General features: G+C 39.1%; 1 protein-coding gene and 1 pseudogene across 1 annotated transcript; both read right to left on the bottom strand.

Moving 5' to 3' along the window:
• Window positions 1–76,590: 76,590 nt before the first annotated feature.
• Window positions 76,591–77,427, bottom strand: LOC136122644 (tubulin polyglutamylase complex subunit 2 pseudogene; annotated as a pseudogene).
• A 12,584-nt stretch (window positions 77,428–90,011) lies between these two features.
• KCNMB2 (potassium calcium-activated channel subfamily M regulatory beta subunit 2) lies at window positions 90,012–120,910 on the bottom strand. Its single transcript, XM_065876503.1, has 4 exons — window positions 120,789–120,910; window positions 105,557–105,727; window positions 102,974–103,169; window positions 90,012–91,090 (listed from the first exon to the last, which is right to left on the bottom strand). Exons 1-4 carry the CDS (start codon window positions 120,842–120,844, stop codon window positions 90,806–90,808), a joined length of 708 nt encoding a protein of 235 aa, XP_065732575.1. The 5' UTR covers window positions 120,845–120,910; the 3' UTR covers window positions 90,012–90,805.
• Between the last annotated feature and the right edge of the window lie 23,269 nt (window positions 120,911–144,179).

The raw sequence follows: 144,179 nt of genomic DNA, 5'->3' as shown, positions 1-144,179 counted from the left end.
AACATATATATATATGGAATTTAAGAAGAAAAAAAATGTCATGAAGAACCCAGGGGTAAGACAGGAATAATGACACAGACCTACTGGAGAACGGACTTGAGGATATGGGGAGGGGGAAGGGTGAGCTGTGACAGGGCGAGAGAGAGGCATGGACATATATACACTAACAAACGTAAGGTAGATAGCTAGTGGGAAGCAGCCGCATGGCACAGGGATATCGGCTCGGTGCTTTGTGACCGCCTGGACGGGTGGGATAGGGAGGGTGGGAGGGAGGGAGAGGCAAAAGGGAAGAGATATGGGAACATATGTATATGTATAACTGATTCACTTTGTTATAAAGCAGAAACTAACACACCATCGTAAAGCAATTATACCCCAATAAAGATGTTAAAATATATATATATTAAAAAAAAAAAAAACCACTGAGCCCCATGGGCCTCAGAGTTCCTTATTCAGTGTGCCTGAGGTATAACTCAAGAATTTGCATTTCTAATAAGTTCTCAGTGATGCTAAAGCTGCTGGTCCAGGGACCACACTTTGAGAACCACTGACATGTAGGAACAAAAACAGTATTTGAGAGTAAATAGGATCCCCGGACCAAATACCAACGTGTGTGTGGGTTTCCCCACACCAACAAGAAATTCTCAGATGCCAGCAGAGTGTCTGAGAATTCAACTCAATTCGGATACTCTTTACGCAAAGATAGAATCACATTCCCCAGATAAAGGGCTCAGTCCCACAAGACCGCCCTCCACTTAAGATGCCAGTCACAAATCTATGCTGTTACCTGTACTTCTGACTGACTGACTATCAATCAGAGGTTCCCATGACCTTGGGTTTGATTAATTTGCTAGAATGACTCACAGAACTCAGTAAACTTGTTTACTAACTAGATTGCCTGTTTTATTATAAAAGAATATTGAAGGATAGGAATCAACAGCCAGATGAAGAGATAGATAGGGAAAGATCTCAAACAATGGAGTGTCTGTCCTCATGGAGCTTGGGGCCCAGCAGAGTGGCATGCAGAAGCATTCTGTTTCCCTGATGTGGAAGCTCTCCGAAAAAAGGACCAAAAACTGTCCTTTTCAGTTTTTATGGTGACTTCATTACATAGTCATGATTGAGTAAATCATTGGCCAATGGTGATTGGTTCGACCACCAGCCCCTCTCCCCTCCCTGGAAATCAAGGGGTAGGACTGAGTCCCAACCCTCTAATCACTGCTGGTTCTTCCAGCAACCAACCCCACTCCTTAGATGCTTCAAAAAGTCAGTACATTCACATAACAAAAGATACATTTATCACTCTCAACACTTAGGAACTTCCAAGGTTTTGGGGAGCTGTGAGCCAGGAACTGTGGATGAAGACCAAATATATATGAGAAATACCTTTTGGTCATCTGAATGACCAAATATATATATTTCTTACAACATTACAGAGCGTATATAAGAAGTGGAATCAAGGACTTCCCTGGTGATGCAGTGGTTAAGAATCTGCCTGCCAAGGCAGGGGACACAGGTTCGATCCCTGGTCCAGGAAGATCCCACATGCCGTGGATCAACTAAGCCCATGCACCACAGCTACTGAGCCCACGCACCATAACTACTGAAGCCCGTGTGCCACAACTACTGAAGTCCGCATGCATTAAGGCCCATGTGCCCCAACTACTGAGCCCACATGCCACAACTACTGAAGCCCCGCATGCTTTCGGGACCGCGTGCTGCAACTACTGAAACCCGTGCACCTAGAGCCTGTGCTCTGCAACAAGAGAAGCCACCACAATGAGAAGTTCGTGCACTTCAGTGAAGAGTAACCCCCACTTGCCACAACTAGAGAAAGCCCATGTGCAGCAACCAAGACCAAATGCAGCCAAAAAAAGAAAAAAAGTGGAATCAACAATACTTGGTGATTGATCCAACAATACCACTACTGGGCATATATCCAGAGAAAACCATAATTCAAAAAAACACATGCACTCCAGTGTTCATAGCACCACCATTTACAACAGCCAGGACATGGAAGCAACCTAAATGTCCATCAACAGAGGAATGGATAAAGAAGATGTGGTACATATATACAATGGAGTATTACTCAGCCATAAAAAGGAATGAAATTGGGTCATTTGTAGAGACGTGGATGGACCTAGAGAGTGTCATACAGAGTGAAGTAAGTCAGAAGGAGAAGCAAATATTGTATAATAACGCATATATGTGGAATCTAGAAAAATGGTATAGATGATCTTATTTGCAAAGCAGAAATAGAGACACAGATGTAGAGAACAAATGAATGGATACCAAGAGGGAAATGGGTGGGGTGGGAGGAATTGGGAGACTGGGATTGACACATATACATTATTGATACTATGTATAAAATAGACAACTGATGGGAACATACTGTATAGCACAGGGAACTCTATATAATGTACTGTGGTAACCTAAATGCAAAGGAAATCCAAAAGGGAGGGGATATCTGTATGTGTATGCCTGATTCATTTTGTTGTGCAGTGGAGGCTAACACAACATTTTAAGACAACCATACTCCAATAAAAATTAATTAAAAAAATTGAAACTATTAAAAAATAAAATCAACAGTTCTCAATGTATACTATTAAGAATAAATGTTTTGGTTGTTATCAGAAAAAAAAAGCAACATTCTGACTATTCTAATTAGGACTGTAGGAAGAAAATGCTTTCAACTCTTTCTCAACATTGCTTCAACACTTACTAAAAAATTAAATGTAACACATTCAAAAAATATGAAAAACAATACTTGGTGACTGGATGAAGATGTTGAAGAGGAGTCATGATTCTTCTCAACTTTCTACCTTGGGCAACTGGGAGATTGTGGAGTCAGTCATCAAGGTAGGAGGAATACTAAGGAAGAACATATTTGATGGGGGCATAGGAGTAGTGAATATGAAGGGATCCATTTGAGCACATATCAAACTTCACATTCACATTGGACATCCCAATGAACTGTACAGCAGGCAATTCATATACAGTTCTGGACATGAAAAGAAAGATATGGATTAAAAATACAGATGTAAGAAGCATCAGCATATAGACGATAATTAAAGCCATGAAAATGAATATGATTTGCCAGGGTCAGTGAGTACTGTGAGAAGAGGATAAAATCTTGAGGAACATAAAATTTAAGAAGAAAACGAACTGGGACTGCTAAGCCAACAGAGACAAAGACATTGAAGATATGCCATTGCTACGTGGTTTGTAATATCAAAAGATTGAAATAATGAAATGCCCATCAATATGGGACTGGTTAAATAAATCATGACACTCTCTACAATAGAATTCTTTGCAGCTATAAAAAAATGGAATAAGTCAGTACTTTAGCTACTCAGAAAATATGTCTTAAACATACATATAGTATTGTTTCATAAAAAAAGCAAATTGTAGAATAGTGTGTGCAACGTGCTATCATTTAGCTGAAAAGGGGAGAAATACATGTATATAAATATATATTTGCTGGTATAGCCATAGAATATCTCTGGAAAGATGCACAAGAAATTTATAACATTAGGGGGAACATAGTGGGGAACCTAGTAATTAGGAGACTCAAGATCTAAGGCAGAATTTTGACCCAAAGTTCCAAATGTCCTATAAGCCACCAGTCACAGGCCTTTTGTTAACTGATGGAAGCATCAGAGTCTGATGCTATTAAATATTTATACTACAAAAATAATTGTCCTTATTCTGATCTCATGATTACCTAACAACATTCTGAAACTTTTCCCACAGAAAGAGAATTCATTCTGTATGCTATGAAAATTGACTTGACAATCATATATTTTTATGACAAATTAATCATTGGCATTCTATTGTGGCTTTAAACACACATCTCTTGTAAGCTTTGTGAACCTAAGGCAATATCCATGGGTTTAATTAGCTCTGGGAGATCACACAGAGATTCTGAGTCTACAGAGCTAAGAACTAAATCCTAGACTGGGGTAAATTAACCAAGGTATATTCTACCTTGTTAGGTTTCTTGACAGCCAGTCAGCTGGTCTCTCCTGGCCACACTCCAACAGCACTATGATGTAAAATTCAAGCTTCTAGAGGAAACAAAATGTGTTTATAACACTCCTCATCTTATCTTTTTGGTACACATTTCATTGACTGATACCAAAGTCACCAATCCACCCATGAATTCCATGACTGTAGCCTTCAACCTCTCCCAGCAGCATCCACACCTCTTCTCAAAGTTCACCAGTATCACCCATCAAAATATTTCTTCCTACCGTAAACAAAAAACTATATCAGGTAAGTAGATGTACACTTGCCAGAATCCACCACCAAACCATAAGCTTTCTGAGGGAAAGATGTTTTATTCATCTTTGTATTCCTAAAACACAATATAATGCCTTGTACATCATAGACATTCAACACATTTACATTGAATTGGATTGAATTCCCTGCTAATATATTACTTGCCTAGATAAGGTAAATTACTTAACCACTTAAAGCAAGGGTCCTTATAAAATTCTCTTTCAGGTGTGACCTGTAAAATATAAGGGAGATATTTTTGCCCAGGGACCATTTGACACACTTTAAACGTAATCACAGGTGAAGCCACTTACTCAACCTACTTTTGAAATCTGCTCAGATAATGTACTGTTATCTAGCAAGGTCAGAAAGTGGGTTTTCTATTCTAGTTAATAGAGAATCTCAAATATGTGAAATATAGAATGATTTTCCAAATTAGAATTTGATTTTTAAATACGTTGACACTAAAATGATGCCAAGCAACATGTAAATTTTCTCTGAAACTGTCAAAAGGTGTTTGCAAATGCTACACAGGGAAACCATGTATGGGGCGAGCAGACTCAAGCAGCTAAGTGAGCCAGGCTCAGCCCCTCCACTACTGCAATCCACACAAATAGCAAACTGCTCTAAATTTTCTGCCTACTATGGTGGTCTCATACATGATTTCATTTTTCTTAACAACTTTTTTTGAGTATAATTGCTTTACAATGGTGTGTTAGTTTCTGTTTTATATCAAAGTGAATCAGCTATACATATACATATATCCCCATATCTCCTCCCTCTTGGGTCTCCCTCTCACCCTCCCTATCCCACCCCTCTAGGTGAACACAAAGCACCGAGCTGATCTCCCTGTGCTATGCGGCTGCTTCCCACTAGCCATCTATTTTACGTTTGGTAGTGTATATATGTCCATGCCACTCTCTCACTTCGTCCCAGCTTACCCTTCCCCCTCCCTGTGTCCTCAAGTCCATTCTCTACATCTGAGTCTTTATTCCTGTCCTGCCCATAGGTCCTTCAGAACCATTTTTTTTTCTTTTTAGATTCCATATATATGTGCTAGCATACGGTATCGTTCTCTTTCTGACTTACTTCACTCTTTATGACAGTCTCTAGGTCCATCCACCTCACTACAAATAACTCAATTTCGTTTCTTTTTATGGCTGAGTAATATTCCATTGCATATATATGCCACATCTTCTATATCCATTCATATGTCGATGGACACTTAGGTTGCTTCCATTTCCTGGCTACTGTAAATAGAGCTGCAATGAACATTGTGGTACATGACTCTTTTTGAATTATGGTTTTCTCAGCGTATATGCCCAGGAGTGGGATTGCTGGGTTGTATGGTAGTTCTATTTGTAGTTTTTTAAGGAACCCCCATACTGCACTCCATAGTGGCTGTATCAATTTACATTCCCACCAACAGTGCAAGAGGGTCCCCTTTTCTCCACACCTTCTCCGAATTTATTGCTTGTAAATTTTTTGATGATAGCCATTCTGAGTGGTGTGAGGTGATACCGCATTGTAGTTTTGATTTGCATTTCTCTAATGATTAGTGATGTTGACCATCCTTTCATGTGTTTGTTGGCAATCTGTATATCTTCTTTGGAGAAATGTTTATTTAGGTCTTCTGCCCATTTTTGGATTGGGTAGTTTGTTTTTTTGATATTGAGCTACATGAACTGCTTGTGTATTTTGGAGATTAATCCTTTGTCGGTTGCTTCATCTGCAAATATATTCTCCGATTCTGAGAGTTGTCTTTTCATCTTGTTTATGTGTTACTTTGCTGTGCAAAAGCTTTTAAGTTCCATTAGGTCCCATTTGTTTATTTTTGTTTTTATTTCCATTTCTCTAGGAGGAGGGTCAAAAAGGATCTTGTTGTCATTTATATCATAGAGTGTTCTGCCTATGTTTTCTTCTAAGAGTTTGATAGTGTCTGACCTTACATTTAGGTCTTTAATCCATTTTGAGTTTATTTTTGTGTTTGGTGTTATGGAGTGTTCTAATTTCATTCTTTTACATGTAGCTGTCCAGTTTCCCCAGCACCACTTATTGAAGAGGCTGTCTTTTCTACATTGTATATTCTTCCCTCCTTTATCAAAGATAAGGTGACCATATGTGCATGTGTTTATCTCTGGGCTTTCTGCCCTGTTCCATTGATCTATATTTCTGTTTTTCTGCCAGTACCATACTGTCTTGATTACTGTAGCTTTGAAGTATAAGTGTGAAGTCCAGGAGGCTGATTCCTCCAGCTCCATTTTTCTTTCTCATGATTGTTTTGGCTATTCAAGGTCTTTTGTGTTTCCATACAAATTGTGCAATTTTTTGTTCTAGTTCTGTGAAAAATGCCCTTGGTAGATTAATAGAGATTACATTGAATCTGTAGATTGCTTTGGGTAGTATAGTCATTTTCACAATGTTGATTCTTCCAATCCAAGAACATGGTATATCTCTCAATCTGCTTGTATCATCTTTAATTTCTTTCATCAGTGTCTTATAGTTTTCTGCATACAGGTTTTTTGTCTCCTTAGGTAGGTTTTTTCCTAGATATTTTATTCTTTTTGTTGCAATGGTAAATGGGAGTGTTTCCTTAATTTCTCTTTCAGATTTTTCGTTTTTTGTGTATAGGAATGCAAGAGATTTTTCTGTGCATTAATTTTGTATCCTGCTACTTTACCACATTCACTGATTAGCTCTAGCAGCTTTCCGGTAGCATCTTTAGGGTTCTTTATGTATAGTATCATGTCATCTGCAAAGAGTGACAGTTTTACTTGTTCTTTTCCGATTTGGATTCCTTTTCTTTCTTTTGCTTCTCTGATTGCTGTGGGTAAAACTTCCAAAACTATGTTGAATAATAGTGGTGAGAGTGGGCAACCTTGTCTTGTTCCTGATCTTAGTGGAAATGGTTTCAGTATTGCACCATTGAGAACGATGTTGGCCGTGGCTTTGTCACATATGGACTTTAGTATGTTGAGGTAGTTCCCTCTGTGCCTACTTTCTGGAGAGCTTTTATCATAAATGGGTTTTGAATTTTTTCGAAAGCTTTCTCTGCATCTATTTAGATGATCATATGGTTTTTCTCCTTCAATTCATTCATATGGTTTATCACATTGATTGATTTGCATATATCGAAGAATCCTTGCATTCCTGGGATAAATCTCACTTGATCATGGTGTATGATCCTTTTAATGTGCTGTTGGATTCTGTTTGCTAGTATTTTGTTGAGGATTTTTGCATCTATGTTCATCAGTGATATTGGCCTGTAGTTTTCTTTCTTTGTGACATCTCTGTCTGGTTTTGGTATCAGGGTGATGGTGGCCTTGTAGAATGAGTTTGGGACTGTTCCTCCCTCTGCTACATTTTGGAAGAGTTAGAGAAGGATAGGTGTTACCTATTCTCTAAATGTTTTATAGAATTCACCTGTGAAGCCATCTGGTCCTGGGCTTTTGTTTGTCGGAAGATTTGTAATCACAGTCTCAATTTCAGTGCTTGTGATTGGTCTGCTTATATATTCTATTACTTCCTGGTTCAGTCTCAGAAGGTTGTGCTTTTCTAAGAATTTGTCCATTTCTTCCAAGTTGTCCATTTTATTGGCATATAATTGCTTGTAGTAATCTTTCATGATCCTTTCTATTTCTGCAGTGTCAATTGTTACTTCTCCTTTTACATTTCTAATTCTACTGATTTGAGTCTTCTCCCTTTCTTTCTTGATGAGTCTGGCTAGTGGTTTATCAATTTTGTTTATCTTCTCAGAGAACTAGCTTTTAGTTTTATTGATCTTTGTTATCATTTCCTTCATTTCTTTTTCATTTATTTCTGATCTGATGTTCATGATTTCTTTCCTTCTGCTAACTTTGGGTTTTTTTTTTGTTCTTCTTTCTCTAATTGCTTTAGGTGTAAGGTTAGGTTATTTAGTTGAGATATTTCTTGTTTCTTGAAGTAGGATTGTATTGTTATAAACTTCCCTCTTACAACTGCTTTTGCTGCATCCCATAGGTTTTAGTCTGCCATGTTTTCATTGTCCTTTGTCTCTAGGTATTTTTTTATTTCCTCTCTGATATCTTCAGTGAACTCTTGATTATTTAGTAGTATATTGTTTAGCCTCCATGTGTTCATATCTTTAACAGATTTTTTCCTGTAATTGATATCTAGTCTCATACCATTGTGGTTGGAAAAGATACTTGATACGATTTCAATTTTCTTAAATTTACCAAGGCTTGATTTATGACCCAAGATATGATCTATCCTGGAGAATGTTCCATGAGCAGTTGAAGAGAAAGTGTATTCTGTTGTTTTTGGATGGAATGTCCTATAAATATCAATTAAGTCCATCTTGTTTAATGTATCATTTAAAGCTTGTGTTTCCTTATTTATTTTCATTTTGGATGATCTGTCCATTGGTGAAAGTGGGGTGTTAAAAGTCCCCTACTATGATTGTGTTACTGTCAATTTCCCCTTTTATCACTGTTAGCATTTGTGTTATTTATTGAGGTGCTCCTATGTTGGGTGCATAAATATTTACAATGTTATATCTTCTTCTAGGATTGGTCCCTTGATCATTATGTAGTGTCCTACTTTGTCTCTTGTAATAGTCTACTATTTTAAAGTCTAGTTTGTCTGATAAGAGAATTGGTACTCCAGCTTTCTTTTGATTTCCATTTGCACGGAATATCTTTTTCCATTGCTTCACCTTCAGTCTGTATGTGTCCTTAGATCTGAAGTGGTTTTCTTATAGACAGCATATATATGGGACTTATTTTTGTATCCATTCATCCAGTCTATGTCTTTTGGTGGGAGCATTTAATCCATTTACATTTATGGTGGTTATCAATATTTGTGTTCCTATTACCGTTTCCTTAATTGTTTGGGTTTGTTATTGTAGGTCTTTTCCTTGTCTTGTGTTTCCTGCCTAGAGAAGTTGCTTTAGCATTTGTTGTCAAGCTGGTTTCGTGGTGCTGAATTCTATTACCTTTTGTTTGTCTGTAAAGTTTTTAATTTCTCTGTCGAATCTAAATGAGATCCTTGCTGGGTAGAGTAATCTTGGTTGTAGGTTTTTCCTTTTCATCACTTTAAATATGTCCTGCCACTCCCTTCTGGTTTGCAGAGTTCCTGCTGAAAGATCAGGTGTTACCTTATGGGGATTCCCTTGTATGTTATTTGTTGCTTTTCCCTTGTTGATTTTAATATTCTTTCTTTGTATTTAATTTTTGGTAGTTTGATAAATATGTGTCTTGGCGTGTTTCTCCTTGGATTTATCCAGTATTGGACTCTCTGTGCTTCCTGGACTTGACTGACTATTTCTTTTCCCATATTAGGGAAGTTTTCAACTACAATCTCTTCAAGTATTTTCTCAGTCCCTTTTTTTTCTCTTCTTCTTCTGGAACCCCTACAATTCAAATGTTGGTGTGTTTAATGTTGTCTCAGAGGTCTCTGAGACTGTCCTCAATATTTTTCATTCTTTATTTTGCTCTACAGTAGTTATTTCCACTATTGTATCTTCCAGGTCACTTATCCGTTCTTCTGCCACAGTTATTCTGCTATTGATTCTTTCTAGAGAATTTTTGATTTCATTTATTGTGTTTTTCATCATTGTTTGTTTGCTCTTTAGTTCTTCTAGGTCCTTGTTAAACGTTTCTTTTATTTTCTCCGTTCTATTTCCAAGATTTTGGATCATCTTTACTATCATTACTCTGAATTCTTTTTCAGGTAGACTACCTATTTTCTCTTCATATGTTTGGTTTGGTGGGTTTTTACCTTGCTCTTTCATCTGCTGTGTATTTTTCTCTCTTCTCATTTTGCTTAACTTACTGTATCTCTGGTCTGCTTTCTGCAGGCTGCAGGTTCGTAGTTTCCCTTCTTTTTGGTGGCTGCTCCCAGTGGGTAGGGTTGGTTCAGTGGGTTGTGTAGGCTTCGTGATGGAGGGGACTGGTGTCTCTGTTCTGGTGAATGAGGCTGGATTTTTCTTTCTGGTGGGCAGAACTGCCCCTGGTGGTGTGTTTTGGGGTGTCTGTGACCTTATTATGATTTTAGGCAGCCTCTCTGCTAATGGGTGGGTTTGTGTTCTTGTCTTGTTAGTTGTTTGGCATAGGATGTCCAGCAGTAACTTGCTGGTTGTTGAGCTGGGAGCTGGGTCTTAGCGTTGAGATGGAGATCTCTGAGAGAGCTTTCTCCATTTGATGTTATGTGGAGCTGGGAAGTCTCTGACGGACCAGTATCCTGATCTTGGCTCTCCCACCTCAGAGGCTCAGGCCTGACACACAGCTGGAGCAGGAAGACCCTGTCAACCACACGGCTCAGAAGAAAAGGGAGAAAAGAAAATAAAGAAAGGAAGAAAAAATAAAATAAAAAGTTATTAAAATAAAAAATTGTTAAAAATAAAAAAATAGGGATTCCCTGGTGGCGCAGTGGTTGAGGGTCTGCCTGCCGATGCAGGGGACACAGGTTTGTGCCCTGGTCTGAGAGGATCCCACGTGCCGTGGAGCGGCTGGGCCCGTGGGCCATGGCTGCCTAGCCTGTGCGTCCGGAGCCTGTGCTCTGCAATGGGAGAGGCCATGGTGGTGAGAGGCCTGTGTACCGCAAAATAAATAAATAAAAAAGTAATTAAAAAGAAAGAAAGAAGAGAGCAACCAAACCAGAAAACAAATCCCCCAATGATAACAAGTCCTAAAAACTATACTAAAAAAAAGAAAAAAAAAAAAAATGGACAGAACCCTAGGACAAATAGTAAAATCAAAGCTATACAGACAAAATCATACAAAGAAGCGTACACATACACAGTCCCAAAAAGAGAAAAAGGAGAAAAAATTATATGTGTAAAAAAAAATGGAAGAGAGCAACCAAATCAATAAACAAATCTACCAATGTTAATAATCTCTAAATACTAAACTAAGATAAACATAAAACCAGAAACAAATTAGATGCAGAAAGCTATCCCCAAGTGTACAGTTGCTCCCAAAGTCCACCGCCTCAATTTTGGAATGATTCATTGTCTATTCAGGTGTTCCACAGATGCAGGGTATATCAAGTTGATTGTGGGGATTTAATTCGCTGCTCCTGAGGCTGCTGGGAGAGACTTCCCTTTCTCTTCTTGGTTCACACAGCTCCTGGGGTTCAGCTTTGGATTTGGCCCTGCCTTTGCATGTAGGTCGCCTGAGGGTGTCTGTTCCCACTCAGAGAGGGTGGGTTAAAGTAGCAGCTGATTAGGGCGTTCTGGCTCACTCAGGCCTGGGGGAGGGAGGGGTATGGATGCGGGGCGAGCCTGCGGTGGCAGAGGCCAGTGTGATGTTGCAACAGACTGAGGCGCACCATGTGTTCTCCCGGGGAAGTTGTCCCTGGATCACGGGACCCTGGTGGTGGCTCCCAGGTGGGGAGGTGCGGACAGTGACCTGTGCTTGCACACAGGCTTCTTGGTGGCTGTAGCAGCAGCCTTAGCATCTCATGCCCATCTCTGGTGTCTATGCTGATAGCTGTGGCTCGTGTCTGTCTGTGGAGCTGGTTTAGGGGGTGCTCTGAATCCCCTCTCTTCACACACCCCAAAACAATGGTCTCTTGCCTCTTAGGCAGATCTAGGGTTTTCCTGGACTCCCTCCCAGCTAGCTGTGGTGCACTAGCCCCCTTCAGGCTGTGTTCACGGAGCCAACCTCAGTCCTCTCCCTGGGATCTGACCTCCGAAGCCCGAGCCTCAACTCCCAGCCCCCACCTGCCCTGGTGGGTGAGCAGACAAGCCTCTCAGGCTGGTGAGTGCAGGTCGGCTCTGATCCTCTGTGCGGTAATCTCTCTGCACCCCTGTGGCTGCGCTCTCCTCTATGGCTCCTAAGCTTCCCTGCTGCCAACCCTCCATCTCTGCCTGTGAAGGGCCTTCCTAGTATGTGGAAACCTTTGCTCCTTCACAGCTCCCTCCCACTGGTGCAGGTCCCATCCCTATTCTTTTGTCTCTCTTTTTTCTTTTGCCCGACCCAGGTACATGGGGAGTTTCTTGCCTTTTGGGAAGTCTGAGGTCTTCTGCCAGCATTCAATAGGTGTTCTTTAGGAGTTGTTCCACATGTAGATGTATTTTTGATGCATTTGTGGGGAGGAAGGTGATCTCTACGTCTTACACCTCCGCCATCTTAAAGCTTCCCCCTTTTCATTTACTGGCTCGAATACTTCTCTAAAGAGAAAGATCCTCTTGTTAACTGTTTGGTTAAAACAGAGAGTAATAAAGGCAAAATCAATAATTGATTCTTTCTCTTTATTTACAGGTTTTCAAAATAATGAGTTGGTTTTCTATCATCCCCCAAGGGGACCAATAAGGGCTTTTTTTCCTTAAGCATTACTGGGACTTATGGGATTTAAATGAATTTGATGTGTTTTAATCCACTAAACTATTTTCTTACTGATGCACAAATTTCCATTTTTGGCCAGTGCAAGTCCCTTCACATTGGCTCCTGAGTTCTCTCGACCTGACCTCAGTAAGTGTTTGATAGTTACCTTGCTATCTGGCATGACAAGATTTTCCAGGTTTATCCTCTATATTTCTTGCTCATTTATCAAAATTTAAGAAGAAAATACAGACTTTTCTGAACAATTTTCTTGACTCAGAATGCCAAGGTTTGATTTCAGTGGTTCTTAATGGTATTAACTTTTGCAGGACATATCTTCAGAGTTCCTGGTTCTGAGTTTGAGTTTGTGTTACACAGAAGCATAGCTACCTTGGGTCACTCCTACATTCATTGACCATGCCAGGGTCTTGTCTGAACCACTTTGTTAGACTTACATTTTGTTGTTTCTGTACTGAATAAGTATTTCCTTACCATGGGATTTTCCTATAAAGATACCATCATTCAAAAGGAAGGAATTCATTACACATATTCTGTCCTTTAAGTGACCTGAGCTGCAAGTGACATTACTTCTCTTTTTAAACTGTCAAGTTTCTCTGACTATATATTTTCCCTGTCACCACTATTAAAGAATTATGTACCTCAAAAAGATATGTTGAAAGACTAGCCCCAATACCTTAGAAGGTGATCTTATTTGGAAATAGAATCATTGCAGATGTAATTGGTTAAGTTTAATGAGGTCATACTAGAGTACCGTGGATTAACCCTTAATCCAATTTAACTAGCATCCCAGTGAGATAAGGGAAGATGATGTGAAGAGAGATATGTAGGAAGAATGCCATATGACTATAAAGGAAGAGATCAGAGTGATGCAGCTACAAGTCAAGGAATGACAACATTGATGGCCACCACCAGAAGTTAGGAAGAGGGAAGGGAGGATTCTACCCAGAGTCTCAGAGGGAGCATAGTCCTGTTGAGACCTTGACTTTGGACTTCTAGCCTCCAGAACTGTGAAAGAAAAAACGTCTGTTGTTTTTTAAGCCACCCAGTTTGTGGTACTTTGTTACAGCAGCCCTCGGAAACTAATAAAATCATCTTCATCAGTAATGTACTACCCTGATCAGTCTAATTATTGAGTCATTAATAGAAAGTGTTTTTTAAAAAGGTAGATTCATAATTTTTTAATATTAGAAAATAAATTATAAGCATTTCTTAGCTTGTATTTAGCACAGAGTATCACAGAATTTGCTTCAAACCCTCATTTAACTGGTGGGAAAATGAAGCCTCAGGAAGGAAAGTGGTTTGCCCAAGGTCACACAGGTATTATGCAGAAGAAACAGAACCAGTATTCAGATCTCTGGATACATAGTTCACTGACTTTTCCATTACATACATTTGAACAATTTCAATTATTTTCAAGTTCCTTTTAGCTCTAGTCTTTCTCTTTGCCTCTTTCTTTTTATCTTTGAAGTGAAATTTAATAACATGCAATGCAGTATGCTTAGTCAATGGAGTGTTGCCCAGAGCTCAGAGGACAGTCCATCCTTACGCTGCAAAATAAATCCTTTTATTATATTCACACTGATTTTATGAAGGTGGATTTTGGTTTTTCTTGAGCATCTTTGAAATCCCTTTATGTCTCTAGAGGTCAGTGTGGCTTAAAGAAACTTTGTTTTAAACTATATTCAGTTAACATTTAATTCGAGGCAACTTAATCAAAGATGACAATAAAGTGATGGCCCAGGGGAACAGAAATTAATTCAGAATTACGAATGCTATAAACACTAACATATATCGTCATATTGATTTTCGTACATGAAAATTTTCACTGAACCTATACACCTTAATATTCTTAGAAATAATTGAATTGATTCCTATACTTTTTAACATGTAAAATAGTATCATTTTTGCTTAAAAATATATGACTCAACCATTCTAAATTCCTTTTAGAATGAGATGTTTGTACTTATATTGAAGGCTGTTTGAATGAACATTTGTGACTAGTCATATTTCTCTAAGATGACACTTCGAAGCTGTTATATGCCTTTGTCTTCATGTGGCATTCAATGCAAAAGAGGCTTTGTGAGCTACTTGGGATGGAGAATTTCCATGGGGAGAACAGGGATATTATTGAAAAGTCTAGTAAATCTCTGACAACTGTGGATTTTATTATTCACAGAGCTTTCAAAATTCCTTTCCTATTCCTCTTCCTCACCTTTCTTTTCTTTGTTGGGATGGGGTAAATGTGAATTGCTGACAAAATTAATAGTTTTTGTACCATTAATAAGAAATCTTAGCTAAGTTTGTCCATTCAAGTGCCTTTCAGTGAGCAAATAGTCACATTGAGACAAGGAGAGGAGAGGAAGGGGAGCTTATGTTTACTGAGTGTCTCCTTGGGGCCAGGCAGCTGCTAAGTGAGCAAGTGCCCCACCTGCCACAACCTGAACCATTCAGCCATTATTTTTTCCCTTTGTGGGGTTTCATGGATAATTTTATTTGTAGAAAGTTTCCCATTGCTAAGATTTCAAATGCACTGGATAGCAGATTAGAGACAGTAAGTTATAAGTAGAGGAAGGAGTGCTGACTGGAATGAGGCAAACACTTTGGAGGCAATGAAAAGCAGGGGCTAAAAATTGACTATAGGGCAAAAGAAAGAAAAGCCAAAAGTGTGGCCCAGGAACTCCCTAGCATAGCAGCCTGGGCCATGTCGTGTACAGGGAAATGGCTTTGCTTACCTTAGGAGCTCCTAAGGGCACTATTTTCCTTCTCATCATTTGACACTGTTGAACTCTTATTATAGGGTGCTGGGCATTGTTCTAATAGCTGGGGATGCTAAAAAAATACTTAGCAGAGATTCTGCCCTAAAGTTTAGTTGCTGTGGAAAGGAAATATTTTAAAAGAGAAAAAAACCCCACCCAATTTACCACAGTCTATATGGTACCAGAAAGTAATAGAAAATTTCAGAGGAGGGAGGAATTATGGAGAGTTGGATTTGTCAGGAAAGAAGTCATAAGCAAGTACAACAGACATTGATGGCTATTTATCAAACCCATTTTCTCTTATTCCTGGGCTCAAAGACTTCCTTGCAATTTTAGATGTGGTTGTGTAAATGAGTTTTAGCCAATGGGAAATTAACAACCATTATGGGTGCCATTGTCAGTCCTAGTCCATAGAATCCTCTAAATATGATCCTCCACATGTGCTTTCTCTTTCTATAGCAGCAACATTGGAAGCCAAGTGTTAAAGATGGTAGAGCAATCAGATGCAACGAGCCTGGGTTCCTGAGTGTCTGAATCACTGCTTGGAGGGGAGACCCCTGACAATCAGGAACACCTAATTTGGACTTAATGAGAACAAGAAATAAACTTCTGTTGCATTAAACCATTGAGATTTTGGTGTCTTTATGTCACAGCTGTTTATGTTACCTAAATAATATAGAATGTGAGACTAAAACAGAATGTTAAAGGATGTGTAGGATATAGATAATTACAGAAGATGCTGAGGTTATCTCAGACTGGAAGGATGAAATGAGCAATGTCATGGGGACAGGAATGCAACACAATTGGCTGAAATGTAATGTTAAAGAAGGTGATCAGAGCGTTAGGTAGCACCTCTGCTTGTGCAGAAGTTAAGAGTTTGGACCTGACTTTATTGCTGAGGGGGGCAATTGGAAAGATAAAGGGAAATAGAGTTATGCCTTAGGATAATGAAGGCTTGTTTTTTTCAGTGGTGGTTGAAGCATGTTCTAGGACGATTCATTTGGTGGCAGTGTATGGAATGGTTTAGGTTGTTGGTCAGGTCAGGGTGCACTCAGAGAGATCTAGGAGACTGTGGATGAGCACCCAGACTGGGTGACTGATGGTGGAGGGGATCAAAGAAAAGGCTGAATGAATGAGGCATTATCAATGGTGAATGTGAATGACCAACTGTGGGAGCGCTGAGAAAGGAAAGAAGGACTTCCAGGTGTGTATGTTAGCTCACAACAGTGAGTAATGCTTGCAGTTATAAACTTGGCACAAAAAGAGTGTAATGTTTATTGTCTTTAAGATAGCAAGGTAGTATATAATATGTACTAGAAAGACTACTATCAAAATAATTAACGTAAAAAATGTCAGCATGGGCTTTACTGGTGGCGCAGTGGTTGAGAGTCCGCCTGCCGATGCAGGGGACGCGGGTTCGTGCCCCGGACTGGGAAGATCCCGCATGCCGCGGAACGGCTGGGCCGGTGAGCCATGGCCGCTGAGCCTGCGCGTCCGGAGCCTGTGCTCCGCAACGGGAGAGGCCACAACAGTTAGAGGCCCGCGTACCGCAAAAAAAAAAAAAAGTCAGCATATGGCATGCTCACAAATTCATTTTATCTTCCTGGGCACACAGAAAGACTACATTTCCCAGCTTTCCTTGCAGCAAGGTGAAAACATGTTGCTGAGTTCTAGCCAAACAAATATCGGTATAAATTGTATATACCACTTCTAAGTCTATCCATAAAACCCTGCCTTTGATTTCCCAGCCTCTCTTCTCCTTCTGTGGCAATCTTGGAGGCTACATAGGCCAAATGAAGAGCTGCAGTATGGGAGAATCCTAGATCCCTGAGTCATTATTTGGATGAGAGCTTGCCATTCAATCACACTGAACCATGACTTGAGAGAGAAATGAATCTTTGTTGTATTAACCACTGAGATTTTAGGGTGTATTTATTATAGCAGTATAGCTAATCTCTTTTTGAACTACATAGAACACTTATTCAATCATTCAGCAAAGCTTCACTGAGCATCTAATATGCTCAAGGGATGGGCTAGCCCTAAAATCAAACTTTCTTAATAGTATCTCCTGGTGGAATATTCTCATGACAGCACTAATCCAACAGATTTTTATTATCTAGAAATTTATTAAGTCATACATTATTTCAAAGTCATACACTTGTTTACTGTCATCCTCCCATTCTTTGGATTTCAATTATTAAATTTTGGTCCTGTGTCCGTTTTTTAAACAGGAGAGTTGACAGTACATTTTGACTGCCTTTTATTAAATTCCTTTTTGACAAAACTTCTAGTGACCAGGTGAGAGAGGCTTAAAATAAGGAAATCTTATCTCACAATATCTTGCCTGAAATAGTTTTGGGGGTATTGACAGATACAGTTTAGAGCTTCTTTTATTTTTTCGTTATCTGACAGCCAGTGACTTAATGATGCCAAGACACCTGCCCACATGTACTGGAGGTCTGTGCAGAGATTGAAAACCTTGATCACCTTGGGAATTTCAGTTCCACAACAAGAAGTTAAAAACCTGAAGTTTTTATTGAAATGGATTTATATGTCTTCTCTCTGTCAAATCCTCCTTCACATTCGAATGTGAGAGTCTGATGTGAACACTCATCAAAGAATAAATTAATTTCCAATGTACGTTTAAATCCTCATCATTATTTTCATTGAACAGTGTCAGAGTAATGACCAGGTACCATTCTTGGTATGGAAACTGTAGGCAGACCTGATCTCTGGAAAGCAAACTGTTGCTCTTAATTAGTGCTACCCTTCAGGTGGGTTGGAAGGTGATAGTTTATATACCATTTTAACATTTTCCCCCCAAATAAAAGCAGTTTCATTCTTTTTATGATTATAAATATACTATGTGAACATTTAACAATTGAAGCATGCAAAAAAGCATAAGGAAGAGCAGAAGAATACCCCAAAACTTACTAAGAGAGAACTGCTGTTAATATTTTGGAGTACATCCTTTAAGCCTCCTCTATTCACAAACAAAAAACACATACACACAAAGGCAGACAGTTCTGCATAAACAGAATCACAATACAGATATTTTTATAATCTAAATTTTCACTCACAAACCTGACATAGATGTCTGCTTGCCAATAAATCTAGAGCTGCAAAATCATTTTAAAGACTATATTCCTTTGGGAAAATATCATAATTTAACCAGTCTGCTGTTGATGGACATTCAGGTCTTTTCCAGCTTTTCACTATTATAAAGAATGCTGCCATGAGCATATATGTATATATATTTGAATTTGTGTGAGTAGTGTAAATTACTAGGGTGAAATTGCTGGGAGGAAGGTAAGCACATTTACTATTTCCAACTTTAACATTGCTGGAAGGACAGCCTATTTATCATCTTGGCTAATGCATTGGAAAGACAGGGAGAGGAAGACAACTAAATTCAAAGGGACTGAGAGAAGGAAATTCACTCTTCTAGTCTACCAAGAATAAGTCAAAACTACCTGAGAAAAATGAGAGAACACATGTTTCTTCTAAAGGCTGTTCTGTTGTTCTTTAAAATCTTTGTTATGGAGCCTGGTATTCCAATGTATGGCAATCTTCAGTGTATCATGACATTTATTAAAGTTGCATCCAAGAGGTAAATTTAGTGTGAGTGGCAAGAAGGGGAAAGATTTTATTGGAGCAGAATAATGTCACAGCTCTTTCGCAGTTCATCTGTCTCTTCTTTTCTTCCAAGTCAGTCTGTGGAATCCCTCATGACACTGGTTTTGTTGGTGTGCTGTGAAGCTGTCCATGAGTTCCTCATGGTTTCCTTCTGGCTGCTTCACAAGCATTTTATTCCCATGCCTCTGCTGAAGAAAAGGGCGCCTTTAGATGTATTTATTTCCTTGTCTCTTTCCTCTACCTCACATTGATAAGTGCTCTGAAAAGGCAAGGCAGGAGAAGTTGGAGTTTTAGGGTTGAGAACATAGGATGTGGAGTCTGTATTAATCAATGTTATGGTAACAACAACAACAAAACCACAAAATCTTTGGAATCGTAGGGGGCTTAACACAACTAAAGTTTTGTTTTTTGCATTCAGAAAGTTTGATGTACATCTCAGAACTCCTCACAGCAACTCTCTTCCAGGTAGTGTCATCTGAATCCAGGGTTTCTCTGTTTTGAGATCCTGCCATCTCCCCTCAACTCATGGCTTCCAGGGTTGCCTCTTAAATGCCTCAGTTCAGAAGTGACACACATCATTCTCATCTTCTCATAATCTTTTCTGCTCATGGCTCATTGGGCCCATGGCCCCAGGCTAACTGCACGGAGGCTGGGAAATGTAGGGTAACACTATTGTTTGGTGCAGCCAGACCTAGTATTACATAGTTCTGTTTCTTTTTTTAATTTATTTATTTTTGGCTGCTTTGGGTCTTCATTGCTGCACGCGGGCTTTCTCTATTTGCGATGAGTGGGGGCTACTCTTCGTTGCGGTGCGCAGGCTTCTCATTGCAGTGGCTTCTCTTGTTGCAGACCACAGGCTCTAGGCGTGCGAGCTTCAGTAGTTATGGCATGCAGGCTCAGAAGTTGTGGCTCACGGTCCCTAGAGCTCAGGCTCAGTAGTTGTGGAGCATGGGCTTAGCTGCTCCCTGGCATGTGGGATCTTCCCGGACCAGGGATCGAACCCGTGTCCCCTGCATTGGCAGGCAGATTCTTAACCACTGCACCACCAGGGAAGTCCCAGTTCTGTTTCTTACTAGTGTGTGAACATTTCTGTGCCTCAGTTTCCTCATTTGTACAATGGGGATCAGACTACCTCTTTTATACCATGTTAAATGAGATAATATGCATAAAGGCACATAGGAAGTTCTCAAGAAAAGAAATGATAGCTGCTAATATTAGTGTTAGCTGCCCTGGGAAATGAATATAATTACAACTAGTCAGGGCTTGAATTTGTACAAAGAATGCGTACTAGGATATAAGAGAGAGAACTCACTTCCAAGGAACGTTGACAAAGGAAAGCTTCAATGTGGAGAAAGTATTTGGGTTGGGCTCTGAAAAAATTTGCTCCATTTCCTTTAAATCCTTGGAGGAAAAAAGCAGTCTTGCAGAGACTGGGGCAATAGAGGGAAAAACAACTAATGCTGAGGATCTTTCAGTGAGTTATGACCTGAAATGGGAAACGAATTGTGAGCAAATGACAAGTAAGGTGGTGTTAGTTACGTCTCAGTAGTCTGTACTTTATAAACAAAAGACTTCAATCCTGGTTACATTATTTTTGGGGTCTGCTAAGAGGCTGGGTGAACCATGTTCCTCTGAGTTAGGACCACCTCAAGGTTTCACCTTCAAAATTCTGAGTTGGGGGATGAAACAGCCCTCTAAGGAGGAGCCTAGTTCTCCCACAGGAAGTTTGAAGCACAATGAGAGCTAGATTTATTTTCACCTTTTCGAACAAAAGTTTACAGGGCTCAGCTGTGGGGACAAAAGGTATATAAGGCATTTCTCTGCTTCTGGAACCAGCCCAGTCCCCAGTCCTCTGATGTTTGATTTTAGAGCTAAGCTTCTGACCTTTGCACTTCTCCCTTGGTTTGGAGAACTTGTAAAGTCTCTCCTCTGGTCTGCTTGGCTTGCCTGCCCCCTCAATTCTTGGCCCTGCTTATTTTCCCAGTTTTGGTGAGAAGAAATCTTAATTTGCCCCTGCCTCAGGGAACCCCTTTGGTGTGGCTGAGCCCTAGACTCCCTCCTAGCTTGATCCCAGGAGCCTCAGTCTTGGTGGTGGTATGGTGGTGTTGTCAAGAGTGAATGCCCTGAGGGAAGGCTGCCTGTGTCAGAATCCTGTGTCTGCCACTCAGTGGCCAAATGATCTCAGTCAAAACACTCAGCCTCTTGTCCCTCAGTGTTTTCATTTGGAAAATGTGGATAGTAATAATAGTACTGGCCTCATAGGGTTGTGAGGATTAAACAAGGGTTAAGTTGAGTAAAAGTTACATAGAACAGTGCCTTGCCTATAGTGAGTACTTAATTTTCATCTATTATTATTTAGGACAAGGGTGCCCTGGGGCACAGGAAGGAAGCAATTAATTTGGCCCAGGAGAGCCAGGAAAAGCTCCATAGAAATGATGACACTTGAACAGAGTTTGGATCAATGAGTTAATTCCCGGGGAGGGCTTGGAGGGAGGGCAATGTAAGAAGAGAGAAAGAATGATATAAAAGCTCAGGTATGAGACATAAAATAAGAAGTTCACATGCACAGAGCATTGGATGAATGGTGGGGGTGTGGGAGAGGGAGACAGTCCAGGCTGGAGAAGTGGGAAAAGGAGAAACTGAGAAGGACCTTAATGCCAATCCAGTAAGTTGGTACCTGACTCCTAGGCAGCAGGAAGCCAACAAGGATCTTTAGGCAAGGAAGTGATTATGGTCAGTTTTGTAAGATCACACTGACTGTGATGTGAAAGGTGGATTACAGTGGGCTGAAGTGTTGTCAGGGAGTCCCGTGGATGAGGCTCTTTCATTAATCCAAGGGGAGAAATCATATGAGAGCTTTATATCATGGGCCACTAATAATGACTACTCTCCCCTTCCCTTCTGTCTATTGGGATTTGGATGGGTATGAGGTTTTTTACTTGTTTTGTTTTTCTGTTATTTTAATGTTTTGCCCCCAAAACATAATAAGTCAGACCTTCTTAAACTAATAATTCACAGTGTAAATCCAATACACTGCTTTGTCTCCACTCACCCACTGCATCCGTCAACCTTTTCTGGCCAGTGTAGTCTGTTATGGGTTAAAATGTATTTGATACGGCATTGCAGCTTTAAGTATGCAAGAGCTTGGATGGCATCCGAATTTAGTTTTTCCTTTGTTTCACTTGTCACACCATTAGCAATACGCCTGGGTGAGTGACCTAGGGTAAAGGATTAAGTTTAAAAACCATCTTGGCATTTTTCTGCTTGCATTGGTTGGACTTAGACTGAGGTTTCATTAAATATTTAATTTTATTTGGTTTGCTGCAGAGTAAAGTCTAAAAGAACTCCAAACGGTCTTTTATTTTTACAGTTCACCTGCACTTCTTGTTATCCTCAAACGAAAGAATCCTGCCTTCAGACACAAAGTTATTTCAAGAAATTTTACTAGCATATGCCCTACCTCATGTGTTTTGAATTATGTTACCTGTAGAACTAATCCATCAGGAGCTTTGTAAAAGCACTGCATAGGTCTGGAGAGTGTGTCCAATTGGAATTCTAAGCTATATTTCCTATCTAAACCTTTCCTTCATTTATAAAACTTATGTATTTTCCCCCCTTGCTTTATACCTCTTGAAAAAGTAGCAAAGTTACCCATGGTTTTAGAAGTTTCTTTTCTCAGAGCAGCTAGTGTAAAAATCTACAAAGATAGAAGAAAACCTGGCAGATTTTTTCCCCCTAACATATTTCTGTTTAGCTGAGAAAAAGACTCAGCTCATGCCATTCAATTCAGCGTTCCTTTTCATTAATACTGAATAAAATGTTTTGAGAGTTGGCTGGTTCACCTTCTTTGAAACATTCCTCTTCTTTAAACAACTTTGGGAGATGTTCAATCCAACCTGAATAGTAATCAGGTTCTTCTTCCCTTTCTCTTTTTGCGTGGGTCTTCCGAGTAGAGAAGGTAACTGGTGCTGACTCCCAAAGTGGTTTTTCCAGAGGCAATAAATTAATCTGGTAAACCACTGTTAGAAGTATCCTCACCCTTCCTTTTCTCAGAGGATTGCTGGGTTTTTCACTGGGCTTTTTGTGGGACCTCCAGCTGACACTGAAGACTTCTCTATGCTGTGCCATCTTTTGTGAGTCTCTCTGGGTGTGCCAGAAAGATCTAAGGATTTAAAGATCATCAGTGCCTCCAAAGTCACTAGGGGTTCCACTTAATTTTTCTTTCCTTTACACCTACATTGCTATATTCCTTTAGAAAAGAACTCTCAGCTTACATGCAGCCAGGCTCTGGAGGGTTCTAGAAAAGTATGAGAGCAGTCTCAGTTACTTGAAAGTCCATCAAGTGGAGGAGGATTTAACATATTTGATATACAGCTCTGAGTGATAGTGCCAGGATAAGTAGGTTAAAAAAAATATCAAGGCAAACATTTTCCCCAGTGTATGTTCTGCAGGTCTATGGAATGCTGATGGGTATTGGGGTTGGTGTGTGGAAGGTTTCAAGGTAAATGAAATTAGAAAATGCTGTGCTAAGGCTTCCCTGGTGGCGCAGTGGTTAAGAGTCCGCCTGCCGATGCAGGAGACACGGGTTCGTGCCCCGGTCCGGGAAGATCCCACATGCCGCGGAGCGGCTGGGCCCGTGAGCCATGGCCACTGAGCCTGCGCGTCCAGAGCCTGTGCTCCAAAACGGAAGAGGCCACAACAGTGAGAGGCCCACGTACCGCAAAAAAAAAAAAAAGAAAAAAGAAAATGCTGTGTTAATGCTGTTAAACATCAAAGCTAATGAGTATTGTAAATATCTAAGAGGAGCATATAGTGTATGCTTACTTGACCGTGGAATGTTTTTCATGGAGCAGGTTAAAGGACAGATGTTCCTCACTGAAGCACCAAGAAAGGGCTCTGCTGCCTAACATGAGAATAAATTTTACTATTATAATTTAGAAGCTTTAGCTGTGAGTCCTAGCACAGGGAAGTCATGCTGCCTTTAAGCATTTAACAGCATACTCCTTCCAGAACATTACCAAAACGTTATCTTTCAGATGTGTCTTCTGAAGTTGTACATGGCATTGTCAATATTACTATTACATTAACTGTACAATGAAGTTAATAATAGTGCTGATTTCACTGCTATGTATTTGGGGCTTACTCTATTTACTAAGTGATAAAAGATTGATTCAAAAATATATATTACTTTGTTAGAATTTGGCTATTATGGTGATGATATTGCAGTGACTCATTTTAGTTTGGAATTTCAAAGACTAGAAGAGTTTGTATTACTAACATCCATACGACTTGAACCAAATAACGTGGTATATTTAAAACTAGGTTCTTTCTAGCCATGTATAATGGACATTTAGAAAGGGAGAAAGAACAAGAAAAATTTGTGTTTTACAGCAAAGACATTTTATCTCCTCTTGTGAGTAAGTCTAACCCAAAGTATTTCTTAACTCTGCCTTAATAACTGTGGGGGGGGAACTATTTTAATTAGCAGTGAGTACCAAAGGTCCTGTGGTTACCAACAGAAAAAAATATGCTCTTAGATGCAAGTGGAAATCTGATATATGAGACAGAGAGATGGCAATCATGTTTAACCCAACTTCGAGCAGTTCAGACTATCTCTTGGCTATTACTTTAAAAGAAGACTTAATTTTTAGAGAACATTTTTAGGTTTATGACAAAATTGAGAGGAATGTAAAGATATTTATATCCCCTGTTCCAACACATGCTTAGCCTCCTTCATTATCAACATCCCCTACCAGACTGGTACTTTTTTTTTTTTTTAACCAAGGATGAACCTACAATGACATCATTATCACCCAAAGTTCATTATTTACCTTAGGGTTCACTCTTGATATTGTACATTCTATGGGTTTGGATAAATGTATAGTGACATATATCCATCATTATAATATCATGCAGAGTATTTTCACTGCCCTAGAAACCCTCTGTGCTCTGCCTATTCATCCACCCCACCCCCTGGCAACCACTGATCTTTTTATTGTCTCCATAGTTTTGTCTTTTCTACAATGTCATATAGTTGGAATCATACAGTAGACCACCTTTTCAGATTGGCTCCTTTCACATAATAATATGCATTTAAGTTTCCTTTTCATGGCTTGATAGCTCATTTCTTTTTAGTGCTGAATAATATTCCATTGTCTGGATGTACCACAGTTTACTTATCCATTCACCGTTTGAAGGACATCTTGGTTGCTTCCAGGTTTAGACAATTATGAATAAAGCTGCTATAAACATCCACGTGCAGTTTTTTAAATGTGTGGACATACGTTTGCAACTCCTTTAGGAAAATAAGGAAGAGCATAATTGCTGGATTGTATAGTAAGAGTATGTTTAGTTTTGTAAGAAACCTCTAAATTGTCTTCCAAAGTATCTGCTCTATTTTGCATTCCCACCAGCAACATATGAGAGTTCCTGTTGCTCCACATCCACACTAGCATTTGGTATTGTCAGTGTTCTGGATTTTGGCTATTCTAATAGGTATGTAGTGGTATTTCATTATTGTTTTAACTTGCATTTCCCTGATGACATAAGATGTGGAGCATCTTTTCATATGCTTATTTGCAATCTCTATTTCTTCTTTGTGAGGTGTCTGTTAAGGTCTTTGGCCCATTTTTAAATCAAATCATTTGTTTTCTTATTGTTGAGTTTTAAAATTTCTTTATAAATTTTGGATAACAGTTTTTTTTTTTACTAGATGTATCTTTTGCAAATATTTTTCCCCCATCTGTGGCTTGTCTTCTCATTCTCTTGATACTGTCTTTTGCAGATCAGAAGCTTTTAATTTTAATGAAGTCCAGCTTTTAGATTATTTTTTCATGGATCATGTCTTTGGTATCATGTCTAAAAAGTCATTGCCATACCAAGGTCATCTAGGTTTTCTTCTATGTTATTGTCTAGGAGTTTTATGGTATTGTGTTTTACATTTAGGTCTATGATAGATTTTTCGTTAATTTTTGTGAAGCGTGTAAAATCTGTCTAATACTTTTATTTTGCATTTTGATGTCCAGTTGTTCCAGCACAATTTGTTGAAAGCTCTTACAATTTAAGAAGGATAGAAATAATCTTAGTGTATTCAGAGGAAAGAGACCAAAATAGTGAAGGGACTTTAAATTGTGCTTTAGGGAAACAATCTTAAGTTTCATGAGATGCTGAAATTTGACAAAAGAAAATCTTGATGGGACATAATGCCTGTCTTTGATGTTTGAGGGATCGTCAGATGTATGAATGATTACTTATGGCCTCAATGGGTGGAATTTGACCAGCAGGTAGAAGGAAATAGTTTGCAGTTCTTTTTCAAAATTTTCCCGAAAACCAGAGATTTCCAAAAATGGAATGGGTTGGCACAAGAGGGAGTGAATTCCCTGTTACTAGGTGCCTCCCTTGTATGTAGTTCAGCTTTGGGAAGTATAAAGAACTAGAACATCCAAAACATCTCTTCTAATTTTGTAATTCTGGGCTGTTAAGCCTTGCTTAGATGAACCAAGGAATCCTTGTAAATGCATAGCAGTTAAGGAGAAGGGCAGCACAAGTTGGACATGTTTTAGAGTAACTTGGAAATAATACTGGGAAACAAACAAACAGACAAACAAACAAATCACCATTGGGGCAGGTATATGAGCTTATTCTTGGGGATGGTCTGACTTTGCTGTGGATTTTACCAGAAGGCTATCTGCCCACTTTATGGCTGTCCACTAACCCATAGCTATGGATAAGCTTAGAGATAGATGTGTTTAGACCTTTTGGGGCATGCGAGCCAGGGTCTGGAAATGCTAACTAGAGGACTGCTCTGCTGTCCAGCCACATGTCTATGCAGGCTGGAGTCTTCTGCATATGATGTCAGGATATCATAGCCTGGAATAACTTAAAAAGACATTCATCTTTTATTTTTTTTAAAGTAAGTACATATTAAGCATCCGTTATACGCCAGGCAGACACTATATTGAAGTTGGCCATGTTTCATATTGTTATACAGAGAACAATTTTCACTCATTATTTCTTTGGAACTGATTTTCAATTCAGTATACCAAAGATTTCTATTCACTGACTATTTCAAAACTAAGGATTTTGTTCCTTCAACTGAGGAATTCCATAAAGCCCTGATGTACTTCAGAAATGTCTTTTTTGTACACAATTGTGAGGGAAAGTGGTCAGGAAACATAGGTCTAGTTCCTAGTTGGGAACACTGAGATAAGACTAATTTTTATTGAATTGGTTGCATTAATTTATAGTCATATAAATAAATATTATGATTGAAAACCATAATATTTGCTGATGTTTGGCAGTGTGGAAGGATGATTAACTAATTAATCATTCTCTATGCTTTAGATAAGCATGGTTTGCATATTCATCACAGGCCATGAGTGACAGTCCAAAGAGGTTGGAGTTAAAGTTGAAAAACATGTCGATTGTTATGGGACCAAGTGTCTCCTGGGTGAGGATCAGAGCGATAATAAATTTATTAATTTATCTGGAAGTTAATTCCAGGATATTGTCTTTTCAAATATGCTTTTCCCTTCTTCTTTCCCTTCCTCTTTCCTTTCTTCTCTATAATGAAATTGGTATCAGCCAATATTTCTCTACTTTTTCATTGTTTGCCACAAAGCTTAGAACTAAATTTAATACTCAGTTATAGAAATTAAGTCACTCATTCATAATTCCTAGTTCACTGTTCTCTCATCTTTTTAATGATTAATGATTATTATTTTATGTCTATTTCAGCTATCTGGTTTCATATACATCTTTATATATGTCTTTGAATTATTTTTAGAAACGGGCAGAATCTACATGTCATATACATTGTATATAAAAATGAAGGCCAGAAGGCACCATTAATAGATGAAACTGTTGGCATTACACGAGTATTTTTGAATGTCTTAAGCTTTGCGTTTCACACCAGAGAATCAAGATCTATCATAAAGGGACATCTAGTATGAAGATATCAAACATGACTTAAAACAAGGATGGGTGCCATATGCTTTAGTGTTTTCATATTAAGTAGAATTTTCCTCTACTGGGAGAGTTTTTCCAAAATAAATACTCTGACTCTCTTTGCCAGTCTCCCCAACCACCACGATAAACAGAAATATTTATATAGTTGTACATAGGTCTTCAAATTCAGAGACCTACTACATCCTACACATGGTTAGAGAGGTTGGAGAGGGGCATATGGACTATGAAAGAGAACTGATGTCTGTGTCACCTAGACAGAGGCTGGTTCAATGGGTTCAGCAGAAGCAGTGGTCCAGAGAGGATTGATGGAATGAACTGGTCAAAGCTCTATTGCAGAGAAGTCATCAGCTGGGCTGAAGAGATCCAGCAGGTGCTTTGGAGTGCTGGTATCAAACTTGGCTATGCACTGGAATCACCTGGGAAGCTTTAAAAACTACTGAAGCCTGGATAAGTAGGCAGAAGTCAGTTCTTCTGGGGTGTGTGTGTGTAGAGGGTTTCCTCTGCAGGAAAATGTCTAAATCATCACTAGCCTCTGGAGAATGTGGGGTTGCCTTCCAAAGGGCTTAGGAGTGGAGGGAAGCTGGGCTTTTTTTTTTTTTCTCTTTTACTTTAGAAAGACACTGGTGACTAATCCTCATGTATCTGCTCTAGGTAACTGTTCTATTTTTCTTTGAACAATGTGGCCCCTTTAATGCTGGCTTTAGTGTAGCCCCTGATTTATCTGTCAGAGACAGATATTGTTCCCAAAGAAGGAACCAATCTGTTTAATTATTTCAAATGACACTTTCACAATCAATACATATGAAATACTTGTGATGAAACATGCAGGACTGGAATTGATTTCCTAGTTTTGAATGCTTTCTCCATTGCTTACTAGCCATGTCTCTGGGCAAGTTACTTACCCTCTTTATCTGTAGAGTGCATATGTTAGTAACGCCAACCTCTTAGGTTTTCATTGTAACTACAAAATAATATTATATCGGTAAACAATGTAGAATATGGCCTGGGATATAGTAAACACTAGGTCAGTGGGTCTCGAAGTGTGGTCACTTGACCAGAAGCATCAGTGTCACCTAGGGACTTGTTAAATATGGAAATTCTCTGTTCCCACAACAGATTTACTGATTCAGAAATTCTGGGGTGGGGGTCTGGCAACTTGTGTTTTTAACAAGCCCTCCAAGGGATTCTGATGTTGACTATAGTTTGAGAACTGTTGTGTTAATGATTACTTGTGGTTATTTAATCAATTCCCACCAGCACACATCTCAAATAACAAACTCACTCTGGTGGTTATTACATTATCTAAAAAGAAACATCCTCTTATAACTAAATAAACGAATTACATTTGAATAGTCAAATTATTCTCCTTGATTCACAATTCAAACAATAACTTTAAAATGACTTATTTATAATGATCACCACCATCACTGCAAAGTTTTCCAACTGGAATATACCAGTCCAGGAGAAACATTTTCTGCATTGCTCTGGGATGCAGATTTGGAAAATCTTAGGAACAAGGGTAGCAGTCTCGGCCTGTGAAGTGATGGGCCTGACTAGAGCCCTCCAAATTGTGATAAATCAGGCTGACCAAGTGGGATGACACCATTTATGAAAGACCTTGAAAGTCAGTAAAATTAAGCTTGATCTAGTAAAAATCAATATTGAACTTTTTTGAGTGTGGGAGCGATGCAATGAATGGAAAGTGGAAATCTTGAATTGTAGTGGGGAGGGCCGGGTACCCAAGGCCAGTGTCCTAGAGCTGGACACCAGAGGTCTTAGATTATAGGCATGGGGAAGAGGTTGGGAGAAAAAACTCACTGTCCTCTGCCAGTGACCATATGTCAAATTACAATATAAGCAGTGACAGGATCAGGCTCAGGGACGTCATCTAGTGCGGTATTTTCATTCAAAAAGCAGTTTCAGTGAAACACGGGTGAGTCTGAATGTAGTGCTGGTTCAGTGTTTTCCCATTGGCCAAGGTGTTACTGACATTTTTTTTTTTTTTTTTCGGTACGCAGGCCTCTCACTGTTGTGGCCTCCCCCGTTGTGGAGCACAGGCTCCGGACGCGCAGGCTCAGCAGCCGTGGCTCACGGGCCCAGCCGCTCCTCAGCATGTGGGATCCTCCCGGACCGGGGCACGAACCCATGTTCCCTGCATCGGCAAGCGGACTCTCAACCACTGCGCCACCAGGGAAGCCTGACTGACCTTTCTGAGTCTGGTGCCAACATGGGTCCTCCCGCCTGGTGTCGCTCACCCCAATGCCCAAGTTTGGTTCTGAAGCAAAGAAAAGCTTTCTTCTTTGATCAGCGAACGGAGAGGTAGGAGATCCCGCTCTAGAGCACACTCTCTCTCCACAGGCGGTGGGCGGGGCTGCTTTATAGGGCTCTCGTTTGAGGGGTGGGGCGGAGTTCTTGTTGGGCTGGCACAGCTGCGCTGCTCAGGGCTCCAGATCACGGTGCCGGACACAGCGTCTCTGCACACGACCCACCGCCACCCCACCGAGCCTGTCAGGCACAGCCTCTCTTCACACGGCCCGCGGCCGCCATCTTGAATTGTGGTGTCGTGCTCAGCGCTTCCGCACACAGCCCCACGGGTGAACTGTCGGGTGCAGCAGTTTCCCACAAGAAACTCTGGTTTGAAGTGCCGGGTGCGAGGCCTCTGCACACAACGCCCTATGAGCAAGTGGAACTAGACGAATCACAAAAGAAGGAAAAGGTTAGACTTTATCACCCAGATTCTATTTTTATTTCCTGGGAATTGTTAATGGGCTTTGCCATGACAAGGTTCTACCAGTCTTTCTCTCTAGCAGCTCCCGCCTATTGAGATAAGCATCAGGGTCCTTTTATGCAGAGGAACAATGAAGAGGTAGAAACCCCCTTTTAAGAGGATAATGAAAGAAGATGGGTTTTTAGTTTTCTTCTTTTCCTGATTCATTCTTCTTAGTAATATAATAGCTGAAAGTTCACCCTTATAGTTCAGGAAAGTCAGAATGTTACAAGTGAGAGAGGATCTTAAAAAGAACATAGAGTCACTAGGAAGAAAAGAACAACTGGTTGTTCCGGTGTGTGTGTGTGTGTGTGTGTGTGAGAGAGAGAGAGGGAGAGAGAGAGAGACGTGTGTGCATAGAGGGTCTCATGCATTAAACATTTACAAAGCTTAGGCACAGCTGGTGCCCGGACAGTGAGTCATGCGGTCTCTGACACATCAAATAATCCTTCTCTGTTCATCGAGTTTGTAATTATGGCCTGTCAAATTTCCTTGTGGTATTTGTTTTAAAAATAAATATCCAGCCAGAGGAATTTAACGCTTTCCATGCCTTCCAGCTGTTCCATTTGCATCATTGACTCAAATGTCACCCTGAGCTGTTGAAACCTGCCTATGTGGCATTATATTCTGTAACCTTTCATTTCACATAGGTCAACGTTTGGCTTTTAAATGGTAGTCAATTTCAGGCACTACTGATTCAGGGTGGGCAGCTAGAGGTGAAAGGCTTTATCTCTCTGGAATTTTTGTGAAATAGCCAGTCACTCAGAAATCAATTTTGAATCCTTTACTAAAGCAAAAAGATTAATGCTGTTACTGAGGTGACATAAAGGGGATATGTTGCCTCACAAAACTAGTAGCTTTTTCATTGTCTCATTCTTGTAATGGAGGTTACTCCGAGTTGTTGGCTGTGTCCTCTGGTCTTTTGGAAGCTTGGCCATGGACAGGTAAATGTGTTATTTAGTCTTGTCATTATTACTGTGAGTTTTTTCAATCAATATTTGGATGGAAGAACGTCAGTCCATTAAGTTTATCTTCTCATATGAAAGCCACAGTTGAAGTTTCTTAAGTTTATCACTATCCCAGATCTGAGTCTGGTGCCTGAGTCTGTTTAGTACCTACCTAGCATTACTGGATTTGCATCATCAATCTAATTCTAGAGAAAATGTGAATTATAGAGTATGTGCCTTCTACCATCTTCTCTTTGCCGATAGTCTCTAATATTTTAAGATTCAGAGTAGCTTGGACAAGTAAGGCTTCCTGGCCATGGAAGCCTTATACTATGAATTTCTTTAGGAAGAAGTCTACTTACTCTAAATACCTCTATTTCATGATACTTCTTTGGTCCTATTTTCGTTTAAAAACTATTTACTACCTCCTAAGAAGGAAGGAGAAAGAGGTTTGTGGATGAACTAGCTCCCACCTGGAGGAAACTTTATATGGAAGCCTGGAACCAATGGAATGCAAAAAGTAGAAGCTCTGTGCTTGGCTTTTTTATGCCATATGCCTTCCTGCCTATATAAAACTTGGCAGGAATTCTGACTGAAACTGTTGAAAAATTGTGGAATGTATTTTTTGGTGCCAGTTGGTATGGTATTTTCAACATTATGAAATTTATCGGACAGTTATCCTCACTTTATAGATGAATGTACTGAAGATAAGAAAGATTAAGTGAATTACCCAGGGTCACATGGCATCTAAGTGGCAAAGCTGGGTCGGAAACCGATTTCCTCTGACTACACATCAAGTTCTCATTTTGCGTATTCAGTAAGATAACATAGGCCAACTTCTTGATTCTTAGTTCCCTCTGCTTCCTCCTCTCCTGTTCTACCATCAGATCCTCCTTCCACCTGTCTCCCTCTTCAGGTCACAGTATAGTTAACAATTTGTTGAATGTTAATTCTTTAGGGAATTCTTAGCTTTCCCAGCCAGAGGAGTCCCTCTGTTACATGCTCTCAGTTCACCGTGCACTTTTCTTTCAGAATGTATATCACAATGAATAATTATTTGTGCAATTATTTTCTAACTTGTCTTTTACATACGAGACTTTATAGTCCATGAGAACATAGATTACCTCTGTCTTGTTCATCATCATATCTCTAGCCCTTGGCAGAGGTAACATACATAAAAGCAGCTCAGAACTTCTTTGTTAAATTAATAAATGAATAAATAGCACTCTCTGAGTGGTAGTTGTTGTGTTATATTTATTATTTTTGTTAATCGAATATCATGCTTTATATGGATACTCAGTGAGGTAATTGAAGGACCTGTCAGTAACAGGGCAACAAAAGAAGTGCCAGGTTAGTGATTTCTGAGCACAGCCTGAGGTTGAGACAACGAAGGATGACATGTCCAAAGTGGAATCAGGATGGCAGAATCAGGGGAGAGCAAGTTAGCACATGCCTTGCCTTTGACCTACCTGCCAGTCAGTTCTCAAATACTTCTGAAAAAGATAGCCTTTCAACCTATAGCTTTGACTTAAGGGAAAGAATCAATTCATCTCTAAGCTTAGTATGTTAATTAAAAAAGGAAAGATTTAGAGGCAGTTTCAGTTGTATATTTTTTTCTCCAAATATTTTCCAGTTTATCTCATTGTTTTTCAGTGCTAGTAATGGCTTTCTACATTCTAAATCAAAATTTATTTTTGAGCCAATGTCTTCATGTCTTATAAACCTGAAACATTCTCTTTCATGTCTGTGTTGAGGTTTAGGGAGAGATTTTATTTTTCCCTCTAGGTTTTGCTGCTTAGTTAAAGTCATGTGATATAACTTCTATTGTACTTTTTTCAGGTCTGTTTCACAGTATATCACCTTTGTGGTTTTTGCAAGATCTAAGGCAAAGATAATATAATCTGACTCAAACTGCCTCTGATTGATTAGTCTGATTTGTAGATTGAAGTTTTGTACTAGAGAGATGTTAAGAATGTCAATTTTTAGAGCATTCAGGCTAGCTAAAACAACTATTGTAGCAGTGTTTTTAATCCATTCTAGAAAATTGTGCCCAGTGAATATTCAGTGCAATCACAGGACATTAAAATATTTTAAACCAAGGAAATCTGATTTTACTACACCAAAACCTAATTAAAATAATAAGAAGACAGCAGAAACAATTTCTTTTTCCGTATAATAGAAAATTATGGTTATAAGCAAGTAAAATTGAGGTAGTCAGATATATAATAGGAAACGCAGGCACACAAATGGCTTTTAACACAAAGAGCAAGAAATTAAAGCTAAAAAACAATTATTCCACTCATTCAAAGAAAAAATTAGGTAACTTCCAGAAATACACAAAATACAACAGGTTGAAAACTAAGCAGAAACATTTCCATTCAATTTAGGACCAGCATGAAAGGAGAGAGTTTGATTAAGTAGCAGTAGATTTAAAAATTTTTACTTAGATGGTGTCAGGCTTTTCCAGGTGCAGTGAAAGGAATATAATGTATCATTATATGCTTGATTTAAGAATAACCAATTTAGGAAGGATTTGCCCATGCAAACAATGTCAGCTTTTCTTCTTCATTCCCTTTTAGAGATAGTGGCCCACTGGTCCCATTTAAGGACTACTAGGAAAAAAAGTAAATAAGCTGGAAAAATCTTTTGTTATAAAAATATAGAGGTGTAGAGTCCAGAAAGGCCGGTTCAGTCCCTCCCTTATTCTGACCCTCTCACCAAAATGATATTCGAACCTGTTTCTGGGAATTGTTAATGCTAAAGTGAGTGAGGAACAGAGAAGTACAGGATCTGCTCCATTTGAAGTTTATTTCCCTTTGTTTTTATTTCATTATATTTCATTTTTAAATTTAAAAATGTAGACAAATGCAAAAATCACATACCCACCTCACAAGCAGGAGACAGAAAAGTTCCATTGTCCTGCCAAATTCCCTCCTGCTGCACCATGTATTAAAACTCTTTAAAACTTTTAAAAACATTTAAAACCATGTATTAAAGGTGTTTTTTTGAACGTAAGTTTTCAGCTTTCTTGTGTAAATAATAGGAGTAGAATTTCTGACTTTGAGTTATATGGTAAGTATATGTTTAATTTTATGAGAAACTGGCAAATTGTTTTCCCAAGTGGCCATACCATTTTGCATTCCTACCAGCAATGTATGAGAATTCCAGTTGCTTCAAAAAATATATATAATAATTCTATTGGGAGTGTAGTTATCTTTGTGTGATTTTAGTTTGCTTTTCCCTGATGTCTAATGATGTTGAGCATGTTTTATTTCCTTTTTTGTCATTTGTACATCTTTTGTGAAATGTCTGTTGATATATTATGCCCATTTCTTGTTTTCTTGTTGAGTTTCAAGTGTTCTTTTCTTTTTGTTTGCGGTACCTGGGCCTCTCACTGTTGTGGCCTCTCCTGTTGCGGAGCACAGGCTCTGGATGCACAAGCTCAGTGGCCATGGCTCACGGGCCTAGCCACTCCGCAGCATGTGGGATCTTCCCAGACCAGGGCACGAACCCGTGTCCCCTGCATCGGCAGGCGGACTCTCAACCACTGCGCCACCAGGGAAGCCCCAAGTGTTCTTTATATAGTCTCAATACAACATTGTTAGGTATGTGATATGCAAATATTTTCTCCCAGTGTGTACCTTGTATTTTCATTCTCTTAATAGTGTCTTTCACCAAGCAAAAGTTTTTAGTTTTGGTGAAGACTAATTTATCTTTTTTTTTTTTTTTAGTGGATCATGCTTTTGGTGGTGTATCTAAAAACTCTTTGTGTAACCCAAGGTCATAAAGATTTTTTTCCTGTGTTTTCTTCAAAAATGTTACAGTTTTCTGATTGACATTTAAATCTATGATACGTTTTGAGTTAATTTTTGCATGAAGTGTGAGATATAGGTTCTTCTTTTATTTTTGAATATATATGTCTATTGTTCCAGCACCATTTGTTGTGAAGATTATTCTTTCTCCATTGAATTTTACTTTGTATCTTTTAAAAAAATCAATTGGTAGAATTCACTGGTAAGAGCATTTGGATTTGGAGTTTTCTTTGTCAGGAGGATTTTAATTACAAATTCAGTTTCTTTAGTAGATATAAGGATATTCAGATTATTTATTTGTTTTGAGTAGGTTTTGGGTCATTTGAATCTTTCAGGGAATTGGTTGATTTTATTCATGTTATTGAATTTATAGCTATGGAGTTACTTTTAGTATTCCCTTATTTCCTTTTAGTGTCTCTCAGGTTTATGGTGATACATCCTCTTTTATTCATGACATAAAAAATTTGTATCTTTTCTTTTTACAAAATTGATTTATCTAGCTAGATATTTATCAATTGTATTGATTTCTTTATAGAACCAGCTTTTGGTTTCATTAATTTTCTTTGTTTTCTTTTTTCACTTGCATTGGTTTCTGGTATTATAATTTCTTCTACCTGCTTGGGGTTTAGTTTGCTTTTATTTGCTAATTTCTTAAGTGGAATATAATTTATTGATTTGAGATTTTTGTCCTTTTCTAGTATTAACATTTAATACTATAAATTTCCCCTCTAAGCACTGTTTTAGCTGTATCCTTCAAATTTTGATAAGCTGTGTTTTCATTTAATTCAGAATATCTTCTAATTTTTTTTGACCCATGGATTATTTAGAAGTATACTGGTTAATTTCCAAATATTTGGGGTTTTTTTCCCCAAACATCTATGTTATGATTTCTAGTTTAATTCCATTATGGTAAGAGAACATATTTTGTATAATTTCAATTCTTTTACATTTCTTAAGTTTCATGTTACAAGATAGAAAATGGTCTATCTTGGTGAATGTTTCATGTGCATTTGAAGAAATATGTATTCTGCTGTTGTTGAGTGGAGTGTTTTGATAAATGTCAATTAAATCAGTCCAGTTGTGTGATGGTATTCAGTTCTTCCATACTTTTTCCTGATTTTTCTTTTAGTTCTATTGATTGTTGAGAGAGAAATGTTGAAGATTCCAAATATAATGTGGATTTGTCTGTTTCTCCTTTCAGTTGTTTCAGCGTTTGTTTTGGTTATTTTCAAGGTCTTTACTCAGGTGCATAGAAATTTAGGATTGTTATGTCTTATTTGTATGAATTGACTCTTTTATCATTATGTAATGACCTTCTTTATCCCTGATAACTTTCCATGTTCTAAAATTTTGTTTTTCTGATATTAATATAGCCTCTTTGGCTTTCTCTTGAATAGTGTTTCTGTGGTAGATCTTTTTCCATCATTTTACTTTTACCCTATAGGTCTTATATTTCATCTACTCTGACAATCTGTATTTTAATTAGTATATTTAGACCACTTGCTTTCAATGTAATTACTGATATGGTTGGTTTTAGGTCTGCCAATTTTTAATTTGTTTACTGTGTGTCCCCTCTATTTTTCATTTTTCTATTTTTCCTTTCCTGACTTCTTTTGGATTATTTGAATTCTTTATGTTATAAATGACATATGCATGACATCTACATAATTCTAAACCCCACCAGGCAATGTTATCGTTTTTGTTTTCAACAGGCTTAGATATATTAAAGAACATAAAAGAAGTGTAGTTAATTTTTTTACCTAGATATTTACCATATATGTAGTTCTTCTTTATTCCTTAAATTCCAGGTTTCTTTCTGTTATGATTTCCCTGTTGCCTGATAATCTTCTCTTAGTACGTTTTTTAGAGCAGATGTGTTGCTGATGAATTCTCTTAGTTTTCCTTCATCTGAGAATGTCTTTTTCCTCCCCTTCATTTGCGAGGGATATTTTCTCTGGTTGATAGTTCTTTTACTTTAAAAATGTTCCATTGTATTTTGTCGTCCATGGTTTCTGATGAGAAATCTTTAGTCATTTGATTCATTGTTTCCCTATATTTAACGTGTTTTACATTGTCTTTTTCAAATTATTTTTCTTGAAAAAAATTAGTTTTCAACAATTTGATTATGATGTATGGAAGATTTTTATTCTTTGAGTTTATCCTGTAGGGGTTCACTGAACTTCTTGATTATGTACTTTGTCTTTCACCAAAGTTTGGAAAAAGTAACCATTATTTCTTGAAATATTTTTCTTCATTAATTCTTTTTTTCCCCCTCCTTTTGGGACTCTAATAACCTGAATACTAGAATTTTGAGACTGTTTGACAAATTCCTGAAGCTCTGTTCATTTTCCCACAATCTCTCTTTTTATAAACCTCTGTTGTTTAGATTGGATAATTTATATAGAGTTCCCTCACTCTTTAGTATTTCTGTTTTGCTAATGAGTCCATCTCATTAATGTTTTATTTTAGTTAATGTGTTCTTTAATTACAAATTTGCATTTATTTCTCTTTTTATAGTTTCTATTTCTTTGGTGAACACTTCTGTCTTTCCATTCATTTGAGAGAGTTTGCTCTTCCTTCATGGAACATAGTTACAATACCTGCTTTAAAGTCTTTGTTTGGTAATTCCAGTATCATCATCATGGGATTGTCATCTGTTGACTGTCTTTTGCCTTGAGAATTGTTGAGATTTTGATTAATGTTGTATTGTGTCCTGGACATTTTGAATATTGTATTATGATACTCTGGGTCTTTGGGTCCTATTAAAATTCTCTGGAGAAACTCAGCAGTAAACCTGGTTCAATTTAGACAACATGTTCCAATCCGTCTTCTGTGGGCTGTGGATCTGATGTCAATTTAGTTTTCAAAGCCCTTCCAGTGCCCCATCCCAATCAGAGACCTGCAGCAGATGAGCAAGAAGGAGCCCTGAGCAAGTTCTGTTTGTATTCCACCCAGGGGCCAGTCTGGGACCTAAGCAGTGTAGGTGCATTCTCAAACCCTTTGCTATTCTGCTTTGGATCAGTTGCACTCATGCACAGCTCATGCATGAACCTAGGACATCATGCATAGGTTTGAGGGGGGGGGTCCTCCTCTCTCCTCTCTCCAGCTCCCAAACCCTCCAGTTCTAAGATACCCCTTTTCATAGGTCTCTGGCTACAAAGCTAGGGCTTTTTCTTCCCTGCACTGTCACACATTTCCCTCAACCAAATCTGCCTCGGAGGTGAAAGAGCAAAAGAAAAAAGAGAGAGAAATGACTGGGATGCTCCCTATACTATTCAGAGCACATCAGCCTCATTTCCAAGTTTCTCCAGTCAAAGAGAAGGTTTTCTCTCAGAGTTTTAGGTCCCTGAATACTGCCCCAGCCAAAGGGGTGCTGCCTGTGTTTGGATTTGCCTCATGGGAGGGCCAGGAGAGTGAAGAGAAAAAAATATGGGGATTTTCCCTATGCTCTCTATCACATAAGCTCCCACCTCCATCCACTGTCCTCTAGCCAGAAAGAGAAGTTTTCTCTTGGAGATTTTTCTATTTAAACTTGCTATGAAGTCCTATGATTCAGGCTGCCTTAGAGTCTAAATACAGAGATACAGGAAAGGAAAACTCTAGGAAACTCACCACCATATTGATCATTCCTCAAGTTTTGATTTCCCTGCTGATTTAACATGCTATTATTAACTTTTTCAATCTTCATATAATTGCTTTATGATTCCTTTCCAGAGTTTTTACTTGTAATTCATGGGCAAGACAATGGGCTTTTTCCATGTTAGTCCAAACTGGAAACTTCCCCTTATTTTTCAAAGCATTTATTTATTCTATAAATGGTGGCCAACTGTGGTTGAAATAGTTCTATTTGTTGTGTTTTTCAGGTATGTTATGAATTATATATAATTTCAGACCAGGTAACTCATTTCCATTTTAGCATTATTTCTATGGGAAAATATATACTAAATTCTAAATAACCATCATATGAAGATGACATTTGGGACACAACTAGTTCCTATCATGTCTTCCAGATGACAAAGGGGCTTGGATCCTGAAGTAGAAATTTGCTTTGTCTGTAAAGTTTCCTTTATTTCTGTGTTCTGTACTCTATTGTTGATTCTGATTTGGGCATGTCTTGGTGTATACCTGCCTCTCTGATTCAGAATCTGTGTCATGCTATTTCCTCATGGCTTCATGGCATTTTTGCTTGATCTGCCCCTTTGCTTCTGTCCTTCTGGGTCTCGATCTTATGCTATTATAGTCTGTTCATACCCTTCATGCTAATAATTGGAGAATATTACATTTACTGAATATTTGTGTTTCCCCAAAAATCGTATGTTGGAACCCTTATGAATGAGATTAGTGCCCTTATAAGAAGAGCACAAGAGAGATAATCTCTCTCTTTCTGCCCTGTGAGGACTCAACAAGAAGATGGCTGCCTGCAAACTGGGAAGAGGGCTGTCACCAGAATCTGACCATACTGGCACCCTGATCTCAAGCTCTTCAGCCTCCAGAGCTATGAGAAGTAAATTTTTATTGTTTAAGCCACCCAATCTATGGCATTTTTATCATAGACTGAACTAAGACCCAGACACTACTATGAATCTTTTTCTTTCTTAACTGATTGATTCAGAAGATTTTGTATTCTGTTCTAGGCATTGCTTTAGGAGTTGCGGAATACCAAAATTGATGGCACATAGACCCTGACTTTAGGAAGCTCATCCTTTAGTAGAAGACTATAAATTACCATGCTATAAGAACAAACGAGAAGCTAGGGGAATTTAGAAAAAGGCTGGATTATTTCTTGATTGGGAGTTCATAGACTACTTAATAGAGGAAGTAGCATTTGAACTGACCTGAAAGAAGAATTAGGGTTTAAGGATGAATAGAAAGGAGGACAACCGTATTTGGAGGAAACTGGAAGAATGTCAAGGAACAGGAGAAGCACAAGTTGGGAATAGTGGGTTCTGCCCATTGGCTGGCAGTTAGGGAGTCAGAAGGAGTAGTATTTTCCCTCCCATCAGGCACAGGTGTGCCATGGTATATGCACGATCCTGTTGTTCAGGAAACCTCTTCATATCCTTCTATCTCTTCCTCAGCACCTGGCCTTCCCTAAGGCATGGTTATTGTGGAAATTAAGAATGCAACATGCCATGGAAGATGCCAAATAAACACTGGGGCTCCTTATTCTTCAAGGGATCTCTGCCCAGTTTCCAGGTGCAGGTGCAGGTGCAGGTGCAGGTGCAGGTAAAGGTCCTCCATCCCCTCAAAAGCATGGCTGTCCTCGCTCAGGAAGGCTCTGCTTCCAGAAAGCCCAGAGATGAGTCCTCTGCTCCACAGATGGAGCAAATTCTCCCTTATGTTGACTGTAGGTGGATCTCAAATAAGACCTGAGAACTGGAGGTCTCATCACCCAGCTCTGAAGGCATGTCCAGAAGGAGGGTTTCTAAAGTATTTTACGTAACTGGAAGGGTTTTTGGAATAAGCAAACGGACGCCCAAGATGACAGTACTCATTTGCATGTAAATTTTCTGGTCTATTTTTATTTTAAAGCTTCCTTGCATCATAGTCATCCAGCATATGTCTCAAAGCTGCCTGTCATCCGTTTTTTTTTTTTTTTTAAAGTCAGCTTAAGGAGGCTAATTGTCTCAATGCCTCTTACAACCTGTTATTTATTTGAAAGTGCATTTGCAGTAATGCATTAAATGGTAGCCTAGTGACCTGAAAGAGTTAATGTGCCTCCCCTTTTGCTGAACTCCATTTACCTTAGAGTCACTTAGGCACTTAGGGAATTTTATTCAGTGAATTCGAAATAATCGTGTCTGACCCAGGTGCAGCGAGTAGAGGCTTTTAAAACATGTTAAGACAGGGCTGTCTACTGACCCGTGACACATATCAGAGAGAAAGAATAACTGTCTGTTTTATCACAGCTGTACCTGCTGTTATGGAATGTTTGAAGTCAAATCAGAACTGAGGCTGGAAGCTAGCAAGCCAGATATCAGCAGATGACTAGAGTCAAGGCAGGTTTAAACCTAACACACACAATAAACTTAAAAAAACGCAAACCAGATCACATCACTTGCCTGCTTAAAAGCCTTCAGTGGTTTCAGGATAAATCTTCAATTCTTCAGCATGACATCAATTCCCATCATGAAGTGGTCCCAGACTGACTTTTTTAGGCTTGTTCCTTGTGTAAATACCCACGCTAATGTGCTAGGGCTGCCATCACAAACTACCACAGGCCGGGTGGCTTCCACAACAGAAATTTACTTTCTCACAGCTCTGGAGGCCAGAAGTACAAGAATGAGGTGTCAGCTGGGTTGGTTTCTTCTGAGGCCTCTCTCCTTGGCTTGTAGTTGGAGATGTCTTCACATGTTTTCACTCTGTGTCTGTCTGTGTCCAAATTCCTTTTATTATAAAGAGACCTGTCATATCAGATTAGGGCCCACCCTAATGACTGCATTTCAACTTAATTACCTCTTTCAAGGCTCTATTTCCAAATACAGTCACATTCTGAGGTACTGGGGGTTAGAATGCCAATCTATGAATTTTGGGGACATGCAATTCAGTCCATAACAACACTTGTGCTCTGGTCATGCTAACTTACTCTCAGCTCTCCAAATAGGCCTGGCTTGCTTTCACTTCTTGACTTTTCACATGTGGGTCCTTTCCACATTTCCTTGCCTGGCTAGCTCCTACTTGACTCAAGTATCACCTTAGTCACTGCTAGGCTGTGATCTAGAGAGCCAACACTGTGTCTTGCTCATTCCTGCATTGACCGAAATTTTGCTCAAAAAATGTCAAACTGATTTGACAATTTTAGGGACTTGAAGAAAGAAAATGAAGCAGAGATATTGTTGATGCTTTCTCTGCTTTACCTCCCTTTCCACATCTCTCCTTTTTCGTGATACTTGCCAATCCTGGTCCCGCCCAGGTCAGCTTTTTGGGTCTGAGTCTGGCTTGGGTTGAAGCTGGGTGATCAATACATCAGGAAGAATGCCATGAGGAGGCAAGTGTCTATGTGGCCATGAGAGATAATCTGTGCACTGTGGTACCTACTATCCATATATGGCTATTTCAATTTAGATAACTTAAAGTTAAATAAAATTAAAAATTCATTTTCTCAACCGTGCTAGTTACATTTCAAGTACTCAATAGCCACATAAGGCTAGTGGCTACTTTATTGGATAGCACAGATACAGTCCATTTCCATCATTGCAGAAAGTTCTATTGGGCAGCTCTTTGAGGACCGAAAAGGCCAGGTTGGTCTGTGTTCACTTCCTCTACCTCACCCTAAGCCTTTTATTTGGGCCCTTTTATTTGGACAATCCTAGGTGTACTGAGCTGACCAAATTTTTGGTCTTTTCTGAAGCAAATAAAACCTTGACCCCAGAATCTACCTGTCATACTTACTTGGGTATGACTCATAGTTGATCTTTATACCCTAGTGCCACTTGGCAACAGAATATACTCTTACAACACGATTCTGTTTGTATCTGTATCCAAGACTACAGATGTATTTATGGAAAACTTGGGATACCAGTGAAGATTGTCATAGTGCTCCAAGAGTTCTTTTATGTCCTGAGACTGAACTACAATACAGTCACCAAGTACTATTTCTTCTTCTTTCCTATTAAGACCTGCTCTTAGGGAAGAATGATGTATTAGTCATTTCTTTTTTTTATTTTTAAGTCATTTCTTTCTTAGCAAGAATGTATCATATTACCTTGCCCTATACTATAGGATGGAATAACACAATAAGTCTGGGTTAAGAAATTTGACTCTACCCCTACCATCTATGTGAGCCTGGGAAAGTATTCTGTCCCTTTGAAGTCTCTGTTTCCTGTGCTATAAAATGAGGACAATTAATGTCTACTTCATATTGTTATAAGAATTGATGTGGGAGGGTATATAATACCTACCCCAGAACACATACTAAATATTAGTTTTCTTTCATATTTTTTCTCTGTCAAAGAAATTTAGTTATTGGGAATTCCTCAGAATAAGATTTTTGAGGGTGTGGGGTACACTGGGGGAGAGATAGAGCTTTTTCAGAGGGCTCCCTAAAAATATCCCCAGGGCCAGACCTCTGTTTTGCCTGTAAATCTGTTTGAGCCTGAGAGGAGGCACAGAAGGTGAAGCATTGTTTGGCCTCCCAGATTTCTCCTCCCACAGGTGGCATGTTTCTGATGTAATTCCTCTTACAATATCCTGAGGCTCTTTATCATGGACAGAAACCTCACACTGTGAAGAAAAAGTGACTTCTGGAAGTTCAGAGGAATGGCTCAGTGTGGCAGTTCATTATTTCTGGTAGCCAAATTGAAAACAAGAGGTGGATTTAGCCCACCAGCAGATTGCATTCGCTGGGCCAATATGCACCTTTGCCCCTGGGAGAAATCCATCAACTCTTCAATCCTGTTTCCATGTCAGCAAGCCACCTACACTGGGGACATGGGATAACAGGACAAGGGGATGAATGACTACCAGTGTTTAACGAATAACTTGTACTGGAGAGACAAGTTTACTTTTTAAATTATGCTTTTAATTGATTCTTATAATTATCAATAACCAGAGAGCAACTCTACAAGGATGATAGATTGAATGTGGACTTCTGATTCTAGCATAAAGAAGCTGACTTCAGGATTTCAGCATTTAAAGGAAGTCTTGACTTTTGAGGTTTATAGTCTGCTTGTATAAGAAAAAAATTTGTTTTTTGAGAGGTTCACCTTTTTTGTTGATGACCAGCACTGACAACAAGAAGAATGTGGCACCCAGGGGTTACAGATGTAAGACAAATAGTGCTTAAAACAGAAGCTCTCTATATATTAACAGAAAAATCTTAAAATTTCTCCTTGAATTGAACTAAATGTAACTGATTCTACCAGATAAATTACTTTAACTGTATTTTTCCATGATATGTTTTAAATTTGAAAAGCATATGTGAAAGCGTTACAATTGAAAAAGATTTATATGCCACTGTCTTGTTTTCCTACTGTGTTGCAATTTACTCCATAATTCAAAACGTTTTAGAGCTTTCAGACACTGTAGTAGCCATGATGACTGGGGTGGAATTAATTCCTGAAGGGTTGACTGAGTCAGTAGGGTGATGTGATGGTATTTTTGTGGACTGCACAGTATTTAACTTGTTATTTCTTTTATTCAATAAGAGAAATGGTCCTTCCTTCCACCTCTCTTCCTTCTTTTCCTCTTTCCCTTCTTCCCTTTCTTCCTTTCTCCATTCATTCCTTCCTTTTTCATTTTGAACAAAGGAGACTCTAATTTTACCCCCTGCTGTATAATATTAAATCCTATAAAAATTAAATAGAATTTTTTGAATACCTCCTCTCTTCTAGTTATGGTTCTAAGCACTGGGGATGCAGTGGATGAAAAAGGTGTATAAACCTCTGTCCTCATGGAGCTCATATTCTCAAAATAATCTCTATATTTTTGGGGGTTCTCTTGAAGCATTTTGGAGGGTTTGTCATAAACTGTAAAGGATAATTTAATTTCTCTGGTTTTCAGCACTTGCTAAAAAGCCATTTCCACCTTCTGACTGAATTCCATACAGCCCATTACCTAAAGTTTAGAAAGCCTTAAACGTCTCTATACTTAAATCTCTCATTTCAAATGAAACCTATCTAGAAACTTCTATAGTTATAAATCATTTTTGTTTAACTAAAATTCTTTTTTTTCTTTTGTTAAAATCTTGATGAATTGTCCTGTTTCCGCATTTCTACTTGAATGTTTATGAGGCAAATGCCACCCAGATACTAATTCATCTTATTCAGGTTCTGAAATTTGCAACCCTTTTCCTCTGACAGACAATAGATGGCAACATGTTCTGCATCAAGATCACAGCCATGCTGTTTTTCTTATGCATAATGTATTTTTGAGTTCCTAGGCATGAACTGTCCAACTCTCACACCATGTGTTAACAAATTAGGTGGCAGGACACAAAATGCAAGCAAAAGAAAGAGCTCTCAGTGAGATCCATTTTACATAAATCTAGCATTTATGAATGGGACAAAGCTCAATAAGTTTAAAACAATTTTGTTGAAGCGATTACCTTTGTCCAATCTCTTTTTGAATTTTCTTCAATGTATCATTTTCTATAGTTCCCTGAACCATACCTGGCAATTCAGACTGTGAATAAACTTAGTTAAAAATACACTCAAATGATACCATGAGAGGGATCAACTCGTGTGCATGATCATTTTCATTTTTCATACTTAATTTTTCCTTTCCCTAATAAAGTGAGACAAACAATCCTTTTAATTACATAAACTTGATTTCTGATATCCTCTTTAATGATTTTTCCTGAGTATAACTTTTCTAAAGTTTGACTTTCCTTCAGTGAGACATATTCTTAGAGGTGGTGTAAGGAATTCAAATTTGATGGTTATATTCCCTTTCTTCTAAAGAGCTAGGTTTCAAAGTGGGAGGTGTTTGGTTGTATTTGTTTCCTGGGAAGCTTATGTCTAAGGCAAAAAGAGCCTTTGTTTCATTTTTCCTCATTTCCTTCCCTTCCCTAATTTTCATCTTCAAATATTTAATGAATTCTTTTTTTTTTTTTTTTTTTTTGTTTGTTTTTGTGGTACGCGGGCCTCTCACTGTCGCAGCCTCTCCCACCGCGGAGCACAGGCTCCGGATGCGCAGGCTCAGCGGCCATGGCTCACGGGCCCAGCCGCTCCGCGGCATGTGGGATCTTCCAGGACCGGGGCACGAACCCATGTCCCCTGCATCGGCAGGCGGACTCTCAACCACCGCGCCACCAGGGAAGCCCTAATGAATTCTTAGTATGTATAAAGCACTGTTCAAGGTGCTATTCTTGGGAAAGAGAATTAATAAAAATCATATTATGTTAATAATAGATATCAATTTGTGCCTATTTTTGTCACGCACTTTAGTTTGTTCGTGAATGTATCTCATAAACTCTGGGTGGAGCTCTAAAGTCAGGAGCGTAGTGTCCTGCTCATGTAGTTGCACAGTAAATGTTAAACTGATTTAATCTCTACATATTGTTAATGAAGAACTCCTTCCATTGTCCCCCTTTTATTTAAACTTGAAGCTTTATTTTTGAGAGGTACTGTCAAGTAGGTCCAAGGAGGTAATTTGGTGCTTGGCTTCAATAAGAGTGTTTATGAAGATGCTGGCCAATTGAATTTAATGTCACCAGAAGACAGAAAGGAGAAGGGCTTAAATTAAAAGAGGAGATTCATGAGCTAAATATAGTGAAGAACTTGACTGATAAGAGATGGAGTAAGCTCCTTGAGGAGCTTATGGTATATCCATTCTAGCAAAAGGTTAAACAAAATTATTAATAATTGCTCATTATGGATGCTTATTTACTTTCTAAGAAAGGAGTGATAGATTTTCCCAGAGAAACAAAAGCTGAGGAGTTCATTAGCACTACACCTACCTTACAAGAGAGGGTTCTTTAAGTTGAAATAAAAGGATGCTAAACAGCAACATTATAGCATAAGAAAGTAAGATACTTGCTGGTAAAGTTGAATATATAGACAGATATAGAATACTGTATTTCTATAATGGCATTTGGTATATCATTTAAAATTCTAGTATAAAAGTTAAAAGACAAAATATTAAAAATAACTAACTAAAATCATGGTAAAAGATATACAATATGAATAGATATAAATTATGACAACAGTTATATAAAGTGTGGGGGAGAAGTTAAGGTATAGAGTGTTTGTATGTGACTGAACTTAAGTCATTATCTGCTTAAAATAGGCTGCTTTAACTATAAGATAATTTATGTAAGCCCCAAGGTAACCACACATACACATTTTAAAAAACCTGTAGAAGTTACACAAAAGAAAAAGAGAAAGAAGTTAAAGCATATCAATACAAACAATCAACAAAACACAAAGGAAAGACAAACGAAAGTACCAAAAGACTACAGGAAACAGTTAACAAAATGGCAGTAGTAAATTCTTATCTATCTATAATTACATTAAATGGATTAAACTTCCCAGTCAAAAGATATGAAATAGCTGAATGGATAAAAAAAAAAAATAAGACCCAACCATATACTATCTATAAGAACTCACTTTAGATTTAATGTCACACATAAGCTGAGAGTGAAGAGTAGTAAAAGATATTCTAAGCAAATGGTAACTGAAAGAAAGCAGGGGTGGCTACTTAATCAGAAAAAAATAGACTTTAAGTCAAAAACTGTCACCAGAGACAAAGAAGATCATTATATAGTGATAAAAGGGTTAATCAACCAGAAAGATATAACCAGGAAGATATAACTATAAATATATATGCATGCAACATCAGAACACCTTAATATGTGAAGCAAACATTGATAGAACTAAAGAGACAAATAGTAATACAATAATAGTAGGAGACTTCAATACCCCACTTTCAATAATGGATAAAATATACAGCCAGAAGATCAATAAGAAAACAGAGGACTTGAACAACACCACAGACTAAAGTGACCTAACAGACATATATTGAACATTCCATCAAACAACAGTGCAGTACACATTCTCTTGAAACCCACATGGATCTTTCTGTAGGATAAATCACACGTTAGGTCAAAAAACAAATTTAAGATTGAAGTCATACTAAATATCTTTTCTGACAATAATGGAATGAAACTAGAGATCAGTAGCAGAGGGAAAACTGGAAAATTCACAAATGCATAGAAATTAAACAACATACTATTGAACAACCATTGGGTCAAAGAAGAATTGAAAAAGGAAATTAAAAAATACCTTGGGGGCTTCCCTGGTGGCACAGTGGTTGAGAATCTGCCTGCTAATGCAGGGGACATGGGTTTGAGCCCTGGTCTAGGAAGATCCCACATGCCGTGGAGCAACTGGGCCTGTGAGCCACAACTACTGAGCCTGTGCGTCTGGAGCTCATGCTCCGCAGCAAAAGAGGCTGCAACAGTGAGAGGCCCATGCACCGCGATGAAGAGTAGCCCCCGCTTGCCACAACTAGAGAAAGCCCTCGCACAGAAACGAAGACGCAACACAGCCAACATAAATAAATAAATAAATTTATTAAAAAACAAAACCAAAAATACCTTGGAACAAATGAAAATGAAAACACAACAAAACTTATGGATGGGGACTTCCCTGGTGGCGCAGTGGTTAAGAATCCACCTGCCAATGCAGGGGACACAATTCAAACCCTGGTCAAGGAAGATCCCACATAACCATGGAGCAACTAAGCCCGTGCACCACAACTACTGAGCCTGCACTCTAGAGCCCACAAGCCACAATTACTGAGCCTGTGTGCCACAGCTACTGAAGCCTGTGCACCTAGAGCCCATGCTCTGCAACAAGAGAAACACCTTAATGAGAAGCCCATGCACTGCAATGAAGAGTAGCCCCTGCTAACCGCAACTAGAGAACGCCCATGCACAGCAACAAAAACCCAATGCAGCCAATAAATAAATTTATATTAATAAAACTTACGGGATGCAAAAAATACAGGGCTAAAAGGAAGCTCATAGCAATAAACAACTGTAAAAAAAAAAGGAAGATCTCAAATAACTTAACTTTACACCTCAAAGAGCTAGAAAGAGAACAAACTAAGGCCAGAGTTAGTAGAAGAAAGGAAATAATAAAGGTTAGAGCAGAAATAAATAAAATAGAAAATAGAAAAACAATAGAAAAAAATCAACAAAACTAAGGGTTGGTTTTTTTGAAAAAAACGAAATTGACAAATCCTTAGGCTAAGAAAAAAAGACTCATAAAATCAGAAATAAAAGAAGAGACATTACAACTTTTGCAACATAAATAAGAATTATTAGAGACTAGATGAACAATTTATGCCAACAAAATTGATAACCTAGAAGAAATGGATAAATTCCTAGAAACATACAATCTACCAAGACTAAATCATGAAAAAAGAGAAAGTTTGAACAGACCTGTAACTGGTATGAAGATTGAATCAGCAATCAAAAACCTCCCCCAAAAGAAAAGCCCAAACCAGATGAATTCTACCAAACCTTTAAAGAATTAACACATTTTTGAATGGATATGTATTACAGCCACAGGTGTTAGTTTCTGCAAAAATCCCCTGGTCAATAATGTGTTAACAGCAATACTTCTCAAATTCTTCCAAAAAATTGAAGAGAAGGGAACACTCCCAAACTCATTTTATGAGTCCAGAATTACCCCAATGTCTTGGCAAAGACACCACAAGAAAATAAAACTACAGGCCAGTATTCTTTATGAATACAGATGTAAAAATCCTCAACAAAATACTAGAAAGCTGAATCCAATAGCACATTAAATGTATCATACACCATGACCAAATGGGGTTTATCCCTGGGTTGCAAGGATGATCAACAGACAAAAATCAATTAATGTGATGTACCACATTAACAGAATAAAGGATAAAAAATCACGTGATCATCTCAATAGATTCAGAAAAATTGTTTGACAAAATTAAACACCTTTTTATGATTAAAAACTTTCAGCAAACTAGGAGTAGAAAGAAAGTATCTTGACAAAATAAAGGCCATATATGAAAAGCCCACAGCTAACATTATACTCAAGTAACAAGGCAGGATGCCCACTCTCACTACTTCTATTCAACTTAATACTGGAAATCCTAGCCAGAGCAATTAGTCAAGAAAAAGAAGTTAAGGGTTTCCAAATCAGAAAGGAAGAAGTAAAATTGTCCCTGTTTGCAGATAACATGAACTTAAATATATAGAAAAATCCTAAATACTCCACCAAAAAACTATTAGAACTAATAAACAAATTCAGTAGTTTCAGGATGCAAAATCAACATACAAAGATCAGTTGTGTTTCTATACACTAACAGTGAACTATCTGAATAGAAAACAATCCCATTTACATTAGCACCAAAAAAAAAATACTTAGGAATAAACTTAAAACTAAGGAGGTGAAAGACTTGTATACTGAAAACTATAAGAACACTGATGAAAGAAATGAAAGAAGACAAAAACAAATGGAAAGACATCCTGTGTTTATGTCTTGGAAGACTTAATATTGTCAGAGTGTCAACACTACCTAACGTGATCTACAAATTCAATACAATCCCTATTTAAATCCCAGTGGTTTTTTTTTTTTTACAAAAATATACAGAAAAATAATTCTGTAATTCATATGGAACTACAAAAGACCATGTAATGGCTAAACCAATCCTGAGAAAGAAGAACAAAGCTGAAGGCATCACACTTCTTGATTTCAAAATATATTACAATATGTTTTACAATGTATATTACAATGTATTATGTTAACTGAAACAATGTGGTACTGGCATAAAGACAGACATATAGACCAATGGAACAGAATAGAGAGCCTAGAAATAGATATACACATATATGGTCAGCTTATCTTCCACAAGGGTGCCAAGAATACACAATGGAGAAAGAATAGTGTATTCAGCAAATGGTATTGGGAACACTGAGTGTCCATATGAAAATGAAATTGGATTCTTACATTATACCATACACAAAATTAACTCAAAATTGAAGACAAAATTAAAACCTGAAACTGTAAAACTCCTGGAAGAAAACATAGGAGAAAAGCTTAAAGACATTGTTTGTGGCATGACAATATGACATCAAAAGCATAGGCAAAAAACTAAAAATAAATAAATGGGACTACCTCAAACTAAAAATCTTCTGCACAGCAAAGGAAAGAATCAACAGAGTGAAAAGACAACCTATGGGATGAGGGAAAACCATATATGTGATAAGGGGCTAATATCTAAGATAGATAAGGAACTCATACAATTCAATAGCAAAAACCTAATAACCCAATTAGAAAATGGGGGTAAAGACTTAAATAGACATTTCTCCAAAGAAGATGTACAAATGGCTAACAGCTATATGACAAAATGCTCAATGTCAGTAATCACTTGAGGGAAATGCAAATCAAAATCTGGATGTTTATCCAAAAAGAATTGTAATCAGGATATTGAAGAGATAGCACTCCCGTGTTCATTGCAGTGTAAGTATAGGTGACAAGATATGGAAACAACCTAAATGTCCATTGACAGGTGAATGGATAAAGAAAATGTGGTATGTATATACAATAGAGTACTCTTTAGCCTTGAAAAAGGAAATTCTGTAATATGTGACAATATGGATGAATCATGAGGACATTTTTCTAAGTGAAATGAGTAGTCACAGAAAGACGAACACTGCATGATTCCACTTATATGAGGCACCTAAAATAGTCAAACTCAGAATCAAAGAGTGGAATGGTGGTTGCCAGGGGCTATAAGGAGGGGAGAAATGGGGAGTTACTAATTAATGGGCATAAAGTTTCAGTTAAGTGAAATGAATTAACTCCAGAGACCTGCTGCACAACATTGTACCTGTCGTCAAGAAGTAGTGAATTATACCCCTAAAAATTTGTGAAGAGAGTAGATTTCATGTTGTGTTCTTACTGCAATAAAATTAAAAAGATAAAACTTAATTTTCTTCAGATACCTTTATAGTTTCATTTAAATGATTGATCCATTTAGAACTTAAACTTTTGAAATAGTGATTTAACTGTATTACCATTCCTAAAATTGATAGCTAGTTATCCCAATGCCATTTGTTATAGTCATTATTTTTTCATTAATTTGAAATCCCATCTTTGTCAAATCTTTGATGTGTTCCTGGACTTTGTTTTTTTTTTTTTTTACATCTTTATTGGAGTATAATTGCTTTACAATGGTGTGTTAGTTTCTGCTTTATAACAAAGTGAATCAGTTATACGTATACATATGTTCCCATATCTCTTCCCTCTTGCGTCTCCCTCCCTCCTACCCTCCCTATCCCACCCTTGTAGGTGGTCACAAAGCACCAAGCTGATCTCCCTGTGCTATGCGGCTGCTTTCCACTAGCTATGTATTTTACGTTTGGTAGTGTATATATGTCGATGCCACTCTCTCACTTTGTCACAGCTTACCCTTCCCCCTCCCCATATCCTCAAGTCCATTCTCTAGTAGGTCTGTGTCTTTATTCCTCTCTTACCCCTAGGTTCTTCATGACACTTTTTTTCCTTAAATTCCATATATATGTGTTAGCATATGGTATTTGTTTTTCTCTTTCTGACTTACTTCACTCTGTATAGCAGACTCTAGGTTGATCCACCTCATTACAAATAGCTCAATTTCGTTTCTTTTTATGGCTGAGTAATATTCCATTGTATATACGTGCCACATCTTCTTTATCCATTCATCCAATGATGGACACTTAGGTTGTTTCCATCTTCGGGCTATTGTAAATAGAGCTGCAATGAACATTTTGGTACATGAATATTTTTGAATTATGGTTTTCTCAGGGTATATGCCCAGTAGTGGGGTTATTGGATCATATGGTAGTTCTATTTTTAGTTTTTTAAGGAACCTCCATAGTGGCTGTACCAATTCACATTCCCACCAGCAGTGCAAGAATGTTCCCTTTTCTCCACACCCTCTCCAGAATTTATTGTTTCTAGATTTTTTTTTTTTTTTTTTGTGGTACGCGGGCCTCTCACTGTTGGGGCCCCTCCCGTTGCAGAGCAGAGGCTCCAGACACACAGGCCCAGTGGCCATGGCCCACAGGCCCAGCCGCTCCACGGCATGTGGGACCCTCCCGGATGGGGGCACGAACCTGTGTCCCCTCATCGGCAGGCAGACTCCCAACCACTGCGCCACTAGGGAAGCCCTAGAATTCTTGATGATGGCCATTCTGACTGGTGTGAGATGATATCTCATTGTAGTTTTGATTTGCATTTCTCTAATAATTAATGATGTTGAGCATTCTTTCATGTGTTTGTTGGCAGTCTGTATATCTTCTTTGGAGAAATGTCTATTTAGGTCTTCTGCCCATTTTTGGATTGGGTTGTTTGTTTTTTTGTTATTGAGCTGCATGAGCTGCTTGTAAATTCTGGAGATTAATCCTTTGTCATTTGCTTCATTTCCAAATATTTTCTCCCATTCTGAGGGTTGTCTTTTGGTCTTGCTTATGGTTTCCTTTGCTGTGCAAAAGCTTTGAAGTTTCATTAGGTCCCATTAGTTTATTTTTGTTTTTATTTCCATTTCTCTAGGAGGTGGGTCAAAAAGGATCTTGCTGTGATTTATGTCATAGAGTGTTCTACCTATGTTTTCCTCTAAGAGTTTGATAGTGTCTGACCTTATATTTAGGTCTTTAATCCATTTTGAGCTTATTTTTGTGTATGGTGTTAGGGAGTGATCTAATCTCATACTTTTACATGTACCTGTCCAGTTTGCCCAGCACCACTTACTAAAGAGGCTGTCCTTTCTTCACTGTACATTCCTGCCTCCTTTATCAAAGATAAGGTGACCATATGTTGTGGGTTTATCTCTGGGCTTTCTATCCTGTTCCATTTATCTGTCTTTCTGTTTTTGTGCCAGTACCATACTGCCTTGATTACTGTAGCTTTGTAGTACAGGGTGAAGTCAGGGAGCCTGATTCTGATTCCTCCAGCTCCGTTTTTCATTCTTAAGATTGCTTTGGCTATTTGGCGTCTTTTGTGTTTCCATACAAATTGTGAAATTTTTTGTTCTAGTTCTGTGAAAAATGCCAGTGGTAGTTTGATAGGGATTGCACTGAATCTATAGATTGTTTTGGGTAGTATAGTTATTTTCACAATATTGATTCTTCCAATCCAAGAACATGGTATATCTCTCCATCTGTTTGTATCATCTTTAATTTCTTTCATCAGTGTCTTATAGTTTTCTGCATACAGGTCTTTTGTCTCCTTAGATAAGTTTATTCCTAGGTATTTTATTCTTTATGTTGCAATGGTAAATGGGAGTTTTCCTTAATTTCTCTTTCAGATTTATCATCATTAGTGTATAGGAATGCAAGAGGTTTCTGTGCATTAATTTTTTAACCTGCTACTTTACCAAATTCATTGATTAGCTCTAGTAGTTTTCTGGTAGCATCTTTAGGATTCTCTATGTATAGTAACATGTCATCTGGAAATAGTGACAGCTTTACTTCTTCTTTTCCGATTTGGATTCCTTTTATTTCCTTTTCTTCTCTGATTGCTGTGGCTAAAACTTCCAAAACTATGTTGAATAAGAGTGGTGAGAGTGGGCAACCTTGTCTTGTTCCTGATCTTAGTGGAAATGGGTTCAGTTTTTCACCATTGAGGATGATGTTGGCTGTGGGTTTGTCATATATGGCCTTTATTATATTGAGGAAAGTTCCCTCTATGCCTACTTTCTGCAGGCTTTTTATCATAAATGGGTATTGAATTTTGTCGAAAGCTTTCTCTGCATCTATTGAGATGATCATATGGTTTTTCTCCTTCAATTTGTTAATATGGTGTATCACGTTGATTGATTTGCATATATTGAAGAATCCTTGCATTCCTGGAATAAACCCCACTTGATCATGGTGTATGATCCGTTTAATGTGCTGTTGGATTCTGTTTACTAGTATTTTGTTGAGGAATTTTGCATCTATGTTCATCAGTGATATTGGCCTGTAGTTTTCTTTCTTTGTGACATCCTTGTCTGGTTTTGGTATCAGGGTGATGGTGGCCTCGTAGAATGAGTTTGGGAGTGTTCCTCCCTCTGCTATATTTTGGAAGAGTTAGAGAAGGATAGGTATTAGCTCTTCTCTAAATGATTGATAGTAGTCGCCTGTGAAGCCATCTGGTCCTGGGCTTTTGTTTGTTGGAAGATTTTTCATCACAGTTTCAATTTCAGTGCTTGTGATTGGTCTGTCCATATTTTCTATTTCTTCCTGATTCAGTCTTGGCAGGTTGTGCATTCCTAAGAATTTGTCCATTTCTTCCAGGTTCTCCATTTTATTGGCATAGAGTTGCTTGTAGTAATCTCTCCTGATCTTTTGTATTTCTGCAGTGTCAGTTGTTACTTCTTCTTTTTCATTTCTAATTCTATTGATTTGAGTCCTCTCCCTCTTTTTCTTGATGAGTCTGGCTAATGGTTTATCAATTTTGTTTATCTTCTCAAAGAACCAGCTTTTAGTTTTATTGATGTTTGCTATCATTTCCTTCATTTCTTTTTCATTTATTTCTGATCTGATTTTTATGATTAGTTTCCTTCTGCTAACTTTGGGTTTTTTTTGTTCTTCTTTCTCTAATTGCTTTAGGTGCAAGGTTAGGTTGTTTATTTGAGATGTTTCCTGTTTCTTAAGGTAGGATTGTATTGCTATAAACTTCCCTCTTAGAACTGCTTTTGCTGCATCCCGTAGGTTTGGGGTCGTCGTGTCTCCATTGTCATTTGTTTCTAGATTTTTTTTTTTTTTAAATTTTATTTATTTATATCTGACTGTGTTGGGTCTTCGCCCCCGCGCGAGGGCCCTCTCTAGCTGCGGCAAGTGGGGGCCACTCCTCATCGCGGCACGTGGGCCCCTCACTATCGCGGCCTCTCCTGTTGCAGAGCACAGGCTCCAGACACGCAGGCCCAGCAATTGTGGCTCATGGGGCCAGCCGCTCCGCTGCACGTGGGATCCTCCCAGACCAGGGCTCGAACCCATGTCCCCTGCGCCGGCAGGCAGACTCCCAACCACCGCGCCACCAGGGAAGCCCTCTAGATATTTTTGATTTCCTCTTTGATTTCTTCAGTGATCACTTCATTATTAAGTAGTGTATTGTTTAGCCTCCATGTGTTTGTATTTTTTACAGATCTTTTCCTGTAATTGATATCTAGTCTCATAGTGTTGTGGTCGGAAAAGATACTTGGTAAGATTTCAATTCTCTTAAATTTACCAAGGATTCATTTGTTACCCAAGATATGATCTATCCTGGAGAGTGTTCCATGAGCACTCGAGAAAAATGTGTATTCTGTTGTTTTTGGATGGAATGTCCTATAAATATCAATTAAGCCCATCTTGTTTAATGTATCATTTAAAGCTTGTGTTTCCTTATTTATTTTCATTTTGGATGATCTGTCCATTGGTGATAGTGGGGTGTTAAAGTCCCCTACTATGAATATGTTACTGTCGATTTCCCCTTTTGTGGTTGTTAGTATTTGCCTTATGTATTGAGGTGCTCCTATGTTGGGTGCATAAATATTTACAATTGTTATATCTTCTTCTAGGATTGATCCCTTGATCATTATGTAGTGTCCTTCTTTGTCTCTTCTAATAGTCTTTATTTTAAAGTCTATTTTGTCTGATATGAGAATTGCTACTCCAGCTTTCTTTTGGTTTCCATTTGCATGGAATATCTTTTTCCATCCCCTTACTTTCAGTCTGTATGTGTCTCTAGGTCTGATGTGGGTCTCTTGTAGACAGCATATATATGGGTCTTGTTTTTGTATCCATTCAGCCAATCTGTGTCTTTTGGTGGGAGCATTTAGTCCATTTACATTCAAGGTAATTATCGATATGTATGTTCCTATTCCCATTTTCTTAATTGATTTGGGTTCTTTATTGTAGGTCTTTTCCTTCTCTTGTGTTTCTTGCCTAGAAAAGTTCCTTTAGCAGTTGTTGTAAAGCTGCTTTGGCGTTGCCGAACTGTCTCAGCTTTTGCTTTTCTGTAAAGGTTTTAATTTCTCCATCAAATCTGAATGAGATCCTTGCTGTGTAGAGTAATCTTGCAGGTTTTTCTCCTTCATCACTTTAAATATGTCCTGACAGTCCCTTCTGTCTTGCAGAGTTTCTGCTGAAAGATCAGCTGTTAACCTTATGGGGATTCCCTTGTGTGTTATTTGTTGTTTTTCCCTTGCTGCTTTTAATATGTTTTCTTTGTATTTAATTTTTGACAGTTTGATTAATATGTGTTTTGGCGTATTTCTCCTTTGATTTATCCTGTATGGGACTCTCTGTGCTTCTTGGACTTGATTAACTATTTCCTTTCCCATATTATGGAAGTTTTCAACTATAATCTCTTCAAATATTTTCTCAGTCCCTTTCTTTTTCTCTTCTGGAACCCCTGTAATTTGAATGTTGGTGCGTTTAATGTTGTCCCAGAGGTCTCTGAGACTGTCTTCGGTTCTTTTCATTCTTTTTTCTTTATTCTGCTCTGCAGTAGTTATTTCCACTATTTTATCTTCCAGGTCACTTATCCGTTCTTCTGCCTCAGTTATTCTGCTATTGATCCCATCTAGAGTATTTTTAATTTCAGTTATTGTGTTGTTCATCATTGCTTGTTTCATCTTTAGTTCTTCTAGGTCCGTGGTAAATGTTTCTTGCATTTTCTCTATTCTATTTCCAAGATTTTGGATCATCTTTACTATCATTATTCTGAATTCTTTTTCAGGTAGACTGCCTATTTCCTCTTCATTTGTTAGGTCTGGTGGGTTTTTATCTTGCTCCTTCATCTGCTGTGTGTTTTTCTGTCTTCTGATTTTGCTTATCCTACTGTGTTTGGGGTCTCCTTTTTGCAGGCTGCAGGTTCGTCGTTCCCTTTGTTTTTGGTGTCTGTCCCCAGTGGCTAAGGTTGGTTCAGTGGGTTGTGTAGGTTTCCTGGTGGAGGGGACTAGTGCCTGTGTTCTGGTGGATGAGGCTGGATCTTGTCTTTCTGTTGGGCAGGTCCACGTCTGGTGGTGTGTTTTGGGGTGTCTGTGGACTTATTATGATTTTAGGCAGTCTCTCTGCTAATGGGTGGGGTTGTGTTCCTGTCTTGCTAGTTGTTTGGCATAGGGTGTCCAGCACTGTAGCTTGCTGAGTGAAGCTGGGTGTTGGTGTTGAGATGGAGATCTCTGGGAGGTTTTTGCCGTTTGATATTACGTGGAGCTGGGAGGTCTCTTGTGGACCAGTGTCCTGAAGTTGGCTCTCCCACCTCAGAGGCACAGCACTGACTCCTGGCTGCAGCACCAAGAGCCTTTCATCCACACGGCTCAGAATAAAAGGGAGAAAAAGTAGGAAGAAAGAAAGAAAGAAAGAGAGAGAGAGAGAGAGAGAGAGAGAGAGGGAGGGAGGGTGAAAGAAAGAAAGAAAGAGAGAAAGGAGGGAGGGAGGGAAGGAAGGAAAGAAAGAAAGAAAGAAGTTAAAATAAAATAAGATGAAATAAAATAATTAAAATAAAAAATAATTATTAAGAAAAAAAAACGGATGGATAGAACCTTAGGACAAATGGTGGATGCAAAACTATACAGACAAAATCTCACACAGAAGCATACTCATACACACTCACAAAAAGAGGAAAAGGGGAAAAAAATCATAAATCTTGCTTTCAAAGTCCACCTCCTCAATTTGGGATGATTCGTTGTCTCTTCATGTATTCCACAGATGCAGTGTACATCAAGTTGATTGTGGAGCTTTAATCCACTGCTTCTGAGGTTGCTGGGAGGGATTTCCCTTTCTCTTCTTCGTTCTCACAGCTCCCGGGGCTCAGCTTTGGATTTGGCCCCGCTTCTGCGTGTAGGTCGCCGGGGGGTGTCTGTTCTTCGCTCAGACAGGACCGGGTTAAAGGAGCAGCTGCTTCGGGGGCTCTGGCTCACTGAGGCCGGGGGGGGGGGGAGGGAGGGGCACGGAGTGCAGGGCAAGCCTTTGGTGGCAGAGGCCGGTGGGAAGTTGCATCTGCCTGAGGCGCGCCGTGTGTTCCCCCCGGGGAAGTTGTCTCTGGATCCCGGGACCCTGGCAGTGGCGCGCTGGGCAGGCTCCCCGGAAGGGAGGTGTGGATAGTGACCTGTGCTCGCACACAGGCTTCTTGCTGGCAGCAGCAGCAGCCTTCGTGTCTCATGCCCGTCTCTGGGGTCCGCGCTTTTAGCAGCGGCTCGCGCCCGTCTCTGGAGCTCCTTTAGGCAGCGCTCTTCCTCTCCTCGCGCACCAGGAAACAAAGAGAAAAGAAAAAGTCTCTTGCCTCTTCAGCAGGTCCAGACTTTTCCCCGGACTCCCTCCCTGCCAGCCTTGCGCACCAACCCCGTGCAGGCTGTGTTCACACCGCCAACCCCAGTCCTCTCCCTGCGCTCCGACTGAAGCCCGAGCCTCAGCTCCCAGCCCCGCCTGCCCTGGCGGGGGAGCAGACAAGCCTCTCGGGCTGGTGAGTGCCAGTCGGCACTGATCCTCTGTGCGAGAATCTCTCCGCTTTGCCCTCCGCACCCCTATTGCTGTGCTCTCCTCCGTGGCTCCGAAGCTTCCCCCTCCGGCACCCGCAGTCTCCGCCCGGGAAGGGGCTTCCTAGTGTGTGGAAACCTTTCCTCCTTCACAGCTCCCTCCCACTGGTGCAGGTCCCGTCCCTATCCTTTTGCCTCTGTTTATTCTTTTTTCTTTTACCCTACCCAGGTACGTGGGGACTTTCTTGCCTTTTGGGAGGTCTGAGGTCTTCTGCCCGTGTTCAGTAGGTGTTCTGTAGGAGTTGTTCCACGTGTAGATGTATTTCTGGTGTATCTGTGGGGAGGAAGGTGATCTCCACGTCTTACTCTTCCACCATCTTCCCCTCGTCTCTCCTGGACTTTGTATTGCTTTGCTTCTTTTTCTTTTTGTTTCTACACTGGTACTATGCTGGTTAATTGCTCTATTTTTACCATCTGGTAGGCCAGCCTTCCTGTATTATTTTTCTTTTCAAATTTATCTTGAAAACCTTTTTAGTTTATTCTTTCAGAAGAAGTTCAGAATTGTATTGTCAAGTTCCCCCAAATACTTTTGAGTCTGATGGGAATTGGATTAAATCTATAGATTAATTTACTGAGATTTCATAATAATCTTTTCATTCAAGAATGTGGTCTCTCTTATAAAATCTTTTATGTCCTTTGGTTAAATTGTATCATTTTCTTTATACAGGCTATATGTTTATCTTTTTTTGCCACTGGGAAAGGGATTTTTCCTATTATATTCTATAACTAGGTATTGTTGGTATAAATAAGAGCCATGGCTTTTGTTACATTTATTAGGTAATGACCACCTACCAAACTTGATTATTGTTTCTTCCAGGTGAGTCCATTGCTGGTGTTTTAAAGAGGAAAGCAGGTAGCCTGGGAGCCAGGAAAGGTGGCAGCTGACTGGCCTTGGAGGCCTCACAGGTTGTGACTCTCAGTCTTCCAGTTATAGAAACTGGACTTTCACCAGTACCCCCATAGATGGATGAACACCACACAAGCAAAGGCCTAACGGATAAAACAGAACAGAAACTTAATACACCATGAAGGGTCATCCTTTTGTAGGAATGGGAATGTTCTTATGTTTCAATGCAAGGCACTTACATTATCTATTTTGAGGTAGCTGGGAAATAAAATTAGCAATGAAAAATTTGCTTGGGAAGCAGGCAGATCAATGGTCTTGTAGTTCATTTCAGTTGGGTCATATTGGAATCGAATTTTCTCAAATCCTAAGCAGATAGCAGATATTTCTCCAAGGTCCAGAATGTTCTGCCTGAGCAGTTCTCAGTCTCCTGGCTAGTACTGAACACAGGCTTCCAGGTTTGCCTTCTGGACCTATAGCATTCTTCTGCTGGCCACTGACTTCTCTTGGTGCACTCTCTGTTTAGATGCATTCTTACTACCAAAAATTTTAGATAACTGTTTTTAGAAGAGCAGGTCTTTAGGGACAGAGATTTTCTGTCTCCTCCCATTATGTGTTGATTTAATTAGATTAACTTTCAGAAAGTGGCCTTAATTTTTTGACTTCCAAGTTTAGGGTATGTGTGGGAAAATTACCTAATTACGAACCCCTCCACCCACGGTACCTACAGCCATACGGAAAAAAACCAGAATTTGTGACCATGTTGGTTTCTATAATTCTTTTTGCGCAAATTAAGGTTATTAAATGCACAAAGGTAAAGTTAATAATTCCATTTGGATGTCAAAGGGGACACTGCCAAAGGTTGGGAAGGTAGAGCTTAATTAAATGTGCATAGCTATCACCTTCACCTCAGCTCCTTTTGGTGGCCAACACCAGCACCACAGCTGTGAGAATCCCAATGACAGCCAAGGGATGCTTCAGGGAACAAAAGCCCTGCATACTTTTGAGAATATTGTTGGATAATGGGCTGAAGGTTCTGTTTCTGTCTGTGGCTCAGGAGGGAATGTTTTGTTTCTCCTGAACCAGAGCAGGAGAGTTTAAGCCCCTTAATAAAAAATGAGCAGATAAAGCTGCTCACCAACTTAATAAACATCATTTTATTATAGTTTGGCTTAATATAATTTGTTGGAGTCAGTCCATTGGATGTTATCTGAGACATTAGCCAGAAAAACAGTTTCAACTAGGCTTGCTTAAGCTGAGAGAGCACAGCAAATACCTACCACTTTCAACATAAATACAAACTCAAAGATGAGCCAGATAGAAATTTACACTGTACAAGTAAACTTACCAGTAATAAGGGCTAATTAGTCTGAATAGGTGCATTATACTTGGTGTTGGCTGTTTGAACCTTTACTTGTTTCTTTTATGGTTTACATATTTGCTATGTATAGGCTATGCTCTAGACTTCCCCCATGCTGCTGAAGTGGGCTGATGGTCTTACTTCCACTTTACAAACAGAGACAGAGGTTTTAGAAGGCCTTCCTTGATTGGAAGTGTAAAAGTGAGTAGCCTTCCCAGAGTCTGTGTTTCATACACCCTCTTTTCAGTACCGTTAAGCCTGTCACAATGCATTTAGCTAGATTACCTTCACCGGGTAATGTTTTGCACATTGTGGCCATGTCCGGGAATAGCTCCAACCATTTGTCAGAATAACATTTTCAGAACCAAAAGGGGAAAGCCTCAATAAACTGTTGTTGAATTACTGAAAGGAGTGATATAAATAACACTGATATTTTATTCTTTGGGACTGGCTGCCAGCAAAAAGTAAGAGTATGAACAATAAAGAAGAGAATCAAGAACAGATCTGAGCAGGAAAGGAATAAGTTGAGGCAGGGTAGGAGAAATCAGAGAAGGAGGAAAACGTGGAGTGCAGCATCCCTGAAGTTAGGAGAGAGTAAAATGGCCACTCTGATGAGAACCAGGAAAAAGCCACTGGGTTTTGGGATCCAGAATTCTTTAACAACGTCAAGGAGAGGTTTTTGGCAGAGTAGGGTCAGGCCACAGAAGGTTGAAAAGAGAAAGGGCAGTCAGAGGAAGGGATGTTACCTCTGGGTGGTTAAGCACAGGCATTTGCAGTTAGCTAGTCCGGGTTCAAATCCACATTCTGTATTTACTAGCTCTGTGTTTCTGTTGAGTTACTTAAACTTTCCAAGACAGTTTCCTTGTTTGTACAGATGAACTAGAAAGCAGTACCTAGCTCAGGAGGAATAAATATGAAAATGTTTATTAATGCTTAGCATAGTACTGGGCCCTCAAGAAACATTCACAAATATTTGCTGTTAAAAATAAGTAGAAACAGTAAGTTTAGATATTTTTGAGAAAGGAGAAGGGAAAGGTGATTGAGGAATAGGAAAAATGAGAATATTTATTAACCAAGTAAAATAGTAACTGTAAAGGAAAATATTTGTGCTGGAATAAAGGGTGATTCATGGAGATGTGAGAGGTGAGTGAAGACAAAATGATGAAAGGAAGAGGGCCTTGGTGAAGCATGCCTTTTCAGGCAGAGTAGAAGGAAGTTAAAGAGTTTGTTAGATTACTGTAATCTGCAGAGTGAAACTCAGAGGTAAATCTATTTGCTAAGAGAATGGAATGGTGAATGTTTAATGGCTTAGTAGAGGAAAAAAGATTTGGAATAGTCGCCATGGCGCATGCTGTGGAAGACTAATGAAAGATGAGCACAAAACAAGATAAATAGCTGAGTCCCACAGGCCAGGCTGATGACAGGGTGGTTTTATGGTGGACCATGCATCTAAATGGCCAGTTAGGAGACTGTTGCGCTGTACCACTCAGGCCTGCAAGCCTTGTAGTTGTCCAGTCTTGAGACTAAAAAAAGAGCCTGAAGACAGTGACAGAGACATCAGTCATTTATTGGACAGGGGGGACTTACACAGAGTCCTGGAGTGACACCCCACTGTGTGCGCCAGACGCTTCAGCAGTCTTTGCTATTTGAGGGAGAAGGAGGCTACCATTTATAGCGGGAATTGATGCCAGGTGGGCTCCTCAGCTACCAGGGACTATTAAGCCCTATAATTAAGAGGATTGGATAGTTATGTGAGTGAAGCAGGGACTGGTCAAGCAGGGGATGGACAGAGAGCGAGAGAACAGCCATCTTGAATGGCCTGACCATACAGAGACTAACACTGGCAAAGCTCCTGGGCACAGAGAAGGTACAGAGAAGGAAGGTGGGGGAATTTATCCAGAGTTGGGACTGGCAATAAAGTATGGGAGAGGGTCTAGAGAAGAGGGATCCTGGAGGGCAAGTCAGAGCTCAGATGATAACTGACTGTCAGGTAGAGGTGCAAAACGAGCCATGTGATGCTTGAAATGTGCTGATGGTCAAAGAGACTAGGGAATGGAACGTTAGGTGTGGGTAGAGATCAGATGGATATTTTACTGCATCTTTCTAGAATTTACACTCACTTGCATGGAGTTTGAGAGATATTGGCTTCTTGAACAAACTGAAGATAATTTTTACATTCAAAGAAAACTTGGCAAACCTTCAGAAAAAGAAATAAGCTTTGGGTCTGTCTCCTTTTGATAAAAACTAAAAAAATGCACAGAAGTCATTCAATTTTCTTGGCCAAAGGCCTTCCTTGAATATGGACTTCAAGGTCAGGAAGCCAGGAAATTAAATATTTTTTTAATGATATCTAACCCTCTGGAGATATGTGGAAAGCAAATCTACTCTACATATGGAGAACTGAATACACAAAAATGAACTCTGTACTTTTGACTTTTTGAAAATCTGAAGAGTTGAATAAAAGTATTTTTGGCTTATAGAGATGGTTTATGTATAGATAAGTTACTTCCCAGAATCATTTTCAAAAAATAGCCTCTTCTAATAATAAATATTGCTATAATTAAAAGAATCCTTTTAATCCTCATGACTCTGATAGGTAGGTGTATTAGTTTCCTATATTTCCTGTAACAAATTACCACACATTTAGCAGCTTAAAACAACAGGAATAGCTTACAGCTTTGGAGGTCAGAAGTCTGAAATGGGTTTCACCAGGCTAAAAACCAAGGTATCAACAGGACTACATTTCTTCTGGAGACTCTAGGGTAGAATCTACTTCCTTGCCTTTTCCAGCTTCTAAAGGCTGCCTGTCTTCCTTGGCTGGGGGCCTGTCCCTCTATTTTTAAAGCCAGTAACATAGCATCTTCAAATCTCAGCCTCTCTCTGACCTTTTTCCGTTGTTGTGTATTCTCTGACACTGACCCTTCTACCTCCCTCTTTTAAGGAACACTGTGATTACACTGGGCCCACCAGGAAAATCTGGGATCATCTGTCCATTTCATAATCTTTAACTTAATCACATTTGCAAAATCCCCATTGCCATGTATCATAGCATATTCACAGGTTTCAGGTTTGAGAAATGGATGTCTTGGGGGCCATTGCTTTGCCTACCACAGTAGGTATTATTACCCCATTTCATGGATGAGGAAACTGAGACTCAGAATTTAAGTGATTTTTTTTTTGAAGTCATGTAGCTAGTGATGAGCATGAATTAAGAGTTCAAGTCTGTCTGAATCCAAAGATCCCATTCTTTCTGTGACACCATGGTTACTTCTCTAGTCCTAAAAGAAGTCTTTGATTTTTATATTTTTTATACAAGTACTATATGAATATGTCCATGCATATTAGTGTCCTTGGCCACTATAACAAATTACCAAAAACTTGATGGCTCAAACAACAGAACGTCACAGTTCTGAAGGCCAGAAGTTCAAAATCAGTATCACTGGGACAAAATCAAAGTGTTGGCAAGGCCGTACACCCACTGGACTCTTCAGGGAGGGGAGAATCTGTTTTTTGTCTCTTCCAGCTTCTAGTGGCAGCTGGCAGTCCATGATTTGTCACACCACTCCGATCTCTTCCTCTGTCTCACATCTGCTTCTCTGTGTCAAATCCCCTCTGCCTCTCTCTTATAAGGACACTTGTGAAGACATTTAGGGCCCACCTGGATTATTCAGGATGATCTTCTCATCTCAAGATCCTTAACTTAGTCACATCTGCAAAAAACCTTTTCCAAACAAGGTAACATTTACAGGTTCCAGACGTTAGAATATGTATTAATCAGGGTTCTCCAGAAAACAGAATGAAGAGGAGGTCCCTCTCTCTCTCTCTCTCTCTCTCTCTCTTTCTCTCTCTCTCTCTCTCTCTCTCTCTCTCTCTCTCTCTCTCTCTCGGAACTGGCTCGTTTGAGAGTCTGCAAGTCTGAAATCTGTAGGTCAGGTGGGCCGGCTCAAAACTCAGGCAGAAATTGATGTTACAGTCTTGGGCCAGTATCCCTTCTCTGGGAAACCACAGCGGGTTACTCTTAAGGCCTTAACTGATTGGATGACGCTCACCCACTGCATCAAGGGTAATCTCCGTTAAAGCCAACAATCAAGATGTTAACCACATCTACAAAATACCTTCACAGAAACAACTAGATTACTGTTTGATTAAATAACTGAGTACTATAGTCTAGCTAAGTTAACACATAAGACTAAGTATCATAGGACACATATTTTTGAGGGTACCATTTAGCCCACTACACCATGTTATAAAAATTGAGATTTAGGTAACATAGAAGAATAAAGAATAAAAAGTCAAAGCCTGCTTTCACTTTTTGTCCTGTATCCAGCTCTCCTCCCCAGAAGAAACCACTGTTAACTGTTTGGTGTTTATAATTTCAGATTTCCCCCATGCATTTATAGATTTACATAATGTACATATATGGAATATATCCATTTCATATGTATCACAAATTTGGCTTGCTTTTCATATACTATGTCTTACAGATCTTTCCACATTTGTACATATGGGTCTATTTCAATTTTTTTAACCACTGAATAGATGTTCAAGGTATGCATGTACATATTTAACCACTTTCCTTTCTAATGGACCTTTATTTTCCATTTTCTTTTTTTACTGTGAACAGCATTAATGCAGTGCACACTCCTCAATCATATATCTAAATATAATTATATCTCTAAGAGATATCCTTAGAGGTGGAATTGCTAAGTCAAATGGAATTCACATTTTAAAATTTGATAATACTCCTAAATTGTTCTCCATAAGGGCTATACTAATTTGCACTCACACAGAGTTCTCATTTTTACACAGTAATAACACTGGGAATCATACAGTTTTGATATTTTACAGTCTGATGAAGCTGATTTTATAGGCTGAACATACAGCGATATATTATTGTTGATTTAGTTTACTTTTTCTTGATTATTAATGTGATTAAACATTTTTCCAAACACTTATTGGCCATTCTTATTTCCATTTCTATGAATTGCCCATGCCTATCCTTTGTTCATTATCTGTTGCCCTCTTTTATTTTCTTGATTTTTAGGAGCACTTTATTTACTAGATATATAATTTGCCTATTATATGAATTATAAATATTTTATCTATATCTTTCACTTGCTTGTGAACTTCTATGGATGTTTTTGAATCTGTCAATATTTTGATGTAGTTTAATCTGTCAGTAGGTTCCTCTATGTCTTGTTGGTTTTGTGCTTTGCTTAGGAAAGTCTTACCTATTTTCTGTCAGGCTATGAGTAGAAAACATACTGATTTTGTGTTTTTTTTTCAGAGTTTGTGTTTGATTGCCATAGTGCTAGCAAACCCAGATAACTGTACAGTGCCTGATAGCTGGCTACAGTTATCATGATTTTCCATGGACTGTGTACTCTCTAAGAGGTTTGATACAACTGAGCTCCCAGTAATCTTCGTCTTTAAACAACTTTTACCTGCTTATTAATCCAGTTGTTATTTTAATTCATTTTCTTCTGGAAGCACAAGTAGCTAATTTATTCAATTCCTTATTTCTCACCTTGTAATCCACAGATATAGCATTTTTCTTACAGTAAAATCAGTGACAAAGTGACACATCAGTGGATAAACTCACAGTCTGACTTCTAGTGTCATGCTAGTGATGGGGCTGTTTTTTAGTTTCCCTCTGTATCATTTGTGTGTTGGCTTTCTATTCCCTGCCATTTTATTGATGGAGGGTTAGTTCCCCATATTTTCACCTTTAATAGTAAGGATCCGAATTGGAGATTATGTCTGATACGGAAATGGTGTATTTTTTTTAATAACAACATCTGCCATTTAACACTGCAGAAATTCATCGTGATCAATGCATCACCATAAAGTTACATGGCTTCAAATGACATTCCAAAATCCCAGGAAACACTAAAGATGAGTGATTACCCTGTAACGTAGTGTAATGGGGCTCCCTGTTGGGCTGCAATTGAGTGCTCACCTGTTTCTTTGATGTTTTGCTATTTCAAAGTGAATCTCCACAATATTTTTATACACACCACTGAAGCAACTAGCAAATTCTCCCTATAGAGGTTTATTTTCATAAAGTACCTCATACTTCTTGTAGCACCAAAGTTTGGTGAATATGGACTCTTGAACCATTTCAGAGTCTTTTAAGATTATGTTGTCCATTGACTCTTTCAAGGTATGGATAGTTTTTAAGGAGTCACAGTTTGAAAGTTGTGTGTTTAGAAAGTGTTTTGGGCCAGTATACCTAGATGGACATAGATAAGACCTGAATATAAGGAAAAGGGAAGAGGAAATTAGTGAGAATTAGAACCATGCTCTCTCAAGGAATTATATAACTTTATATAACTTTAAAATAAAAAAACTTTTTTGAATAGCTAATACATTCAAGTAGTTCAAAATTCAAAGTTACTGAAAGTGTACAGTGAAAAATGTCTCTCTCCTATCTTCCAGCCACCAAGTTCCCTCTTAGAAGGCAAATAGCAATACCAGTTTCTTGTGAATTTTGCCAAGATAGTCATGTGCAAGCAAGATATATCTATATAATATCTATATGTATACTATATATCTACATATATCTGTAGGGCAGGCTATCAGTAAGGTCTAGCTGGAGCTCTCTGGCATGAGCTGAAGCTTCAGGCATAGGCAGAATTTCTTTTTCAGGGAAACCTTGGTTCTGCACTTAAAACCATTCAGCTGATAGAATCAGGCCCACCCAGATTATTTAGGGTAATCTCCCTTACTTGAGAGTCCACTGATAATAGATGCTAATCATATCTACAAAATACTTTCACAGTAACACCTAGATTAGTGTTTGAATAACTGGAGCCACATCCTAGCCAAGCTGACACATAGAACTGACCATGACAGTCTACGTCTTGTCATCCTGGCAACCATACACATCTCCTTAAGCCATATTTAATCTCCAAATAAAGACAATAACAAAGTCATACTTCCATCTAACATGACACAACTACCCTGCATGTCATGAAAACACACTAACCCTTTGCCAGAAGAGGATGCAAAGTCCTTGGGTGATATTTACTCTTATCCTTGATATTTTGTCACTTAACTATTGTGACATAAAGTTAACTATTGTAATACATCTTAGATGATAAAGGGATAAGAGAGGGTAGAAGGCAAATATATTTCCTTAAAGTACATACAAACATATTCATAACAACATAAAGAAGTACTCATAACTATTATAGTTCTCATTTTTATTTATTTTTTAAATAAATTTGTTTAATTTATTTTTTGGCTGCATTGAGTCTTCATTGCTGTGTGTGGGCTTTCTCTAGTTGCAGTGAGCGGGGGCTACTCTTTTTTCTGGTGCACGGGCTTCTCATTGTGGTGGCTTCTCTTTGTTGCAGAACATGGGCTCTAGGCACGTGGGATTCAGTATTTGTGGCACGCAGGCTCAGTAGTTGTGGCTCGCGGGCTTAGTTGCCCCGCGGCATGTGGGATCTTTCTGGACCAGGGATCGAACCCGTGTCCCCTGCATTAGCAGATGGATTCTTAACCACTGTGCCACCAGGAAAGTCCTGAGTTTTCATTTTTATAACTGGTCATGTGGTTGTAGCTGGCATTTATAGCTACCTTATTCCACTACTCATTCCATATTCTCTTTGCCCTCAGCAAGAACCTCAGTTTGTTGTAGCTCTTTGCCTGGTGAAGTGACTTGCATTTTCATTTCTGAGGGGTCTGGGCCATTAAGCATTCCTGCCTTAATTGGGTGGTTGTAGTTTTCCATTGATTAATGGAAATTAGTCAAAGGGAATAGTAGTACTAAGAGAGACCCTAAGAGACCTGTATTCCAGACATACTGTTCCTTATTGTGTAGTAGCAACTCAGTTTTCCTTTGATAATTAGGATCAGTCTCCCCAGCCAGTACAGTAACTCTTTCGTTGGCTGTGGATTTAGAACCACAAGGAGTGAGTTGTGGCATATCAGTCTTAACTTCCAGTTTAATTAAATAATTTTTGTGTCTACTGGAGAAAGCATTTCTACCTTTGAACCTTAGACTTTAGACCAGCAGACAGAGGTCTACTGAGGATGGGAGGTCATGGGGATGAGAAGCAGAAATTTTGCTAGTGGTTGATTAGGGCTGATAGTGAGTGGTACCACACCTAATTCCATTCCTCAATTCCTGGACCCGTGAACCCCAGCTCTGGGAGAAATATAATCATATATCGGATGCTGAATAAGAGCATATATAGGCTCCTGGAGAGCCTTGCGCTAGCTCTGCAAGGTATTGCACCCTGTAACTGAATCTCCAAAAAGTCCTTCCACTGTTCTGTTAAGCCAGATGTTTTGGATGGTGGCAACATGGTAAGACCAGTGGATTCCATGATCATGGGCTTATTGCTACACTTCTTTTGCTGAGAAGTGAGTTCCTTGATCAGAAGCAATATTGTTAGAATACCATGATAGTGGGTAACACCTTCTATAAGTCCAAGGATGGTAGTTTTGGCAGAAGGCATAGCAAGTAGGGAAGCCAAATCCATAGCCAGAGTGTCTATTTCAGTAAGAAAAAAGTACTACCCCTTCCACAATGGAAGTGGTTCAGTGCTTTCAACCTGCCACTAGATGGGGAATGGTGCCTTGTCACATACTCAGTGTTAGTCTCTGCTACTGGCAGATTGGGCAGTCAGCGGTGGTTGTAGCCAGATCAGCTTTTGTGAGTGGGAGTTCATATTGTGGAGCCCATGTATAAACTCCATCCTTGCCACCATGGCCACTGTTAATGAGCCCATTGGTGATGACAGGAGTGGCTGGGAAAGAGGCTGACTGGTATCCACAGAAGAGGTCATCATATATGCTTGAAGCAAGCCCTACATACTGGCTTCTCCCTTGCTTCTTTCACTAAATAAATCTTTAGCAAATGTTACATATCAGTGCATGAAGAGTTTTAAGAAAATATACCTTTCCAAGAGATTGTTTTTCTCTTTTGCGTACTGTGTCTAGATTGGACTCAGTGGAAGTGAACAAACTCTTTTCTAGACCTGAACTGCATAGTATTTTCTTTCTTTTTTATTTTGTAACATCTTTACTGTAGTATAATTGCTTTACAATGGTGTGTTAGTTTCTGCTGTATAACAAAGTGAATCAGCGATACATATACACATATCCCCATATCTCCTCCCTCCTGCATCTCCCTCCCACCCGCCCTATCCCACTCCTCTAGGTGGACACAAAGCTGATCTCCCTGTGCTATGCAGCTGCTTCCCACTAGGTATCTGTTTTACATTTGGTAGTGTATATATGTTCATGCCACTCTCTCACTTCATCCCAGCTTACACTTCCCCCTCCTCATGTCCTCAAATCCATTCTCTACGTCTGCATCTTTATTCCTGTCCTGCCCCTAGGTTCTTCAGAACCTTTTTTTTTTTTTAGATTCCATATATATGTGTTAGCTTACGGTATTTGTTTTTCTCTTTCTGACTTACTTCACTCGGTATGACAGTCCATCCACCTCAGTAAAAATAACTCAATTTTGTTTCTTTTTATGGCCGAGTAATATTCCATTGTATATATGTGCCACATCTTCTTTACCCATTCATGTGTTGATGGACACTTAGGTTGCTTCCATGTCCTGGCTATTGTAAATAGAGCTGCAGTGAACATTGTGGTACATGACTCTTTTTGAATTATGGTTTTCTCAGGGTATATGCCCAGGAGTGGGATTCCTGGGTTGTATGGTAATTCTATTTTTAGTTTTTTAACCAACCTCCATACTGTTCTCCATAGTGGCTGTATCAATTTACATTCCCACCAACAGTGCAAGAGGGTTACCTTTTCTCCACACCCTCTCCAGCATTTATTGTTTGTAGATTTTTTGATGAGGCCATTCTGACTGGTGTGAGGTGATACCTCATTGTAGTTTTGATTTTCATTTCTCTAATTAGTGATGTTGAGCATTCTTTCATGTGTATGTGGGCAATCTGTATATGTTCTTTGGAGAAATGTCTATTTAGGTCTTCTGCCCATTTTTGGATTGGGTTTTTTTGGTTTGTTTGTTTTTTGTGGTACGCGGGCCTCTCACTGCTGCGGCCTCTCCCGTTGCGGAGCACAGGCTCCGAACGCACAGGCCCAGCAGCCATGGCTCACGGGCCCAGCCGCTCCGTGGCATGTGGGATCCTCCCAGACTGGGGCACGAACCCGCGTCCCCCGCATCGGCAGGTGGACTCTCAACCACTGCTCCATCAGGGAAACCCCAAGGGTTGTTTGTTTTTTTGATATTGAGCTGCATGAGCTGCTTGTATATTTTGGAGATTAATCCTTTGTCATTTGCTTCGTTTGCAAATATTTTCTCCCATTCTGAGGGGTGTCTTTTCGTCTTGTTTATGTTTCCTTTGCTGTGCAAAAGCTTTGAAGTTTAATTAGGTCCCATTTATTTCTGTTTTTATTTCCATTTCTCTAGGAGGTGGGTCAAAAAGGATCCTGCTGTGATTTATGTCATAGATGTTCTGCCTGTGTTTTCCTCTAAGAGTTTTATAGTGTCTGGCCTTACATTTAGGTCTTTAATCCATTTTGAGTTTACTTTTGTGTATGGTGCTAGGGAGTGTTCTAATTTCATTCTTGTACATGTAGCTGTCCAGTCACACCAGCACTACTTATTGAAGAGGCTGTCTTTTCTCCACTGTATATTCTTGCCTCCTTTATCAAAGACAGGGTGACCATATGTGCATGGGTTTATCTCTGGGATTTCTATCCTGTTGCATTGATCTACATTTCTGTTTTTGTGCCTGTACCATACTGTCTTGATTAGTGTAGCTTTGTAGTATAGTCTAAAGTCAGGGAGCCTAATTCCTCCAGCTCCATTTTTCATTCTCAAGATTGATTTGGCTACTCGGGGTCTTTTGTGTTTCCATACGAATTGTGAATTTTTTTGCTCTAGTTCTGTGAAAAATGCCATTGGTAGTTTGATAGGGATTGCACTGAATCTGTAGATTGCTTTGGGTAGTATAGTCATTTTCACAATGTTGATTCTTCCAATCCAAAAACATGGTATATCTCTCCATCTCTTTGTATTATCTTTAATTTCTTTTATCAGTGTCTTATAGTTTTCTGCATACAGGTCTTTTGTCTCCTTAGGTAGGTTTATTCCTAGGTATTTTATTCTTTTTGTTGCAGTGGTAAATGGGAGTGTTTCCTTAATTTCTCTTCCAGATTTTTCATCATTAGTGTATAGGAATGCAAGAGATTTCTGTGCATTTATTTTGTTTCCTGCTGCTTTACCAAATTCATTGATTAGCTCTAGTAGTTTTCTGGTAGCATCTTTAGGATTCTCTATGCATCATGTCATCTGCAAACAGTGACAGCTTTACTTCTTCTTTTCCAATTTGGATTCCTTTTATTTCTTTTTCTTCTCTGATTGCTGTGGCTAAAACTTCCAAAACTATGTTAAATAATAGTGGTGAGTGTGGGCACCTTTGTCTTGTTCCTGATCTTAGAAGAAATGGTTTCAGTTTTTCACCATTGAGAACGATGTTGGCTGTGGGTTTGTCATATATGGCCTTTATTATGTTGAGGCAAGTTCCCTGTATGTCTACTTTCTTGAGGGTTTTTATCATAAATGGGTGTTGAATTTTGTCAACAGCTTTTTCTGCATCTATTGAGATGATCATATGGTTTTTCTCCTTCAATTTGTTAATATGGTTTATCACATTGATTTGGGTATATTGAAGTATCCTTGCATTCCTGGGATAAATCCCACTTGATCATGATGTATGATGCTTCTAATGTGCTGTTGAATTCTGTTTGCTAGTGTTTTACTGAGGATTTTTGCATCTATGTTCATCAGTGATATTGGCCTGTAGTCTTCTTCCTTTGTGACATCTCTGTCTGGTTTTGGTATCAGGGTGATGATGGCCTCGTAGAATGAGTTTCGGAGTGTTACTCCCTCTGCTACATTTTGGAAGAGTTTGAGAAGGATAGGTGTTAGCTCTTCTCTAAATGTTTGATAGAATTCGCCTGTGAAGCCATCTGGTCCTGGGCTTTTGTTTCTTTGAAGATTTTTAATCACAGTTTCAATTTCAGTGCTTGTGACTGGTCTGTTTATATTTTCTATTACTTCCTGGTTCAGTCTCAGAATGTTGTGCTTTTCTAAGAATTTGTCCATTTCTTCCAAGTTGTCCATTTTATTGGCATATATATAATTGCTTGTAGTAATCTCTCATGATCCTTTGTATTTCTGCATTGTCAGTATTACTTCTCCTTTTTAATTTCCAATTCTGTTGATTTGAGTCTTCTCCCTTTTTTTCTTTTCTTTTCTTTTTTTTTTTTGTGGCACACAGGCCTCTCACTGTTGTGGCCTCTCTCGTTGTGGAGAACAGGCTCCAGATGCGCAGGCTCAGCGGCCATGGCTCACGGGCCTAGCTGCTCTGCAGCATGTGGGATCTTCTTGGACAGGGGCACAAACCCGTGTCCCCTGCATCAGCAGGTGGACTTTCAACCTCTGCGCCACCAGGGAAGCCCCTCCCTTTTTTTTTGATGCATCTGGCTAATACTTTATCAATTTTGTTTTTCTGAAAGAGCCAGCTTTTAGGTTTATTGATCTTTGCTATCATTTCCTTCATTTGTTTTTCATTTATTTCTGATCTTTATGATTTCTTTCCTTCTGCTAACTTTGGGGTGTTTTTGTTCTTCTTTCTGTAATTGCTTTAGGTGTAAGCTTAGGTTATTTGAGATGTTTCTTGTTTCCTGAGCTAGGATTGTATTGCTATGAACTTCCCTCTTAGAACTGCTTTGCTGCATGCCATAAGTTTTGGGTCATTGTGTTTTCTTTGTCATTTGTTTCTAGGTATTTTTGATTTCCTCTTTGATTTCTTCAGTGATCTCTTGGTTATTTAGTAGTGTATTGTTTAGCCTCCATGTGTTTGTATTTTTTACAGATTTTTTCCTGTAATTGATATCTAGTCTCATAGCGTTGTATTTGGAAAAGATACTTTATATGATTTCAATTTTCTTAAATTTACCAAGGCTTGATTTGTGACCCAAGATATGATCTATCCTTGACAGTGCTCTATGAGCACTTGAGAAGAAAGTGTATTCTGTTGTTTTTGGATGGAATGTCCTATAAATATCAATTAATTCTATCTTGTTTAATGTGTCATTTAAAGCTTGTGTTTCCTTATTTATTTTCAATTTGGATGATCTGTCCATTGTGAAAGTGGGGTGTTAAAGTCCCCTACTATGATTGTGTTACTGTCGATTTCCCCTTTTATGGCTGTTAGTATTTGCCTTATGTATTGAGGTGCTCCTATGCTGGATGCATAAATATTTACAATTGTTATATCTTCTTGGATTGATCCCTTGATCATTATGTAGTGTCCTTCTTTGTCTCTTATAATAGTCTTTATTTTAGAGTCTATTTTGTCTGATATGAGAATTGCTACTGCATATTAGTACTTCTAATGGTAGTGTTTACCTGATTTTTGGACAAAAGGTCCCACATCTTCATTTTGCACTGGGTCCTACATATTAGGTAGCCATTCCTGCTCTTGAATGCTCTGCTCCTCCTGAGGCTGGTCTCAAACCTTTCCTTATTAGAACCCTCTTCTGTCTACAGCCCTTTGGGATTCCAGCTGATTGTCACTGATTTGAAGTGCACCATTGTTTTGTGGCTCCTCTGCTGCTTCATTTGTGAAATCGAGAACTGGACTAGGACTTAAGAAATAATTCAGCGGCTCCATGAGCTCTAGAGGAAGGACATCTACCACAGTGGAAGATGACACAACTTCTCAATCCCCTTCTAACCCTGACTTGGGGAAGGAGCCAAATGCTGGAATCTCTTATCTGGCAGTGCTGTTTCTCCCTTTGATGAGTTTTGGCAGAAAAATGCTTCTGGAAGACTAAACCTCAGCTATTATCCTTGACAACTTGGTTCCTGTCTATCCTTTTCTGCTACCCCATGAATTGTTGAGCAGTTGTGAGTAGGCAGAGCAGGTGGAAGCTCTTGTCCAAAGTGACTGATTTGATCAAAACTGTGCATGAAGAGTCCTGGCAAAGCAATGCTTGGCAGGTTTTGTTTTGTTTGGGTTTTAATGGTACAGCAGAATCACCTCTTCTTTAAAAAAAAAAGTGAGAAAGATAATTTTGGCAAACATACAAATATCACATCACGAAACTGGAAACAAGAAACTTTATAGGAAACTGATGAAGAAACTTTATAGGAAACTGAAAATGAGCAAAGCAAGATCTGTTTGTGGTGAAGGATATAAAGAACATAAAAATGGATATTCAAGGTTTTTCATGGAACATTATAACCCATCAAATTAAGGTATCATTATTCTTTAACAAAAATTAACTGATCTGAGGAAGGGTAATGCAAAAGTATTCTAATGCAGTGCTGCCCAATAGAACTTTCTGTGATGATAGAAATGTTTCATCATCTCTGTGCTAATACAGACTCCACTAGCCACATGAATACTCCCATTTTTAATATGGCTTAAATTTAGCTCTTTAAAAAGTGGCTACCTGCAGAAACTAACACACCATTGTAAACAATTATACTCTAATAAAGATGTAAAAAAAAGTGCTACCAGTTGAGCAGCATAGTTCTAATGCCTCATAGGTCAAAACCAGTGGTTTCTATGGGGGACTTCTCTAATTACTGCTGAGGGGTAGGGGGTTGGAGTAGAAAGAAAAGAAAGCTCTTAATAGATCTACTTAGTCACTTACACAACACCTTACATTCTCCACAGCTTCCAGAATTAGTAGGTGACACAACCTGCTGTAAGGGGTATGAGAGAAGGATTCTTGGGGAGAGCTGAGTATGCCCTTCCAACTCCTGGCTCAAGCCAATGGAAGTAAAAGGCCTAGGATTTTGTAACTCAGATGGAGAGAGGACAATGGTTCCATACACAGAATCTGAGGCTTGGGCCACGCCTGGGGCATCTGTGCTTGGAAATCATCGCTGTGGGGCTGGCGGGGAGCTGGGCGCTCATTTTCGGACATTGTTTCCAGAGCCAGAGGAGGATTTAGAGGTGGAAGGAGGACCCGTGGGCCCTTTCTGGCCACCTGCAGGCTGAACAGGCCCTTTCTATTTGGGGATTAATGTCTTGTTCTTGCTCTTGAACACTTTGCTGGGATCTAGCTTGTTCACAAAGGAGTCGGTCTCTTCCGTGAGTAGGTTTGTGTTGTAGGTGATGGGTTTACACATGTTGAACCATTGCTTGGCCTGTGGGCTAATGCCATAGCTGTGAAGGCGTACTCCCACTGGAGCAGGCCCAGGTGGGTGATAAGCAGGAGATAATAGGCAGTAAAGTTATCTGTGAGAAAATGCCAGTATAACGCTCTGTCCAGGAACCAGATCTCAGTGTCTTGTGCTAATGCTGGTTTACCTCTTTTGTAGGCAAGGCAAACCTTCCCATTCAGGTTGCAAGGATCCAGCTCAAATATCGCTTCTTGTGTATCATTCTCCAGGTCTGCAAGAGTTGGTGCGTTAGGAAGAGAGTACATGGAAGACTGGTTGAGTTGAGTCAGTTTTGAGATGCTGTTAATTGCCATGCTGCCCAGTGGAATGGTGTGTTCATCCAGCTTCACATTCCATGTCATGTGGAAGCCGTTGGTCATCAGGTAAAAGTTCTTCAGATCCTCAGGCAGCACAGTTATTTTTTTGTTCCCATGAAGAAATCATGTGACATTCAGCAGGCGCCTTTTCTATGATGGTCACCTCTGTCACACCTTGGGATGATTCTAGGATGTGGGTGACCCCCAAGGTCAGCTTCTCCAGGTGCGGCTTGCGGCTGCCCAGTAGCGGGGTCGGTGTCTCCTCCATGGCTCGCGTCCCCGCTCCGCGCGCGGCCGGGAGAGCGGCGGGGACGGGGCGGGAGAGCGGGGCGGCCGGGAGGGCCGGACTCCACCCTGGAGGCGCAGCCGTCAAGTTCACGGCATGCCGGGAGTTGTAGTGCTCGGCGCCTGAGAGCGCGGCGGGGCGGAGATGGGGGGCCCGGGCTGCTCTGGGAGTAGCAGTTCCGCGGGGCGCTTGTTCCTGCGGCCCCGGCGGGTGCTCCACGCCACGCCGCCGGGACACAGCGACTCCACCGCCCGGACCCTTCCGCCCCTCCGGGGCTGGCCGCGCAAGCGGGGGCGGGCCTCAGCGCCGTGCGGCCAATCGGGCCAGGCGTAGAGACCGGGGCAGGACGGCCTCGGCGCGACGCCCCTAGTGGCGGTTGTGTCCATGTAGTATTTTCTGATGTGTCGAGTTGACCTCATAGAACTGGAAATATTTAGTATCCAAGTAGGAAACATGTGCTATCAAGGCACCAGGGAAGTTCCCCAAACTTCAGAGTATAGGTCAGTTTTGGTTGTGACTGTTTAGCACTTGTAAATTGGTTAAAGAGCATTGACCTGAACCGGTGACTATCCTTAGGTGTCCTTGTCTCTTCCCTACCGCTATTAACTCAGTGATATCTATTCCTTTTATTCATTAATCTGTGTGTTCCCTCTGTAATCTTTTTTGGGGCAGGGACTTTGTCTTAATCATTGTTGTATTTTAAGTGCTTCACATAATGCCTGATACGTACTAGTGCTCATTTCATAGTCTCTTATTACTTTATTCGGAAAATACTAACTGAGCCCCTACTATTAATGCATTTTGAATACACACCTCTTTCTCTTCTTTTTCTTATTTCTTTTTCTAGCTCTAACTCCCATTTTCTTTCCTTTTTTGGCATAAAAAGAAAACAAGTTTTATGAGACAACTTAGTTCAACTCAATTTTACAAACACTGAGTGCTCACTTTGTGCTAGGCATAGAATTTTTTTTAAATAATAAATTTATTTATTTATTTATGGCTGCATTGGGTCTTCGTTGCTGCACATGAACTTTCTCTAGTTGCAGTGGGTGGGGGCTACTCTTTGTTGCAGTGCGCGGGCTTCTCATCGCAGTGGCTTCTCTCGTTGTGGAGCATGGGCTCTAGGCGTGCAGGCTTCAGTAGTTGTGGCTCACGGGCTCTAGAGCACAGACTCAGTAGTTTTGGTGCATGGGCTTAGTTGCTCTGTGGCATGTGGGATCTTCCTGGACCAGGGTTTGAACCCGTGTCCCCTGCATTGACAGGTGGAGAGAAGTCCTAGGCATAGAATTTGACAAGAATTCCCTTCAAGACACTGCTTGATAGAAAAGAAAGACCCATAAAAATGTAATAAAAAAATAGTCAAAAGGAATATGGCAAATGCCATGATAGAAATATGCTTTGGAGCTAGGAGAGTATCTTATAGCCACTATGGAAAACATTATGGAGTTTCCTCAAAAAATTAAAAATAGAACTACCATATAACCCAGCAATCCCACTTCTGGGTATATATCCAAAGGATCTCCAAGAGATATCTCCATTCCCATGTTCACTGCAGCATTATTCACAATAGCCAAGATATGGAAACAGCCTAAGTGTCTGGCTACAGTTGAATGGATAAAGAAGATGTGAGATATATGTATAGATGTGACATATGATATCATGGCTTAATCATTGTTGTATTTCTGATACTTCAAGCATTCCTCCTTTTAAAACTTAGACCTTTAGACTAGCAGAGCAGAAGTCTGCTGGAGATGGGAGGTCATGGGGATGAGAAGCAAAAATTTGCTTGTGGATAATTAGGGCTAATAGTGAATGGTGCTACTCCCATTTCTATTCCTCAATTCCTAGGCCCATAAATCCTGACTCTAGATCCATTTCATATATATATATACATACATATATATATAAATATATATATATATAAAATGGAATATCATTCAGCCATGAGAAAGAAGGAAATCCTGCCATTTTGACAACATGGATGGACCCTGAGGGCATCATGCTCAGTGTTATACGTCGGAGAAAGACAAATATTGTATGACATCACTTATATGTGAAATCTAGAATATCTGAACTCACAGAAACAGAGAGTAGAATGATAATTTCCAGGGACTGGGATGTGGGGGAAATGGGGAAATGTTGGTCAAAGGGTACAGACTTCCAGTTATAAGATGAATAAGTTCTGGGAATCTAATGTCCAACATGTTGACTATAGTTAACAATACTGTATTATATACTTGACAGTTGCTAATAAAGTAGACTGTAGATATTCTCACCATACGCAGACACAAAATGGTAATTATGTGAGGTGACGAAAGTGTTAACTAACCCTATTGTTGGTAATGATTTTGCAGTATATATATGCATCAAATCATCATGTTGTATACTTCCCCACTCCCCTACTGGTATTTTCTGAACCTCCAAATAAACTGCTGGCTCTTTGTCTCAGAGTCTGCTTTTGGGTGAACCCCAAATGAGACAAGTATCATGCCCAGGGCAGAGACAGGGTATGAACCCAGGCATTTGGTTTCCAGAGTCCATGCTTTTACCAATCCCTCTGCTGACACTAGGAGGAAGGCTAGGCAGAGAGCAGGGGCAAAGGCACAGAGGCTTGAGAAAGTTTGGTGTGTTTGAAGAAATAGCTCAATATGGCTAGAACAGGACGGCTTGGGGAGTGGGATGTGGGTAGGAGAAGATGAGGCTGGAAATGGAACGTGGGATGAATTCATGAAGCACTTGAAGGTCAAGTCACGGTATTTGAGCTTCATCACAAAGGCAATGGGAAGTCATTTCACAGTTCTACTCAGGGTGGGATATGGTCAGATATCTATTTGTAAAAGTTCCTTCTGGTGTAGAGAAGGTGGGGTGGGGGCAGTGGAGAGATTGGTGGTAGGAAGACTGATTCTGAGGCTATAGCTACTAGGAGAGTGACAGTGTGGATAGAAAAGAAGGGGCTGACCTCACAGATGCTTAGGGCATAGGGTCAGTGCAACACGGTGACAATGTGGTTGGATCATGTACCAAGGAAAGCAAGAGGTTCAGCGTGAATGGCAGGGAGGGTGGAGGTACGTGTGAGCAAAAGTGTTTGTGTGGGTTTCGAAAGAGGGCCATTTCCACTGGACATATTGAGTTGTAAATGCCTGAAGACTCCCCAGGTGGAGATATCCAGAGGCAAATAAAGATAGAGCTTTGAGACCTAGGAAAGAGCCCACAGCTAAATATGCAAATTTTGGAATATCAGTTGATATTTGAAGGTCTTAAAGCCATTGGCATGGATGGAATTCCTTGGGAAAAGGGAAAAAAAGCTGTGCAAAGTATATGAAATGTTTTCAAGCACATAATCTCATTTGATCTTCATAATAACCATCTGAGGTGAGGAGGAAAGGTATTATTTTCACCATCACCTTGTAAGGGAGAAAATCAAGACATGGAGAGAGGTTAGGGGGCTTGTCTTTTAGCTGGAAAGAGGAAGAGCTGAGGCAAGGAGTAGGTCCACTGGCTCCATGTCCAGTGCTTCTCTCATCACACCACACTGTCCCCCCCAAAATACATTTGAATGCCTATACCAAGTGATATAGGACCTCTCCACAAGTGTTCTTTTTAAAAGAAGGTATAATATCTTCTTCATGTTATATGTCTCTGTTATATTATAGAAATCTGACATGTCAAATCATGATGTATAATGTTCTTTTCTGTATTTTTTACTGGTTTACTGATACTTGGACAGATGTTTAATATAGCAATGGGACACAGACATAGATGACACCAAATCCCATTTGTCAAGGCAGTGCTTGCTTTGCAGGTGAATTCTCAGAGGCTCTGCTACCCGCCTGGTCATTTTTCTCAATCCTTTCATTTTTGCATCACCTGTCTCTATGGTCATCTCCCTTTTCATTATTTTTGACCATGTGCTAAGCATCTAACCTAACTCTGTAAAATTAAGTTTTAGGCAGTAATAATTCACATTTATTCACTGGACATCTTCAGTGCCTACAGCGAATCTTCCTGAGGTTTTTCTCTTCCTCCTTTTATGCTCTGGTGAGAGCGCTCCCAAAACAGTACTGTAAGTCATGCCAGGAAAGGACCCCGCCACAGAACAACCTCTTAATACAGAGAGCAGAACCATTTTTGGCCAGATTTTTAAAAACCCACTTCCCTCTCTTGTTTGCCAGGGAGATGACATGACACTGACATTTGGAAATGTTGCAAATGTGACAAATTATGCCATGTTTTATTACACGATTTGTGGCATATTTTACCTGTTTAGGTGAAAACCCCGACAACGTGACATATGTATAAATGAGTCAAGCCCTTGTAATATCCCTGGGGCAGCCGCAGCCAGAACTTGGTTGAACAGACTGAAGGAGCAGCTCGTGGACACAGAGAGCAGCAGGGGGCTTGTCATGTTCTGCTGTGGTTGGCAATTTGCTTTCCCACCTCTTTAAGCATGTGGTAAGTGATGGGGGAAAAATGATCCCAGATAATGGCAGGACACCCTCTGTGTTGTGTTTTTTTCAGCTCTCTGCTGTTTTAACTAATTTCCGGTCAATTATGCTGATGTCTGGGTATATTAGTGGTTTTATATTAGGCAGAAAAACATCACCTTTTCTCTGAACACCAGTTTGCTATTCTGGCTTAATTGCAATAGAAATCAGGTTATAACTTATTTGTGAGAAGAAACAGTTTCTGGAACTTCTGTCCTCTACCTTCTCCCCACTTTCTTCCCTTTAAAATTTCTAGAACAGAGCCACTACATGATAATGACTCAGTTAGGAAGCAGATGAGCCCTGCCTGATAAAAAACTTGAATAAGCTATTTCTTCCAGAAGGGCAAGTGTGTATGTTTGTGTGTAGACATCTTAAGCACTGTGGTCCTTTCCTGACACACCAGATCTCCAGAGTATACACATTATTTTTTTTGAGGGTCGGAAGTGTTCCACTTATAGACATCCTGTTTTTGGGGGTGGGGTGGAGAATAAAAATGTTTCCAGTGTGATGCTATTTAGCCACATATTAGGCCATTTTCTTCTTACTCTTTCCAGTTTGCTGGAAATTGGAGATAGAAAGTAAGGGATAAACATTTTCGTTTTCTGAGTTGATAGTTCATGTTTATGTCCTTAGTCTCAAGTTAAAGTAGGTGCCTGGTAATCCTTTATGTAAAAATGTCAATATATTTGGATAAGGTGTGTGGTTATCAGAGTCAGTTCCTCCATTCTTTTCTAGCAAGAAACAGGAATTGGATTGAGTGTCTAGCACTCCTTGAATGTAGCCTTGGTCTTAGTGCCTCTGGTTTAAGTGTAGACATTCACTTTTTCCTCTTCCTCTGAGTCTTGCCCTGCACCCCTTGTTTCCTTTATGGGTGGCTCTCTGGAGCCCTTAAACTCAGATGCTTGCTCACTCAGCCTCTTAAGCCTCCATTTTAAAGAAGTTTTCTGGAATTTCACACACTGCCTAGATGAGGTTCTATATGAGGACTGAATCCCTTTTCTTACCACTTGGGGGGAGTGAACAGAATCTTCTTCACAGGTTTCTCCTCCAAAGAAACTAGGGAGCATGTGATATAATATCTCAAATCAATCTCTTGACTCCCCATCTACATTCCTCTGTTGACAGGAATTCTTTCAAATGTCCCAGGAACTGACCTTGGTTATGAGGTTTCATTTGGAAGTGCTGAGGCTGGGGCCAGTCCTCAGAAAAATTGTAGGAGGGATGAAGCTTGTCTTAATCTTTATTACCCAACTTGCATTCATTTTTTGATTCTTTGCCTCAAAACTTCCAGTTCGCAGTCGTAAAAATGATGTCTCTGCCTTTTACTATTATTATTATTTTTAAAAAAGTTTATTTATTTATGTATTTAGTTTTGGCTGCGTTGGGTCTTCCTTGCTGTGCGCGGGCCTTCTCTAAGTTGGAGAGAGTGGGGGCTACTCTTCATTGTGGTACATGGGCTTCTCATTGCAGTGGCTTCTCTTGTTGCGGAGTACAGGTTCTAGGCGCGTGGGCTTCAGTAGTTGTGGCTCGCGGGCTCTAGAGTGCAGGCTCAGTAGTTGTAGTGCACACGCTTAGTTGCTCCGTGGCATGTGGGCTCTTCCCAGAACCAGGGCTCGAACCTGTGTCTCCTGAATTGGCAGGCGGATTCTTAACCACTGCGCCACCAGGGAAATCCCCTGCCTTTTATTATTAATCATCATAAAACAATTGCTGTCATTTCATGAGTGTTTATTATGTGCTAGACATTTTGATAAGCATTTTATATATTATCTCATTTAATCTTATGATTTGGGTGTTACTATTCCTGTGTTCCAGATGAAAAAACTGATACATTTTCCCGAATCTCACAGCTAGTGAGTAGTGGAATCAGGATTCAAACTCAGGTCTGAATGTTCCCAAAGCCTGTGTGCTAATCATTTATTTAGACCTTCCCCCTCTTGGGCATTATTCCATTCTGTAAATTTAAGACTCCAATTGTCTCTTATCAGAATTTACCTTTTATGTTCTTCTATAGCTCCGCTCTTACGTTTCTGGGGTGCTAGATGGTTATAGGCCACTTTAGTGTGATGAGGAATTATTGGCTGAGAAAGCCAGCATTGCTCAGGGCCATCTGCACTTTTACTGTCAGGTCACAAGAATCTACACTAAAAGGTACTGATCTCTCCTGGTGGCTTTTCAGGTATTTTTGTTCTTTGGGAAGATAGTCAAGTCACAATACAGAGAAATCTGCTTAACTTGACTACTTTTTATTAGTAATTCAATTATTTGTTTATTCATTTAAGTATCGTTTATTGCGCCCTCCTGTATGCCAGGAATTGTACTAGGGGCTGAGAATATACACACATAATAAAATGAAGATGAATAAAATAAATCCATGTCTTCAAGAAACTTGTGGGGCTACTAGAGAAATAAACCACGACTATCATGTGGTGTGATAAGTGTTTTTATAGAAGGGTGCAATGGGATGTTATCGAAGCACAGAAGATAGGCATCTACTCTGGACCTGAATCATCTGGTGCAGACGAAGTTTGAGCTAATCTTGAAGAATGAGTATTAGTTAGCTGGATGAATAGAAGAGAGATCAGAGAAAGGAGTCTCAGGCAGAGGAGACAGTAAATGCAAAAGCCCAGAAGTGTGAAATAATTTAGAACATTAGGGATGACCACTGATTAATTAGATGGCTGAAGCATAAGAGGTGTGGGGATGACAGTGGGAAAGAGGCTTGAAGGGCCATTTCACTCCATGATCCAAGTCATTTGCAGCAGCAAACTGTTACTAGGTCTTGGGATGTAAATTTTCCTAAATAAAGGCAGAACATCAGGCTGGTCTACATCTGTTGTTGAATGAAAGCCTCTTCCTTTTAGCAGGGCTTGATGCCTACCAATGTCAGGGTTGCGTTGGGTTTGACTTCCTACTTTACACAAAATAGAAGTGGAAATGGGGGGAATGACCATGTGAAGGTAGCTTGTAGTTTGCCCAGTGGCTGCTGTTCAGGGAACACAAACTACACTGATATCAGAGGTAAAGTAAACTGCTGGCTTTACCTGGTCTTCCAAAGGGCCCCTTTGTTCCAGTCTCAGTGGGTTTTTTGAATTTAGTGGTAAATGCTGGGAGTTTCTGAGGCTACTCAGCTATTAAAAGACTTCATTCTTAAAAGTGGAGACAGTTGCTGATTTCCACTGTTGGATGATTTGGACATGAGACTTCTCACAGACACCAAGTAGAATCTTCTAAATAGTCTTGGATGTTTGCCAGGATAACTTGAGTGTTGTTAGTATTCAAGGGTTATTTATTCAGCCAGATAGTGTGACATTTTCAAAGAAATTGAGAGTTGGAAGGCCTCTGTTGGTGTTAGCAACAAACCAGTTTGTTTTGCATGGCTTCGACGGGCTGAGCTGGACCTGGCTCCTGGGATTTCCATTAACAGTCACCCAAGCTGTATTTAGGGCACTCTCTGTTTCTAGAAAAGCTGAAATTTCCCAGCTGATTATGACTTTCTAGAGATGGACCTAAGTGTAGTATTTGCACCAAATTCTGTATGTGTCAGAACTGTTGGAAAGGAAGGAATATATTTTACATGTAGTATGAGTCCCCAATCACTGCTTTCTTCTCAGCATTGCTAGATGTCAGCTACAGCAGCTGAATGCTTTTGGTTAGAGACGGATACTGTTAATTTTTCTGAAATGATACTTCTTTCATGCTCAAGGATGGCACCAGGACAGTCTGTTTGCTCACCATGGGAAGGAGCTAAGTGTCAGGCTTTGCAGCTGCCTTACAAACTGCTGCTGGATTTTAGTGCAGCAAATAAAAGAGCAGAGCTTTGATGATTCTCTAACTGGAGGAGGCTGATGAGTTTGGACAGACCTAAGTTGAGGGTATTATATGGATGTCTAGATGTTGAAGTCACCGTAGTATTTCAGATGGTGAGTGATGCTTCCTGTTGCTGTCTCTGTGACCAGCTCTCTCACTGCATGGTCTAAGAAGGAACCGTTTTCTTAAATGTTATGATGTGTGAAAAACCTAAAGGGTAGGGAGAACCTACCCATTCATCTCTTCACATGCTCCTTAAATGAATTTACTCCAAAACAAGCAATAAATGGGACAACAGAATCTGTGCTAGTCTAAATAGGTATTTATTAACCTCGAAGGAGAAGGCCCTTAAGAAAAACACAGAGAAATTCTCTAGTAACTGATGAATAGCAATAGTTGCTTAAATTAGATTTTCTAATTCCAAATCTCCTTTCCCCATATATTATCACTACCCTCTCTTCTTTTAAACTTGTTTCTGTTTCCTGTCAATTCTTTCCTCTTAGCATGGTGTCAGTTGACCCTAAGGGAACCTCTCTGACTGAAATCAAAATATTCCTGCATCTCTCATTGAGTGAAAACCAGAATTAAAAAAATTTTATGAGATGATTAGAGGATTCGTAGAAAAATTGCAAGGTAAAATTTGAGCGCCAGCTCTTTTTACTCCTTTATTCTCTCAGTAACACTAGTTTTTCCTTCCTATATGTGTGGCACTTTTTCTCCAACCAAAAGCTGCGTTGGCAGAAGAATCTGGTATGAGTTTGTCCAAGTTGCCTGTAGTGGGCATCTGTTGTTTTTGCTTGCCAAGCACCCCTTCCTCTCTTATTTCACACACATGTGTTTACATCTGGGGAATTATTTGACCCCCACCTGGTGGGCCTGCAGATAATGTGCCCTGCTGTCAGTCATTACGGGGATGGGCCCAGTAGTGTGCAGGTGATACAAAGAGAACTGGCAGTTTTGAGGACTGATATGAATGCTGGGTTTTTCTCCTGTTTTGATTATAGACACAAGGGATTTCGTGAACATGTAATGGCTGGGGATCATCTTTGCTGGTGTATGGAGTTTAAACAGGAGAAGAAATAGAGCTAAGAGAAAGGGGGGTGGAGAGAGAGAGAGAGAGACACCGAGGAGGGGGAGGAGAGATTTTTATGAAGAGATATTGTGACTTCTACCTACGAAAACTTATGGTACTGCTAATTGTGCTAATAGGTAGTGGGATTGGGGAGAGAGCCTTGAAGCTTTCTCCATAGCCTGATCTCATACTATGTTGGTAACAAGTCATATTACAGTTTGCAAGGGCTTGGGGATTAAATTTGTTTTAGAAGAACTTGGCTGAAGAACAGGTCTGGAAGCCCTAATTAAGTGATTATATTGTTTGAGAGAACAACTTCTCTTCCTACCTAAATGAAACATTTGCTCATAAAGTCACTACAAGAATGCACAGAATGACATTTCCTTCCAGTTCCTTGGCATTGCACTGGAGAATGGTACCTTAGCCAAGATGAACCCATGGCACAATTGTAGCAACATTTTGTTAGGAAAACATCTATGCTCCTAAGTAATCTGGTTACTTAGACAGCTTAGTTTGTTGTCATAAAGTTGAATAAGGACATAATGTAAAATTTCAGATAGTGTTACTTGCCAGAAGGCCAAATCATACTTGAGAGGTATAAAAGGCCAAATCATACTTGAGAGGTATAAAATTCACATGGGCATTAAAGGGTTTAGCTAACTTATCAATTTAATTAATTCATGAATGTTTAGGTTCTAACGATTATATTATTAACCTTTTAAAGTTGATGTCATTTATGCTACCTTTATAAATTTTCATTTATGTCATAATTCTGGATGAATGAGTTATTTTCTATGGTCTTATACTCTAAACAAATGGAATTTGCTCTTTCCCTACCCTCCCTCCATTTTTAAATAAAATAACACTAATAGAATAAGTTAGTGACAAGAGTATTGATCTGGTTTTGTGTGGATTTAGTGAGTAGATATAGGGAGGCAGATTTCAAATTGTTATCAGGAAAATTTTTAGCATTGTTTTATTAACTGGTAACCTGTCTCACTTCTGGTAGGATTCAAGTAGTAACTGTCCCTATGGCTAGATGATCCCTGCTAAGGATTAGAAGGGATTTATGCATTGGTGTGAGTTTTGGGCAAAACGATGTTTTAAGCTATTCTAGCTCCAAGAGACCATATACTACTAGTGGTTATACTAATACTATTAATATGACTTATACATTTTGCTATTAATAGTAATAATTACCACTTGGTAGGCATCTATTATATGCTATATACAGTGCTAGGCATTTTACTTAATACCTCCCAGTTAAGCCTCATACCAACCCTCTTTAGATATTATCCGCATTGATGTGGATTAAAGACCTAGCTGTTCTCTATTTTTTCGTATATATTATCTCAACCCTTCCAGTAGATTACAAATTCATTCTTAAGAGAGAAGTCAGTGGTATACTTTGTATTATTCCTTATAGTTCCTGCAAATGTGAAAGGGTGGAACAGATTCAGCTTAAAAATTGTCTGCTCAGTCCTGCTTCCCTTCCAGACCTCATTAGTGTTATCTGAAAGACCCCAAAGCCGTGTAAATGGTTACCACAATGGGAAAGCTGCAAGCTGGGTACTTTCTCAGCTCTGTGTCATCTTAGTGTTTGTGTAACCTTGGGGAAGCTACTTAACATCTCTGAGCTTCAACATTCTCATCTGTAGGATAGGATAATAATAGTGCTCCCTCTAATAGGGTTGTTATAAACATTAAGTTAGTTAACACATGCAAAGCATTTAAAACATTATTACTAGCCCCAGTTCTTTCTCCTTTAATGATGAGTATTTAATTGCATATACATTTAAATTACTTTAAGGGGCTGTTGCTTTATTGGAATTCAAGAAGGCACTAGTTAACTTCTTTTTGGTGTCATTATTTTGAGATTTCTACAATCTTATCTGATAGGAAATCTTTAATTAAAAATCCAGAGAAAAATAAAAAGTAACTCATATAATAATACTTGCATATGTTTCACCCTTGGATCACTTGAAGGAAGCCCAAGGAACATTAAAGGTTGTAAATTTTTTTTTTTTTTTTTTTTTTTTTTTGCGGTACGCGGGCCTCTCACTGCTGTGGCCTCTCCCGTTGCGGAGCACAGGCTCCGGACGCGCAGGCCCAGCGGCCATGACTCACGGGCCCAGCCGCTCCGCGGCACGCGGGATCCTCCCGGACCGGGGCACGAACCCGCGTCCCCTGCATCGGCAGGCGGACTCCCAACCACTGCGCCACCAGGGAAGCCCCCTAAAGGTTGTAAATTTTTAGCTCTGTAGTCACAAAGATTTCTCTATCATCTTCAGAATTATGTTTTTAAGGTGGAGTAAGAATTGAGCTTTCCATCATATTTTCCAGGTATTCATAATATTGTGTGTATGTGTTTGGGTGTTAAAAAGGGAACTTTCTTTATAATCTCTTTAAATAGGCTTAAAAATAGTGAATCATAGGTTTTTGGCCTGCCATGGGCTTGCCAGCTTAGAGTGCAAGAGGTATTCAAATCTTGCTGATATAATGGATTTTTTTAAAGTTTTAATTACACATTTGAAGTCCTGATTATACCCTATGGATTTATTTGTTTATGAAAAGTCAAACTATGTATTACAATATTGCAGAATACTTTCTACATCATCAGATTAATTTCACCATTCGTTCCACAAATATGATTTGTAAAATTCTGCAATACCTTGATACTACATTAGAAAAAGGTACTTAAATAGATGAGAAAGATAGATGTTTGTCTTCTTCTTCTGATATTGATGTTAAATAAGAGACGGAATGTTTTTGTTTAAAACCAATTCCTCATTCCCTCACCCCCACCCCCACCTCCAAACACAAGAAGTGAATGTCAATGTGAACAAAGGCTTCCTTTAAATCTGTTATTCAGTTCAAGTGTGTGTCAGGAAAAAAAAGTGTGTATAAAATCTAACAACAAAAAAGGGAACTGTAAATAGAAAAGTAAAACATGTAGAGGAGACAAATATTCTGTGCATATAGCTTTAAAATCCCATCAGGGAATATGTGTCAGAAAGAGAGACTACATACTCATTAATTTAAACATAAATTCCCAAAAGCAATATTCCAATATGTTAATTTGCCACGGTAGATTTACCCATTGAAATCAGTCCACCAGTCTTGACCAGCAAGTAGGATCTTAATTTTACCATCTAACAGTTCAATTGAAATGGAATAAAGATCTTAACACAAATATCTTAGTAACATAGACTTTCCCAGATTGTAATGGAGCATCTATTCAACATTGTCAGTTCACAGGTAATGAAACTCCTTGTAAGTGTTATTTCCTCACACAATAGCAGGGTCTTACATGGAAAAGGGCTCTGTTCACTTTCTATTCAAAGCACAGGAAGAGATTATAGAATTGGTTAAGGAAAACAGCTTATTTTTTGGAAATCAGTTAAAAAATCTAAAGTTATGAGTATAAAGTAATAAAAGAAAAATAACTGGCTGGGTTTCCCCCCTTCTTTACAGTGATATGGTAGAAATACAAGGAAAATGCCTAAAGTCCTAAAGGAAATCTGGTACCTTCACTTGCTACAGGGCTCAGTATAGAGTAAGGAAAAAAAATATTTTTGGCTGCAGCTTTAGTAAACAATGAATGATGAAAAATATTGCAGAAATATCTTCAAGAAATCTGACCACTCTGAGCACAGACCTTATCACACTGATATTGTCTATATACCTCCATGAAGCTTGGTAAATGAATAACTGAGCCTGATTTTGGTGGAAGGAGAGAAGGAAGTACTAGTTCCAGCTTTGAACCAAGATTATGAAAAAAACCCAACCAACAAAAAACAGTTATTTCTTCTCCTGAATAATAAAGACATCATGTTTGCATATAGAACAGCTTTTGCATTATTGCTCTACATATAAGAATATATTAAGGAACTCATAACAGACTGCACATTACAAACTTAAGGTTCTTTGGTGAAGAATGAAAGAAAACAGTATTTGAGCTTTAAAGAAAATGATCTCATCCACTTTGCTTTTATCTATTGATCTGTTGAATCCTCTCACAGAGCAGGGAGAGGTACTGTGTGAGTTTCACCATGGCAACGATAGCCACGCCCCCAGCCATCATACACGTTGGCCAAAAGAGTGAATGGAACAGCACGTTGGAACTGTAGAGTTTGGTTAGGATGACACTCTTCTGGTTTCCTTCCGGGTCAGAATAGCAGGAGAAGTGTTGGTACTTCCTGAAGTTTTCCATGACAACATTCACCAGGGACATGGATTCTTCAAAATTTTTTCCACACTTAGGTATATAGGAGCACTGTGGAAAATGAGATAAACTGTCACCAGAAGATACTCTGTGTGTGTGTGTATGTGTGCGTGTGTGGTACTAGGAGGAGTACTGAGGCCAACTTAATGATCTGTGAAATAACCATGATGGTTTTTCTTTTCATATTCAAACTAGTGCCTCTAGAAACCCTAAGAACTCACACACTGATTAAAACAATGTTTTTAGGTATCTGGCCAAGATGTACTTTGATAGCTCACTCATATAGCTTAAATATTGATTAAAATTGGGTGACTCCAAAAAACAATTGGATAACTCCAGTGGATTCCTTTTGCCACAGCTAAGCGTGGTGAGTGTTCATTATTCTCCACTGAACATACTTTTCCATGGAACCAGAGTGTCGACCTTTCTGTCTTGTATCTGTCCACAGCTGTCAGTTATCTCAGGGAACTCTTATCTTTTCAGCTTGGCTTCATTTTTTTCAGCCAAATCACCTTGGTCACCTTGCTACTAGTCAAGAAGACAGCTGTACCCCTGGTGAGCTGCTGAAAAAGAATCTCAGAAAGTGTAGAGATATTGAATAAAGAGCTGTGATAAATGGTTCATGCCCAGTTAATGTTGACAAGGTAACTTTTCCATAAAGCAAGGAAACATAAAGCAGAATCAATTCAGTTTACTCTTAAACCAGCACTCATCTGAGAATTTACAATAACTTTTCTTTGATTTTTTCACCTGCTATCTTTCTTGCTATATCTCTTCTATATGCCTCTCCTTTTTTTTCCTACACATTTACATCCTCTGATTTCTTTCTTTGTATCTCTCTTTTCCTTCCCTGCCCTGCCCTGCCTGCCAGCCCTCACCTCTCTATGATACTTTCCCCTCTATTCTCTCTTCCTGTTCTCCTTTCTCCTTCTCTTCTCCCTCCCTCTTCTCTGGATACAGATGGAATTAAAGAACTTTGTAGTTTTTCTTTTTATTACTTATTGGATATGTTTTTGCATATATTTTCCTAATTTATAGATCAGTCTTTGAGGAGATGAAATCTCTGTGAACCTCTTCCTCGGTCTGTATGTGAACAGTGACAAAACTGATATAACAATGCATTTAACTTTTTAAAAAGTGAGGAAAAAAGTGATTTAAGTAACTTCTTTGGGAGATGTGTGGGCCCTTGGTTAAGTCTTTGCCCTCTTTATGGTAAGGTGCCTTCCAACAGAAAAAAAATTCCTATCCTTTGTTATATACATTATCAAATGATTAATTGATTTACCTGAATTAAAATGGTTTGTGACAAGATCACTGCTAATCTCGTGTTTTAATGTGAATTAGAAAACTATGCCCCCTCATCAAAACACTGTTATTCTCTGTTGAAAAATTGTGATAATACACTGATTTTATGAAAAAAACCCCACATATTTTACTGCTACTACCAGTTTATAAGTTGTGATTTAAATATTGACATCTATGAGTTTTACAATGTCACTGGTACCCCTAGGATTGTACAGTACACAACTCATGCAACTGTATGTAGAGATACAGATGAGGTGGGCTGTTGGTGAACTTTGAGCTATACTGATGGGAGCTTAGGGGTAAGACCTTGGATTCCAGAACCAATTTAGATTTGTATATTTCACAGGAAGAAAATATAAAAGAAATGGAATGAGTTTTGCTAATGGAGTATGTTTGAATGACTCTTTCCCCTGACTTTATTAGTGGGCATACTGGCACTTGCTTTTTTTCACTGTGCTGTAATCACTGGATTATTTGTTTATAAACAGCAGGAAGATTCTTCAATTAGTTAAGAATGGAGGATGAGCATGCTGATATTTATCATAAACAAGGCTTAATATTCTCATACAAGGGCTGGTTGGCAACCTCATATTTAATCAGCTAAGAATAAATGTGAGTACACTCATAAATGTGGTTAGTGCAGAGAGCTGGTACTAGCACAACATTAAGGGTCTGAAAGTATCTCCAAGAAAGCAGAATTTCTCAGTGAGTTATAACTTAGTATGAAAATCGGTCTATGACTGCCATGATACATTTTCTACTGGCTGGATGCTGGATTGAAAGAGTTTAAAGCAGTAAGGGGTTACCTTTATATTTTTCCTTCTTCAGCACTGTTAGATCATGTCTACAATTTTTTTTAATGCTTTGATTCAAAAAACAGTAAAAAAATTTAAAGACAAGTCATTTGTGGTTGAATTAAAAAAGAGCCAATTTAGCGTATGCATGCATCAGGGTTCTTTACATTTTGGTGCCAAGAGAGTTTATAGTAGTAGTTTTAGTGGCTAACAGTACTAAGTTATTGAAATGGTCTCAATAAAAATGGAATTCCATTAAAAATGGAGTTTTTCCTTTTCTTATGCTGTTGTGAATTGATTTGGCTTTTAAATTTTTTTTGGAGAAACATTTATCAGCCAGTGACAATAAGTTTGTCACTATATAAGATTCTTCCAAATACAATGCGATATACATTACTTTTGAGACCATCTAGCAAGGTTGTAATAAAGGAGCTGCTTTATTAAAGCTTCTAGTCATCAGGGTCTCAAATGCACACGTTTGGACTGGCCAGATGAGGTGTGTCCCGTACATGATAGGGTGTGGGTCCTCAGGGCCAGGCACTTAGAAATGCAACTCCACGTTACTGGTATAGAAAAGATTTCTCTGCCCTTGTGTTTTTAGCTTTTTCTAACATTGCCACCCACCACCTTTCAACACACATAAACTGGCTCCCACTAGACTATTATTATCCTTGAAAATTCTATCATAATATGTCAATCATTCATTTACTTCTATTATTGATGGGTCCTTCTTTTGTGCTAATGAATATATAAGGTAGTATCACAAGCCCCTGACGTGTCTTCAAGAGGTCTGGTTACTGTGTTTCTATAAGCAAGTTACTTGGCTCCTCAGAATCAACTTTTGTATACAGTAGGGTTAATAGAGCCTTCCTGGCAGGGTGTGTGAGGATTAAATTATGAATATGCATAAAGCATCAATAAATTTTCTTTAACATATTTTTTATTGGAATATCACATTTGTCCATACGATCTAAAGTCTTTAAACAAGTGCCACATACTAAAGTAAGAAAACTTTAAGGAGGGTAAAATTACTAGTTATGTGGTTTTCACAGGAACAGTCCTGTTTGATGGCTCTTGTCACGCGTTCCTTGTTTTTGTGTCCAAAGAGATTTGACATTATGCTGAATCCTACATTAGGATTCTAAGTTTTTGTTTCAAACTATAGCCATGTGTATGTTTCTGAGACTGGTATGAATCTGGGGTAAAGATTTAGTGATCTTATGATTTTATCACATGTTTGGAGAGTGCATTTCAACAAATGAAAACTTTAGTAAGTGATCAACACTTAGTTGGAAAAATGTAATGTAGATTGAAAAGGTAAAAATCCTTGTGTTTTTAGATCATTCTTTTCTTGGTGGGAGGTATGGGCTAGGAAAGATTTAACTTTTAGACTGCATGATATATAACACAAAGGAACATATGAATAATAATTTTATATACACAAGACACTTAAATGCCACTCAAAATTTGTTTATATATATTTATATTACCATGGCTATAGGTCCTTCTTTCTTTTGTGCCTAACATATGGATATAGAAACCTAGCAAAACTCTGAGGCAGCCATTCAGGGGAAGATTTAGACCCTCATCTCTCTTCTCTCTTTTTTTTAATTTTAATTTTTTATTTTTAATTAATTAATTTTTGGCTGTGCTGGGTCTTCGTTGCTGCAAGCGGGCTTTCTCTAGTTGCAAAGAGAGGGGGCTACTCTTCATTGTGGTGTGCAGGCTTCTCACTGCGGTGGCTTCTCTTGCTGCAGAGCACAGGCTCCAGGCATGCGCTTCAGGGGCTGTGGCTCGTGGGCTCCAGAACGCAGGCTCAGCAGTTGTGGCGCATGGGCTTAGTTGTTCCGCGGCATGTGGGATCTTCCCAGACCAGGGCTCAAACCCGTGTCCCCTGCATTGGCAGGCGGACTCCCAACCACTGCGCCACCAGGGAAGCCCTCACATCTCTCTTCTTAATCCTGAATTTTGTTAATAAACCTTTGTGCTTTCCCAACTCCCTTAATTCTCTTTAGTATCGAAAATACAGAGATGGCCCCACAACGTGACCCTTCGTCTCCCCAGCTGAGGAAACCTGGATCCTGTCACCTTCTCCTGACTGTCCTTTCCCTTACCACAAAGATTTAGCAATTGCATCTTCTCTCCAGTTCTTTGGAAAGCAACTGAAAGTTTTCTTAGCCTCCCTTCCAGAATCTTTCACATCAATAGAGTCATTTTTATTCTCGTGATGGACAGAAGTTTTGAGAAAGTACCTGTTGGGCTTTTGCTCAGCCATGCTTCACTAGGCATGTGTGAAGCAAAAAGTGACAGGCCTTCACCCTAAAAATAAAAGCTGGGGAAGGAGTGGGGGCAGTAGGAAGGGTATATTTGGCTGGATAACCTCACTGGTCAGCCTCCTTTTCTTTATGATGGTAGGAAGGGAACTATTAATTCTCAGGATCACCTCAGGGGAAGGGTTTGTTCTTCATTTGTTCTTTTATTAAAAGGGTAGTGTCTTATTTCAGAGAGGGGTTAAGTTTGATGAAATCTAATCAATATGTTTTGAGTGTCTCTAAAGTACCAAGTTGCATGCTGGGTATAGGCATGAAAAACATAAACAATTTAAAACAGATCATTAGAGAGAAACAGGACAAGGGTGGTGGGAATGATGAAGTGGGACCAGCAATGAGGCTGAAAAGGCCCTTAGTAAAGGCTCTACACTTCACAGAGGTGGGCCACAAATTTGTGAGAACTCTGTGGTATCCAGGGCATCCTAGTCCACAATGCCTACAAGATAAAAACAAAAACACTGCTCATTGAAGCATAAATATCTTGATTCTAAAGTCAGATGGGACTTCTTCAGTGTCCACAAACAGTGTTGTGTACATGTTTATTAAGCATGTATGACATGCCAGGCTTTGTGTTCTGTGCTGGAGAAGGAGACATGATCCCTATATTCAAAGGATGTAGAGATCCCCAGCTGGCAGTCTTGGAGTACTCTAAACTTTTGAGTTCTTTGAACATTAGTGATGGACAGAGGAGGTGAGAGAGTAAACTGGGATGTTATTTTCATTCTTGTTTGAGACTTCCTGCTTCTTACCATCACTTTTAAAAAGGCGAATCCCACAACATTTAGACAATTTTAGTTTGCACTCCTAGTATCTGCTTGATTTTGGCAAGTGGGACTGTTTGAAATGTTTGGTAGAGGAGAGGAAAACAGCATTCACACTGTGCTATGTACCATAGTTTCCTGCAGTATCGAGACACAGATTCCTCCAGAGAAGTTTTCCTTTTCTGTGTTTTCCAGAGCTTTCACATTTGTTGTGGCATTACTGCTTGATGTGGAGTAGAGGAGAAGCTTAAAAGACCTAGGAAATCCACTAATGAAATAGAAGCCATGTGGAGCTGCAGGATTAGTTAATATCCACAATAGCTTAAGCCATGGAGCCCTCAGGTCCATGATGTATCCAGTTAGCCCCTGAGTAAGTCAGATATCTAATTTGACCTTGCCCTTCACCATGATCCTCTTTCTCAGCAATGGAAAGGAGTAGGTTCATTTTCCATGCTTTTCTTCTTGATGCTCAGTGCAAGCTGTTTTGGGACACATTCTTCCCTTCATTTCTGCACAAAGATGCCCTTAACTGTGCCATAATTCAGTTTTGGTGAGCAGTGACTAAACTTTGTCAATCACAGAAGCATTTCTGAATCCATGGTCCATAGGCAGTTTCAAGAAATTTCTAATTTAAATATCCGTAAATTTAAGGTGCTGATTATGGGGATGTCATATGTCAAATTTCTGGGCATGTTTTTTCCCATCTTTTCAGGGTGCACTTCTATCTAATATGCATCCTGTGTAAACTGGTGTTGAATATACAACCTTGACTGTTCCTGTGGATCACGGATAGTTCTAGTCCTTGTTCCTGGCCTTTTACTTGATCCTAATCACCTCTTGGAGTATGATGAAATGGCATGGATTCTCACCTATTCACTAAGATATACCATCAGAAGGATAAATATTTCTTAGAATTTAGAGTTTTTTTTAAAGCTCTTATCTTTACCCTCTCAAGAGGATGAGCTAATGTTTTGCTTTTTAAGAGAGAGCATGTTTAGGTAAAGAGACTTAGATTTTAATTCAGACCTAATTAGTGAATGTGTGACTTTGGGAAAATTATTTCATTTTCTGAGCTCAGCTTCATTATTGTGAAGTGGAGATAACAGTGGTACCTAATATGTGAGATTGATGCTGTAATTAAACAAATGAGTTCATGTAAAATATTTAGTATTATACAGTGCCTGGCACATTTTAAGCTCTTGATAAAATTTGGCTATTACTACTTTAGGAGTAGGGTTTTAGTCAGGATTAAATGAGATGATTTTTATAAAGTTCTTGGCATAGTGCTGGGCACATAGTATATAGTAGATACTTAATAAATGTGGGCACCTCTTTTTTTCCCATTTAGATTCTCAACTTCACTTTATTTTCTTCCCTTTTATCCTTACCCTACCAAATGCTGTGCAGAGGAATTCAGTGTTTACAAGCTTTGATTAAAATTGTAGAATCTCCCAGCATTCAAGCTAAAAGCTAAATAAAATCTGGAGCAGTGGTTTTGCCAGTCTGAAGACTTTTTTTTTTTTGCGGTACGCGGGCCTCTCACTGCTGCGGCCCCTCCCGCTGCAGAGCACAGACTCCGGATGCGCAGGCTCAGCGGTCACGGCTCATGGGCCCAGCCACTCCGCGGCATGCTGGATCCTCCCGGACCGGGGCACGAACCCGCGTCCCCTGCATCGGCAGGCGGACTCCCAGCCACCGCGCTACCAGGGAAGCCCTGGAGACATTTTTAGTTGTCACACTTGGAGGGAGGATGTTGCTAGTCATCTAGTGGGTAAAGGCCAGGGATGCTGCTAAAGATCCTACAATGTACAGAACAAGTCTCCACCCTACCCTCACAGACGACAAAGGAATATTCCACCCCAAATGTTAATAGCCTTGAGGCTGAGAAATTCTAGTCCAGGTGTGTATATTCTCTGGATGTGCAGAACTCAGAAGGCTTCAGAAAGGTGACAAAATGAGGGGTGATGCTGAGTCTGGAGTTATAAATAATTGGTTAATTTATATAATTTACTCTCCATCCAAAATAGCTGTCTTCCTCATGACAGCGATATATAAAATACCACATATGTGGTAGTACACTACATACCAAAAATGGATATACTTTCTGGTTTTGCACAAAGATTCATTTTTAATACTCTTTTAAATCAGATGGGCATGTTTTGGGGATCCCTGGTGGGTAAACAAGGTTTTAAACTCTCAAAGGAGATCAGCATTGAGAAATTTAACAACCATAGTGAATTAATACGCAGCCACAGTTTATGATTCCTGTGACAGCCTTGTAGCCAGAAGAGGCAGGGGCTCTTGAGCCTGCTTGCAGCTCCTAGAGACCGCTGGTCAGCCAGTTGCTCCACAAGAGCATGCCAGCTTATCAGCTTAAGCAGCTTCAGTTGTAATATGGACAAGAGGTTGGTCACTGAGTTTAAAAGCCAAAGAAAAAGACTATATGAGAGAGTGTGAAAATTTAAAAATAAAATCCTTTTGGATATCTTTCTACAAAGAAGCAGACAGCTTGACTGATATACCTTTGCCTCCTGTTGTCCCAAATCAAACATTGTCAGTAGTGCCTTATGTATCTCAGTAAAACCATGCCCATTCGTTGGTAACTATGGGAAAGACTACTATTTTTGGTGAGCTTGGGGAATAGTAATAAGAAGGAGAGGTCAAGATAGAGAATATTTTAATTTTTCTCCCCAGGAATATCCTGTATATTTCTCATGCTACATTAAGATCATGGTTTAGTGACCTTTTGACATGGCGATAACTGTATTTTCCACGTATTTACTTCTGATTAAAGGCAGAGGACAGCTAACCAGCGAGTGAAGAACTACTGGGCCAGGAAGGTGATCCAGCTGTTTGGTGTTTTCTTTCCCCTGGAAGTGTCTGTTGATTCTAGAAGGGGGCTGAGATCCTAGAAGGTTGGATGGAATTTTTGACAGCCTTGAAGAGCTAAGGGCAGGAATTATCATTAACAACCTATCAAGTGGGGGCTCTGATGACACCCTATTCACTTTGGGCTGGAACTGTTAAGGGCTGCATCCTAGGAGTAATGGTCAACCTGAAGAAGATAGATCCTCAAAGGGACTTAAGTTCAAACTTGAATATCTCAATTTATGTAGTCAGAATAAGGTGATCATGAATGGCACCTAGGGGCCTTGCAGAAGCAAATGGAAATAATTTTTGGAAAAGATGACATCATGATATCAACCTAGGCTTAAAATTGTTTTTATAAATAATTTTGCAGATATGGTGTTTGACAACTAATAAAAAATAACCAGACATTACAATGCAACATGAAAACAATTAAAAAAAAATAAAACAGGCACATAGGGGCTTCAGATATTGTAGTCATCAAAATAAACTTTAAAATAACTACAATTTTACTTTTATGTTGAAGAATTTAAAAGAGAATAATTAGAATACTGCAGAAAACTAGAAATTATAAATAAGATCCAAATGGATATTCTAGAAATGAAAAATACAATAAGAGAAATTAAGAGCTCAATGGATGGGTTTAAGAGATTAGTCAGAGCTGAGGAAAGAACTGTGAATCAGAAGGTAGGTCAATATCTATAATGAAGCACAGAGAGACAAAAGGAGGGAAAATATTAAATACAAAAGAGACAGGAAGACACACAGGGGATACAATGAGAATACCTAACATACAGTCTGTAGGAATTCAAAAAGGAGAAGAGGGAAAGAATGAGAGCAGAGATAATATTTGATGAGATAATGACTGAGAACCTTCTAAAATTGACAAAGAACATCAAGGAAGAGGGAGAGAGGCCCTGGGAACACTAAGCAGGCTAAATAGAAATAAATGTTTACTTTGGCACATAGTAGTTCAACTGTAGAAAAACCAAAGAAAATAATCTTTAAAGTAGACCAAAATTACCTTCAAAGAAGTAGCAATTAGACTGAGAGCTGATTTCCAAATAGTAGTAATGCTCACCAGAAGACAATGGAATGCTTTCAATGTACAGAAATAAAATAACAGCCAACTTAGAATTATATACTCAGTGAATATATACTTTGAGAATGAAAATGAAAAGAAAATATTTTCAGATAAATGAATGCTTAGAGATTTCTTTAGAGCAGATATTGCACTAAATAATTAAAGAATGTTCTTCAGGAAGTAGGAAAAAATGATCCCAGACCAAGGATAAAGGAAGGAATGAAGAATAAGAAAATGGAAGATGATGTGGACACATCTAAATAGACAGCTACTATATACAAAAACAATAATAATATCTTCATGGGCTTAAAGTATATATCGAATAAAAATGATGATAATATATAACTTGAGAAGAGAATAAATGGAGTTAAAATGTTTTAGTATCCTTGATTAGTCAAGATTGCAAGTTGTAATCACTAGTTAAACACTAAAAGAATAGTGACAGAACACATAACTTCCAAGAAAATAGAGGGGAAAATGGGATCATAAAAATAATCCAGTGAAGAAAGGGTGGTCTTTTCATAAATGGACTTGGACAAATGATTGTCCATATGAATAAAAAAGAAACCTAGAAACTTGACTCTTGCATAAAAATCAATTCCAGGCAGATTGTTCTCTAAATGTGAAAGGAGAAACAATAACATTTCTAGAAGATAGTTTGGGAGAATGACTTTATGATCTCAGGGTAGGTGAAGACTTTTTAAACAGACAGCAGGACAACCAAACGTTTGAAAAAAGAAAAGAAAACAAAAAGAAAGGAAGAAGAAGAGGAAGAAAGGAAAAAGAAAAAAGAGAAAAGAGAAAAATATTGACAAGGTTTGGTTGCACTGGAATTAGAGACTTCTTTCATTCAAATACATCATTAAGAGAGTGAAAAGACCACCTTTCATTTCAGGAGAAGGTATTTGCAACGCAACAATCAAGGAAGGTTCATATCTAGATTTAAAGAATTCCTACAATGAATACTAAGAAGAAACCATCCAATAGAATCAATTCAATAGAAAACAAGGGACTTGAACAGACATTATTAAAAAAAAGGATATTCAAAATGCCAATAAATAAATGAAAATGTACTTAATAACATTAGTCACCAGAACTGCAAGGTTCTGATTTCCTGCAAGTGCAGGATATGTTTTATTTCTTTGCTTTCATGGTGGTTATGTGGGGGAATCTCTATAACAAGTGCTTGAGCTGTACTTTTTCATTTCTTGCATGTTTTACAGTTAAAAACAAGGTAAATAAACCAAACAATGACCTAGTATCATACTGACAGCAGACAGAATACTGGTCCTAAAATTTTAACTGAGATTTTCCATGGTAGGTTCACTCCCGATTTATAGCTTACGTACTGCATTCATAGCGTTTATAGCTTACATACTGCATTCATTCATACTGCATTCATACTGTAGTGATAAAGTGTCAAAACGAGAAAATGGAAATGTGTCCCACTTTTTGATGCCTATTCAATTTTGGCCAATTTCCAATTCCTTGGAGATTTGAGAGTTTTACAGACATTCATCATTACAGGTCAGTTTTGATTTAAAAACTTGACTTGAGGGATCTTGAAAAATGTATACTTTGTGGGATAACTAAGCTATGTATATTTGTAGAATAGGATTAGGACTGGTATTGTTTGTGGGTACCACAAACAAAAGGAAATCAGAGCAGACATTGTGTCCTCAGAGATATTTGCAAGAATTCTTTTAAGTTACTGTAACCAAAATGCAAGGTGGGTTTACTTACTTTTTGTTAATATATCACAAAACGAATCCTATGTTCTAGTATCAAGCTTTGCAGCTACTGAATTTTTTTCAATACATATAATCTGTATCATTTAAGTGCTGATAATTGTAATGAAAAGTTTTTACAAGAAAGGCTGGAGTTGTGAGAATTGTATCCTGGTGACGAGAGCCAATTGTCCTGTTGGAGAATGTTATCAGGTTGTCTTGGCATATGAAAGTACTCTGGCCATCTAAATTGCTACCATAAATCCAAAACACAATGTATTTAACTTAAAATTGATAATGGCAGGTTGGTTCTGCTGACTCGTTACTAGTCATCCCAGACCTTTTAAATGCAAATTTTATGTGCAGCTTTAATACAATACATATTGAGCATCCAGCATGTGGACTTGAATGTGTTTGTGCTGGAAAATTCAGCCTCTATGAACATAACACATGTGAAGAAATGTGCACAGGCCCACATACTGTGACCATGGGTTGAAGGTCTCACCTGTGCTCTGCTCGGCACTCTCCATACTCTGTTCTAATCCTCACAGTGAATGACCTTGCAAGATGGTCATTGCTATTACATTTTTAGAGAAAAGAATACTGAGGCTCAGAGAGCTTAAGTTACATCTCCAAGACCACAGAATGAGGTGACAATGGCCGTGGAAAAGCAAAATATAGTTTTACCCCGTGGTTCCCAGGTATATGACAAATATTTTGCTTTTTGGCTTGTACAACTGTGACTAAACTGCACACTTGCTTTGAAAGACTAAGTCTATTTGTGTATCAGTAAGGATATAATGTTTACCCTTCTGAATGAAAATAAAGGCTAAATCTTCACTGTTCCAAAATGGGGAGTGATTTGACCACCACTTGCACAGAAAATAAATGTTTCCCAAGTAAGAGAGTCAAGTAGTGTAGTGAGTTCTGTGACTGGATGAGGAAGGGCCTGCTTCCTAGTGGCATTTTCCTTTGAAGTGCTGGCACAGGGGAACTTGATAGAGAGATGGAATGGTGCGGAGCTGTGTGGGGGTGAACGAGATGCAGTGTGCGCCCAGCTCCTACCTCATGATTGATTTTCATTGTCTCTTCCGTGTGGTAGAGAAGGAGCTTCTCTCCAGAAGAAGTCAGGTTAACGTACACCTGGAGACAGGGGTACTGAGAGAGTTTCCAGCAGTCCGGACCACAGCTGAAGGAGCAGTTAAATGTTTCCGTGATGGATGCATTCAGCAAGGTGCACTGAGCCTCCTCGGTCCACACACTACACAGAGAGGAGGAGAATAAGCACAGGCCCAAATGCCAAGGGCAAAGAAGGTGTAATCAGAGGGGAACGTTTGTCAGCTCCTTGACCTGAAGAATCTTCAAGATCTATAATACAACCTATTTGTTAATGTGTATGTTTTTAAATAGAGCAGCTTTAGGCTAACTATAATATAAACACAGACAAACTTTGCCTGGCATCTGAGAACTTTGCCAATGATTTCCATCAGATATAGTGTCATCTTTTCCAGTGCTTGATTTAAGTTAGATATTTTTCCTTATCAAATTCACTGGTAAGCATAAAGCAGCATCTTTTTACATCACAACCTGTACTCACCCTGCATTTCTGCATTTTAAGCTGCTTCCTGCCATGCCTTGGTCCTCACCTCGCAATGTCTGCCCAGTTTGTAGGCAGTGAAGGGGTAAGGGAGAAGGGGAGGAGAGATGGTGAAAGGGTGGAGGGGCTTGAGGTCCAATGTGACAGATGAAAGGACAGTGATATATTTCTTTAAGGTCTTTCTAATAAGGGAGAAAAGATAACTCCACCTTTTGATTATACCAAGAGCAATCACTTATTGCATCCCCCTTCACCCTAACTGGTGCTTTACATACATTGTCTTCTTTGTTCTCCCAATAACCCTATAGGTTAGGTATTAATTCCTTTTAAAGCTGAGTGAATTGACAGTCAGAGAAATCAAATACATGCAAGGACACACAGCTAATAAGTGATGGAAATTGTGATTCCATCCAATCCTTTATTTCTCTACTGCCCGGGCTCATTCCATGGTGCTGCCCTTCTTCCCCACAAACAGTGGAAAAGAGGCTCTTGTTATATGCAGATTAATGGGTTCTTATCAGTGCCCTGGGACCTCTCAATTAGAAAGATAAAACAAACAAACAAACCCTCCAGCTGCCCATTGGTCAGCTTTTCATTCTAAAACATTTATAATTTTATGGTCAAGGTAATATTTGTAATTAGGAAGTAACACACCCAGAATCAATGTTTTGCTTCTGGATATAAGCTGATTACCAGAGTGATCAGAAAACATTCTTTGCAGATTAATAGCCCTTCTTTTTGCTGGACATGTGTTGACAGGGCACCATGTCCAGTTTCATACCAGAGCCAGGATACTAGCTCTGACCCCCTCTGGTGTGGCAATTTTTATTTTCCTGGGACATGGGTGGTCAGATTTTGCTTATACAAGGAGGAAAAAAGTCTTAGATGGTTCTAAGCAGATGTGAGGATCTGAAAGCGGTTTTGGAGTCAGTGAACTCTTGGGGCCTGAGGCATCAGAGCTTTCACTGTGAAGCAGCACAGCTGAAGGCATCAGAGAAACAAAGCAGAGCAGCCACAAATGGGAAAGATGATGCCTTAATTTTAGCAGATTACTGTGTTTCAACTAGATTTTCCTTCTAAAACGAAAGTATTAATTTAGGTGGGGAAATGAATGCCACAAAATGGTTTGATTCTCTTTTGGATTGAAACCTCAAGTTTTCATTTGAAAGGGCCTCGTTTCTTTAAGCTGAAGCACTCTGAGACCCTCCCCATTAGTTATAGCAATGCTGGGCTTTCCTGTGCTCAAAGTGTCCAATTTATGGACAACAGTTAGCTAGAGATGCTGTGGAGATTTATCATGTGGCTTACTCAGGAGGAACACTTGACAACTCAGTATTCAATTGCCTCTCTATCTATTCAGTAAACCTAGGGCAAATATTTAAATAAGAAGGGTTCAAAATCTTTAATTTAAAAAGTTAGTGCATAGTAGTGTTTTTCAACCTATTAGAATCACCTGGGGAAATTTAAAAGATACTGGTGAATGGGTCCCACTCCAGACCTACTAAATCTGACCCTGTGGAATGATTGTGGTGGGGCCTGGATGTCAGTATTCTTAAAAGTTTCTTAGGAAGTTGAAACGTGCAGTTGAGAACCACTAATATTTGGGGTGATGGAAGAGTGGGGTGTGGTGGAAAGGAATGCAGGTGGAGAATGGACAGACGTGTGAAGAGGCAAGAATAGGGATTCTGGAATTAACAGGATGTGGTTTTGAATCTTGTCTCTGCCGAACACTAAAGCTGTATGACACTGGGCAAATTATATCTATCTTGAGCCTCAGTTTTGCCATTTTTATGAGTATATTCATACTTGTAGAATAGTTATGGGAATTAAAAAAGTAATGTATGGCAAGTCCCTGGCACATAGTAAGCAGTTTATACATATAACTATTTTTATCATTGTTAGATAACATTATTGACAAATAGTATGTGCCAGCCACTGCTCAAAGTTCTTTTTAGGAAAGAAGGTAAGGAAGAGGACCTCAAGATTGATAAGCTGTGTGGGAGGAGGGAGAAGGGAGACAAAAGACAGTCCCAAGCACCCAATGGCTTTACCTCTGCATGTATGAGCGCAGGAGTGTGATTCCCAGCAGAAAGTACATCATGATGGAGCACACCATCATGGCCAGTCCCAGGAGAATGGCCCGGTCCTCTCCTGCTTTCAGTGCTGTGACAGTTTTCCTTTTGTCCAGGAGGTCATGGTCCCTGATTTTTTGGTAAATGTTTCTGAGGTTGAACATAATACAGTTTTACTTGAAGTCCACAGTTAATCAACACACCCCTAAAGAGTAAGTCGCTGCTCAGGCCTTCCTAAGGCAGAGAGGCCGAGAGGGGTCCTCCAAACCCGCCTGAGTGCAGTTGGATCCCAGCATGTGACTATTGCCTTCCAACACACACGTGCACACACACACACACACACACACACACACACACACACACACACCACACACCAACCCTGAGCAGAAACAAGTCTCCCTTCTTTCCTTGGGACCCATATCTAGCTGTCAATACTTTTGCCTTTTCTCTAAGTCTGAAGAAAGAAAGCAATCCCTTCAGCCCTTAAAATAATGCTTTGGGTTTCTTTCCTTTGCCAACCGCCAGCTGATCATCATTGATCTTTCTGTACTCTCTGAATACCTAATGGAGCATTAATTCAAATAAATGGCAACATATATGAGGAATCTATCAACTTAATATCTTATTTCCCCTCAGTAATAATAGACAGAGTTTATCCTGGTTAACATTTTTCTCAGGCTTAGGGTTGCTTAGGGCTCTGTTGACTTGAGATTTATAAGAAATGTGGAGATGTCCAGTGGTGACCCAGACTTCTTTTCCTGTACTGTAAACATTCGAGTGAGCTTACAAAAATGTCAGTCAAATCAAGGCCAGACTCCATAAGTTTGGATAGTTTTATTAGTATTTTTTAAAATTTTCGAGCAGTAACCTATGGAAAGAAATAAACAAATTGGAGTCAAACTGTCTCCTAGTTCAAAACGAGATTTCATGGCTTACTAGCTGTGTGATCTCTACAACTTCCTCAGCCTTTCTAATTCTCAGTTCCTTGCAAAGTGGAAATAATGTGTAACTACATTGTTACGGTTAAATGAGATGACATAAGTAGATTATCCAGGAGAATGACTGACATGAAGTATTTAATAAATGTTCCCATTTAAAAATGGTGTGGGGAACGCGCCTATGGTCAGCTAATCTATGACAAAGGAAGCAATGATATACAATGGAGAAGAGACAGTCTCTTCAATAAGTGGTGCTGGGAAAACTGGACAGCTACATGTAAAAGAGTGAAATTAGATCACTCCCTAACACCATACACAAAAATAAACTCAAAATGGATTAGAGACCTAAATGTAAGACCGGACACTATAAAACTCTTAGAGGAAAACATAGGAAGAATACTCTTTGACATAAATCACAGCAAGATATTTTTTGATCCATCTCCTAGAGTAATGGAAATAAAAACAAAAATAAACAAATGGGACCTAGTGAAACTTCAAAGCTTTGGCACAGCAAAGGAAACCATAAACAAGACGAAAAGACAACCCTCAGAATGGGAGAAAATATTTGCAAATGAATCAATGGACAAAGGATTAATCTCCAAAATATATAAGCAGCTCATGCAGCTCAATATTAAAAAAAAAAAAAGCCCAATCCAAAAATGGGCAGAAGACCTAAATAGACATTTCTCCAAAGACCCACAGATGGCCAAGAAGCACATGAAAAGCTGCTCAACATCACTAATTATTAGAGAAATGCAAATCAAAACTACAATGAGGGGCTTCCCTGGTGGCGCAGTGGTTGAGAGTACGCCTGCCGATGCAGGGGACACGGGTTTGTGCCCCCGTCCAGGAGGATCCCACATGCCGCGGAGCGGCTGGGCCTGTGAGCCATGGTCGCTGAGCCTGCGCGTCCGGAGACTGTGCTCTGCAGCGGGAGAGGCCACAACAGTGAGAGGCCCGCGTACCGCAAAAAAAAAAAACAAAAAACTACAATGAGTTATCACCTCACACCAGTTAGAATGGGCATCATCAGAAAATCTACAAACAACAAATGCTGAGAGGGTGTGGAGAAAAGGGAACCCTCTTGCACTGTTGGTGGGAATGTAAATTGATACAGCCACTATGGAGAACAGTATGGAGGTTCCTTAAAAAACTAAAAATAGAATTACCATATGATCCAGCAATCCCAGTACTGGGCATATACCCAGAGAAAACCATAATTCAAAAAGACACATGCACCCCAGTGTTCATTGCAGCACTGTTTACAATAGCCAGGTCATGGAAGCAACCTAAATGCCCATCGACAGATGAATGGATAAAGAAGATGTGGTGCATATATACAATGGAATACTACTGAGTCGTAAAAAGGAACAAAATTGGGTCATTTGTTGAGACGTGGATGGATCTAGAGTCTGTCATACAGAGTGAAGTAAGTCAGAAAGAGAAAAACAAATATCGTGTATTAACGCATGTATGTGGAACCTAGAAAAATGGTACAGATGAACTGGTTTGCAGGGCAGAAATAGAGACACAGCTGTAGAGAACAAACGTATGGACACCAAGCGGGGAAAGTGGCGGGGTGGGGGTGGTGGTGGGATGAATTGGGCGATTGGGATTGACATGTACACAATGATGTGTATAAAACTGATGGCTAATAAGAACCTGTTGTATAAAAAGATAAATAAAATTCAAAAAAATAAAAAAAGAAATGGTGTGGGGAGCTACACCTTTATGACATGGACATCAGAACATCCCAAAATTGCTGTTCTTCTCCAAAGAATTTCTAAAGGACAGAATGTCAAGGCAGTGAATAGTGTAGAAAGCTTATGAGTGGAGGGTTGGATTTGAAATAATGTCTGGCAGAGAAGGCAGAAAAGAAGTGAGAAATTGCTAGGGGTGCTGGCTGGTTGGAGAGATATGTGAGAAATATGGGAAGGAGGCAATGCTCAAGGATTCTGGAAACACAGGCAACCAAGTAGCCACGGAGAAGGGAGCTTTGGATTGCACGGGTGTGGGAGTGGGGGAGTTGCTGGCTTTTAGGACTTGGGGACAGAGAGGAGGACACATAGAGTGCTGAAAATGGAGAAAGAAGCTCTTATGCCATTTTTATTTTAAGCTTCAGACAAAAAGCCAACATACATGAGACAGACCTCAGATTTTCCTTTTAAATTTTCATCACTAGTCACTCTCGTTGCTTGAAAAAGTACTAGAATCCAGTGTGGAACTTTGCAGAGGAGGAAAGAGATGCCTGTTATTTGTATAATTGTGTGTATATTCAGGGATTCTATTCAGCTTCGTGCTCCAGGATGGCCTTACTGGTGTTTATGGCTGGCATACATTCTGGGGCACTGGTTCATTCTGGACTGGTTGTTAGATATTTTGATTCCCTGTAGAAGTGTGAGAACATGTATGTACTTAGTATATTTCCAAAAGGTTTTAAGGAAGACTATATGTTAATCTGGTTATTAGAGTATAAAATTAATGGATTAGTTTATTATCATTATTACTGTTATTTAAAAGTTCTCTTCATGAGGTAGTTTATATAAATTTTACTCTTTCCTTGAGGAGTGGGCCCTTTATAGTAGGAGAATCATAGCTAAATAGAAGACTTTGTTCCTCATCTTTTCATGACCGTGTCCTTCCTGCCTCTTTCCCACCAGCACTCACTCATGGCCACTCATTCTCCTCATGGCCAGAAGCTCTGAGAGCCCATCTTTTTTATTACTCTCCAGCTCCCAGGCCCAGTGCCTCTGGACTAGCTAGCTGGCTGGTCAGCTTGCAGGCTTTTGACTTCCTCAGGCTACCCACCACCCATCCTCTAAGTTTCCCCATTCTTTTGTGAGATTTTCTTTGGAAAATGTAGGATTTATATCAAAGCTCTTAAACTTGATTCTCTATAAACCTGAATGAAAAAAAAAAAAAAATTAATGCCCATTCAGTTAAAGCCAGACTTCGGAAGCAAGAAGAGACAGGCTGAGTCTGAGTGGCTTCAAAGGCCTGCTGTAAAATAATAATCTTTTGTTACTTTCCTGTTGTTATTTATCAAAATGTATTTAATTCTAATGGCTGCATTGAGATTTGGATTTCCTGCAGGTGGAGGCCAGCAAGGAGGGAGCAATAGTTTCAGCTCCAGAGTAGTAGGCTGTCACACTGCATCACTTACATCAGTCTATACCCATAAAAGAGATGCAGTGTAATCAGTCAGTTGTGTTACTAGAGCAAGAAGAATACAAAAATGATTCAAATGGGTAATTTAGAAACAAATCACAATTTGGAAATGGTTAACAAATGTTATTCACGTGCTCTGGGATGTGTAGAGAAGAGGGAAAATGATTGGTTTCCACGCAGGCTAAACACATCTGGGAAATCAGGATATTACTCAGCAAAATGAAAGTGGATGAGTGAGGTGGGACATACTCATGAAATTCATCAATAATGAATTTATTGCTAATTGAATTAATGGATAAGTTAAGGAATGAATGAATAATTTGGAGGACTAAAGATTCAGTTAAAGTCTACGAACCTATTTTGAATGCTGGTAACCTCTAGTTATTGTATGTGGCCCCTACCCAACAGGAAGACCAACATGAAAAAGAAATATCAACGTAGGGTAGTAAATTCAATGATGGGAGCCATTCACAGCATGAGTATAGAAGAGGAGTAATTTTCCCAGCCTGAGGGAGCAGGGCAGGGAGCAAGGATTAAGGTTAGGGAAGGCATCCTGGAGGAGAAATGCCTTAAACAGAATCTTCAAGATTGAATCCAAGTTAACCACATGACACAGGGAATCAAGGGCATTTCAGACAGAAGGAATCACATGAACAAAGGATGGAGATTTGCAACTACATGCTGACTTTCAGAAACTACACAAATTTTATTATTACTCGGATGAGTGTGGGACAGGGGAAATGGGGCAGATGAGTTTGGAGAGGTAGTAGGTTATGAAGAGTTTTTGTAAGTCATTTAAGGAACTTGGCCTTTATCCTGTAGTTAATGGGAAGATGGCAGAGGGTGACATGATCAGAACTGAGTTTCAGAATGATCACTCTGGCTTCAGGGTGGAGATTAGATTAACGATGGAGGCAGACTTAAATCAGAAAGAAGAATTAGGGGATAGTTACTATAGTGTTGGCAAAGGATGATGAGGGCTGGATCTAGGATCGAGGTAGGATAGATGGAGAGAAAAGGATGTATGGAGAAATATCTAGGAGATAAAACTTCAGGATTTGGTGACTCATAGAATATAGGGGATGATGAGGAAGTGAGAAAAAGGATATAGTTTAGATTTATGCCCAAGAACTTAACTTGGACGACTGGGGAAATAGTAAAGGGTGCTAAAGCAGGGGTCCTTATTTTGCTATTCTTCCTGGTTCCAAAGGGGGTGTTTTTGCTGCCCTGGCTAAGAAGGGAGAGGCTGATTGTTCATTTATAGATTCTCTCCCCTACAAACATAGTGTCCTGAGCTCAGGTGAGGATTGACTAATCTGATTGGTGAGATAGGCCAGAGCCTGACAGTCAGAGACACTGTCTACATTTTGGGTGAGACTGAAGATCACTGTTTATGAGTGGCACAATTTTTTTCTCATCCTTTTGGACTTGCCTTTGCTCAGGCCTAGTGTGCCTTGGCCTTGCTATCTCTAGGTAGTAAGCCCCAGGTGGGGAAGGGAGTGTCCATAGCCTGAGACTAAGTGGATTAGTGAGGTGCCCCTCCTATGTCAAGTTGTCTTCAAAGCCGGCAGGGGAGGGGGGTGGGGGGGGTGGGGGGGGTGGGGGGGGTGGGGCGGGAATGAGCATGATACTATATTTTGGGCCTCAGGCCTAAACATCATCCGTCATACTAGGAAGCCTTGTACTTTGGGGGTTACTCTGCCACTACTAACAGAATGGACAGTTTATCTCTCTTTGGCTCTTTGTGTCTATTCTCTGTGGAATCTTCTTAAAAGGGGTAGGGGGAGAAATAAGGGAATGAAGGCTAGAATAGTTCTTTGAAGTAGAGCTCTCAGGAGGAATAATGACTCGGGCATGACTACAAAATAAGTTTCAAATATGGGGGATATTCAACTGTAGGTATAGAGCAGGAATTTGGATTTATAAGTCTGAAGCAGATCTAGCCTTGGTGTATACTGGCGAGGCAGTATGTTTAAGCTCTGTTGGAGCAGCTGTGGCTTCATGGTTCATGGTGAACCACGAATCAGTGTGGTGGATACAAATCAGCATTTATACATGTTGGCAATAACAAATAGTACATATGTGCAGTCTTTTCTACATATAAAGACTGGGAGCATTGTGCCCAAATCCTTTTGGAGAATATGAGTTATTAATAAACCTACAAGGCAAATTCAAGTATAACAAAATATTTTGTATAAAAAATTTTAATTGTCCAATAAAGCTATATATTTACCTCAAGCCATAGTCAACACAATACAATTTTATTTCAAACTCCATATTTGGATAGTTTCCTAAAGTTTGATAGTAGTCCTATGGTTCATAAGCAAATTATTTATGAGGCTGGACATATACAAACATGGATATAAAGAGTAAAATGTGCAAGAAAAAATTTTTTCCTTGGGCTTCACTCATTTAAATTCAGATTCCCTTGGTATTTAGCCTGCAGGAAGAAAACTATTCATGTTAAGGCAGGGTAAATGTCATTTATTAATTCATTTGTTTATTCATTTATCAACATTTTAAAGTCTTCATAAGATGAAACATACTATGCCAAGTTCTGGGGAATACAAAGTGAATAAGACATGTCCTGAGGGAGCTGGGTGAGACACCAATCATTACAGTGCATTGTAAGGAGACTTATTGTAATGAGTACAGAAAGGAAGCAAGTCAATATGGTTCAGTTACTGAATGGCTAATGCACCATGATTAGCCAATTTGCCAATTTATTGAAGGATCACTTTGCCAGATGAATAATTTGCCCACTTAATCACAGATTTAACAAAGACTTAGTTTAAGGAGCATTGTTTTAAGTATAGTATATTAATATGAATGTATTTTCTTAAGAATATTTTAAGATGATATTTTAAAAATACATTGAATTATATTCTTCTTATGAATATGTTCTTTTTAGCAGTATTTTAAGATATTTTTTTTAAAGCTAAGTAAGTTTCTGAGGGAGGTTTAGTCTCTTTATAAATAATTCTTATATTCATAGATATATATTTTTTGAATATGTATATGAATATATTCTTCTAATAGATATAGCAAAAATTTAGCATTTCATATGGGAGGCTTTCATCTATAATGATTTTATTCAAGTCCTTTTTAGAGTTATTTGCTGTTTTGCTAACATTTGAGCATCACTGAGATTCTTGTGCAAATTTCATGACTTTGATAGTTTTGGCAACTTTATCAATTAACCAAAATTTGTTTCTTTTAACTATTCGTAAGATTACGGTAATTGATTTTGGGTGGGAATTTTTAACAGCTTTTTGAAGTTTCTTCTAAGTTTTATTTGAACAGTTTTATTTTGTCCTTATAACAAAATGTTCAGTTTGTCTTTGCTCTTGTCCTGTTATTGGAACAGGAGGGATCTGGACAAGATTGGTGGGACCTTCTGCTGGGGGAAAGTTGAAGAGCAGAATCAGTATAATGCAGCCTGGCCTGCTGATCCTAGAGAGGGGGAAACCCAAGGGCAGAGAGGAGAGGAAACAAAGAATAGAGAGAGCAGTAGGGCATGGCTGGGTTGGGGGAAGGGGAGGAAGACCTGAGAACAGGGGACCCTGAAGAGAGAGGGTGTCTGGAGCACAGGGAGGAAAAGACAGAGGGGCAGAGAGATAGAGGGACAATGGCTGCAGAGACTGAGAGACAGAGGAGGAGAGTCTCAAGGCCCCAAATCTGGGTCCCCTGCACTCTTTTTGGTTCCTACTAACCCACAGAACTATGAGGGTTACAATGATTATACAAAGTTTTTGGTAAGTAACTAAATTTGATAAATTCACCAAAAAGATCAACTGGCAAATGGATTAGTATTTGGCAATTTGGCTTCAGGCAAATTGGCTATCACTGTATTGGACATTCCTTGAACTGGGCATTCAGTAGATTGGTGATGGATAACTTGGCTTAGGACTTGATTTATGAACATGAATGTTTTTTTTTGTTTTGTTTTGTTTTTTTTGCGGTACGTGGGCCTCTCACTGCTGTGGCCTCTCCCGTTGCAGAGCACAGGCTCCGACGTGCAGGCTCAGCGGCCATGGCTCACGGGCCCAGCCGCTCCGCGGCATGTGGGATCTTCCCACACTGGGGCACGCACCCGTGTCCCCTGCATCAGCAGGCGGACTCTCAACCACTGCGCCACCAGGGAAGCCAAACATGAATGTTTTAATTCATGTTTAATTAAACCAAGGTGGCCATAACAGTTTAAGTGGTGATGGTTAAAGGATTCAGTAATAGACTGAATTAAATCTCCAATGAGCAAACAATTGATAAGGGGAATAGGGTAGCTGAGAGTGGTTGGATTCCAGGATGCAGTGAGTGGGGGATGGCAGGTAATGAGCTGGTTAGATAGGCAGGGGTCAGAGATAAAGGGTGTTGTAGGTCTTCTGAAGTTAGAGGAGCCACTAAAAGAATTTAAGCAAGAAAGTGATATAATTAGCTTTGTACTTTAGAAAGATCACTCACGTTAGTGTGGTTGGCTGTTTGGAATGGTTTATTCCTGGAGGCTAAGAGACTGATTCTGAAACTCTCTCAGCATTTCAGGTGTTAAATAGGGGTTGAAAAAAAAACAGTGGTAGAGGAGATGAAAATTTAGATATGGGCATCATTTGCGTCCAGAAGTAACTAAGAACACTGTGGGTTTTAATGAGACTCCCTAGGTAGTCAGAGAAACAAAACTCAGCGAGGGTACTAGAACTTGGAAAGGGCAAGAAGACAGATCTACAAAGGGTCCCAAAGCATTCAGAGAGGTGAGGGGCACTGACAGGTGCAGGAAAGAGGAGGGAAGGTGTGAATAAAGAATTATGTATATCTGTCATAACTTGGGGAGGCCCTTCAGAAACCTAACCATAGTAACCGTAATACTTAACATACTAAATATTTATATTTATGCCTCTCTGGCCCAGTGAATATTGAGTGGCTCAAGAGTTAGAGCCAGACTGCATTCATCTTTGTATGTTCAGTCTCTTGCATTTATTAGGCTCACAAAGTATGTTCCTTTATGTGGGCTAGAAAAGCCTTCAATATTGAGCCTCCCTACACCGAGGCCGCCAGTGTAGGGAGGCTCAATGGCCAAGTGAAACCAAGTAAATTAGAGAACCATGGCTAGAACAGACTCCTGGCTTCTCTCTTCCTATCAGCGCCCATTGTACTCTACCACTAATACATTTAGTATTCCTTCTAGGAAAATTTCAAGCTTTTCTGGCACTGAGAGCTCTAGTTTCGAGACTTCAAGGAAAAGTGCCTTCTCTTAGATCCTACAAAGTGAATCTGTGGGGCAATGGATTGCTGAATGCCAGCTGAGTTGAAACAGGCAGAGTTGCTATGTATCTTTGCCCCAGGAGCACTCAACTCATTATCTCATATGGCAGAGCTGAGAGTGGCATGGATTAAAACAGCCACTGTTCTGCCTTCCACCCACCAAAGTCTTCTATGTTTTTGAGATGTATGTACATCCTCACCTTCTATTAGTTCTATTAGATAGAACTAAATAATCTTAAATGTTTATATTAGTTAAGAAGAAAGCCTGAAAATTAATGTGCTAGGCATCCAGCGTAAGGAGTTATGAAAAGATTAATAGAATATATTAAAAGAAAGTGTAAGGAAGGAAATAATATCCATGAATAGAAATAAATGGAATAAAAGATGCACTGTATTAAAGAATCAATGAAATCAAAGATTAGTTTTTTGAAAACACTAATGAAATAGACAAACCTCTGATGAGACTGATAAGGAAAACTAGAGAAGACTCAAATAAATATCAGGAATTTAAAAACTGTAAGTACAGATACAGTTAGATTAGAAAGATAACAGAGGATATTAGAAATAACTTTATAGCAAGACATTTAAAAACTTTGATATATGATTTACTTAAATATATAGCAAATTCTTACAAATGTATGGCTTATTGAAACTGCTTTGAAATAGCTAGAAAATCTAAATAGTTCTAAATCATTAAAAATTGAATCATCAATTTAAAATATCCTCATAATGGAAATACCAGGCTCTGATTATTTATAGGTAAGTTCTACCTAGATTATACAAATCATTCGGAGGATCATATTCAGAAAAAGACTTGGTGACATAAAGATGCAAATTTACCACAAATTAATTAATAGCTTTCATAAAATTCCAATAAAAATCACAAGAGCTTTTTTGGGAAGTGGGGTAGGCATGACTGGACAAACTGATTCTAAAATAGGTATGGGAATGCAAACATCTAAGGATAGCAAATACAATCCTGATTACAAAAGAACAAGGTGGGCAACTTTTATACCAGATATCACGATGCATTATAATGCTAATGTTTGTAAGCTCAGGGGTGGTGTTTGTCTGAGGTAGACAAAATTCACCAGTGGGACAGAGTAGAGATCCAGAAACATATCCATGCGTATGTGGAAACCTAATATATGATACATGTGTACTTTTAGATCATTGAGGAAAGGACAAACTCTCCAACAAAAGGTGCTGGACAATTGGTTATCTGTACAGAAAAAAATAGATGCCTAATTCACACCACACACAAAAGTAAACTTCAGATGATTAAGGACTTAATTGTGAAAGGCAAACCTACAAAATATTAACTGTATCAGAGCATACCCTTTTGAACTTGGGATAGGAAAGGATTTCAAAATGTTGAAAAATTGCTAAGAACACATTAAAATTAAGACCATGTTTATGAAAAGACATCATAAAGAAAGTGAAAATACAAGTAAACTGGGAGAAGCTGTTTGCACACAATAGACAAAGGGTTAATAGAGACTTTTATAAAAGTTTTTAATAGTTTATATAGCATTTTAAATTGTTGCTGCAGGAGGGTTGGTGTATTTGGTCTACTATACTGTCAGAAAAGGAAGTCTCATTGTTATTTCTCTCCTCCATCTCTTTCCCCGCTCCTGGAACTCTTATCATTCACATGTAACTTTCTGATCCTTCCTCTTAAGATTTCCATCTCTTTGAAATTTTCCTCTGGATTTTGAGATATTTCTTTCACTTTATCTTCCAGTTCTCTCATTTTGTTTTCAACCATTCTCAATGGTTACCTTTCTATAGTCTATTAAATTTTTTAAATGAAAGAAAACAGACTTTTATAAAGAATTCCTACAAGTCAATAAGAAAAAGACGAAAATCCAATTAAAAATGGGCCACATGTTAGAACAGGCACTTTACAGAAAAGGACTAGGGATGTAGACTCAATCTTATTACTAATCTGAAAAATGGGAATTGAAAGCACAATACCCTCTGGATTGATGAAAATTAAAACCCCTAAAACTCTAGGGCAATGGAATCATATCTTTAGCTGCTTTGGAAAGCAATGGCATTGCCTGGTGAAGTGGGAGCTGTGCATACTTTTGAATCAACAATTCCCAAGTTAGATGTAAAACCTAAGAAATATTTGTACATATGTACAGGAGACATGAACAAAAAGTTTTATAGCAGCATTGTCAGTACAAAAAGAACTGGAAATAATGCCAATCTCTATGAGAAATAGACTGGATGAATAAATGGTGGTATATTCATATAATGGCATACTACACAGCAGACGAAATAAGCTACAGCTAGTCACATCAGCACTGATAAATCATGGGACCACGTTTGGTGAAAACAGCGAGTTGCAGAACAATTCATATGGTATGATTCCATTTATTTAAAGTCTCCAAACATTTAGAAGTGAACAATGTATTGTTTAAGCATTCAGATGTGACAAACTCATGAAGAAAAGCAAGGGAATGATAAACAGGAGGGTGGTTATCTCTGGGTGGGGGCAGGGATAAGGAGGGGGACGCTCTTAGGGAAGCACCCTCAAGGGCTTCAAAAATTCTGATTGTGTTAGTTTTTAAGCTTAATGAGGGGTACTCAGATGTTTATTATATCATCATTCTCTGTATGGTAACATGTGATAAATGTTCCTTTATACCAATTCAATATTTAATATAAACAATCCAAAGAATATTTGATAAACAGTCAGTGGTAATGTCCTTGGCTAATAACCTCTCTCTTCTTTAATTTTTAAATTAGTTTTTGCTGCTCTTGTTTTATTTTGCCTCCTGCGATTTAGAGATTAACGTCGGCTCACCTAACAAAGAAATTTGTTCAGGGAAGAAAAAATATTCCTTCACATTGCTGGGCATGTGGAATGGAGGATAAGGATAGAAACCAGTGTTTTGCATATAGCAGATGATCAGAAAAAGGACTGGCTTTGAATTAAAATAATGAAAAAAATGTAAAGTTGACTTCAACTTCCCTCGAACCATAAAAATTAGGTTTCAGAATTTTCAGTGGACTTTTACTTCCACTTGGTCGCTCTGCCTGTCTGTAAGCTTATTTCTTGATGCTGCATCTCTTGAGGAATCCTAGGGAAGCCGATATCCTGACAAGTTTGTCTCTGGTCTCAGAATAAGGCATTGTGGAGTGGAGCCAAGGGTTTTTGGCTGCCTGGCCTCTGGGATTGCCTGGGAAACACAGTTGGAGAAGCTGAACACACAGAGGCCAGGTTTGCAGAATAAGAAACTGAGCGTGGAACAGTTACCAGCAGTTCTGGGCAGTGCTTCCAGACAACCTAGTTAATTTATTTGCAAATAATTAACTTGAGGACCTTAATTATCTAGATTTATTATCAACCGCCATTACTTTCCTTATCACCATGATTACTGCCACCAAGAGTATTAAGCAGAGCAATAGCTGCTGTTTAAAGTCAGTTTTAAAATCTGAGTCTTGTTCCACAAGAGTCTGTGAATTAGGCGGTGAAGACAGAGATGTGGTTAAGAAAGAGGTACAGGCAAATGAACCAACATCAAACTAAGGATACTGGCTTAGTGTCAGATTCTATTGCTGTATTCTTTGCCTGTTTTTCCATTTGTCTTTGACTTTGTAGGCCAAAGTCATGCAGATTGATTTCATAAGCCTTGGCATCCCCATCCCATAAATAAAACTTGCTGAAAATGATTTACTTAGAGTCAATATTTTAATTATTTTAAACCCCATAGTTACTGAAATCATAGTTACTGAAAACATGAAAGTAGTAATTAAGAGTTTTATAGAATCTTACTGTTATAGGATATGAAGCTAATTATTTGCTCCTTTTAATGCCACAAATATTGCCAATATATCATATTCACATATTTATTATCTCCTGTGATATACAATTTTCAACTCTGTTTTATCATAGTTTCCCCCTGTGGGCTTGGTTGTTCACTGCTCCTCCGAATATCTCATGTTTGACAAGAGCCTATGTAAGCCATGGGGTGCGGGGGAGAGAGTACAACCTTGGGTTTAAATCTTGATTCAATCACTGGCTAGTTATTGCACGCTTGGAAGTTACTTAAACTCTCTAAGCTTCAGCTTTCCTAACTGTAAAATGGGCATGATAATCCTTATCTTACAAGTTAGAAGAGAACGGTTTATGAAAACATGCAGTGCAGAGTAACTGCTTCTTAAATGTTAATCCTTTTGTTTGTAAAAAATTTATATATATAGAAAAATGTATTTAATTAAATTACTCATTGAGAATAAATAGAAGTTGAAACAAATACATCATGCTTCACCTGCTCTGATGAAACCTTCAAAATCTAAGGAGGACTGGCCATTGATAATCACACTATTCCTGTAGGGCAACAAAATCTCTGCCTTTCTGCACCATCAATGGTAGTGACCTTTTTTTTTTTTTAAAGAAATGAGGAAATTTCATACAAAATATGGAATTTAAAAATGACACAAAATTTCAGTCTTATAGTAAAGCTCTTGCTGAAAGATGATTCAACTTAGTTGCTTGAAAGCAAATGAAAAATAACTTGATTAAGCATTGAGAAAAAGCATGTGAAAACCTATTTTACTTAAACATCATATCATTATTTTTTCCATAGTTAAGATAATATATTACAAAGCATTTGGAAAATGGAGGAGTAAGAAGCATACTTTTCCTTCCACTCCTTTTCCTATGTATATATTTTTTTGTGGCTGCAATTATAGTATGTATGCACTTTTCCAACTTGATTTGTCAGTTAATATTATGCCAAAACATTTTTAACTGCTAAGTGATACATTACATTCCATGATTTAACAGATTTTCTATTGTGAATAAGTTGCTTCCAAATTTTTGCTGTAACATGTAATTATTGTGAAGAACAATTTTGCCTTCAGAATTTCTAAAGGATTTTATCTGTAGGGAAATACAGATTTTTAAAAGGAAAAATAGAAGTACCAGCTATAAAATTTACACTCAGGTAAACCTCCCTCAGATCCTTCTTCTTGTGCCTGCATTTATCAATCCTGATTTCTGTCAGATTCTGCAGGCAGGTGAGCCTTGCCTAAGCTGCAATATGTTGGTATAGGCAGTTGTGTTTAAAATGTAGCTTCATCAAAACCAAATAATAGTACCAGGTCAATAAGAAAGAGAGAGATGCAGAAGAAAAAAAGAAAGAGAAACCAAATATTAAAAATGGCCAGAAAATTTTATGAATGTATTTACTCCCAAGTTGGAGGGCTGGGTTGAGCTGCATAATTGTCATTTCGTCTTTCATTATCACTGCTTTTGCCCTTTAATTTTTTTTCTTCTTCCCCCATTCCTCCCCGACCCCAGGCTATTCTTCCAAGGAGTTTGAGAGCTCCATGGACTTGTCTATCCTTTTTTCATTCTCTCTTAGTTTTTGCTTTCCTTCCCTGCCATATGTCCACTGCCTTGAAATGCAATTTTCATTATTTCAGTTCAGTATTTATTGAGCACTTACTATGTGCCAGGAGGTGAAAATTCAGGGGAGAGTAAAACACAAATTCTGTGCTGATCAATAGGATAGTGGGAGGTTCTGATTGGATGGATATCTGAGGGCAGAGGTAGAGTTAGCTAAGTGATCAGTGTGTGTATATGTGCATGTGTAAAGGGCATTTCTGACAGGGAACAGCCTTTGTAAAGCTACGTGGTAGGAGTGAGCATGGAGAGTGCAAGGAGGAGGACGGCCAAAGTGTCTAAAACCCCATTCCCTCAATGTAGAGCCCATCCCACATTAACACTTTCAAAATATAAAGCTCAGTTGCCTAACGCTTTCTCTTTGGCATACTCTCTGGGTATTCAGGTTAAATGATTCTGAAAAGCCTCCAGAGTCCCAGTGATTTACCTTTTCTCATCGTGTCTGTAAGATGAAGAGGTCCGGCCACTGGTCCATATAAACATCTTAGAGGATGTTGGTCCAGGGGCTCCTTTCCTTATGGTGGAAGTCCTGGAAGAATGGTGAAAAGACCTAGAAGAGGTACACACTGAAGTTAAATCCAGTACTTAAAGTTTGGGGAACTGTGTATCAAATAGCAACCGGTAACTCTCAGTGGATTGACCATGTTAAATAAGACCAGGTTTCTGTTGCTGTAGGGCAGTTGTTCTCAACCCTGGCTGCACATTAAAATCAACTGGGAATCTTTTAAAAAGCACTGAAGCCTGGGTGCCTCCCTCAGAAATGTGCATTCAATTTTTTTTAAAGCCTCCTAGTTGTTTCTAACGCACTGCTAGGATTAAGAGCCACTGCGTTAGGGAAACACAGTTTTCTAATTGATGTTATTACCATATTCACTCTAAGATGTCTCCTCCAAAAATATAATTTGGTACAGTTTATTATTCTATATTTTTCCAAAATTTTGGTTCAGGTTTGGTTCTATTTTTTTTCTATTTCTCTGTTTCTCTTCAAACTGTTTCCCTGCTGCTGACAGATGTGACATCTTACTGACAAGAGATCATCTTTTAAATGTGTTCAACTGTTGCCAAATCTGTGGGTTCATCCCTTGGCAGTTGAGTCTTGGAGAAAATCATGGCAGCAGAGACAGCAGATATTCTCTGGCTCCTAACAGCCAGGTTTATAGGATCCAGAGTCGAGATACTAGAGGACCGTTGTATTCTTTTGGTCATGACTTGGCTTGGGGATTAGTTCTGTCATCTTGAAGTTATAAATATGAAATATCATAGAAATCTTAATCACATATAAAAGTTAAAATGATATTTAACAAATAGAACAAAGGAAGAAAGAAAGGTGATTCCTTCATGGATGCATAGTCACTCGTGGCTTTCCTTTTGGTTGAGCACAGTATTAATGGTAAGCATGAGATTGGAAATAATATTAACTACTATATACTGTATTAGATACTACATGCCAGACAGTTTGCATATATTGTCTATGTATATATCATGAAATGTATATGCCTATATCTATGTTATGCTCATATCATGAAAACCCTGCAAGGTAGATAATGCTATTATTTTTAGATTAAAAATGATGCTTCTAGGAGATTTAGAAAAGGTGGACCCATGTCTACTTGTCTCCAATACTCACGCTTTCTGGGGAAAGACACGTTACTGTCTAGCCCAGTGATTTTCAATGTGCATACAAATTACCTGGGGATCTTGTGATCATGCAGATTCTGATTCAGTGAGTCCGGGAAGGGGACCCAAGATTCTTTATTTCTAACAAGCTCTCAGTGATGCTGATGTTGCTGGTCTGCAGGAAACACTAAGCAGCTAAGGCTCAGAGCATGTACTCAGAGTCAGTAATTGGTTATTGGCCCCATTTTTTGTTTTTTAAACTAACTAGCTGTGTGGCCTTGAGAAAGTCACTTATCTTTTCTAGGACTTAGTTATTTTTAATCTGTAACATGGAAAGTTTGAAATTGATAACATCTGAAATCCCTCTCAGCTCCAAAATTTTGTGACTCAGTAAATTGAAAAATCAATGGAAGCGTATTTTAAATCATTGTCTACTGACTTTCTGGAAATAGATCTCCTTCTGTAACCCTTGGGTCAGCATCAGAAATAGAAGGAACAGAGACCATGGGAGATGGCTGGGGTTTGACAACCAGTGTAGATGTAAGAAGTCATATTTCCACCTTGGTCTCCCAGGATGAACGACCAGAATGAAAAGATACACCTGAATGGATGCCCTAGACATTTTCAGAAAGATTTAGAAGTTGAATCTGCTAGCTCTTTAAATGACTTGGATGTGGGATATTTAAAATTATTTAGGTTTCCTTTTGAATATCTTTAAAACACATAGAATAGGAATTAAATTTGTTACTAAAACTAGCCAGTTTTCAGGAAATAAGAATGATTTTAATGTAAGCTGAACGAACTACTTCATAAGGATGAGGATTGGCTTAAACTTTCAGGAAGCTATTTCAACATTGACTCTGGTGGCATCTTCTGATCACTTTAGTCACTCCTCAAGGATTGGGTTGGAGCAGACAAAGAAAAGTGTCACACGTTCAGTTCAGGGAAAGCAATAAATTACTGAGCTCCCATCCTGTTACTGGTTATTAGCCAGAATTTAATAGACACACAGTCCATATTATAAATGCTTTGAAATCATTCAAAGTGAAAGGGGTTGCAGTGATTTTAATATACTTAGGATACTCTTCAGACTGTGTGTCATTATTTCAGCATTGCACCCTTGCTCTGTTGTTTGAAGATGATACAGAAAGGAAGATATGAAGGGTATACTTATTCTAATTAACTGTCTCAAATTTGTTGGACAGGACTTAATGACTCCTCAGCTTATCCTAAGAAGTGGATTTGGCGTTTTTCCACCCCAGTTTTCTTTCACAAAGACAAACCATTATTTAAAACCTGCTAAGCCTGTTGTTAATTAAAATTGAAGGGAGTAGCTGCTTTAAGGATAACACAATAAAGGTTCTGTAGAGGTTGAAAAAAGTTCCAGGCTTCAGAGAAACACCAAGGATATGTTAACAGGAGCTGGTTTGGTGGTTCCCTCAGCTCAAATGCAGCCCTCCTGAGCTCCTCAAGTAATCACCTCAACTCTGCTCACTTTATAAGACAAGGAGCATCTCATTTGAATTGTGGTTAGATAAGTGATATAGAGACAAAGAAAGCACTTTATAAAATTTTGTAATTTGGAATCTTAGCATGAAAAAGAGATCCGTGTTAGTGGATGCACAGGCCTGAGGGCAAGGGGAGGAGACCTGGACCTAATTCCATCATTAAATGACCTAGGAACTGGGGTGAACCTGGCTGAGCCATGACTATATGATTGCAGATGAGTATAGTTTGAAAACTAGATGTCCTAGAAGACATAATCTTGGCCTTGAGTGAAAGCACGAGTCAGGGAGAATGTAACAATTTCTTTGCCTCAGGAGTTTATAAAGGGCCCCTTTCCATTTCTCAGGCACACACTTCGGTGGGCTTCTACCCCCCTGACTCAGTTCACACTTCCTCTCTGCCTGCCTTTCCTGCCAGGTGAGTGCGTACCTCTGTTTCCAAGGCCATCTCAGATGTCATCTCTTCTGTGAAGTCTTTTCTGACCCGCACAAACAGCTTCCTCAGCTCTGCTTCCAATTCTTGGTACTTACCTCTGTTAGAGCAATGCATTCCAGGGCAGGGCTGTGTCTTATGCATCTTTTAGCGCAATGCAGGATACACAGTGACACACTGGTTGTGTTTGCTGCCTGCCTTGACCATATGTCTATTATTGGAAAGCATGACTGAAACAGTGCATACATAAAACATTGACCAGCTTAAACTGGTTTTGTTTCCCTAAAACATGTTGTTGATTAATTAGACCTGGAGTTATTTTACAGAGACAGCACTGCGTGTGCAAGACAGGAACTCATGTCTCCAGGATGACCCTGGACCAAGAATCTTCAGTCTGTGGAACTCAAAGAATAGACATTTGCCACCAGAGACCTTTATGAAGCGAGAAGTCCTTCAATAAGAAAAATCCATCTTCCAGCAGCACCAGTAGTTTATATGGACTGATTCGAGACTCGTCAGTCAGTTTCCAAGTTTGAAATTCCTTTAACCCTTTAAATTTCACCTTGATCCCTGGATCTGGGAGACAGATTTGAGAGCCTTGCTTCCTGTCTTCTTGCTGGTCAACCTCACAGTGAAGCTCTTTCTTTTCTCAAAAGCTGCTGCCATTGTATTGGCTTTTATGGGCTTTGGGCAGCGAGCCCTTGCTTGGTAACAAGACCATGGATACTGACGTCAGCCTCCTGTGTTGTGGCTCACTACTGCTGGCTGCAGCCACCCTCTCCTTCCAGATCCTTTCCTTAGTTCGGGATGCCGTTCCTTCTTCCCACTCCCTACCTCCTCTCTTTCCTTCTCCTGATTGTCCTGCTCCCTCTGTCTCTTTTATTGACTTGGACAGAAAGTTTCTGTTGCTTGCTGAATTATCACTCAGTAAGGTTTTCTTTAGAAAGGGCAGCATGATCTAATGAGAATATGAGCAGGAGAGTCAGACAGGGACTCTTTGTTTGCCTCCTGGCATCACCACCTACCAACTGTGTGACTTTGGACAAGTCAGTTTAACATCTTTGTGTCTTAGTTTCCTCAGCTGTGAAAATGGGAATAATAATACTTGCCTTTCTGGGTTGCTTGGAAGATTAATGGGTTAATAGTTGCAAAAATACCTAAGGTAAATCAAGGCACATGCTAAACATTAGTTTACTTCTTTTCCCCTTGTTAATAATTTTAAGAGCAAATGAATTGGATTTTATATTTTTGTTAAAAAAAAATCCAGCTAAGGTGCTTTGTACTTGTACATTGAGACTATTGATTTTTTTGCTTATGGGTCAGTGGCAGAGGGAAAACAGTTTTCTGAGATATTGAGATAATGACATCTGAAATACTTCCTCATTCACCTTGATACCCATCCCAGCAAGAGGACCATAAACATGGTGGCTCTGAACACTGGCTGAACAGTATAATCATCAGGCGGAATTAAAAAAAATCCTGGGGCCTAGATCTCAAGCCAGACCCATGAGAATCTCTGGGGGTGGGTCCCTGGCATTGGAATTTAAAAAAAAGCTTCCCAGGTGACTCTGTTATGCAGCCAAAGTGGGAAACACTGCTACAAACTATCAGGTTCTGGTTTCATTTGAGTTCTTTATGGAGACTCCCCCTGCTTCCAGAAGCTTCAGCTGGAGAGTAACAGTTCTATGAGTGCTACTCTGTGCAGTGGCTTCTCATTTCCTATCAATGCTGAGGCCTCGAGGTGACAGCTGCAAGGACAAGTGGCATACGAGGCAGGGAAAGAGCAAAGTAGACGCGGTTTTCTAGTGTCAGTGGCCTTGAGCTGCGCATATGGGATACTCTTAATGCACTCTGCTTTATTAAACAGCAAGCAGGAGCTGGTGGAACTATTTAACACCTAATTACATGTCTAATCTTGTGTAAAATTGTAACACTAATGACATCACAGCACCAACTTAAAAGGCCACTCAAAGCACAGAAATTTAGGAATGCTTCTAATGTGTGAGATTTTATCATTTGCAGACGGCAAATTATATGTTCTCCCTAGGAATTAAGTTGTTTCGGCTCCAGGGCCTTTGGAGGGAGAAGCCAAATGTAAGGTGATAATTTTAGACCTAGGGATTTAATTTAGAAAACATTGGTACTTCTTAAGAGCAGTTGTAAATATCTTTGGGATGTTTTCTTCCTCAGTGAACCACTATACTTTGTTTTAATTAAGTCATTTGGGTGTCCGTTTGACAGCATTTATAAGTGTGTTCTATGTGCAGGCACCAAGCCACCCATTTCTGCTTCTAAGATAGTTCATGGATGAGTCAGAATAACGAACGACATTTGCACTATACCAGAACTGCTCTTTCTCAGGGTGCTACAACTTCCCAGTGGGTATGTCCAATAGCTTCTTGTCTTTCCACACCTTTTTTAGCCTCTCAGCTTGCAGAATTTGATACTTTTGGTTGTTTCCTTCTTCTAAAAATGCTTTACCACCTTGACTTACAGAACAATGCTCTCTTGGTTCTCTTTCTCACTCCTGAGCTGTTCATTCCATTTCTTTGCTGGGTTCCTGTTTCTCTGTCCACCGCTTAAATGATATCGTTTGGAGGAATAGCACGTGCTACTGAATAGTCTCTTGACAATGCCGTAACAGGAATATAATACCTTTCTCCCCCATTTGATGCCTGGAAGACAGAATGAATAGTTCTCTTTGCTTTTCACATTTAGAGGTAAAGAAGTGTATCCCTGAGCACTATAGCCTCTTTGAGAAGAATCAAATAAGAACGATTCTCTGAATTTTTAGTGCAGGGTGCTTTCTATTTTTTTAATTTTACTTTTTTTTTTACATCATTATTGGAGTATAATTGCTTTACAATGGTGTGTTAGTTTCTGCTGTATAACAAAGTGAATCAGCTATATGTATACATATATCTCCATATCCCCTCCCTCTTGCTTCTCCCTCCCATCCTCCCTATCCCACCCCTCTAGGTGGTCACAAAGCACCGAACTGATCTCCCTGTGCTATGCTATGCAGCTGCTTCCCACTAGCTATTTTACATTTGGTAGTGTATATATGTCCATGCCACTCTCTCACTTCGTCCCAGCTTACCCTTCCCCCTCCCTGTGTCCTCAAGTCCATTCTCTATGTCTGTGTCTTTATTCCTGTCCTCAGACTGCTTTTTAATAGCTGGGTTGACCACGTATGGACTCCTGTGGCTGGTGACGGGTGTGGGAGGCACTTATGGCTTCTGTGACACGTGTGGGCCAACTGTTCTTCATGTAATTGTTATGTGCTTGATTTCTGCTTCAGGAGGACACAACTCAAGTTAAGTAATGTACCTGTCCTTTAGCCTGCTAGTAACTTGGCTCATTGAACTCAGCTGTTTGGAGGCTCTGGGCTTCTAATATTCCATTCTGTCATGAGTAATTGCATAACTGCAGACAAAACACTCCTTCCCCACACACACACCCACCTCCTGCAGTGTTGCCACCTGTGAAAGGATGACTGTGGAGCTGAACTCTATTCTTTTAGTTAAATCAGCACAGCATTCATTTCTTCATGCAACAAGTACTTATTGAAGATGTAACTATGTGGCAGGCACTGAGCCTGGGTGTTGGGGATATATTGATGAAGACAACCGCATGACTCTTCTCTTACGGAGCTTATGATCTATCTGGACCAGGAGACAGACTGGTCAGACAAGTGTGGATGGGGGGCTTTAATATAAGGTTGTTATGCATGTGAATGAGATGAAGTAAGTTTTGCATCACAGCTACAGTCATAACAGCTATCAGAAATGATGATCTCAGGGCTTAACTGAAAGAAATTCAAATTAGTTTGAGGTTGAAATCCCTTCATAATTACTCCAGCTCCACAATATACTAAGTACATAACCAAAATACACTGTTAAACTTCCCTCAGCCTCATGTTTCTCATCAAGAAAATCTAAGTAGTGGGATTTCCCTGGTGGCGCAGTGGTTGAGAATCCACCTGCCAATGTAGGGGACATGGGCTCGAGCTCTGGTCCAGGAAGATCCCACATGCCGCGGAGCAACTAAGCCCATGTGCCACAACTACTGAGCCTGCGCTCTAGAGCCCGTGAACCACAACTACTGAGCCTGTATGCCACAACTACTGAAGGCTGTGCACCTAGAGCCCGTGCTCTGCAACAAGAGAAGCCACTGCCATGAGAAGTCCGTGCACCGCAACGAAGAGTAGCCCCCGCTCGAAGCAACTAGAGAAAGCGTGTGCGCAGCAACAAAGACCCAACGCAGCCAAAAATAAATAAATAAATTTATTTTAAAAAAAAAAGAAAATCGAAGTTGTAACAGATATCATAAAGAACTGCTATACTGATGATTTAAAATAATGTATGACGTTGAGTAGACACTCAGCAAATGTTAGTGTTTTCCATTTGGAGGAAGTAGGAGAAAAAAATTTTTTTTTTCCAAATTGGCCATACCAATGGCCCTTCTGTTTGATTCATTGTTTTAAAAGTTCTATGCAGAAATGGAAAACACATTTCTACGTGGTCTTAATTAGTCCACTATTCCATAATTCGCTTCTTAATGAGCTTTTCAAGTGGATAATCACATCTGGTGTTCAGTTTGATTCCCTTCATGCTACATATTTAAAACCAGTTTAATTGTTAAACATTCACTCTGTTGGGCATCACACATACGCAGCTGGTGTGAGAAAACCTCATAACTCACATGTGCCTTCTAGATTGGTACAAATGACAGATTTATGATGAAACCATCTATCTCTTCTTGGTGAATGTGGTTCAATTCTTGCTTCCATTTCAGTCGAAAATCAAGGGTGATAAACTATAATAAGAGCTTTTACTAGAGAAGAACTAGAAATGCTAATAATAAACATAAAGGTATGAAGTATTTCTTTAGACCTATATAAATAATGCATTTATATGCATTGCTTTATTTAATTTTGACAGTAACCCTTATGAGAGCTCTATTTACCAGGAGAGGAAACTGATATTCAGAAAAGGAAGTAAATTGTCTGAGGTCACATAGCTCTTAAATGGTGAAGTCAGAATTTCAACCCAAGCCTGTGCAACTCTAAAACCCATGCTCTCATCTAAAAAAAAAAATTGTACAAATGAACCTATTTACAAAACAGAAATAGAGTCACAGAAGTAGAAAGCAAACTTATGGTTACCAAAGGGGAAAGTGGGGGAGAGGGATAAATTGGAAGATTGGGATTGACATATACACACTCCTATATATAAAATAGATAACTAATAGGAACCTACTGTATAGCACAGGTAACTCTACTCAGTACTCTGTAATGGCCTATATAGGAATAGAATCTAAAAAAGAGTGGATATAGGTATATGTATAATTGATTCACTTGCTGTACAGCAGAAACTAACACAACACTGTAAATCAACTATACTCCAATAAAAATTAATTTAAAAAATAAAAAAATTTAAAAAATACAAAGAAAAAGCCTCCCATGCTGTCTCAACCTGTATATTTTTTGCTAGGCAAACCAAGTGCAAAAATCCGTATCAAATACATAATGAGTGCTAAATGATGGTGGCAACATTCACTTATTTCTTCTTTGAGTGCCACATTCTTCCCCACATCAAAGTTAGCGAGGGAAAATGAGAGTTTGTAGAAAAATATGTCAGGTGCGAGAAAAGGGCAAGAAAGCAAAACATAATAGTAAGAACGTGGACAGGTGGGCCCCAACTCAGGTTTTGCTCCTTATTATTTATGTGGCCTTGGGCAAATTTCTAATACTGTTTCACCTCTGTTTTCTATTCTGTAAAGTGAGAATTGTAATTATAGTATATTTTTCATAGAGTTTTTGTGAAGATTGAGTTAATATATGCGGTGATATATGCTTTGTGATACTATAATGTAATAATGTCATGTATATTATATCAGTACACTGTATATATAATAGGAACATATGCAAGTTAATATATGTATCTGTTAGTATATGAATATATATGACATTAATATATGTGAGTTAATATATGAAAAGTACAATATGGGAGGAATTAAGCATATGCTATTATTATTACCTCTTGGGAATAAGTTAAATATATATTAAATATAGAAAATAATAGAATCTGTATAAAAGTCCACACAGTTAAATATATTCAATAGACACTCATAAATGTGATCTTTAATTTTCTGTGGCGAGAAGAGTGGAGAAAAGAGTAAGCCATGGAATCACTGACTCGTCTGTAACTGGGGCCCTTTGCCTCCTGGCCTCCAGTTCCTCATATGTAACATGAGGGAATTGACAGAGATGGCTCTCAGATTCTTTTCATCTGAAAAATTTTATTTCTGCTTTGGAAAATTGTAATCAAGGTCTGTTCCCATGACTTACTTGACTTATAATTTGTATCTGATTAGATGTAATTTTTTTCTATTTTACATTCTGCTCATTTCTTTTTTTTTGCGGTAACGCGGGCCTCTCACTGTTGCGGCCTCTCCCGCTGCGGAGCACAGGCTCCGGACGCGCAGGCTCCGCGGCCATGGCTCACGGGCCCAGCCGCTCCGTGGCATGTGGGATCTTCCTGGACCGGGGCACAAACCGGTGTCCCCTGTATTGGCAGGCGGACTCCCAACCACTGCGCCACCAGGGAAGCCCTTTGCTCATTTCTTAAATGCAGTATTCCGTAACGCTCATCGGAAATCTAGTAAAGTAGAGAGAGAGTAAGCACCCAGTGGAAAGGCAAAATGAGAGCCTCCTAACGATCCTTGAAAAGGATTTCTGTAGATCTAGGCACCGCTATAGAGCCAGATGTCTTGGGCAGAAAGCTTGTTTTGGTGTCAGGATTCCAACAGGCTCTTCTACATGATTTCTCCCACTCTCTGTGCTGCGCTTGCCCCCTTCCCCCAACCCCTTCCTTCTCTAACCTGGTTGTTAAATCCACCACTCTATCTCAGAGGGGAGCTGTGATGATGGAACTTTTAGGTGCTATGGCAGATTGGTGAGGGAGATATTTGAGGGGCAAGAAAATATGGTTCATAGGTCCTCCTCCGTCTAACTGTGAAGGTCATTGGGTGAACTATAATCAAATTTGTCCACTGTCTTTCCCAGTAGGTGCTCTGAACTGGCTACTGATGACATGTGTAAGATTCTACTCCTGGAGGAAACCAGCATCCTGAACTCAGTGTTCTCAGCCTCAAATTGAGTAGCCCAGCCCTTTGTTTTTGCCAGGGGGACAAAGATTCCTTTGATATATTTATATCTTTTATTGCCAAGTGGAATAGTGGTAAGAAGTCATGAACTCTGAAAGACAAATATCATATGATATCGCTTATATGTGGAATCTAAACAAAGGGTACAGATGAACTTATTTACAAAACAGAAGTAGAGTCACAGATGTAGAAAACAAACTTATGGTTACCAGGGGGTAAGGGGGGAGGGATAAACTGGGATATTGGGATTGACATGTACACATATGTAAAACATTACACATATGTAAAACAGATAACTAATAAGGACCTACTGTATAGCACAGGGAACTCGACTCAATCCTCTAGAATGGCCTATATGGGAAAAGAATCTAAAAAAAAAGAGTGGATACCTCCAAATACCATCACATTGAATGTTAGAGGTTTAACATATAAATGGGGGTGAGACACAAACGTTCAGTCCATAATATCATTTTAACCCGGCAGCACAGTGTTTTCTTTCTCACTTTTCTCATATCTGTATCTCCCTCCCTCACATGATTCCCAATTACATCAATTTGTCTGTTTTTCTCTATTCCACAATATACTCAAAATAGTTTCTGAATAACTATACTGTACCACTATCAAACAACAAGTAAATAAGTAAAATTCAGATTTCTTTACAGTTCTTTTTATCCTTAAAACATATCTCCCTAAGGGTATAGGGTCAGAATATACTGGGTTCATAAGTTAGTGAAATTCCTTCTTTCTCTGTACTGATATGATAGCAATCTGAGATAGAGTTATTTTATTGTTTTTTTATGTGTGTTTAATTTTAAGATTTGCTTCCAAGCTCTATTTTAGGTGCATAAGAGTTTGAACAATACGATAGTATTTGAATTAAAAGAAGGAAAATCTAAAACATTTGTTTGTAGTTGCATAAAAATATGTGTGGAAGAATATACTAGGAATTGATCATTGATTCTGAGAAGGAGAATTGAGCGGCTGGGATGGGTGTTGCGGTGGGGGACTTTTCTCTGCGTACTGCTTTGTACTTTAAAAAATTTTGGATCATAACTGTTTTAAAATTTTTCTTTTATTTTTGAAGTTTTTTTTGATGTGGACCATTTTTAAAGTCTTTATTGAACTTGTTACAATATTGCTTCTGTTTTATGTTTTGATTTTTTGGTCACGAGGCATGTGGGATCCTAGCTCCCCAACCAGGGATTGAACCTGCACCCCCTTCATTGGAAGGCAAAGTCTTAACTACTGGACCTCCAGGGAAGTCCTGGGTCATAACTGTTTTATCCATTAAAAATAAATTAAAAATTCAGAAGGAAAAAAAAAGAGTGGATATATGTATATGTATAACTGATTCACTTTGCTGTTTGCCCAAAACTAACACAAGATTGTAAATCAATTATACTCCAGTAAAAATTTAAAAAATAAAAGAATATAAAGCAAACTTAGAAAAAAAAGAAATCATGAACTCTGGAAGCAGAAGAAACTGAGTTCAAGCTCCATTTCTGCTCTTTTTCTATCAGTATTACATTGGACGCAAGCTAATTAACTTCTCTGAGTCTCAATCTCCTTATCTATAAAGTGGGACTATTAACGCAACCTTCAAAATGTTTTGTGAGGGTTAATTAAAATAATGAATTTGACATTATTGGCAGCTATTTATTTATACGTTTATAAATAAATATTTATTTACCTATGTATTCTAAAATATCTAATATGCCAAATTAAGACCATTATTTTCACTGAAGGGATTTGAGACAGAATTCAGAGAAGTCATTGAATACTGGCATTTTAAAGCTGGAAGAGCTATCAGAGATATTCTAGGCCATACACCAATATTGAGACGGTGTATTTTGGTTTTCTTGGGTAGGTTTTTTTTACATCTTTATTGGAGTATAATTGCTTTACAATGGTGTGTTAGTTTCTGCTTTATAACAAAGTGCATCAGTTATACATATACATATGTTCCCATCTCTTCCCTCTTGAGTCTCCCTCCCTCCCACCCTCCCTATCCCACCCCCTAGGTGGTCACAAAGCACCAAGCTGATCTCCCTGTGCTATGCGGCTGCTTCCCACTAGCTAGCTATTTTACGTTTGGTAGTGTATATATGTCCATGCCTCTCTCTCACTTTGTCTCAGCTTACCCTTCCCCCTCCCCATATCCTCAAGTCCATTCTCTAGTAGGTCTGTGTCTTTATTCCTGTTTTACCCCTAGGTTCTTCATGACAGTTTTTTTTCTTAAATTCCATATATATGTGTTAGCATATGGTATTTGTCTTTCTCTTTCTGACTTACTTCACTCTGTATGACAGACTCTAGTTCCATCCACCTCATTACAAAAATAGCTCAATTTCGTTTCTTTTTATGGCTGAGTAATATTCCATTGTATATATGTGCCACATCTTCTTTATCCATTCATCTGTCTATGGACACTTAGGTTGTTTCCATCTTCGGGCTATTGTAAATAGAGCTGCAATGAACATTTTGGTGCATGACTCTTTTTGAATTATGGTTTTCTCAGGGTATATGCCCAGTAGTGGGATTGCTGGGTCACATGGTAGTTCTATTTTTAGTTTTTTAAGGAACCTCCATACTGTTCTCCATAGTGGCTGTACCAATTCACATTCCCACCAGCAGTGCAAGAGTGTTCCCTTTTCTCCACACCCTCTCCAGCATTTATCGTTTCTAGATTTTTTGATGATGGCCATTCTGACTAGTGTGAGATGATATCTCCTTGTAGTTTTGATTTGCAGGCAAAAGGCAAATGGCTCTAATTGTAAAAGTAAGCTTTTACAATGCAAAAGGCACAAAGCAAGCAAAGGAAAAGATATTTTAAATTCTAAATCCTGCTTTGGCCTAGTGGAAGGGCCTGTACTTAAAGATAAAAGAAAAACTTCAGCAATAGGAATAGTGATTCTTTTTTGATGGATACAGGTTGAAGAAAAACCTATTCAAACTGCTTAGATTCTATGGTGAAAGAGTCTTAGAAATATTAAAGTAGATATTTAGTCCTCTTTTAAACCTAAGTTTTCACAATTGTCTGGAAAATGCCTGATGTGATGATGATTTAGTTACTGAGAAAACCCCATAAATATATAAATACCTTGGAAGAGTTTGATTAAAGAGCTCACGTCTCTTACATTTTGTAGCATATAAGATCTTGGGTTCTACATTAGGTACTAAGAATGCATGAGACTAAGATAAACCACCTAAGAAGATGAGTGACTGACAGAATTTGGAATCCTATTTATTCTTCAACCCTCCTGTCTATCCCTAAATTGGAAAGAGGCAGCATGGATCAAGGAGGCAGATAGAATAGCTTTTGCCTCTCACTTTCATTCCTTCCTTGCTCTGTGACATGGAATGCGTTAATTAACCCTTCTGAATCTCAACTTCCTTATCTGTAAAAATGAAGGTTGTAATATCTACCTCCAACAATTGGAGGAGGGGAAATTGACACCAAAGAAGAGGAAGAATGTTAGGAAGACTTTCTGAAAAGGGCAATTGAATAGGCTCACTGATGTGAGCCTAGTATGTGGTGGTTGGGTGAGAGATTGGAAGTTCTTGAAGTAGAGGGTCCATGTTATATAGCTGTAGTGTGAAGAGCTGTGAAAAACAAATCTGGGAGTAGTTGATAATTGGTGCAGTGGGATTCATCACTGCACTTTTCTTTTGCTTCTCAAGTATCAACATAAGATGAGCCTCTCTTTCAAAGCAGTGATTCTTGGTCCTTTCCGCTTCATGACATACATTTTCTTGCATGCCACTCCATGAGCATTACCAAGTTCTGAAGGTCAGGCTGCAGCATAGACTCCCAGTTGTGCACCAACTTTAACACTGTGCCATTCATAATCAATCACAGCATAGTGTGTCTTGTCATGCTGGCTGAAAACTAATGATTAAATTATAACACCCCTCCTCCTCCTTTTGGACGTTTCTGTCTAATGGAAAGTGTTTCCATAATTTGAACTGGAATGTATCTTCATAGAGTTTCACTATTGCTCCTGATTCTACATTCTGGATTGTTTTCCAGATGTTTTAACACAGCTGTATTATTCTGCCAACACTTCTTCACTATGAACTACATGTTATCCAACTGTTCTTCATATAACATGATCTCAATTTCTTTTCTTATTCTAGTCATTTCCTCAGGCCGTGCTCCGTTGGTTAATGTCTCTCCTAAAGTACCGTGGACATAATACTAGTAAAATTTATTATTTAATAGTGCTCTATATGTTTTAATTAATTTAGTTGCCACAAAATCTCTATAAGACAGGTACTCTTATCATTCCTATCTTACTGATGAGGAAACTAAAGCATAAGGACATTAAATAATTTTCCCAAAGTCACAGAGCTGGAAAGTAGAGGAGACAGGATATGACTTCTGGCAGCCTACATTCAGAGGCTGCACTCTTAAACAATGTAAAATTCTGTTTTTCTGAATATAGTACTTCTAGTGTCATCTGATTAGTGCTGAGGATGGCAAAACTATAACTTCCTTCCATTTATGGATCTCAAGATCACATTAACATTCCTGGCTGGTTTGGTTGAATGTGGTACATATAGGAAATTGAAAGTCAAGTCAGATCCTGGAATTCCACACCTGCTTTTGCAAAGGCCGTGAAGAGGTCCTGGGCTTTATCTTGAAGATGATGGAGTCCTATTATGCATTAAAAAAATCTTTTGATTTTGTAATTCATTGTACATTTTTTAAGCAAGAGAGCAAGCAACATGATCATATTTATATATTTGAAATATTATTCTGAAGGTAGTGTTGAGATTAAATTAAGCAGGACAAAACAATAAGCAGGAAATTAGATGGTGATGGCAATAATCCAAGCCAGGGCTGAAGGAAGTGGGGACAACAGAGAATTAAGAGATCCAGGCAGTATTTGGAAGATGTGAGGTCAGGATTTGACGCTGATTGGATTAAAGGGGGAAAAGGTGATGGTAAGAGGATTTGAAAACAGTGTCCAGGTTTCTCACTGGGGACTGTGTGGATGGTGGCATCATTAACTGCAGTGGGGAATACAGTGAAAGGAGTGGTGCTCTGGGACAGAAGTGGGGCGAATGGATTTAGGGGGAAAGGGAAGAAGGATTGAGAAGGATAAAGAAACCTCTAAGCAAAACACCCAGGGGAAAGGGCTGCAGGCAGTGGATATGTGCAAGGACTCAGAAGGAAGGGCAGGTGTAGACAACACGCTGAGGTTTGGCTTTTGTTCTTGGGAGCCCTGGAGGATAAAGTCCCTGAGCTGCCCTTGATGTCTGCCTGTGTCAGAACTCTAGCAAAATGATTCTAATTTTCTTTATCACCTTGTCAGTTATAAATGAATTTGTATTTACTTAAGGAATAACATGTTTGACAAGAGCCTTATTCATCATTTCGAAATGTTCCCCAAATACTCTAGCAGGGTGACCATTTGGTGTAAATGATATGTCTGATGATGGTAAGTGATTATCTCTCAAGAAAAAGAATTTCTATTTTAAGAATCTAATATTTTAGTATGAAATACAGGAAATTTAGGTTTCAGTAAAGTAGGAGTTAAAGTTCTATTTTATCTAGTATATAAGTCTTGGGTCATTCCTCCTCAACATCCTCTCTAAAAAGGTATCTCCTTTTCTTTATCTTTTAAACAGTTTTTCATTTATTGATACCTTCATTTATAAATATTTGTTAGGAATGTACTAGGTGTCAGATACCACACTAAATGTGAGCTTAATTCCCTGTTTTTGACCAGTATAGGAGTATGGGAAGTCTTAAAAAAAATCAAGTGCTTAAGCATAACAATGAACTTGGTAAATTGGCAACAAATATTAATTGGTGAACTTCTGACCATCTTTAACAGCCTGCTTGTTCTTGTGTGAATTGCATATTAGCTCTTGCTCCAGAAAGTCAAATATGCTACGATGTGTCTCTGAACTTCGGATACATTTCTGGAATCAGGCTGCAAATATTACATGGCAGAGAGAAAAGTGAGCCTGGTTCAGAAAGCAGTGCTATTACCTGCATTTGTATGAGGATGGTTCTGAAAGACCTGTTAGCCTCTGGAAGTTGAAATCTTGTTACCTTAGTGAAGAGCTTCTAGTTAAAATTAAGGTCAAAGAGACAAGGAAAATACTGAGATGGTAGTTAGAAAGAACACACATTTGACCTTTAAAACTGCCCTAAGTTTTAAAATGACGAATAAACTGTTGGTATAGTTTTGAGCTATTATCCCTACTGTCTGCTGATTTTGGATATGCCCTTAATGACAATGGGGGAGAGAAGGATGGTAAAGTTGTTCCAAGTTTGAGTGGAGAAAAAGGAAGCTCTAGCACTTCTAGAAGTAATTCTTGCCCACACTACTCCTGGAATATAAATGAGAGCAGAGGACTTACAGTTCCACAGTGGATTAGAGTTCCTCTCTGTATAGCTTCTCACAAAGCCACTGTCTTGAGCCATCTTATTCCCCAGGTCTTTTCTTCCTCAGACTCTCCATATATAACCAATTTCTCAAGAGTGTGAGATGGAAACAAGGGGATCTATGGAACAGGGACCTGAGACACTGTTGTGGTTTGACTGTTTGTGTCCCCCTATCATTCATAACTTGAAATCCTAACTCTAAAGGTGATGATATTAGGAGATGGGACCTTTGAGTGGTGGTTAAGTCATAGGGTGGAGGCCTCATGAATGGGATTAGTGCCCTTGCAAAAGAGACCTTAGAGAACTCCCTTAACTCTTCTGCCATGTGGGGACACAATGAGTGACCATCTATTTATCAGGAAGCAGATCCTCACTAGACACCAAATATGGTGGCGCCTTGATCTTGGACTTCCCAGCCTCCAGAACATAAGAAATAAATTTCTGTTCTTTATGAGCCACTCAATTTGTGGTATTCTGTTATAGCAGCCTGAATGGACTAAGATAGACATAGTAAGTACTCTGGAGATCTGTTTCTTATCCTGTTCATCCTTACGTCTTTTGCACTCTATCTTCCCAAGGCTCAGTCTGAAGGAAAGGTGTAGCAGTGAAGGCTAGGACTATAACTGAAGCAGAAAATCCTATCCTAAAAAAGTTGAGTTAATATTTTTGAATAGGGGCACATTGAACATTTGCTCTGTAGCTGAAATGAAGATGGCTTTCTCTCTGTAAACAAGAACCAGCGAATGAGGAACTCCTCACCTCATGCAGCTCAGCAATTATTTCAGTAAAAGAAAATGAGGTATCAGAAACTTTCAGACGAATGTGCCCAGTGAATTTCTAGAGTCCCAAAAGGGGAAATTGGTCTGGAGAATGGATTACTGAGAAGAGTGAGGAGGAAAAGGCAGTGAACATTCATTGTAGTCATTTCCAAGACATGCACATTCTCCTCACTGCATCCAGTTATGATCACGTTCTGAATGTAGGAGTGTTCAGTTCTGTTAAAAATACATTTGCCTCGGACTTCCCTGGTGGTGCAGTGGTTGAGAGTCCGCCTGCCGATGCAGGGGACACGGGTTCGTGCCCCGGTTCGGGAGGATCCCACATGCCGCGGAACGGCTGGGCACGTGAGCCATGGCCGCTGAGCCTGCACGTCCGGAGCCTGTGCTCCGCAACGGGAGAGGCCACAACAGTGAGAGGCCCGCGTTCCGCAAAAAAACAAAAAACAAAAAACAAAAAACAAAAAAACAAACGTTTGCTTGAACAAAGGGGTGAAGCCTATTTAATTATTCTGAACTCAAATTCAAAAAGGGGGAAAAGTGGCCTGAGATTATTGAGCTTTTACTACTATAAAGAAGTAATCACCTATGCATATATGTGATCATATTGGTCATATTGATTAGTAGGAAAGCAAAGAGAGGAGTAAATTGCTGAGAATAAATAAAAGGAAATAAGAGAGGAAGTCAAATGTGTTTCATAAGTATTAAGACTGGAAATCAGGAATCTGTAAGCCTTGAGCAAAGGGAGCAGAAATGGAAGACTCTAGGCCTTTTATCTTGTTCCTATTCCTAACTCAGAAGAGCAGCCATGACTGGTTGATCTGGAAGCCTGCCTGGAGCCTGAAGATGCCCTTGCCTATGCCAGGTTTCCCTTTTGCAAGTATAGAATACCCAAGGGGAATCAGCAGCAAAAAGTAATAGATACCTTCTCTTTCTGAAACTGTCAACAGAGCTCAGAGCTTTGAAGTCTTTGAAGTGACAGAGGCAAGTGGTATGACTGCCTCTGGCTTTGAGCTCCAAAGAAACCACGAGGGGAGTTCAGGGCAGACCAACTCCCTGTTTGGGTGGGCCCATGAGATGGTATCCAAGGACCAAACTGAGCTGAGATGGAAAGTGATTACTACCAGTTAGATAAGACACTTGAGTACTCCTGTATGCTCTAGTTCTTTAAATTTTGCCTCAAATCATTTTTTGACAAGTATTTATTGTTGTTAAACAATAAATCAAAACACTTGATTTAAACAATGAATCAAAACACTTGTTATTTATATGCAAGGCATTATTATCCGCATAAGGAAATTTAGAAGAGATAAAACAGATTCTCATAAAGATACTAAATTAAACCAGATGAAATTGTAGATAGTTGATCATTTTTGACCTATGCAAATGGTAATTTCATATTACACAACCTAATACATTCAAGTGGGGATAAAGAGGTAAGATAAATAAGACTGTACCTATATCATGTCAGTGATAAGAGCATGGGAGAATGTTCTGCAGGGTAAGGCGGGTGATGCTGTGGGATGAGGAGGTTGATAACTTATTTACAGCAGTCAGGGAGACCTCACTGATAAACTGATATGTTGGTGAAAACTTGAGGTGGTAAAGGATTTAGCCAGTGGTAAGAGGTAAGAGATTTCACATCCAAGGCAGGAGAATGGCAAGTGTAAACAGGCTGAGGTGATCGTGTACTATTGTTTTTGAGGAACAGAGAGGAGACAAAGCGAGTTAGGGGGATATGGTTGGAGGTGAGTTAGAAAGTTAGGAGGCAGCAGATCACAACAGGGCTCGTAGGCAGTGGTCAGAACTTAGGTTTTGCTCTGAGTGAAATGGGGAGTCATTACAGGACTTCGAGCACTGGCGAGACATGATTAACGTAGAATTTACTGGAACCACTCTGCCTGCTGTGTTGAGAACAGACTGCAGAAGGCAAGGACTGAAGCAGGGAGTCCTGTTTTGAGGTTGTAGAAACAGTCGAGACAAGAGAGGATAGACTCGTGGACCAGTATGGTAGCAGTGGAGGGGCTGTAAATGTTTTGAAGGTAGAGCTGACAGAATTTGCTGAGAGTGGATTGTAGAGTGTGTAAAACTAGAGGAGGCAAGGATGATTCTAAGATTAATATGCAATTTTGCTCTTACAGGTAAACACATAAATTATCAAGCAAACAGATAATTGTAATTTAATGACTATCTATGCTCTTAAAATCTCTGACTAGATTTTGTGTAATTGTTTTTTCCAAGAGTAAGTGTCAGTTGAACTTACCCTGTGTTTTTAGGCATCTCTGTTTATCTACCCAAAGAGTAACCTTGGTACCAATAAAAGCCAAACAGACTGGGTTCTGACTCTGCCACTTAGCTATGGTGGGTATCTTTTCGGGAAGCCTTAGCTTACTCTGTTAGACGAAGCTAACAAAATCAACTTGGAGTGCTGGTTATGGCTAAATAACATAATGTATGTAAAGTGTCTAGCAATAAATGTTGCCTTTAAATTTCAGTGATAATAACACATGTATGGCCACTCTTGGAAGGCTTGTCAGCCCTCTGCAACCCCTTCACATATTTTATCTTATTTTAACCTCTGTAGCTTTTAACTGAGAACCATTTTATGGAGATTTTTTTTTAATTGATAAAAATAATGACCAATCTGTCTCAAAAATTTCACTAAAAATGTGTGATATTTATAAAGTTAATAAAAGTAATTAAGTAAAAACTGTGCTAGGCCCTGCACAACACCAACCTTGGTCTTTACCTTCTGGCCTCTCCTGACTTGAGGCATCCTCTCCTGATCAGAACTTTGGCATTCAATATCAAGTATCCTTGGTGCTCTGTCTCCTATATTTTTAAGTCATCGAAACTAGAATTCTGCCTTGATTGCTATCCCCCAATTCTTATAGATGTAATCTAAATATTACCTTTTGTTCCTGTATGAGAATTGGGGATCTGCCTTCTTCTTGTCACAGCTTTTCTCAGAGCCTGGAGCTTGGTTCTTGAATACCTGCCTGGTGACCAGGACCCTAGAACTAGAGCAGCCATGGGCTTTTTAAAATTTATTATTTATTTTTTTATTAAAAAAATTTTTTTTTATTACTTACTGTCCAAATTGGAACACCTTTGAGAATGAATAGGGAGCTATTAATAATTATGCAGGGATAACCCTGTCTTTAACTCCATAACCATGTGTCTGGATTTGCATAGGGCAGTGCAATTTTTGGTGGTCATCCCAGCATCTCACTGGTACTTCCTTTCACTCTCAAACTGTCCTGATTTGGACAATAAATTGTATAACCTACCGACTGAGTTAGAGACAGATGTTTTTCTGTTAAATGCTAATTGATCAGAGACTAAATTTTATATAATACATGGATCTGCTTCTGAATTGTAGTCTGGTCCATTTATATAATTTTCTTATTCTGGCATCAATAAAGTTTTGATAATTAGCTTTACAGTATAGTTTAATATGTGTAAGAACTAGTACATCAATTTTTTTCCCACCAAAAATTTCTTGGCTATTCTTTAGTATTTATTTTTCCAGATAAACTTTAGAGACAGCTTGCCAAATTTATGTTTTAAGAATCTTAGGATTAAAAAAAAAATCTTAGGATTTTGATAGGAATTTCTTTGGATTTTTGGATTAATTTGGGGAGAAACAACATTTTTACCAAATCAAATGCTTCTGTATTTCCTGCCTTCCTGCCTGGACTTCTAGGTATCATTGCTAACCATGGATTTGTAATTCTCATGCTCTGTTCACATTTTGGGATATCCCACTGGTTGTATTTGTTGCCTCTCTCCATAGTTATTATTTTCACTACATACTGGATCTCATGCCTTGCATAAACTGCACCATCTTTCAGGGTCTTCAGCTGGGTCAGACCCTGTTTCTATCCCACCCCAGCAGGGAGGCCCTGGTCTTCTCCATTTCTCCATGAACTGATATAAGAAACGGGCATTCAGGGATAAATGCAGGACATGGTAATATGTACTTTCATTAAGCAGTGCAAGTCTTCTCTACTCTTAGTGAACCTGAAAATACATTTACATGATACATTCTGTAATGGGAAAATAATGGTCAAAAAATCAAATGGTTCCAATGAATTCAAGGTAAATTGGAGACCATACATGCCAGGGGTGAAAAGCTAAATTGATAAGGTCAATTAAGGAAGGCCCATTTGGAAAACCGAAGGAGTCTTTGCACTGCAAGCGGCATGCTACCTTTCAGCATTATTCTGCGGGTCTGTTTAACGTTCACAGATCGTGTAAATATAACAGTTTCTTCCTAAGGGGAGGGATCGGTGGTGTTGTTGGGTTTGTTTTACTTTGAACATTAGCAAGTCCCTCTGGGAAATTTTGGATGTTGCTGTTACTTTACTGTTCAATGTTAGTACATCATTGGGCGTCCTTCCCTTTCAGGCTTCACTCGTGCGAAAATACATGTGTGAAAATTAGAAACACTGAATTGATGAGTCTGGCTTAGTTTTTTATTTGCTCTGTGAGCTAGAGATGGGGCTCTTTTATTATTCTCCTTGTTTATGTGAGGGAAATTAAGACACAGGTCAGTCGGATAAGTGAGGAGAAAACGCAGAACTGCTGCCTGAGAAGTACGTGCTCATTGCTTCTCCTTAGTAAAGGCAGAGCTCCTTTAGAGAAGTAAAATGGCAAAGCAGGTATCCTGAGAGCAATGCTTCTTGCCCTTTTAAAATCCATTCCTCCTGCAGTGCTTTTCATTCTGTTTCTGACTAGTCTTGTGTGATACTGTGATTTATAATATAAAGCACATATTTGATCTCCCTCCTGTTCTGGCACAGAGCTCCTAAAACCTTTGGAATTTCCTAAGGGTTGTGTTATGTTTTCTCATTATGTTAACGAGATGACTTTTGGAAAGCACCTAAGGATAGGGACTGGTTGCCAACTCTGTGATTAGAGGGTTGGAAATTTCAGTCCTACCCCCCTGACCTCCAGGGAGAAGAGAGGGGATTAGAGGTTGGATCAGTTGCCAATGCCCAATGATTTAATCAATCATGCCTATGTAATGAAGCCTCCATAAAACCCCAAAACAACAGGTTTTGGAGAAATTCTGGATTGGTGAACACATGGAGACTGGGGAGAGTGGCAAGCCTGGAGAGGGTATGGAAGCTCCACACCCTTTCCCCATACCTTGCCCTATGTGTCTCTTCCATCTGGCTGTTCCTGAGTTATATCCTTTGGCAATAAGCTAGTGATCTAGTAAGTAAAATGTTTCTCTGATGAACCCACAGAGGGGGTCTTGGGAACCTCTGATTTATAGCCAGTCAGTCAGAAGTACCGGTAACCACCTGAGTCTGCAACTGGAGTCTGTATTGAGTTGCCGAGGAGGGAGTCGTTGGAACCTCCATTCTGTAGCTGGTCTGTCAGAAGCAGAGGTTTGTGAGTGGCATCTGAAGGTGGGGAGCAGTCTTGTAGGACTGAACTCTTAACCTGTGGAATCTGATGCTATCTCCGGATAGATAGTGTCAGAATTGAGCTGAATTGTGGGACACCCTGCTGGTGTCCAAACTTTTTGGCATTGTGTGGGAACCCCCCCACACCCCCATTTGGAAAGTGGGTCCAGGAACCCAAGAGACCTTGACAGCCGAGAAAATTCTGTCAAGTTCTACTTTTGATAATGTATATTACAGAAAACAAAACAAAACAAATACCGAATATACATTTTTTCGAACCATTTATGTATTCTTTCTTCAATTTGGGGTCACTGTTTAGAGCACAGTGTATAGTCTTCAAACTGCTCTCAAGATTTTGCGGCTTTAAAATTCTCAAGGGTGCTGAAATTTGCAAGATGGAAAAAATGGTGGCAAGTAAACTGGTCTGTGATGTGTGTGGTGATCTCAATCTATGGAGTTGGTGAAGGACAGGAAGCTGGGTCAGGCAGAAACTCATGAAC

The sequence above is a fragment of the Phocoena phocoena genome, chromosome 4 (genome assembly GCF_963924675.1).
Source record: "Phocoena phocoena chromosome 4, mPhoPho1.1, whole genome shotgun sequence".
Classification (NCBI taxonomy): domain Eukaryota; kingdom Metazoa; phylum Chordata; class Mammalia; order Artiodactyla; family Phocoenidae; genus Phocoena; species Phocoena phocoena.
Note: the sequence above shows the minus strand (reverse complement) of the source record. Positions and strands in the feature narration are given on the sequence as shown.

Coding starts and splice junctions, on each gene's coding strand:
- KCNMB2 (XM_065876503.1), bottom strand. CDS start 120,844: ATGTTTATATGGACCAGTGGCCGGACCTCTTCATCTTACAGACACGAT. Junction 105,728..120,788: donor TACAGACACGATGAGAAAAG/GTAAATCACTGG, acceptor GTTCAACCTCAG/AAACATTTACCAAAAAATCA. Junction 103,170..105,556: donor CTGCGCTCATACATGCAGAG/GTAAAGCCATTG, acceptor CTCTCTGTGTAG/TGTGTGGACCGAGGAGGCTC.